This window comes from Bufo bufo, chromosome 6, assembly GCF_905171765.1.
Source record: "Bufo bufo chromosome 6, aBufBuf1.1, whole genome shotgun sequence".
NCBI lineage: Eukaryota > Metazoa > Chordata > Amphibia > Anura > Bufonidae > Bufo > Bufo bufo.
Window position 1 is genome coordinate 122,065,200 of NC_053394.1, and position 144,179 is coordinate 122,209,378.

The 144,179-nt window shown below is 44.0% G+C and overlaps 1 protein-coding gene across 1 annotated transcript; it reads right to left on the reverse strand.

The window, feature by feature from the left end:
• Nucleotides 1-47,358: 47,358 nt before the first annotated feature.
• Nucleotides 47,359-92,761, reverse strand: SLC13A3 (solute carrier family 13 member 3). The gene is made up of 13 exons (XM_040436612.1): nt 92,575-92,761; nt 79,244-79,509; nt 77,288-77,451; nt 75,294-75,363; nt 69,112-69,297; nt 68,528-68,653; nt 68,342-68,437; nt 68,019-68,123; nt 62,612-62,709; nt 51,109-51,221; nt 50,772-50,933; nt 48,556-48,693; nt 47,359-48,462 (listed from the first exon to the last, which is right to left on the reverse strand). Exons 1-13 carry the CDS (start codon nt 92,683-92,685, stop codon nt 48,289-48,291), a joined length of 1,809 nt encoding a protein of 602 aa, XP_040292546.1. The 5' UTR covers nt 92,686-92,761; the 3' UTR covers nt 47,359-48,288.
• Between the last annotated feature and the right edge of the window lie 51,418 nt (nt 92,762-144,179).

The window sequence follows — 144,179 nt, forward strand, 5'->3', positions numbered from 1 at the left end:
CACCCCCTTAACAGTGACCTCAACAGCAGTAATCCCGTTTAACTGTGACCTCCACAGCATCCCACCCCCTTAACAGTGACCTCCATAGCAGCCCGCCCCCTTAACAATGACTTCCACAGTGGTATTAGTGACCTTTACACTACCCAATCTGCTTAACAGTTATTTACACAACACCCTGTCCCCTTAACAGTGGCCTCTACAGCAGCCTGCCCCTAGGGTGGCCAGAGGTCAGGTTTTAGGCCGGAGAGTCCGGAGGGCCGGAGGGCATTGCCACCACCACTCCAGCACTGGGTTGGCCAGATGTCTCCTACTAGTACCCTGGAGATGGTGGACCTGGTCGTCCGGTATGGGGCTACTGAGGAACTCCAAGTGTGAACTCTGGGGAAGGGTGTAACAAAATCCAGAAAATCCCCTCCCCAGACCCGGTGGCCTGAGCTGAGAAAGACTGCAAGGGATGTGCCCTTTGGGGATCGGAACCCGATAATATGCTGGCATTGTCATGAGCCCGGCCATGTACGGGCCGACTGTCCTGACCTGGTCGAGCCCATGAACGTAAACTTTGGGTATCGACAGTCATGGTATGCAGAAGGGTCGGTGCGTCAGACACTCCAGAAACTCTCAATAACGAACCTTTGTGTCAGGTAGAGGTGGGAGTCACTTTCGTGGTGGCTCTGCTGGACTCAGGGAGTCGGGTGACCCTTGTGAGGGCTTCCCTGGTGCAACCCACTGAGTTTACGGGCTGGAAAGTTAGGGTGCTCAGCATACATGGAGATTTAAGGACTCAGCCCTATTTCACCTTAAAGGGAACCTGTCATGTGGATATTTGATTATAATCTAACTAATTATATACAATCATTAACTACTAAAAAGTGCCTTAGATGTATTCACTTACTGGTGTGACAGATGGTTACCTCATAATATACACACAAAGATGCCACATGCCTCATGTTACTGAGCTGATTTGAGTCCAGCGTGATGTCATTGAGTCCAGCGTTTATTTAATTAACAGCTATAGCCACTCCCCTGCCCACCTGCTGCTGATTCATATGGAAAAAAGCTGTCATTCAGCAGCAGGTAGGCGGGAAGAGTCAGGAGCTCATGAATATTCAGGACTTATCATTATGAGCTGGAGTTTTTCAATACAAGATGTTGGCAGATTGACTGGGTCAATTAAAGAAAGTGACCCAGCATTTTGCTAAGAGAATCAGTCACTTATTTATGTTGCCCTTAGTTAGGACACCATAAAACTGGTGACAGGTTCCCTTTAAGGACTTGGCCATTTTTTGCAAATCTGACCAGTGTCACTTTAAGTGCTGATAACTTTAAAACGCTTTGACTTACCCAGGCCGTTCTGAGATAGTTTTTTCGTCACATATTGTTCTTCATGACACTGCTAAAATTGGGTCAAAAAAGATTTTTTTTTTTGCATGAAAAAATACCAAATTTACCAAACATTTTGAAAAATTTGCTAATTTCAAAGTTTCAGTTTCTCTACTTCTGTAATACTTAGTAATACCCCCAAAAATTGTGATGACTTTACATTTCCCATATGTCTACTTCATGCTTGTATCATTTTGGGAATGCCATTTTATTTTTTGGGGATGTTACATAGCTTAGAAGTTTAGAAGCAAATTTTGAAATTTTTCTGAAATTTTCCAAATTCCACTTATTATGGACCAGTCCGGGTCTGAAGTCACTTTGTGAGGCTTACGTAATAGAAACCACCCAAAAAGGACCCCATTTTAGAAACTACACCCTCAAGGTATTCAAAACAGATTTTACAAACTTTGTTAACCCTTTAGATGTTCCACAAGAGTTAATGGCAGATGGAGAAACAATTTAGGAATTTCAATTTTTTGGAAAATTTTCCATTTTAACCCTTTTTTTCCAGTAATAAAGTAAGGGTTAACTGCCAAACAAAACTCAATATAGGTTGCCCTGATTCTGTAGTTTGCAAAAACATCCCATATGTGATCCTAAACTACTGTTTGGCCAAACGGGAGGACATAGAAGGAGTGGATTGCCATACGGCTTTTGGAAGGCAGATTTTGCAGCACTGGTTTTGTTTATACCATGTCCCATTTCAAGCCCCCCGTTGCACCTCTAGAATAGAACTTCCAAAAAAGTGACTCCATCTAAGAAAGTACACCACTCAAGGTATTCAAAACTGGGTTTACAAACTTTGCTAACCCTTTAGGTGTTCCACAAGAGTTAATGGCACATGGAGAAACAATTTTGGAATTTCTATTTTTTGGAAAAATTTCCATTTTAACCCATTTTTTCCAGTAATAAAGTAAGGGTTAACTGCCAAACAAAACTCAATATGGGTTGCCCTGGTTCTGCAGTTTGCAAAAACACCCCATATGTGATCCTAAACTACTGTTTGGCCAAACGGGAGGACATAGAAGGAGGGGAACGCCATATGGGTTTTGGAAGGCAGATTTTGCAGGACTGGTTTTGTTTATACCATGTCCCATTTCAAGCCCCCCGTTGCACCCCTAGAATAGAAATTCCAAAAAAGTGACTCCATCTAAGAAAGTACACCCCTCAAGGTATTCAAAACTGGGTTTACAAACTTTGTTAACCCTTTAGGTGATCCACAAGCGTTAATAGCAGATGGAGAAACAATTTTGGAATTTCTATTTTTGGAAAATTTTCCATTTTAACCCTTACTTTATTACTGGAAAAAATGGTTTAACAGCCAAACAAAACTCAATATGGGTTGCCCTGATTCTGTAGTTTGCAGAAACACCCCATATGTGGTCGTAAACTACTATTTGGCTAAACGGCAGATTTTGATTGACTGGTTTATTTACACCATGTACCCTTTCAAGCCTCCTGATGCACCCCTAGAGTAGAAACTCCATAAAAGTGACCCCATCTAGGAAACTACGGGATAAGGTGGTTGTTGTTTTGGGACTATTTTAGGGTAAATATGATTTTTGGTTGCTCTATATTACACTTTTTTGAGGCAATGTAGCAAAAAATTTAAATTCTAAAATTGTTTCTACATTCGCTATTAAGTTTTGTGGAACACCTAAAGAGTTAACAAAGTTTGTAAAGTAACTTTTGAATACCTTGAGGGGTGTAGTTTCTTAGATGGGGTCACTTTTTTGGAGTTTCTAGTCTAGGCTAAATAAACCAGTCCGAATATGACATTTTAATCGCTCGCTATTACACTTTTTGTGATTTTAGGTGACCAAAAAAGGCTTTTTTTTTTTACACATTTTTTTTTTTTACGCTGTTCATCCGGGGGGGTTGGGTTAAATGTTATTTTTATAGAGAAGATTTTTGCGGACGCGGCGATGCCCAATATGTATGGCTCTCAGACTTTGGAGACACTGAGCAGGCTAAGTGCTGTGGACCCCAACCACCAGAAACAATAAATCAGATATAGTGTTTTTTTTTTTTTTTTTTTCCTAACTAACTTTACCCTTCTATCCCTGCCTAATGGTGCCTCTCCCTTACTGACCCTAACCTACCTGGAGGGTGATGGGTGCCGACGGGGGGATCGCAGGAGCTGGTGCTGAACGGTGCAGGTGCTGAAACAGGAAGAGGAGGGGAGAGAGGAGCGCCGGGAGTTTGAATCTCCCGCCTCTCTCCAGCACCAATCAGCTCCATGGACAGCTCCCATCAGCACCACGGCCAGCACCGCCTCCCCCAAATGCTCGGACTGTGATTGGTGGTGTGTAATCACACCACCGATCACCATCCTTTTCCGGTTCATCGGGTCATATGACCCCCCCCCCCCCGGCGTTGTGACGGGATGTCCACTGAATGATTTCAGCGGACATCCTGTTCCGATTAACCCCCGCCGCGCCGCAATCGCGTTTTAAAGTTAGGACGTACCGGTACGTCCTGAGTCCTTAAGGACACGGCAAACGTGGCGTACCGGTACGTCCTAAGTCCTTAAGTGGTTAAAAAAGTACCCCACTGCTCCGGTTCCCAGCCCTGTGGCCGGCCGTTGTACATACCGATCCCCGGGAGATAGGGAAAGCTCCATTGGCGAGGCCTGGCCCAGTTGAGGTGTTAGAACACCTGAAACCCAAGGCGGAGGGGCCCACGGTGGGTGAGGGGGAGACAATACCACTGAATAGGATAGGTAGGGTGCATAGGAAGATAGCTCTGTCAGCTCAGAATCGGGCCTATAATCTAGCATCTGGGGTCTGTAACTGTAGCCGGGGAGATTCGGTTTTTGTTTTTGGGCCTCCTGTCGACAGTAAGTTCCTCGCTAGGTGGCAGGGGCCCTACAAAACATCAGAGAAAGTTGGAGACACATATTACAAGGTACGCCAGCCAGGTCGGCAAAAGCCAAGGCAGGTCTACCATGTCAATTTACTAAAACCTTGGAAGGTTAGGGAGACCTGTACTGAGAACAGCCCGTGGCCGGTTTATCTAGGGGAAGAGATTCCGGTCCCTCTGCTACAGGGGAAGTGGCTGCCACAGAAAAGATTATTGACAGCCTTTTCCGCTAAACAGACTCAGGGGGCCAGGTACTTTGTTAGTCGGAACACGGATGTGTTCTCTGACCTCCCTTAATGCCCTCCCGTAACCCACCGTGATATTGTCACTGAGCCCCAGGCAAAAGTCTGGTTAAAGTCGTACCGGGTGCCCGTGACTCGGCGACGAGCCATCTCTGAAGGAGTGATACAGGGTTGGCCGCGGCCTGTCACCACCTGGATAAAGAGGTGAAGTCCCGGGTCACCAGATGGCTCTGGTCACTGCAGAAATTTGAGTTCACGGTGGATCACAGAGCAGGCCGGTTGCAGGGAAATGTGGAGGCACTGTCCTGGTGCAATGTTTATGCATGTATGGAGGGGGGAGTATGTGACACAGTAAAGGGAATTATATGTGGAGGCAAGAATTTTCCTCCCAGTGTGTGCTGCTGGACTAATTAGCAGTCAGGTAAGGTCAAACACTCAGCTGCCTTTAAAAGACAGCTGTGTTCATGCAGAGGGGATCTCTGTATTGGGATCTGAGGCTTGTGGAGGGCTTAGACCCATGTGAGGGGAAACAGGCCGACTAAAGCCTACTGATGGACTCTTGTTGGCAGAACAGGCTGCATGGTGTGAACTGACACCGATACTGCAAGGTGACTTTTTAGCTTGAAAGTGTTTTTTTTTGTTCTGTGAACTTTCTAACGTGTGAATAAACACTGAGCTTTTGGTTTGGTGTGTGTGTATATATACACTGCTCAAAAAAATAAAGGGAACACAAAAATAACACATCCTAGATCTGAGTTAATTAAATATTCTTCTGAAATACTTTGTTCTTTACATAGTTGAATGTGCTGACCACAAAATCACACAAAAATAAAAAAATGGAAATCAAATTTTTCAACCCATGGAGGTCTGGATTTGGAGTCACACTCAAAATTAAAGTGGGAAAACACACTACAGGCTGATCCAACTTTGATGTAATGTCCTTAAAACAAGTCAAAATGAGGCTCAGTAGTGTGTGTGGCCTCCACGTGTCTGTATGACCTCCCTACAATGCCTGTGCATGCTCCTGATGAGGTGGCGGACGGTCTCCTGAGGGATCTCCTCCCAGACCTGGACTAAAGCATCTGCCAACTCCTGGACAGTCTGTGGTGCAACGTGATGTTGGTGGATAGAGCGAGACATGATGTCCCAGATGTGCTCAATTGGATTCAGGTCTGGGGAACGGGCGGGCCAGTCCATAGCATCAATGCCTTTGACTTGCAGGAACTGCTGACACACTCCAGCCACATGAGGTCTAGCATTGTCTTGCATTAGGAGGAACCCAGGGCCAACCGCACCAGCATATGGTCTCACAAGGGGTCTGAGGATCTCATCTCGGTACCTAATGGCAGTCAGGCTACCTCTGGCGAGCACATGGAGGGCTGTGCGGCCCTCCAAAGAAATGCCACCCCACACCATTACTGACCCAATGCCAAACCGGTCATGCTGGAGGATGTTGCAGGCAGCAGAACGTTCTCCACGGCGTCTCCAGACTCTGTCACGTCTGTCACATGTGCTCAGTGTGAACCTGCTTTCATCTGTGAAGAGCACAGGGCGCCAGTGGCGAATTTGCCAATCTTGGTGTTCTCTGGCAAATGCCAAACGTCCTGCACGGTGTTGGGCTGTAAGCCCAACCCCCACCTGTGGACGTCGGGCCCTCATATCACCCTCATGGAGTCTGTTTCTGACCGTTTGAGCAGACACATGGACATTTGTGGCCTGCTGGAGGTCATTTTGCAGGGCTCTGGCAGTGCTCCTCCTGTTCCTCCTTGCACAAAGGCGGAGGTAGCGGTCCTGCTGCTGGGTTGTTGCCCTCCTACGGCCTCCTCCACGTCTCATGATGTACTGGCCTGTCTCCTGGTAGCGCCTCCATGCTCTGGACACTACGCTGACAGACACAGCAAACCTTCTTGCCACAGCTCGCATTGATGTGCCATCCTGGATAAGCTGCACTACCTGAGCCACTTGTGTGGGTTGTAGACTCCGTCTCATGCTACCACTAGAGTGAAAGCACTGGCAGCATTCAAAAGTGACCAAAACATCAGCCAGGAAGCATAGGAACTGAGAAGTGGTCTGTGGTCACCACCCGCAGAACCACTCCTTTATTGGGGGTGTCTTGCTAATTGCCTATAATTTCCACCTGTTGTCTATCCCATTTACACAACAGCATGTGAAATTGATTGTCACTCAGTGTTGCTTCCTAAGTGGACAGTTTGATTTCACAGAAGTGTGATTGACTTGGAGTTACATTGTGTTGTTTAAGTGTTCCCTTTATTTTTTTGAGCAGTGTATATATATATATATATATATATATATATATATATATATATATATTACTGCATATACATGTGTTTGTGTTCAATAATAGTCAAGCTTGTGTAGTGTGAATGTTACCTGTGCTGTAATATCATTAGGAGTGTTCTGAAGCACTCGGATTGGTTTCCCAGCCCCAGTCACCCATAGGATCGCAATTTGTCCCAGGGCCGCCTCCAATAAGCCTCCAGTGTCTTAGTTTTATACTGCATAGGCCATACCAACATCCTGGTCCTAACTAATGACATATGTACTGTAAGCCATAAGCAAAAATATATTAATGGATTTTGGCATCACCAGTCTATTAATCAGATGTTACCAATACATTTCTATATCGAACACCAAAATCAAACACAATAAATCTTTATTAAATCACTATACATGGCCACCTTCATACCATATACACATGTGAAACAGTAGTTGAGGAGACTACCCAGGCACCATACATAAGCAGAGCAGGTAGCTTGCAGCCAGATCACACAGAGACCACTAGACCTGGGACGTATTGGGTAATCTAGATACCTATAGACTCACTCTAAAATACTGGTGGATCGAACCCCCCCCCCCACCAAAATTTCATGTGCGCTTCAAGCCAACACCTCATTCCAATATCCTATTAGATGATAGACATGATCTGTGCATCATAACATAATAGTGACATTGGTACCCCGATGGTTTTGATGGATCATACTTGTATTTTCTTGTAGCATAAATAGTAAAAGTTACGTTTTATCTCAATAAGGGTCACCCTGTACAGTGACTATTTTTGAGTTATAAACCCTCTCATTCAGTTTATGAGGAGAGAAAGACACCACAACTGGTGAGAGAGAAGGTGCATTGTGTGAGCTGGCAGTTGTAATGACAGAGGTTCTTTAATCTGGGAACGCCTATTCATATTGTGCAATGGTTTGCCACAAGGAGAGACTGCTGTGGCCATAAGGCACTTACAGTACAGCCATCTTTCTTGCTGCCAACATACAGTAGACTATATCCAGAGTGACGATGCCCAAGGAAATTGGGTCCAATGCACCCAAAGAAGTAGTAATCTGTTGCCTCTTAAATAGACACTATCCCCATTTAACCTGTTGTCTCTGACTAAAACTCAGAGTTAACCTCACTGAGAGTCTCTGTAACCATATGCTTCTTGCCCCACCTGAGACTGTAACTCACAAGCTTGTTGCCTCTGTAAGACTGTTGTGACTAGAACATGGATTGCAGGACAAAACTTACCAGGAAAGATTAAAGGACCTTAACATGTATAGCTTGGAAGAAAGAAGAGACAGAGGGGATATGATAGAAACTTTTAAATACATAAAGGGAATCAACAAGGTAAAAGAGGAGAGAATATTTAAAAGAAGAAAAACTGCTACAAGAGGACATAGTTTTAAATTAGAGGGGCAAAGGTTTAAAAGTAATATCAGGATGTATTACTTTACTGAGAGAGTAGTGGATGCATGGAATAGCCTTCCTGCAGAAGTGGTAGCTGCAAATACAGTGGAGGAGTTTAACCATGCATGGGATAGGCAGAAGGCCATCCTTCATATAAGATAGGGCCAGGGGCTATCCATAGTATTTAGTATATTGGGCAGACTAGATGGGCCAAATGGTTCTTATCTGCCGACACATTCTATGTTTCTATGTGACCACCATGCTTGTTGTCTATTATGTGAGTTCATGGAAAGCTTCTGTTCAACCTTGTATCTGTGTCCGCTTAATTCTGCAAAACCGTGTACTCAAGAATACTCATTGGCCAAAAAGAGCCTTTGGTAAGGTCTAACCCCCTTACATACTACATCTGTTCTGTTTGTGTATATGGTGCCTGTGGTACATCATTTTAAAGTGTGTTACAGTATGTGTGGTTTACCTTAGTGTTCTTCCTTATTCTCCACGGATTTATTGATTATGTGTACAGTATTATAGTCCCCCCTAGAGAAGGCCTCCAATGTGATGAATGGTGTCCTTCTTGTTGTAAGTGATGATAATGGTGTTGAAGAGTGTGCACTTACTGCTGCTGTAGTGCTGATGACTATTGATTGCACTATCATTATTATACTGTATTGCTCTATTACACTGAGTTGCTCTATTACTATTACACTATATGGCACTATTACTGTTGTAACATTACATTGTATTGCACTATTGCTGATGGCTATTGATTGCACTATTATTACACTGCATGCACTATTACTATTACACTAAATTGCTCTATTACTATTACATTGTCTTGCTTATATTGAACTATTACTGTTGGACTATTAAACTGTATTGCATTATCACTAGAGATGAGCGAAATTTTGAAAAATATGATTTGGCAGCTTCGCTGAAGTTAGGCTAGGAATTCTATTCGTTACAAATTAATTTGTCACGAATCACTATAAATCAGGTATAACCAGGCCAAACTGCATTTTTAAATCTGTCAGAAAAACGGATTTCAGATGGAATTGGAGCTAACGGATGTCAATACAATGACATCTGTCCTCCATTGAAGTGTAGGTTAAATAAAACGGAAATGTTTGTTTCTGTTTTAAAGATTAGGCAGGCGGATCCGTCGGATGGAAGGCTAGAAAACCAGCAAAATGCTGATGTGAACCCATTCTAAGGCATATTCTTCCCACTTGGTAGCCCAATCTCAGCGTGGGGGCTTGGAAGTGACAGCTGCATAACGCAGTATTTTTAACTAACTTGGCAGACCAAGTGTCTAATAAATTTCATAAAAAGTATTATAAAGTAGTGGCCCCACAACAGAGTAGGGAGGGTGGCAGCAGTGGCATACAGCACACGATGGTGGCAGATCACAATAGTAGCAGAACAACAGCAGTGTGATAGCAAGGGCCAGGAGTATGCACATCCTTGTAAAAATGTATAGTGATGAGCGGCAGGGGCAACATTCAAATTCTCGATATTTCACGAATATTTTGTAGAAAATTCGTCATATATTCGTGAATTCGAGATTATATTCTTGATTGCGAAAATCGGCTATGTAATGTTTGTGTAATGCACGCGAAATACAGGTGTGGGTCACTTATGCTACATTTTTCAAGTTGGTATGTTTCCTGAGACTGGAGAAAATGGTTGGCAGAACATTAGAATAGCTGTATATGCATATAGAGTGCTCCAATATATTTGTGCTTGCGGATTTTCGGCAATAGTAAGGGGTAGGCAACTTTTCTGTTGGTACATATCAGTAGGCTAAGATGCCCCATTGTAGGTGTGGCATTAGAGGCAGCAGGCGGGTGGCATCAGGTGGGTGGCAGCATCAGAATATTGGCTACATGCTGCTGCCACCAGTAACGGCCCATTTTGCACAATATTCTGGTGTGACAGCACACTACAGTATGATCATTAGTGGCAGAATGATCTATTCTGTTGCATCCAGCACCAGTGTCTGGAAATCCTGGTTGATTGACTCCTGATTCATCTTTACGAAGGGGTTAGTCTCTCAACATTTTGGGAGGAATGGCGACTTCTCTCAGGGGTAACTATGCCCCCCACCACACTGAACACTCTCTCTGATGCCACACTATTCGCCGGGCAAGAAAGCATGACCATGGCAAACTCGACTAGTTGCGGCCACACTTCAAGTTTGCATGCAGTAGTCCAGGGGATCTTGGATCATGGGCGACAGGGTACAGTCCAATTACGCTACCACCTGCTGGTTGAGGTTCTGCTGGATGTACCACTGCTGAAGTGGATGAAGAAAACTGATCATCAGAGACTCCAAACTTAACGTGCTGCTTAAGGAGCTGGTGCTGCTGCTTTACCCCCATCCCACCACCAGTCATGGCAGTGGTGTGTGAGTACAGAGGGTCCACCCCCCAGTCAGACCTTCCTGAGGACAGCAGATGGTGCTCCTGCAGCATACGGGTAGGTTACCCGACACTGCTAGATTGTAATGTGTATTTCCCTTTAAGCCAGTTAGGCCTGTTGCAGGCAATCCTTATTCCAGCCAGCAGAGGGAGCCCCAATTCAGTATAAATAGGCTAGGGCCTAGCCTAGGAAAGGGGTTAGAAGTTTCTGGAGTGAGTGCTGAGAGCTTCAGAGCTCAGTCAAGAGTGCAGAGATTGCACTACTGGTGTGGAGGGTCATACCCACCCAGCTTTCCAAGTTAATCTTGCTTGAAGAACTCCAAAGATAGAGCCTGCCATCAGGAGGGAAGAAGACCTCTGACAAGTATTTGCTCAAAGGTTATCACCAGGAATTAGGTGTCTGGACCTTAAGGGTATTGCTGCAAGTAGCATAAGAGGGAATCCCTGAACCTAGGAGGTCTGTCTCGAAGTTAACCTTGTTGTAAGTAAAAGCCTGAACCACTATTGTTAACTGTATGGTAAAGTGTGGAATAACTCTGGAACTGTATTCTCTGGCTGTTCATCACACTACAAATCCATGCAGTAAAGTTGACCTGTTGTATGAATACCTGGACTCCTCCATTATTCCACCTATAACTACACGGTGTGTCACCGTTCAATTGGCACTGGCGTCACGACATTTATGAACTGCCTGTTCCAGTATTTACCCAGATTGAAGACGACAGTGAATCCCAGGTTAGTGGGTTGCCCTGCACTACGACTCCCCGCATACCCAAAGCGGCTACTGACCCCCTGGGATACTGCACTCCTAGGCAGCGACCGACCGACTACACAGCATGTCTCTATAGTAGTCCATTTTTGCATCCCTCCCAGAAGGTCTAAACAATGCACCTATTTTTGACCTGTGGCGAGGGTATAACAATGTGGAAAGTCAGTAGATATCCCTCTGCTGAATCCTGACAATGCAGCTGTCTCTATGCAAACATAATGGCATGCTTCTGGCCATTTTCTCAAGGGACTCAGAGGGCCTCCATTTCCACTGCATACTGCCACGGTCTGTCGGGGTCATATGTATTGTCTTTGTTGTCATCCTCCAGCTCCTCTTCTGTCTGGCAGATAAACCATCTAAGTGTGTATAAAATTCCTGGGCGTTTGTCCTCCTCCTTGTCCTCGTCCTCCTCCTCTTCCTCCTCCTCCTCTGCCAGTTCATCCTCCTCAGGGCTCAGGTGGCCATGAGATGTAGGCGCCAAGTCTTCTTGCCAATCAGATCTCTCAGCATCCCCTCTAGGATGTGAAGGAGTGGAATGACATCATTCATGCCGTAATTCTGCCAACTGACAAAGTGGCCTCCTCAAAGGGTCTGAGCAAATACAGTAGCAAGTGTCATGCATGAGCTGCCACTGGCTAAGATGGAAATTACACCGGGGAGTAAACCTGTCAATCTGCTGCATTAAGAAATCATTAACTGCCTTCCTCTGCTTGTACAGGCATGAAGTTCCAATGGGTGGAAACGTTACATATCAGGTGATGTTGGGGAAGAGCATTTTACCTTTGTAGCTCAAGGAGGGCATGTTTTGCATGTTAAGAGTGGCTGAAGTGCATGCACAGATTCTTGACAACAAGATTGAAGATGTGCGCTATGCAGGGTGCATGGGTCAGCCATCCCTGATGCAACGCAGACAAAATGTGTTCTTCTTGTTATAAGTAAACATGGTTCCTATTTCCAATTTGCGAGGAGACAGCCAGTATTCGATTTCTTTATTGATGACATGGAGCAGTTCCTCCCCGGTGTGGCTCCATTCACCAAGGCTGACCAGGTGCAGAACCACATGACAACGCCTAGCTTTGCATAGGTGATATGCTGGAGGACCACTGTCAACTATACCTAGAGGGGAAGGTGGGGACAAGTTGGAGGATGAGGAGGCAGAGGAGGACATTGGAGCTAATTCCAGCATTACAATGCGAAGGCGGCATTGCCATCACCTGGACAAGTTGCTTGTGTGTCGGGTTCGGACCCATATTTACCCAGTGGGCTGTGAACAACATATATTGTCCTTGACCATAGTTATAACTCCATGGCTTGAACTATGCCAGAAACTGAAAGGCTCAAGGACTGGCCCACCTTCTGCTCAACGTGCAGGTGTGAGATGGGGGGAACGGCTCATTTTTAATGACATTGTATTTGTGTAAATGAAGTTAAATGTGAATTGACTTTCTGCTTTTTGGCCACAAGAGGATGCTGTTTCCTAAGCACAGCTAACAGACTGCATATTTTTATATTCATGAGAGGTTAAACTCTCAGGAGCGGAGTTACAAAGCCTGGGGAGGAAGTGATTCAGCAGGAAGGGGAAATGCTGCCAGGAACACAGATGAGAGCTAAGGAGTAAAGCCACAGACACTGCAATATCGTATGCTGGTTGGATAAACCCTTGGTTTCGTCCACAGTCACCAGTCAACTTATACAGAGCAGACCCGGGTCGGTAAGACTAATTGCGCACATACTTCATTACAGTTTTTTCACCTAGGATCCTAGAGACTGAGACCAGGCCTATAGTTAGTTAGGTTTTCTGTTTGTGTTAGGCCACAGGTATTGTTAACTGCTCATAACCAGTGATGGTCAGTTCGCAGTGTTCGCCAACGAACACATGCGGGCTACCATCTTGACCCACCCGTCCGGCGATGCACAGGTAAGCCCTTACCTGTGCCTGTCCCGGGAGCCGGTCTGAAATCAAATGCGGTCTGGGAGCAGGCAGTTCCGAGAACAGCCCGATGAAGGCCCTCGGCGGCTCTTCTCGGAACTGCCTGCTCCCAGTAACCGCATTTGATTTCAGACCGGCTCCAGGCACAGGTAAGGGCTTACCTGTGCATTGCCGGATGGGTGAGTCAAGATGGCAGCCCGCATGTGTTCGTTGGCGAACACTGCGAACTGACCATCACTGCTAATAACAAAGGACTTCATGTTTAAAGTGCCAGTTCACACCGGAGTGCTGAGAAGCACAAATTCAATCCAGGCTGGTGTTTATTCAGGAGAAACACTATAGGCATGTGCTATTTGATCAGTTTTTTGGGGAGGGAATATCATAGCATGTAATAAGATTGTAAGCTATTGTGCTATACCGCAGGCTAGCCTGCATCACATACCCAAATAATTGTTCCTGATTTTAGAGTAACAACAAGTAAGGCATGTCTGGGTGTATATAAATTTAATTGTGTGTAACCAGAATCTGTGGTCTCATTCATTACCACGTTTAAAGGGAGTCTGTCACAGGATTGTGACCTTATAGACCGCTTACATAGCGCTCTAGAATAGCAGTCTATGATTCTAATGGTACCTTTGATGTTTTCTTGTGAAGTTCCCCCAAAGCAAAAACGGACTTTTATTCATATGTAAATTAGGGCTTGTAAGTGCCCAGGGCAGCGTTCACCTCGTTGGTGCCGAGGCTGTTCTACCTCTTTTCGTCATATGCCCGCCCCAGCCTCTTCCTCTGCCCACCCCGCTCTTCCTTTGCGTCCTCCTTCTCTGCAGCGAGATCCCGCGCCTGCACTATCCATTGCTTGGCTGGGGCATGCGCACTGCACGGCATCGCAGTAGCTACTGTGCATGCGCTGGCCAACGGCGAGAAACAGCGGCGAGGAGGCGGACCAGAGACACCCACAATGGGCATCGCAGTGCGCATGCCCCGGCCAAGCAATGGATAGCGCAGGCGCGGGATCTCGCTGCAGAGAAGGAGGACGCAAAGGAAGAGCGGGGCGGGCAGAGGAAGAGGCTGGGGCGGGGATATGATGAAAAGAGGCAGAACAGCCTGGGCACCAACGAGGTGAACGCCGCCCTGGGCACTTGCGAGCCCTAATTTACATATGAATAAAAGTCTGTTTTTGCCTTGGGGGAACTTCACAAGAAAACATCAAAGGTACCATTAGAATCATAGACTGCTATGCTAGAGCGCTATGTAAGCGGTCTATAAGGTCACAATCTGGTGACAGACTCCCTTTAAGTAAAATATGGTTTTGGCAATACTGGTGTCGGAGTTGCTTTCCTCGTTCCTGACTTCGCTGTATCCTGGGGAGCCCACCCCGCTACACGACTTACACTGGGCTGGTACAGCTTTTTGGGAAAAGTAATGTCGGCTTGCGATTCTCCACTTTGGGTGGGGATAAGCAATCGTTTCTCTGAAATGTGTGGAAATGAAGCATGGCATATACAGTAATTACATAGAAAAATTTCGGCTGGGCATAAAATTTTCAATCAGCCCCATTGACTTAAATGGAGCCACGGAACGTGATTTGCGGGCAATAATAGGACATGTTCTATCTTTGAAAGAAACGGAAATACGGAATGCATACGGAGTACATTCTGTTTATTTTGCAGACCCATTGAAATTAATGGTTACGTATACGGAACGCAAAAAACAGACCATAATCGGGAAAAAAAAACGTTCGTGTGCAGGAGGCCTCCCTGTGAGATACCTCTTTACATACTGAGCTTTACCAATTGTATATAACACAATGCTAAAACTCTACTGCCATCCTGTGGGCAATATATGTAACAACAAGTGAATGACACCAGATCTGTATAGAGAAAGTCAACAACTTCACACAGTTTGTCAACACTTTAAGATGAGTATGAAAGGGTTACTTTGAAGTATCAATTACATAGTTTTGTTCACAGTGAATTTGATATTAAAGGAAATCTTTGCCTGCAAATAACATTATCAGCAAATGCAAAATCTAGACTTTTTTTTGTTTGTTTTCCATTGTAATTTTTTTTAGCATGTTTAACTTTGTGCAGGGCAGGATAGATTTATTTCTGTTGGGGAACAAGCAGGCTAGCTACTGCTGGAAGGTCTTATTACGGATTATGAGAATTTCTGGGCAAGCTCGGCTTATTAGTACACAGACATCCTAACAGTCTAGTAGTTAACATAGGAGGTCCTAATACTTGCATTGGGCATTATATGTAAATATGGATATGTGGGATGTGAAATGTTCATGAGACAGTCAAACTCACAATATGTTTACAGACTGACACAAATCAGATCCACAGACCATTCAGAGCCCCATAATAAATACAATGCATTTTGAAACTCTTCAGACCATTTCACTTTTTTCACATTTTATGTTGTGGCCTTGTGCTAAAATGAAAAAAAAAAATCTAGTTTTCCCCCGTTAGTTCGGATTGAATAACAGATAATGAGGAAAGCGAAAACAGAATTTATTAAAAAGGAAAAACTGAAATTTGGCATGGACATACAGTACAGACCAAAAGTTTGGACACACCTTCTCATTCAAAGAGTTTTCTTTATTTTCATGACTATGAAGGCATCAAAACTATGAATTAACACATGTGGAATCATATACATAACAAACAAGTGTGAAACAACTGAAAATATGTCATATTCTAGGTTCTTCAAAGTAGCCACCTTTTGCTTTGATTACTGCTTTGCACACTCTTGGCATTCTCTTGATGAGCTTTAAGAGGTAGTCCCCTGAAATGGTCTTCCAACAGTCTTGAAGGAGTTCCCAGAGATGCTTAGCACTTGTTGGCCCTTTTGCCTTCACTCTGCGGTCCAGCTCACCCCAAACCATCTCGATTGGGTTCAGGTCCGGTGACTGTGGAGGCCAGGTCATCTGGCGCAGCAACCCATCACTCTCCTTCATGGTCAAATAGCCCTTACTTTCAAAGTATTCCCAATTTTTCGGCTGACTGACTGACCTTCATTTCTTAAAGTAATGATGGCCACTCGTTTTTCTTTACTTAGCTGCTTTTTTCTTGCCATAATACAAATTCTAACAGTCTATTCAGTAGGACTATCAGCTGTGTATCCACCTGACTTCTCCTCAACGCAACTGATGGTCCCAACCCCATTTATAAGGCAAGAAATCCCACTTATTAAACCTGACAGGGCACACCTGTGAAGTGAAAACCATTTCAGGGGACTACCTCTTGAAGCTCATCAAGAGAATGCCAAGAGTGTGCAAAGCAGTAATCAAAGCAAAAGGTGGTTACTTTGAAGAACCTAGAATATGACATATTTTCAGTTGTTTCACACTTGTTTTTTATGTTTATAATTCCACATGTGTTAATTCATAGTTTTTATGCCTTCAATGTGAATCTACAATTTTCATAGTCATGAAAATAAAGAAAACTCTTTGAATGAGAAGGTGTGTCCAAACTTTTGGTCTGTACTGTAGGTATTCAGACCCTTTGCTCTGACCCTTGAAATTTTAGCTCCCATTTCGCTTGATCATGTTTAAGACACCTTGATTGGAGTCAAGCTGTGGTAAATTCAGTTATTGGACATGATTTGGAAAGACACATGCAGTGGCATAACTAGAGTTCTTTGAATTGGGCCCCTTCCCCCCCCCCCGGTCCATTTTTTTTGCCCCCACTGTGTATATTCCAATTTGTCCCCCCCCCCCCCCCTTCCCCAACCTGTGTATAATTCATTTTTTTGCCCCCGGGTCCCTCAGTATGAAGGATTTTCAGTGAGTATGAAGCCGGTGTGCACAAAAAATACTTACCTACTCTGCTCCGCTGAGGTGATGATGACTTAGTCTTCTCACCAATCCCGTCATCCGGCGTGCCCCGCATCAACCCGCGTGATCCCACGAGACCCGGCGCTGAGGTCACGGGTCTCGCGGGATCAACACAGCGCAAAGTGTCTGGTGGCGCAGCTCCAGAGAAGTTATGAGTGGGTGTGGGTTAGGTAACTAACTTAGGCTAATATTATAGTATGCAGCACTCCACAAGTAGAGCCGCGGGCCAGGCACAGAGAGGCCTCAACTGGCCATTAAAAGCACTTGCAAGGCTGCAGGCCAACCACCCCGCTGGACCTGATTGTTACGCCCCTGGACACATGTCTATATAAGGTCTCACAGCTGGCAATGCATATCAGAGCAAAACCCAAGCCATGAGGAGTAAAGAACTGCCTGTAGAGATCATAGAAAGTATTTTGTGGAGATACAGATCTGGAAATGGGTAAAAAAATAAGTCTCTTTGACGCGCTAAAGATTCCCAAGAGCACAGTGTTCTCCATAATTGTTAAATGGAAGAAGTTTGGAACATCCAGGACTCTTCCTAGAGCTTGCTGCCCTACCAAACTAAGTAATCAGGAGAGAAGGGCCTTAGTAAAAGAGGCGATGAAGAATCCAATGGTTAATCTGGCTGAGCTCCAAAATTCCTGTGTGCAGATGGGAGAAAATTCCAGAAGGTCAACCATCACTGCAGCACTCCACCAATCTGGGCCTTGTGGCAGAGTGGCCAGAAAAAAGCTTCTAAGTAAGACACATGAAAGCCCACCTGAAGTTTGCAAAAAAACACCTAAAGTATTATCATACTGCGAGAAACAAGATTCTCTGGTCTGATGAAACAAAGATTGAACTTTTTGACCTCAATTCTAAGTGTCATGTCTGAAGGAAACCAGGCACTGCCCAATACCATCCCTGCAGTGAGAAATGGTGGTGGCAGCATCATGCCGTGGGGTGTTTTTCAGCAGCTGGTACAGGGAGACAAGTCAGGGCCAAGGTATAGCTGAAAGGGCCAATGAAAAGGATAACCTTCCAACAAGACAATGACCCTAAGCACAAAGCCAAGACAACATAGGAGTGGTTTATGCTGGATTCACATGTGCTGACAGGTGGGCAGATTATCAGGGGCGAAAGTTCCTGCAATCGTCCATTGGGGAAGAGCAAGTGGAAGTGTCCCCTTCCACTGGTTCGGACCATGTGGACTTAACCGCGTCAGAGCCTCAGCCACTGTCCCTGTTTGCCACAGGACAGCTGGCTGGGACTTGTAGTGCCGCCTTTGAGCAGGCCCTGCGAGATGACCCTACCTTGGAGCAGCTAAGAGGGTTAGCGCTCGTTCCCGACAATCTGCCTATCTAAAGACTCAGCCGATCACCTGATGAATGAGCGAAATCCTTGTTCATCGGGTGAGTGCTTGCAAGTAAATTTGTTTCTGGGCAGCAGATCATGCTGTTGAAATAGCACTCTGCAGCCGAGAAACTAATTAAACTAATTAGGACAGCACTATGTAGTCAGACTGTATTGTTAATGGCCACATGGTATTGCGGTTCCAGTGCAGTCAAATGTGCCATGTGGTTGTGCCCTGAGAGAGTTTGTTATCCATTATGGATAGAAGGGTTAAATGTATTGTTTAAAACGGGATTTTGTAGCAGCTGAGGTAGATTATGAATAATAATGTGCAATCAACTATACATTTTAAGGATATTAGGAGTCGTCTTTGAGGAAGCATTATCTCATATTATATATCACTCAAGTTTCCAAACTGTCCTATGGAAAATTCTAATAATAAGGCATGGTGTGCATGTGATTATGGAAAAATGTTTATGAAAAGCGTCTGGAAAATACAATAGAGACAATAAAAATGTAGCAATAATTTAGTTTATTTATTTACTTGGCATTTGTCCAATACAAAGTAATCAAACTGACCACACAGTTAAAGGCTATGAAAACTTTTGGAGGCAGTTGTTTTATCATTGCATTTACTGACTTTGGGCTGAAAATCCTACTTGCTATCATGTACAGATGTACAATGGTTAGCACTCCCGCTGTTAACTCAAATTTCTTAAACTCATTTCATTATCTTGAGACAAAAGCCATTGAAAAGCAATTGAAGGTGTTTGCTTAGATTAGATAACCAAACTCAGAAATCTCAGAAAAAAAGGAGTGCTAACCATGTGGGAATTGTATAAGGTGCTCTATGTCTGTATGACTCACCGCGTCAAAATTGCATTTTAAAAAACTAGTATAGAGACAGGCACTCTACATCTGGTAATACGCGGCGAGAAAAAATGCATATAGAGGGTGTGCAAATATTAGACACTTTATTGCGTAAAAGGAGGAGCTAAAAGGAAATATTAAAAAGGAAAAATATATAAAAAGAAAATAATCCCCCAAAAGGTATTCAATAAAATAATATTCAATAAAATGATAGCTAAATTGTGCCGTAGCTGCTGATATAGATAAATCTGGATGTTGTGGCAGTTCACACAATCTGACAATTGGTTTCCATCTCCATACTATCGACACATGTGCAGCATATAAACACCATATGTGTCATCCAATGATAGATTAATGATTCCTCTTGGTATTTAGACTCTTTTCAGTGTAGAGTAAAAGGAAACAAATCATACAGTCTGAATATAGCTGTTGAAGGATGCAGTGGTCTATATATTTCATACAATCTGGATATAGCCCCTTGAAAACACAATGATCAATAAGAGTGATGATACTGCTATGTGGCCACGGTATGGGTCAAATGTTATGGATGTTCTAATGCCCAACTCATCATGCTCTGCTTGTAAGAACTTATAATAGCAGTCAAGTACTCTCTTATGGCTACTGTGGCGTCCCACGTGGCATCAGTACATTGTCTGCTATTACCTCTCTCAGCGTCTTTGCAGTCTGTTACTGCCTGTGTTTGGTCTGAGCTCCGCTGTAAGTATCCCACGTGGTCATGGCGCCTCTGTCTCAGCGTCCAACGTATTGTGTGCCGACCTGGGGCAGTGGATTCACAGGAGACTGCAGACGGACGATGGAAGCACTTCCAGTGAGATGTTTTATTTTACTTCATTGATTGTTAAAATATGCAGGTACAGTCTTATTACACCAAACGCGTTTTTATTTTTTGGAGTTTCCAAAGGTCGTACAAATATTTGACCTCTCTGGGGGGGTTGTAGGGTTATACATATTACCCCTTTTGTCAATAAATCACACTGAACCCTTTGAAATTTTGCATTGCGTTTCCATTGCGATATCATTGCATCTTTTCGTTTATATGCATTTTTTATACATGTGTGCCATTAGATCCTCCTAATGCTAGTGGATATATAGTTTCATATATAGACCATAGGTAATGAGATATAAATATATAAAAACATTGATACTGATTAAAATAGAGTAGAGATATATAGGAATATAAAAATATATACACTGCCTGTCCAAAAAAAATAGTTGCCACCAAAAAAAAAGGTCACACACTCTAATATTTCATTGGACCGCCTTTAGCTTTGATTAAGGCACGCATTCGCTGTGGCATTGTTTCGATAAGCTTCTACAATGTCACAAGATTTATTTCCATCCAGTGTTGCATTAATTTTTTCACCAAGATCTTGTGGAGTCTGACTGCTGCGCAAAGTCTTCTCCAGCACATCCCAAAGATTCTGAATGGGGTTAAGGTCTGGACTCTGTGGTGGCCAATCCATGTGTGAAAATGATGTCTCATGCTCCCTGAACCACTGTTTCACAATTTGATCCCGATGAATCCTGGCATTGTCATCTTGGAATATGCTCGTGCCATCAGGGAAGAAAAAATCCATTGATGGAATAACCTGGTCATTCAGTATGTTCAGGTAGTCAGCTGACCTCATTCTTGGAGCACATACTGTTGCTGAACCTAGACCTGACAAACTGCAGCAACCCCAGATCATAGCACTGCCCCCACAGGCTTGTACAGTAGGCACTAGGCATGATCAGTGCATCACTTCATCTGCCTCTCTTCTTACCTTGACTCAAATCTTGACTCATCAGACCACATAACCTTCTTCCATTGCTCCAGAGTCCAATCTTTATGCTCCCTAACAAATTGAAGCCTTTTTCTTCTGGTTTGCCTCACTGATTAGTAGTTTTCTTACAGCTACACAGCTGTTCAGTCCAAATCCCTTGAGTTCCCTTTGCATTGTGCGTGTGGAAATGCTCTTACTTTCACTATTCAACATAGCCCTGAGTTCTACTGTTGTTTTCCTTCGATTTGATTTCACCAAACGTTTAAGTGACCGCCGATCACGATCATTCAGTATTTTTCTCCCACCACATTTCTTCCTCGAATACGATGGGTCCCCACTATCCTTCCAGATTTTAATAATGCGTTGGACAGTTCTTAACCCAATTTTAGTAGTTTCTGCAATCTCCTTAGATGTTTTCTCTGCTTGATGCATGCCAATGATTTGACCCTTCTCAAACAGACTAACATCTTTTCCACGACCACGAGATGTCTTTCGACATGGTTGTTTAAGAAATGAGAAGCAACTCATTGCACCAGTTGGGGTTAAATAACTTGCTGCCACCTGAAAGATAATCGCCCATGCAGTAATTATCCAATAGGAGGCTCATAACTATTTGCTTATTTAAATCCAGGTGGCGACATTTTTTTTGGACAGGCAGTGTATATAGGATATGTGGTCATCCCCAATATAAAGTATATCGAATAGGGAATATAGAGAGTTGACCTTCCTCTGCTTCTCAATATATGAATTCTTTTGTACACCAACATTTCCAAGGAATTATTTCATGGATTGTTGCTAGAAGTAGAGGGTGGGGGCCCTCCGCCAAGGAGGGGACCGAAGTAAATGGGATAAAATAACAATAACTTTTACAAAGACAGGTGCACTCTGCGGTCTTACTAAACCCTCATACTGATGCAAAATTGAGAGATTAGCCAACATATCCTACTGTGGAGGACATGTTTGAGCCCAAGCACCGTGCCAAGGTTTCTCAAGTAGCTTGGGACCTAACTCTAAACCTACCTGTGCCGTATGGGCAATACCAGGAGCCAGTGGGCAAATCACAGGCATGCAAGGTCCAACTCACAGTAAACTCCCAATTACCTCCAGCATGCAGCCATGCTTACAATGGGAGGAGAGAGAGAGCTCTGAGCCCCACCCAATACTGGCTGATATAGCCCAGGCCTCACATGTGCACCAGAATGTTGCCTGTAGATGGAAATAAAGGCACATTCAGACTAGGAGTTTTTACACCTCCAAACAATTCTATATACAGTTGCAAGAAAAAGTATGTGAACCCTTTGGAATGATATGGATTTCTGCACAAATTGGTCATAAAATGTGATCTGATCTCCATCTAAGTCACAACAATAGACAATTAGTGATGAGCGGCAGGTGCCATATTCGATTTCGACAAAATTCGCGAATATTCAATAGAATATTCGTTTCATATTAGTCTAAATCGAATATTCGTTATTATTCTAGTTATTGCGATTAATATGCGATTTAAATAATCGCGTATTGCGATTGTAACTTAAGGCTACTTTTCTAGAATTAGCGAAGATGACGAATATGAGGAATGTATTCGTCATATTCCTCAAAACGAAGATAACAAAGTATTCTCCATCTTCGTTTTAGCTACCTATTCGCCAACTTCGCTAATTCTAGCAATCAAATAGGAAAGTTGACTATAGAGACAGCTGTGTTTAATTCGCTATGCGATTATATATATTATTATAATTTTTTTTATAAATAGAATAATTATAATAATTATCAAGTATTATAATTATTCTATTTATAAAAAAAAAAAGCAAAGTAATATAATCGCATAGCGAATTAAACACAGCTGTCTCTATAGTCAACTTTCCTATTTGATTGCTAGAATTTGCGAAGTTGACGAATATGGAGCTAAAACGAAGATGGAAAATACTTTGTTATCTTCGTTTTGAGGAATATGACGAATACATTCGTCATATTCCTCTTCTTCGCTAATTCTACCAAGCCAACCATAGTAAACCAGGTCTAAGTTGAATTCGCAATGCGATTACTTTGTTATTTTAATCGCATTGCGATTTCAACTTAGCACTGCTATATTCCATATTCGTTAATTCTAGCCTAATATGGAATATAGCAGTGCTAAGTTGTAATCGCAATGCGATCAGTACAACTTGAATTAATCGCATTGCGATTTCAACTTGGACCTGGTTTACTATGGTTGGCTTGGTAGAATTAGCGAATATGACGAATGTATTCGTCATATTCTTCAAAACGAAGATAACAAAGTATTCTCCATCTTCGTTTTAGCTCCATATTCATCAACTTCGTTAATTCTAGCAATCAAATAGGAAAGTTGACTATAGAGACAGCTGTGTTTAATTCGCTATGTGATTATATTACTTTGCTTTTTTTAAAAATAAATAGAATAATTATAATACTTGATAATTATTATAATTATTCTATTTATTTAAAAAAAGCAAAGTAATATAATCGCATAGCAAATTAAACACAGCTGTCTCTAGAGTCAACTTTCCTATTTGATTGCTAGAATTAACGAAGTTGACGAATATGGAGCTAAAACGAAGATGGAGAATACTTCGTTATCTTCGTTTTGAAGAATATGACGAATACATTTGTCATATTCGCTAATTCTACCAAGCCAACTATAGTAAACCAGGTCCAAGTTGAAATCGCAATTTGATTATTATAACTTGAATTAATCGAATTGCGATTTCAACGTAATTCTCAAATCCGACAGTACATTCTAGTATGGAAACGTTCCCATGGTGATGGGGACACTCCATGAGCACGGAAGTCGGTAGAAGCGGCAATGGGCACTGACTGGAGCAGCCAGGAAGCCAGGAATCCTAAGGACAGGTAAGAACTACTTTTGGGAAGTGGGAAAGAAAAAAAATATAACAATAAAAAAAAAAAAAAAGAATATTCGAAATATCGAATTTATAGCACTATATTCGAAATATATTCCCGAATTAGCGAAGTGCCGATATTCGCAAAAAAATTCGATATTCGAATATTCGTGCTCAACACTATAGACAATCACAGTCTGCTTAAACTAATAACACACAAAGAATTAAATGTTACCATGTTCTTATTGAACACACCATGTAAACATTCACAGTGCAGGTGGAAAAAGTATGTGAACCCTTGGATTTATTAACTGGTTAAACCTTCTTTGGCAGCAATAACTATAACCAAACGTTTCCTGTAGTTGCAGAACAGACGTGCACAACGGTCAGGAGTAATTCTTGACCATTCCTCTTTACAGAACTGTTTCAGTTTAGCAATATTCTTGGGATGTCTGGTGTGAATCGCTTTCTTGAGGTCATGCCACAGCATCTCAATCTGGTTGAGGTCAGGACTCTGACTGGGCCACTCCAGAAGGAGTATTGTCTTCTGTTTAAGCCATTCTGTTGTTGATTTACTTCTATGCTTTGGGTCGTTGTCCTGTTGCAACACCCATCTTCTGTTGAGCTTCAGCTGGTGGACAGATGGCCTTAAAGGGGTTATCCGAGTTAATAAAAAATAAAAAAAAACACATAAAATCCATCAGGATATACATATAATTTGGTTAAGCTAGATTTCATCAAGTTAAAACCCATATGTACACCTTTTCATGGTTCTGTCATTGCTTTGTTTACATGCTGAAGTACATGCTGAGGGGGCGTATAACAACAAAGCCTGAGCTCTGCCTCATGAATATTTCTGGGCGTGAACAACCTGACCTTTCCCTCACCCTGCTCTGCACTTTGCATAAAAATAAATAAATACACACACAGGGCAGAAGATCTTCCTGTCACATTGCAGCTGTACAGTAGAGATGGGAAGTTCGGATCTTTTTCATGAATCGGTTCATTTGAATCAGTTCACTCAAAAGAACCGATTCATGAATCGGATCTTCGGTTCACTTCCTGAGCCGGCAGAAGCAAGTGAACTGAAGATCAATGCGCATGCTCAGCTCATTGAATCTTTGGTTCACTTGCTGAGTCGGCTCTCAAGTGAACCGAAGGTCAGGAGGGACTTGCTCCTGGCAAACACAGCTCTGCTGCAGTGAATGCAGTGGAGCAGACTGTGATGTAGTGGCTATAGTTATTGCAGGGACTCAGAGAATTGTCTGAGAGTTTATTAGTCAAAAGAATCGTGTCACCGAGTCCCTACCAGACTTCCTGCTATGCTACACTGCTGCATGCACCCTGTACACACACAGCTCTGCTACATGCTATACTACACACCCTGTACACACACAGCTCTGCTACACTGCTGCATTCACCCTGTACACACACAGCTCTACTACATGCTATACAACACACCCTGTACACACACAGCTCTGCTACATGCTATACTACACACCCTGTACACACACAGCTCTGCTACATGCTATACTACACACCCTGTACACACACACAGCTCTGCTACATGCTATACTACACACCCTGTACACACAGCTCTGCTACATGCTATACTACACACCCTGTACACACAGCTCTGCTACATGCTATACTACACACCCTGTACACACACAGCTCTGCTACATGCTATACTACACACCCTGTACACACACAGCTCTGCTACATGCTATACTACACACCCTGTACACACAGCTATGCTACATGCTATACTACACACCCTGTACACACACAGCTCTGCTACACTGCTGCATGCACCCTGTACACACACAGCTCTACTACATGCTATACAACACACCCTGTACACACACAGCTCTGCTACATGCTATACTACACACCCTGTACACACACAGCTCTGCTACATGCTATACTACACACCCTGTACACACAGCTCTGCTACATGCTATACTACACACCCTGTACACACAGCTCTGCTACATGCTATACTACACACCCTGTACACACACAGCTCTGCTACATGCTATACTACACACCCTGTACACACAGCTCTGCTACATGCTATACTACACACCCTGTACACACAGCTCTGCTACATGCTATACTACACACCCTGTACACACACAGCTCTGCTACACTGCTGCATGCACCCTGCACACACACAGCTCTACTACATGCTATACTACACACCCTGTACACACAGCTCTTCTACATGCTATACTACACACCCTGTACACACACAGCTCTGCTACATGCTATACTACACACCCTGTACACACAGCCCTGCTACATGCTATACTACACACCCTGTACACACACAGCTCTGCTACATGCTATACTACACACCCTGTACACACACAGCTCTGCTACATGCTATACTACACACCCTGTACACACACAGCTCTGCTACATGCTATACTACACACCCTGTACACACAGCTCTGCTACATGCTATACTACACACCCTGTACACACAGCTCTGCTACATGCTATACTACACACCCTGTACACACACAGCTCTGCTACATGCTATACTACACACCCTGTACACACAGCTCTGCTACATGCTATACTACACACCCTGTACACACAGCTCTGCTACATGCTATACTACACACCCTGTACACACACAGCTCTGCTACATGCTATACTACACACCCTGTACACACACAGCTCTGCTACATGCTATACTACACACCCTGTACACACACAGCTCTGCTACATGCTATACTACACACCCTGTACACACACAGCTCTGCTACATGCTATACTACAAACCCTGTACACACAGCTCTGCTACATGCTATACTACACACCCTGTACACACAGCTCTGCTACATGCTATACTACACACCCTGTACACACAGCTCTGCTACATGCTATACTACACACCCTGTACACACACAGCTCTGCTACATGCTATACTACACACCCTGTACACACAGCTCTGCTACATGCTATACTACACACCCTGTACACACAGCTCTGCTACATGCTATACTACACACCCTGTACACACACAGCTCTGCTACATGCTATACTACACACCCTGTACACACACAGCTCTGCTACATGCTATACTACACACCCTGTACACACACAGCTCTGCTACATGCTATACTACACACCCTGTACACACAGCTATGCTACATGCTATACTACACACCCTGTACACACACAGCTCTGCTACACTGCTGCATGCACCCTGTACACACACAGCTCTACTACATGCTATACAACACACCCTGTACACACACAGCTCTGCTACATGCTATACTACACACCCTGTACACACACAGCTCTGCTACATGCTATACTACACACCCTGTACACACAGCTCTGCTACATGCTATACTACACACCCTGTACACACAGCTCTGCTACATGCTATACTACACACCCTGTACACACACAGCTCTGCTACATGCTATACTACACACCCTGTACACACAGCTCTGCTACATGCTATACTACACACCCTGTACACACAGCTCTGCTACATGCTATACTACACACCCTGTACACACACAGCTCTGCTACACTGCTGCATGCACCCTGCACACACACAGCTCTACTACATGCTATACTACACACCCTGTACACACAGCTCTTCTACATGCTATACTACACACCCTGTACACACACAGCTCTGCTACATGCTATACTACACACCCTGTACACACAGCCCTGCTACATGCTATACTACACACCCTGTACACACACAGCTCTGCTACATGCTATACTACACACCCTGTACACACACAGCTCTGCTACATGCTATACTACACACCCTGTACACACACAGCTCTGCTACATGCTATACTACACACCCTGTACACACAGCTCTGCTACATGCTATACTACACACCCTGTACACACAGCTCTGCTACATGCTATACTACACACCCTGTACACACACAGCTCTGCTACATGCTATACTACACACCCTGTACACACAGCTCTGCTACATGCTATACTACACACCCTGTACACACAGCTCTGCTACATGCTATACTCCACACCCTGTACACACACAGCTCTGCTACATGCTATACTACACACCCTGTACACACACAGCTCTGCTACATGCTATACTACACACCCTGTACACACACAGCTCTGCTACATGCTATACTACACACCCTGTACACACACAGCTCTGCTACATGCTATACTACAAACCCTGTACACACAGCTCTGCTACATGCTATACTACACACCCTGTACACACAGCTCTGCTACACTGCTGCATGCACCCTGTACACACACAGATCTGCTACATGCTATACTACACACCCTGTACACACAGCTCTGCTACATGCTATACTACACACCCTGTACACACACAGCTCTGCTACATGCTGTACTAATGACCCCAGCGCTTCCATAAATTTTTGATAATCAAGTGGATGTGCGCTTGCAAAATGCCGCACAAACCCTCATCCAGCTGATTTCTGTGTGGCCGCATCACTTGCGGTATAGAGCTCTGGCAAGGTATAGAAATTTTCCAGAACACCGGCAGTGTAAAATAACTAAAGGACGGATTCGTCCTTCCGGTCTCATGCGCAGACTGGGAAAACTGAGAAAAAGACTGCCAGAGGGATCCGTCCATCCACATGGCAAGTGGATCGACGGATCCATCCTTTCGGTGCATTCGTAGACGGATCCATTCTTGCAATGCATTTCTAGACGGATCCACACATGGATTAGTCTACAAATGTTGTCAGTTGACAAACCGATCGGCAGATCCGGCAGGCAGCTCCGACTACGGAACTGCCTGCCGGATCACACTAAGGCTCCATTCACACGTACGTTGTGTGTTGCGGACCCGCAAATTGCGGATCTGCAACACACCCGCCCGCCACCCTTATAGAAATGCCTATTCTTGTCCGCAAGCTGCGGACAAGAATAGGACATGTTCTATCTTTTGCGGAGCTGCGCACCTGAAGATCGGGGCCGCGCTCCGCAAATGCAGCTGCAGACAGCACACTGTGTGCTGTCCGCATCCATTCCGTCACCATAGAAAATGAATGGGTCCGCACCCGTTCCGCAAAATTGCGGAACGAATGTGGACCCATTTGCGGATGTGTTAATGGAGCCTAAGGGTACTTTCACACTAGAGGCAGGATCGATCCAACAGGCTGTTCACCCTGTCAGATCCGCCCTGCCGCTATTTGGCCGTGCCGGTGGACTGCCGCTCTGTCCCCATTGACTATAAAGGGGACGGTGGTGGAGCTATGGCGCAGCACGGCAGTGCACAGCGAGCTGCCGCTTGACTAAAAGTACTGGATTTCCGACTTTTTAGGGTACTTTCACACAGCATTAGTGTGATCCGGCAGGCAGTTCCATCGTCGGAGCTGCCTGCTGGATCCGCCGATCAGTGTGACAACTGACAGCATTTGTAGACGGATCCAGGTGCGGATCCGTCTAGAAATGTATTGCAATAACGGATCGGTCTATCCGCTTGTCATGCGGATGGACGGATCCCTCTGGCAGTCTTTTTCACAGTATTCCCGGTTTGTGCATGCACAGACCGGAAGGACGGATTCGTCCTTCAGTTGTTTTGCAATGCCGTATCCGCAACGCAGCTCCGTCGTCGGAGCTGCGTGCCTGCTGGATCCGCCGATCAGTGTGACAACTGACAGCATTTGTAGACGGATCCAGGTGCGGATCCGTCTAGAAATGCATTGCAATAACGGATCCGTATATCCGCTTGTCATGCGGATTGACGGATCCCTCTCAGTCTTTTTCACAGTTTTCATGGTCTGTGCATGCGCAGACCGGAAGGACGGATCCGCAAGGCAGCTCCGTCGTCGGAGCTGCGTGCCTGCTGGATCCGCCGATCAGTGTGACAACTGACAGCATTTGTACACGGATCCAGGTGCGGATCCGTCTAGAAATGCATTGCAATAACGGATCCGTCCAGCGGCACGGCCAAATCCGTCAGGGTGAACAGCCTATCGGATACTTCCTGCCGCTAGTGTGAAAATATCATTAGCATTATCTGTATCTAAGCAATATCTATATTATTCAAATATATATTCAATATGGATATTGCTTAGATAAATACATATATTGGTGGCAGATAAGGATTTTATATAGCTGAATAATGATGATGATAATAATGATGGCCAATTATTTATTTATATTTCCCAGGGGGTGTTCAATGTGTACTAGTGGGGGGGGGGGGACAGGGCTGTAATAACGATCCCCAGATGCAGAGGGGAACGTTTACAAACTGCCACCTCTAGCCCCAGTGAATGCAGGAGGGACAAACATACCCTGTGCTGCTGGAGAAGAGATCACCTCGGCTCTGGTATGTACTGCAGCCGAGGCAGTGAGGAGAGCTGGAGGGGGGAGGGCCTCAGAGGCTCTGACGTCTGGTTTACAGAGCCTGGCCACTCCCTCAAGCAGGGAGACGGCTGTAAACGAAACATCATCAGCAGAGCAGAGCCGAAGCAGTGTGAGGAGAGCTGGAGGGGGGAGGGCACCAGAGGCTCTGACGTTTCGTTTACAGAGCCTGGACACTCCCTCAAGCAGGGAGAAGCTTGTAAACGAAACGTCATCAGCAGAGCAGGCTTACTGACGTCAGGTGTAACATGACCCTGAACTGAACTGGCCAAACAGTGATAGATAGGTGATGAAAGTGATTTTAATAAACTTTCACTGGTCTACAATAAAAGCAATTAGAATAGATTTATTTAAGTCGGATAACCCCTTTAAGTTCTCCTTCAAAATGTCTTGATAAACTTGGGAATTAATTTTTCCTTCGATGATAGCAATCCGTCCAGGCCCTGACACAGCAAATCAGCTCCAAACCATGATGCCCCCACCACCATACTTCACAGTTGGGATGAGGTTTCGATATTGGTGTGCTGTGCCTCTTTTTCTCCACACATAGTGTTGTGTGTTTCTTCCAAACAACTCAACTTTGGTTTCATCTGTCCACAGAATATTTTAAAAGTACTGCTGTGGAACATCCTCTTGTGTAAACTGTAAACGTGCAGCAATGTTTTTTTTGGACAGCAGTGACTTCCTCTGTGGTATCCTCCCATGAAATCCATTTTTGTTTAGTGTTTTACGTATCATAGATTCGCTAACAGGGATGTTAGCATATGCCAGAGACTTTTGTAAGTCTTTAGCTGACACTCTAGGATTGTTCTTCACCTCATTGAGCAGTCTGCGCTGTGCTCTTGCAGTCATCTTTACAGGACGGCCACTCCTAGGGAGAGTAGCAGCAGTGCTGAACTTTCTCCATTTATAGACAATTTGTCTTACCGTGGACTGATGAACAGCAAGGCTTTTGGAGATACTTTTATAACCCTTTCGAGTTTTATGCAAGTCAACAATTCTTAATTTTAGGTCTTCTGAGAGCTCTTTTGTGCGAGGCATCATTCACATCAGGCAATGCTTCTTGTGAAAAGAAAACCCAGAACTGGTGTGTGTTTTTTATAGGGCAGGGCAGCTGTAACCAACACCTCCAATCTCATCTCATTGATTGGACTCCAGTTGGCTGACACCTCACTCCAATTATCTCTTGGAGATGTCATTAGTCTAGGGGTTCACATACTTTTTCCACCTGCACTGTGAATGTTTACATGGTGTGTTCAATAAAAACATGGTAACATTTAATTCTTTGTGTGTTATTAGTTTAAGCAGACTGTGATTGTCTATTGTTGTGACTTAGATGAAGATCAGATCACATTTTATGACCAATTTGTGCAGAAATCCATATCATTCCAAAGGGTTCACATACTTTTTCTTACAACTGTATAAACTACAAATTGGCGTGGTAATGAAAAGCAGGAAGTGCTCAACCCCATATGCAGTGGCGCATCTATACTGGGGGGCAGATCCTGCACTTGTGGTCTGCTGCTAATGGCAATCCCCAGCAAAAAATGCATACAATGGAGGATGCCCGCAGCAGACCATAAGTACCACAATAGACACCCTACTGTAGGATGTCTATTGTGGTACTTGTGGTCCACTGCAGGCATCCTCCATTGTATGCATTTTTGCTGGGGATTGCCATTAGCAGCGAACCACAAGTGCAGGACCTGCCCCCCCGGTATAGATGCGCCACTGCATATGGGGTTGAGCACTTCCTGCTTTTCATTACCAATCCAATTTGTAGTTTATACAGTATATAGAAAATGGGATAACCCAACACCGATCCCTTGTTGGCCGAGGGAACCCACCTTGAACTATAGAAAGCCGAACAATTGAAGTTTAGCGTTCAAACCATCGGGTAGTAGTGTATAATTTTTTTTTTCATATTGTGGTGTCCTCCCCTCCAATGCACTTCCACCTTCTCAATTGCTGAAAATTGCAGCCACTTTGGGTCCTGATTGTGGTGTGATTTAAAATGTTTGGACAGTGTTTTTCATATCCAATTCTGATATTAGTGATATTTTCGGATATCCTCTTTTTAAGGCCTCTTGCACACGAACGTGTGCGCCCTGTGGCCGTGCAGCGGCCCTCAAATTGAGGGCCGCAATGCACGAACACCCACGTGGGGTAGCCGCAGCGGATTGTGGACCCATTCACTTTAATGGGTCCACGATCCGGCCGTTCCGCAAAAAGATAGGACGTGTCCTATCTTTTTGCGGAATGATTGTACGGGACAAAACCCCACAGAAGCACTCCGTAGTGCTTCTGTAGGATTCCGTTCCGTGCTTCTGTTCCGCATCTCTGGATTTGCGAACCCATTAAAGTGAATGGGTCCGCATCCGTGATGCGGAATGCACACAGAACGGTGCACGTATGGGGTATTCTTTCTATGTGAATTGTTCCTTCATTAGCTTTGTTTCATACTTAAATCTCTAGCAACAATCCGTGAAATAATTCCCTGAAAATGTTGATGTACAAAAAATGTATATATTGAGAAGTAGAGGAGAATTGACTATATTCACTATTCTATATACGTTATATCGGGGATGACCACATATCTATATACCGTATCTACAGATATATGTTTATATTCCTATATATCCCTACAGTTTTTTTAATCAGTATCCATGTTTTTATATACTTATAGCCCATTACCTATATGAAACTATATATCCACTAGCATTAGGAGGATCTAATGGCACACATGTATAAAAACGCATATAAATGAAAAGACGCAATGATATCGCAATGCAAAATTTCAAAGGGTTCAGTGTGATTTATTGACAAAAGGGGTAATAGGTATAACCCTACAACCTCCCAGAGAGGTCAAATATCTGTACGACCTTTGGAAACTCAAAAAAAATAAGATAATGCATCACGGAATGAAGCCCACTTTTTGTATATCCCAATGAACACTATAAAAAGGCTGAGATGGAGTAATGCGGGCCATCACTGATGAAGGAGTCAGTCTCAGACTCCGAAACGCGTTTGGTGTAATAAGACTGTGCCCGCAATTTTAACAATCAATTAAGTAAAATTAAACATCTCGCTGGAAGTGCTTCCATCGTCCGTCTGCAGTCTCCTGTGAATCCACTGCACCAGGTCGGCACACAACACGTGGGACGCTGAGACAGCGGCGCCATGACCATGTGGGATACTTACAGCGGAGCTGAGACCGAACACAGACAGTAACAGACTGCGAAGACGCTGAGAGAGGTAATAGCAGCCAATGTACTGATGCCACGTGGGACGCCACAGTAGGCATAAGAGAGTACTTGACTGCTATTATAAGTTCTTACAAGCAGAGCATGATGAGTTGGGCATTAGAACATCCATAACATTTGACCCATACCGTGGCCACATAGAAGTATCATCACTCTTATTGATCATTGTGTTTCAAGGGACAATATCCAGATTGTATGAAATATATAGACCACTGCATCCTTAAACAGCTATATTCAGACTGTATGATTTGTTTCCTTTTACTCTACACTGAAAAGAGTCTAAATACCAAGAGGAACCGAGCTGACCATCTAAAAATTTTGTGGGTGAGGGTCTGCTGCTGAGCTGAACATCTAAAACATTATGGGCCTGGTGCTGAACTGACCCTCTAAAACATTAGGAGCGAGTGCAGCCTAATAAGCATGTTGATATGATGGAGGACGAGAAAAGGGAGATTAAACCATATAACTTTTTTAGTGGTGGAAGGGGCGAACTGACCGGTCGGGCACTTCGGACATGGTCCGAGGGCCCGGCTGGGATGGGGGCCCGCCCCAGAATAACATAACACCGGGCCCCGCTCACTGTAATAGTAATATTCCGATGTGAACAACTTGAAATCCCCTGCGATCCTCTCCCTCTCCCTCTCTGTACTCACAACCTCAGTAACACAGAGGCAGCAGCAGGCAGTGTAATAGGAGCCGACAGTGGAAGCTAGCCCCGCCCCTCCCCACCCTCCAACCAATCAGAGGCAGCCAGCAGTCCAGCACTGACTCACAGCATAGGGGGAGTCGCAGGGACTCAGAGAATCGTCTGAGTTTTAAAGGAATCGAATGAGTCAGAGACTGTGTCACCGAGTCCCTGCCAGGCTTCCGGCTCTGCGGCTCCCTGTCTCCTGACAAGTCTGTCCAGGGGGGGGGGGGGGGGGGGATGTGGTATAGTATTGCATGTAGCAGAGCTGTGTGTGTACAGTGTGCTTGCAGCAATGTAGCAGAGCTGTGTGTGTACAGGGTGCTTGCAGCAATGTAGCAGAGCTGTGTGTGTACAGTGTGCTTGCAGCAATGTAGCAGAGCTGTGTGTGTACAGGGTGCTTGCAGCAATGTAGCAGAGCAGTGTGTGTACAGGGTGCTTGCAGCAATGTAGCAGAGCTGTGTGTGTACAGGGTGCTTGCAGCAATGTAGCAGAGCTGTGTGTGTACAGGATGCTTGCAGCAATGTAGCAGAGCAAGAAGCCTGGCAGGGACTCGGTGACAGGATTATTTTAACTCAAAGAATCAAATGAGTCTCTGACTCATTTGATTCTTTTAACTAATAAACTCTTAGACCATTATCTAAATCCCTGCAATAACTATACAGTGTAATTACATCAGTCTGCTCCACTGCAGCAGAGCTGTGTTTGCCAGGAGCGAGTCCCTCCAGACCTTCGGTTCACTTGAGAGCCGACTCAGCAAGTGAACCGAAGATTCGATGAGCTGAGCATGCGCATTGATCTTCAGTTCACTTGCTTCTGCCGGCTCAGGAAGTGAACCGAAGATCCGATTCATGAAAAAGATCCGAACTTCCCATCTCTAAAACTCAGTAGCAGGCCGGGCGGCAGCGCAACTCACTGACGTCACGCGCCTGCTCCTCCTGCTTCATTCATACAGTGGGAGCAGGCGCGTGACGTCAGTGAGTTGCGCTGCCGCCCGGCCTGCTACTGAGTTTGTGAGTACAGAGAGGGAGAGGATCGCACAGGATTTCAAGTTGTTCACATCGGAATATTAGTATTACAGTGAGCGGGGCCCGGTGTAATAGAATACAGTGACTGCACCGGGCCCCGCTGCCATTACAACACCAGATGCCGGTGTTCCGTTTACTTGACAGTATTATGTCTATATCGTGGGAGATAGTTTTGCATTACGTCTAGATTGAACTGCTGACTAATATAAAATTTTAAATCTTTATTTAATTTCCTTAAAACTATTTTCCACGATATAGACATAATACTGTCAATTAAACGTCACAGAGGTGCTGAAGAGGTCTAGATATTTGCATTTTGTTAACCTTTATTTTTGTTTGCATTTTGTTAACCTCTACTGCGCCTGCGCCAAGTCGTCTTTTTCGCGCATGCGCAGTGTATTGGGGATCATTCACTCACAGGGACACTGTTATGGGGGATCTGTGGATGACACTGTACTGTATATGCTGCTATATATGTGTCATCCACAGATCCCCCCCCACAACAGTGTGTCATCCACAGAGCCCCCCCCACAACAGTGTGTCATCCACAGAGCCCCCCCACAACAGTGTGTCATCCACAGAGCCCCCCCCACAACAGTGTGTCATCCACAGAGCCCCCCCACAACAGTGTGTCATCCACAGAGCCCCCACAACAGTGTGTCATCCACAGAGCCCCCATAACAGTGTGTCATCCACAGAGCCCCCATAACAGTGTGTCATCCACAGAGCCCCCATAACAGTGTGTCATCCACAGAGCCCCCATAACAGTGTGTCATCCACAGAGCCCCCATAACAGTGTGTCATCCACAGAGCCCCTATAACAGTGTGTCATCCACAGAGCCCTCATAACAGTGTGTCATCCACAGAGCCCCCATAACAGTGTGTCATTCACAGAGCCCCCATAACAGTGTGTCATCCACAGAGCCCCCATAACAATGTGTCATCCACAGAGCCCCCATAACAGTGCCATCCAAAGATCCCCCCATAACAGTGCCATCCACAGATCCCCCCACAACAGTGCCATCCACAGAGCCCCCATAACAGTGCCATCCACAGATCCCCCCACAACAGTGCCATCTACAGAGCCCCCATAACAGTGCCATCCACAGATCCCCCCACAACAGTGCCATCCACAGATCCCCCCACAACAGTGCCATCCACAGATCCCCCCATAACAGTGCCATCCACAGATCCCCCCACAACAGTGCCATCCCCAGATCCCCCATAACAGTGCCATCCACAGATCACATTCACATTCACTGAAGGGGAGACTGCTGAAAGGGATTAATAACTACTGTGAAGGGCCTCCCCCCCTTTCACAGTAGTTAAGCCCAGATATGTGCCCCCTTCACAGTAGTTATGCCCAGATATGTGCCCCCTTCACAGTAGTTATGCCCAGATATGTGCCCCCTTCACAGTAGTTATGCCCAGATATGTGCCCCCTTCACAGTAGTTATGCCCACACTGCTTCTAACAGAGGCTCACTAATGGACGCTGAGATTAGATCACCCCATATGAGAGCATTGAATCAATGCTTTCCTATGGGGAAAAATCTGACCCTGGAGGTCATCATGCAGGGTGTGAGGACGTCCAGCGTCAGATACCGGACCAAAGGTCTGTTTTACTCCAGGAAGCCCTCAGGTGACTGCCAGCGACTAGAGGCTGACTTATTGCTGAAACGTAAACAATGCAGTTTCTCTATAACATTGCAGTTCGATTTGCAAAAGGGACACTGTACCCAGACCACTTCAATGAGCTGAAGTGGTCTGGGTGCCTTTTGTGTCACTTTAACTTTGAAATCTTATTAAAGATTCTGGAGGCGGGGCATGGAGGCGGGACAAGGGTGCGGCTTGCAGCAGAACATGGACGGGGCCTGTAAGGGGGCCCTTGATTTATTTTGCCCGGGGGACCCTGAGGGTTCTCAGTCCGCCCCTGGGGTGCATGGAAATACAGTGTATTTAATAAACCATAAAAGCCACATTTAGAGTGCCCAATATGTTCAGCCGCTTTCCTCTGGTGGAGTATATCAGGTATTATGCCCCCAGCAGCACTAAATACACGCTCTGACAAAACGCTGGTGGTGGGGCAGGCCGGCACCTCCAAGGCGTAGAGTGCCAGTTCGTGCCACGTGTCCAACTTGGACACTCAATAGTTGTAAGGCACACAGGGATCACTGAGGATGCTGACACGGTCTGCTACGTACTCCTTCACCATCTTCCAAAATGTTTCCCTCCTTGTGACACTAGGCCGCGCATCAGGTTGAGGGTGCTAACGGGGTGTTATAAAACTGTCCCAGGCCTTGGAGAGTGTTCCCTGCCTCTGTTGGAACTGCTGTGTGTTCATCTCGTCTCTCCTCATCGGTTGCCCAAGGAACTACGTACTCTGCAGCCAGTGTTGTCAGCTGGAAATTTTTGGAGCAATTTTTCCACAAGGACCTTCTGGTATTGCATCATTTTGCTCGTCTCTCCACCACAGGAATGAGAGATGAGAAGTTCTCTTTGTAGCGGGGGTCGAGAAGGGTGAACAACCAGTAATTGGTGTTAGCCATAATGCGTACAACGCGAGGGTCACGGGAAAGGTAGCCTAACATAAAGTCAACCATGTGTGCCAGAATCCCAACAGACAAGACTTTGCTGTCCTCATCAGGAGGATGACTCTCAATCTCCTCATCCTCTTCCTCCTCTTCTACCCATCCACTCTGAACAGATGGAATAAATCTTCCATGGGTACTACCCTCTGTAGCGGAGGCAACCGTCTCCTGCTCCTCCTCCTCCTCCTCATCATCCAATTCGCAATTCAATCCCTACACTATCTCTCCCTTCTGCTCTCCAGCTCTCCCTGACATGGCTACAGCATTACAGTGAATGGCAGTATGTACCTGCACATTTCTTGGCTGCGTAAAATTCGGGGAGAAGACTCGAACATGCTCGCCCAACACTACTCATAAACGCTCATTAACGCCATAGTCTTATCAGTTTGGTAAAAATTTATTATGAGTGTTTGTGAGCTGTTTGGAGTGCAGAGATAACAGCTGTTCATCCAGCCGTCATGACAGCCGTCATGGCATTGCCACCTTTTACGCCACTCTACTATGCCATATCCTGCATCATGTTTATGTTTATTTCCTTGCAAATAACTGTTAAAGTGTAATGTGCATGGTTCACCAGCAGATGGCGGCAATCTTGGCAGAGCTAGTTTACATAGAATGGAACTTGTTTATTCCAGTCAGGGCCGGTGCAAGGATTTTTGCCGCCCTAGGCAAGATAAAAATTGCCGCCCCCCCCCCTTATCAGACATCACATATGTTCCACCCCTTTCTCAGCTTTTAAATTAAAAGAACTGCTATGCTTCCCTTACGGTTAATCAAGCTTCTTGTAGCCGTCTCTTTTTTGCGGGAACGGAATTGCGGACCCATACATTTCTATGGGGCCGCACGACGTGCAGCCCCGGATCCGCAATTCCGATCCTGAAAAAAATATAAAATGTCCTATTCTTGTCCACAATAGTGGACAAGAATAGGCATATTCTCTTAGTGCCGGCAATGTGCGGTCCGCAAAATGCGGAACGCACATTGCCGCTGTCCGTGTTTTGTGGATCCGCAAAACACACACGGATGTGTAAATAGACCCTAAATGTGAGGTAAATTAGTTTCCAAAGTAGTATTAATAACTAAACAATTACATAATAAACATATTGCATTGTCTACTTACCACCAGGACAATAAGATGATCTGGTCTCTGGCTGCAGTCTGGCTCTTGGTCTGGCTCTGGGGACTCCCTTGTCACCCTCTTCGCCCCCCTCCCTCCCTTGTCACTCTCATTCTACCCCCCCTCCCTCCCTTGTCACTCTCATTCTACCCCCCCTCCCTTGCCACTCTCATTCTACCCCCCTCCCTTGTCACTCTCATTCTACCCCCCCTCCCTTGTCACTCTCATTCTACCCCCCTTGTCACTCTCATTCTACCCCCCTCTCCCTTGTCAATCTCATTCTACCCCCCCTCCCTCCCTTGTCAATCTCATTTTTTCCCCACTCCCTTGTCACTCTCATTCTACCCCCCCCTTGTCACTCTCATTCTACCCCCCTCCCTTGTCACTCTCATTCTACCCCCCCTTGTCACTCTCATTTCCCCCCCTGTCACTCTCATTTCCATTCCCCCCCTTGTCACTCTCATTTCCTCCCCCCCTTGTCACTCTCATTTCCATCCCCCCCTTGTCACTCTCATTTCCATCCCCCCCTTGTCACTCTCATTTCCTCGCCCCCTTGTCACTCTCATTTCCTCCCCCCCTTGTCACTCTCATTTCCTCCCCCCCCTTGTCACTCTCATTTCCATTCCCCCCTTAACACTCTCATTTCCATTCCCCTCCCTTGACACTCATTCCCCCCCTTGTCACTCTCATTTCCATTCCCCCCCCCCTTGTCACTCTTATTTCCATTCCCCCCCACCTCTAGTGTAGCGTGGCCGAGCTCTGTTCAGTTCGCAGTACAGGAGTATTTGTTTCCTGTACCCGGCCGGACTGAAAGGAAGTGCACACTAAGTGAGCACTTCCTGTCAGTCCGGCCGGGTACAGGAAACAAAAGCTCCTGTACCGCGGACCGAACAGAGCTCGGCTACGCTACATTAACAGCACAGAGCAGACACAGCAGGTGCAGGCAGGCAGCACAGCACTGAGCCGGCCGCAGGCCGGCCGAACTTATATAACCAACTTAATTTTTTTCATTTTTAATTTTTTTTTACACCACACCGCAACGGGCACCCCCTGCTAAATGGCGCCCTAGGCGACTGCCTAAGTCACCTTACTGGTGGTGCCGGCCCTGATTCCAGTCCAGCCCTCTCTAGAGACGTAGGAGTTCAGTGTTAGTGAAGGTCAGTCTAATCTACCTTCCTAAGGGAGAGGTCGAGTCTAACCTTCCCCTCATTGGGTTCAGAGTACCCCCTGTAAGGGGAGGATTGTGTCCCAGCCATCAGAGCACCTCTGCTCTTCCAGGCCCAAAGGCCTAAGCTGAGTGCCTCCTAAGCCAGGAAGAAAGGTTCCCTGGATAAAGACAGAACTAAAGACAAATAAGAGAAAGAGACAGATTAAAACAAAGACCGAGTCAGACTACAAGAAGTTAAGTTGCAGTATACAGCAGAAAGGAAAAGTTCCTTTTTAATCCAGCCAACATAGCAGAGCTAAGTGAGTACAGATGTAGCAGAGCCGATTGTTTGCCTGCCAGAGGTTAAGCTAAAATCTGCCTATGACCAAGACAAAGTTGGAAGATTGTTCCTTGATTAAAGTTTATGCCAAGTAAAGCTGTGTTCAACGTTAATAAAAGTCTGATCTCCATTTATTTGACTAAATCCCTCAACTTTTAACCCTTTTATCACTGCTTCGGACAACCACACTTGGGGTTCTGGATATCCAGGTAAGAGCACTGTGACAAGCGCAGAAGCCACACCCAAGGGACACTATAGGCAACCCTTACACCACTCTGGCAGTCCTACACCTAGGTCCACCATTACCTTCTACATAGGGGGATCTAATCCCTCGTTGCTGAAATGCAACTGGCGTCACTACAAACTCTAAAAACTCTCATAACATCTGTAGAAGAGGCCCCTAGCCCCGGTATTAGTCTGCTGCATATTGACTGTGCCTTGTCCATTAAATACTTGCACAAATTGTATTGAGAATGAAGCCCTGATTTATCAAGGATGGAGTGTGCTTCATCTTCACAGGGCCTGTGTTGCCGGAGGAGACATGTAATTCATGACGAGGCACAGGCCTTGTCATAAATTTCCTGCCTTTTCAACCTCTCCATGCATCGGAATGAAATCTACAGCAACTTGGAGCTGCCATAGATTTCAGTCATTATTTACACCAGTTTCTGGTGTAAATAATGATGAATAGCCAGGGCAGATGTCCTCACCCTCACAAAGCTCTCACTCTGCCCGGACTTCAGACTTCATAGGTGCAAAATTCAGATTGCGACTAGAAAAGTCACAAATGCATTGACAAATTGCAAATCCAGTGTACTTGCAACTTTGCTACGACAAAAAAGGCATAAGTGAAATAATAAATTCCTCCCATAATCTTTATTATAACATTATTATTATTTTATTTATAGGTAAGCTTTCTGTGTAAGTATTTAAGCTGTGGCTCTTTTTAAAAGATAACAACCATGTTTTATTAATCTTATACGCCCCATTTAAGGTTTTGCTTCCCATTAAACAAAGGTGCAATATAAATATAAACACCATACATATCTATTGTATACTATTATCAGCAATTACTGTACATGTTCACAGTTATAGTACAAATCACAGTGAAGGATAGCAGCAGTGTGAATGGTATCAGCCTCTATCAAAGAGCTTAAAAATGTATAGGATCATTTATCAAACCGTTGTAAATTAGAACTGGCTTAGTTGCCCATAGCAATCAATCATATTCCACCTTTCATTATTGACTGCTCTTTTGGAAAATGAATGGAGGAATCTGGCTGGTTACTTTGGGCAAACCACCGGTTTGATAAATGACCCCAATAGCTTTGTTCATGTAAATATTCAACATGATATAACAAGTAGCGGGAGACACTTATGAAAGCATGGTTAAGGCGAGTTTCACACCTGCATTTTTAAATCCAGCAGGCTATTCCAGCAGAGGAACAGACTGACAGATGTCACCGTATGTGGCATAGCCGGAAACTGCCATTCAACACCGCACCCCATTGACTATAATAGGATCTGGGGGGATCTGGCCAGTTTCCAGCACAAGTGCCGGTTTACAGCCGGACAAAAAATGGTGCATGTTCTTACAAGGACAAGTGGGTACAATCTAAAATGAGTTGTGGAAAAATCAGAACAAATGTCAGAAAATATTTTTACACCGAAAGAGTAGCTCAGGCTTGGAACAAACTACCTGCAGATGTGGTTGGGAAATCAACAGTATATAAATTTAAATATGCCTCATACAGTTGAAACCAGAAGTTTACAGACACATATGCATAGTTTTCTCAATATCTGACATGAAATCAGAAAAAAATCTTTCCTGTTTTTGGTCAATAATTACCATAATTATTATTATTTGCCAAATGCCAGAAAAATGAGAGAGAGAATGTTTTAAGGCATTTTTATTACTTTCTGTAAAGTCAAAAGTTTGCATACATTTCATTAATATTTGTTACTATTGCCCTTAAACTGTATGACTTGAGCCAAACGTTTTGGATATCCTTCCACAAGCTTCTCACAATAGATGGTCAGAATTTGGGCCCATTCCTCCTGACAAAACTGGTGTAACTGAGCCATGTTTGTTGGTCGCCTTGCTCGCACTTGCCTTTTCAGCTTTGCCTATAAATTTTCGATAGGATTGAGATCAGGGCTTTGTGATGGCCGCTCCAAAACATTGACTTTGTTATCCTTAAGCCACTTTGTAACCAGTTTGGCAGTATGCCAAAGACCCATTTCCGCCCAAGCTTTAACTTCCTGGCTGTTGTCTTGAGATGTTGCTTCAGTATTTCCACATAATCTTCTTTCCTCATGATGCCATCTATTTTGTGAAGTGTACCAGTCCATCCTGCAGCAAAACAACCCCACAACATGATGCTGCCACCCGCGTGTGGGATGGTGTTCTTAACTTCCAAGCTTCTCCCTTTTTCCTCCAAACGTAACGATGGTAATTATGGCCAAAAAGTTTAATTTTAGGTTTGTCAGACCACAGAACATTTCTCCAAAAATGTAGGTCTTTGTTCCTGTGTGCATTTGTAAACATTAATCTGGCTTTTTTATGTTTCTTTTGGAATAATGGCTTGTTCCTGGCAGAGTGGCCTTTCAGCCCATGTTGATACAGTACTCGTTTCACTGTGGATATTGACACAATCTTACCAGCTTCCGCCATCATCTTCACAAGGTCTTTTGCTTTTGTTCTTGGGTTGATATGCACATGTCGGACCAAAGCACGTTTATCTCTAGGACACAGAACCCGTCTCCTTCCTGAGCGGTATGATGGCTGGACATTCCCATCTTGTTTGTACTTGCGTATAATTGTTTGTACAGATGAACGAGGCACCTTCAGGTATCTTGAAATTGCACCCAAGGTTGAGCCAGACTTGTGCAAGTCCACAATTCTCTTCCTGATATCTTGGCTGATTTCTTTAGACTTTCCCATGATACTACACAAAGAAGCAGTGTGTTTCAGGTGTACATTTAAATACATCCACAGGTGTGTCTCTAACTCAGATGTTGCCAACAAACCTAACAGAAGCTTCCAAACACATGACATCATCATATGGGCAGTCCAGAATTGTTTAAAGACGTAGTAATCTTAGTGTATGTAAACTTTTGACATTGCAGAAAGTAATAAAAATGCCTTAAAACATTCTCTCTCATCATTCTGGCATTTGGCAAATAATAATAATTATGGTAATCCTAGTTTACCAAAAACAGGAAAGGTTTATTCAGATTTTATGTCAGATATTGAGAAAAACATGCATATGTATCTTTTTATATAGTGTATTTAAACTTCTGGTTTCAACTGTATCTATCCTAATGCATTGTCCTTATGTGCTATACGTGGGCACTTTAAATAGCTGCTAAATGTCATATTTGATACATTTAATATATTGTATTTTCCTAATATCAGTCTGGCAATGTCATTGTATCTAGTCGCCCCTAGGTGGCGATGGCGCCACATGTTATATATAGCTTGGGGTGTGTTTAATAAAGTTAGGTTGGAGAGGAAGTAGTAAGTTGGAGAGAGAGGAGAAGGAAGTTAATTCCACAATGTAGCTGCCTTTCTTTCCTCTGGGCCCTGATCAAGCCTGTAAATGACAGACCAAGGAGTCACAGCAGCCAGCACAAGACAGTGAGTCTAAGTATAAATGTAAAGCAAGTGTAGTGAAGATTAGAGCTGAGTCTAGCCAAGAGACTTCACCAGCACAAGTGACTGGGAGGAACTTAAAGGTACCTGGACACAACTGGATAATTAGTGCGCAGAATTGTCCTTTTTCACTAAATGCCTTCTGGGAACATAGTGAACCTGAATATTTCAGGAGAGCATCCTGCATCAAATAATGTAACAGAGCGTTTGCCTGTCATGAGTGAGAACTCCCTTATTGGATTTCTCAAGATAAATAGGAAATCATTATATTCAGTACCTGAGTGCTAGAAAGTGGAAAGTGGACTACTTAAGCAAGAATTGTCATTCAGCCTGTTAAAGCCAAAGTATTAAGAGAACTCCTCAACTGACAATTGCCCGACCTGTATTAAGGAACTCCAGTTAAACCAACATCTGGATTATTGCCTTTGCTATATTGATGAACTGTACCAACTGCCCTGAGACCATTGATTCAGTAAATGTTCAACTGACTCCTCATCCTTTCTACTACTCTCAACATTTGCACCTTACGGTGCTGGCGTCACAAACACAGGGGCCCAGCTACCAAAGCACCTTAAACACCTATACCATCGAGGGCACCTCAACTTCCATCTGGCTGGTGTTCCCTGCAATAGAGAGTGCCCCAGAGGATTTAGTACTGTCTTCCCCATCACTGCACGCCTGCCCAGGGAGGCTCTGCTTACCGTGAGTAAATTAACTACTACCCCCATCGGCCCACCGGAGCCTCACGTGTTGCCCCTGTGGTCCGGTCTGCTGCACTAAGATAAGTAAAAATATATTTTCTTCTGTCAATTTTTCTATGCTTCTATGACACCGGACTGATCCCTGTCAGATCCCATTGTAGTCAATGGGGATCTGGCAGTACACAGCCTATCCGGCTATGCTGAAACAGTGAACTCCCGCTGGCTGTTCCTCTGCTAGTACAGCCTGCCAGATTTAAAAACAGAGATGTGAAACTAGCCTAACCATATCGACCAATTAGAGCGAAGAGTACTATGGAGGCATAGGCACTCCATGGCCATATAGTGTCTCCATACAGAGCCAAGAGTATTTCTGTAATACGGCATCTAATTAAACAATCTTATGGAAAACTCTTTAAGGGTACTTTCACACTAGCACTTTTTGATTCAAACGGAAAGCTTGTTTTTTTCATCCGGAATAACAGATCCATTATTTAAAGATTAAAAGCAAAAATAGCTCCTCCTATGTCCCGGCGCATGCGCATACCAGAAAACCGGATCCAGCATTTTCCGGAACACTTGGTACCGAATCCGGCATTAATACATCTCTATGGAAATTAATGCCGGATCCGGCAAGTGCGGTATTGTTACAGGATTTTGGCCAGAAAAAATACCGCAGCATGCTGGGGTATTTTGTCCCGTCAAATACCGTACAAGGGATGGAACGAAAGACATCCTGATGCATACTGAACTAATTGCTTTCCATTCAGAATGCATTAGGACAAAACTGATGTGTTTTTTTCCGGTATTGAGACCCTTTACCAGATTTTAATACCGAAAAAGAATAACGCTAGTGTGAAAGTACCCTTAGTCTAAATATGAAATCAGTGACATACGGAGATACATTAGGGCCCACAGAACTCCACAGCTGACCTAGTACTGTCTAGTACCACTTGGAGGCTGTGATGAGCTCCAGCAGGGTCCAGCATATGTATACTTACCTACGGTCTGACAATTCTGTGAATAATGGCTCATGTTATTATACCCAGCATGCTGCAGCATTTTTTCTGGCCAAAATCCCGGAACAATACCGTACTTGCAGGATCCGGCATTAATTTCCACAGGGATGTATTAATGCCGGATTCGGTACCAAGTATGATGTAGTCACTATATGTATTTTGCGGTTTGCAAAAAACAGATCCTCAAAAATTACGGATGACGTCTGTGTGCATTCCATATTTTGTGGAACGGAACTGTTGGCCCCTAATAGAACAGTCCTATCCTTGCGGACAATAATAGGACACTATTTTTTTATTTTTTATTTTTTGTGGAATGGACATACGGAAATGGAATGCACACAGAGTAATTTCCATTTTTGTGCGACCCCATTGAAGTGAACCGCTCCACATACCGACCTGTAAAAAAAGGAACGGAAGAAAAATACGTTTGTGTGCATGAGCCCCAGATTTTTACCTTTTTTATATGTTGGCAAGTTTGCATATGGTTTTTAATCTTAGCAGAGGATCATCTGATAATATGTAGAAGAGGCGTGAAGATATTGGGCAGATGTATCTCAATGGCGATAAGTAATTTCCTATGGAATCCATAGGGGCCTCTGAAAAATGAGGTGGAATTTGTCTGGTTGCTATATTGGCAACTATTCTTCTTTTCCCATTTCCTGTATTGATAGCTCTGCATCATTGGGACTCATTTATCAAAACTGTGTAACATAAAAACTGTCCTTGTTGCCCATAGCAGCTAAACACAGCTTAGCTTTTATTGCTGTGATAGAAAAAACAAAGCCAGTTTTTCTGTCAGTTTTGAGAAATATCTCGTGCTGTATCTTTTTGAATTGACCTACAGCCTCACAAAACAATTTTTTCCTCTACCTTTTCCGTTGCAAACCAATATAAACCTCAGTGAGATGGCTATAAGTTGGTCATTTTGGCCAAATTGTTTGTCATTCACGATGGCCAAAGGCAGACTCTTCTCTGCCAAAAATGTAATCTGCCGTGCTGGAAAATTTTAGCTGTCGTTGGCTAAAACTGCATGTTTATGGCATGATCGGCTGAATTCACCCAATGTGCTGAAGGGCCAGGGAGTCCGTTTTTTGGGGGGGGGGGGGGTTTTAAACTGACTTCCTGGTCGGCTAGATTAATCTGGCATGTAGCCAGTTGGATTGTTTGTGCGAATGATCTTATGGATGACTGACTGGTCATGGCTTACATGAATATAGCCAGCTTTAGTTAGCCACATAACATCAACAAGAACCCCTGCAGTTCAACTAGACCAAACTTATACTAAAATGTGGCCACAATACGGTTTTGTGAGTAGAGCCTACAAATAAACAAACATTTCCATCAATTATTAGAATGTACAAAAAAAACTAAGAAATCATCCAATATAATGCAGCATATACTACAACACAACATATTTTACAAATCTACACATTTTGATTGAATTATTTAAGATACACAACCACTAGTAGTAATTTATTTTTATTGCACCATGGTTCAAATCATCTTAACAGGTGAGGTTAGTGGGGGAGAAGTACCACCCCATCTGTATCCTGACTTGTTTACATCTTAACAGGTTTATTTATGTATTTATTTTATGCACTTATATTGCACTAGACAGGAATTAAACCGCTCTGTCAGTTCTCATAACTTTTTCTATGGGAGGTATGAAGATTAAAGAGGTCCACCTATCCAGAGGGAAGAATGAAGCATCCGGCCACTCTTGCCACCTACCGTGAAAGATGAAAAAGCCCATAGCCCTTTTATCCTGGAATGATGGACATGGTAAGACTAGCTTCAAGAGAGGAGATATTCTTACAATTGATCCAAGCACATTTTCCATTTCAATAAAACAATCTGAGGAATTTCCAAGGCTTTGGCCAGTTGGGTATGTTCGACCAAACCAAGAAACAACATTTGTTTGTACATATCAGATGAGACTTCTTGGAGAATGCATCTTTTAAAACTATATCTACTTTCAGACTTACAAGAACCTGTGTCCTTGGTGGCACCTAGAAAGGTCATCTACCACTCATAATCAACTCGGTCCCTATGACATGGTATACAATCCTATCCATGGTATCCTATGAGGACCCAATGAGAAGGACTTTGTATAGAATGAGTCGTTGACCTGAGATATGAGACTGCAGACACATGCAGCCCTATATGACTAATATCTTATTACAATTCTGGAAGAATTGATGACTTAGAAAATACACAATTGTGTAACAATTAGAAAGAAACAATCAAATACCAAATATACAGCATTCCTTCAAGGTAAAGGTTTGCAGCCATTTTGTTTTTAAAGTTGCAGACAGATCTATCTCCACATTAGTGTTGTCATCACAATGTCAGTTATTGTGGCCATAGTCAATGGAGGTGTGAAGTTTCCATGGTTATGCCCCAGTGGTCATGTTGTATTTAGTAGTAGCTAGGACAGTAATGTTTTCTGAATGGATGTTTACCCAGTCAGGGAAGGTGCCCAGCTGGAATAAACTGGAAGCCCAAGTATTCATTGCTAAACTAAGAAGGAGGACTCCCATCAGATTCATCAATACTCCAGTTTTAGCCTGTAAAAAAAATATCAAATATGAAAATAATGATTGTTGGACAGCATAATCTGTTATCTGAATAAGCTTAGTTAACAGTCACATTTAGCTTACCATGTCTTTCACCAACAAGTGTCCAGTAGAAAAGGCTATAGAGTTTGGAGGTGTAGACACAGGCAGCATGAATGCATAGGAACAGCCAACAGTACCAGGAATCATTAAGTACAACGGATTCACCTTCAGACGTATGGCCTAAAACATAAGAGAGATGCTTAATTCTGTGTTCCATGTTCTAAGGTTTTTTTCTAGGTGTAGAGATGAGTAGGTGAATCTGTTTGATGATTAGGTATATGAATATGAAGCTTTGAGTGGGTAGATCTCTTTGTTGGGTCGTTGTTTCTTTTAATGCTTGTTAAATCTTTTTGCTGGATGGGTGTGTAACGCCCCAGAGGTGCATTACCACCTTCTACACCTTGCTACTCTCTCCTATGGTTAACATGATGTCATCCTATGTACTAATTTCCAGGTCCTGCAAACTATTCCTTCATAATATTGTTATGTAACTGTTCAAGTGTAATATGCCTGGTTTACCAGCAGATGGCAGTATAAATGGCAGAGCTATTTTACCTAGAATGGAACCCTTCTTTCTATTCTAGCTCTCTCTAAGAGAGGGAGGAGTTTAGCTGGTTAGAAGTCAGAATAGAGTACCCCCTGCTAGGGGAAGGCAGCAGGAGCCTGTGCCTGCTGAACGAGCCCTGCCTAGGCCAGCTAGAGCACCTTCAGCTCAGCTGCATATGGAGGCAGAAGCCTGAAGCCTCAGAAACCGGGAGTAAAGTTTTCCCTGGACAAATCTAGAGACAGACTAGAGAAGGAAGTTGCAGTCCACAGCTAAAGCTAAGTTATACAGCTATCCTGTTAGCACAGCAGAGCCAGAGAGTAACCTATTTTAGCAGAAAGAAGTTTGCCTACCACAGTTAATGTCAATGCCTGCTGGAAACCAAGATAAAGCCTGTAAACTGTTTGGAAGGGCATTTATTCAAGTAAAGTTGCTGTTCAAGTATATACAAGGTCTGGACTCCATTTATTTCTTCATCCCCTTTACCAACTACCCCTTTGCTCTGCTGCAGACAACCACGCCTGGGGTTTCAGCGTATCCAGGTTGGAGCACCATGTCAAATGCAACACCATTAAGGGACATTTAGGCCACCCTACACCACTCCGGCATTCCTACACCTGGGTACCATCATATCACAAAAAGGAGCCCTGTGCCCTTGTTGCTTCAGTGCAACTGGCGTCACAACAAAACTTTCAATTAAAGGGGACCCTCGGCCGCGGTCCGGCCCGCCACAGGTGGATTTCTATTATGGGTGAGTGGATTACTTTGATAAGATGATCCCTTTTCATGGCTGGGTGGATCCTTTTATTGGGTGGGTGATCCTTTGTTAGGTATGTAGAGTACATTACTGTGATGGAAGGGTAGATCTCTTTAATAGCTGGCCAAATCCCTTTATGACAGAGATGCTCAACCTGCGGCCCTCCAGCTGTTGTAAAACTACAACTCCCACCATGCCCTTCTGTAGGCTGATAGCTGTAGGCTGTCCGGGAATTATGGGAGTTGTAGTTTTCCAACAACTACAGGGCCGCAGGTTGAGCATGCCTTCTTTATGATATCTATACTATAGAGATATTTTATTCGGATGCTTTGCCGATCTTCGACAAGAAATCCGATTTGTTACTAATTACGTTGTCATGAATAGTTTTCCATTGTATGGAGTGGGTGCAATAACAATAACACCCCGTCATTTAACCCCTCACATACTGTGTTCAACGCTCATCAGTGATGACGTCACATCAACGATGACGTCACCAAGAGCCCAGTGTGATCACGTGACGGGTTTTCTTCAATCAAGACAGCCTCTCCACGAGCAAGTGGATGAGGTAAGTATTTTTTTTTTTTTTTCAGCCACCAATTGACGAAAAATTTATTCATTACCACGAAGCACAAGGAATTTCGGCTTTGTGACAAATCAAAATTTTCCTGAAATTCAGATCAAAGTCCACTTTGGATACTTCGATTCGCTTAACACTACTATACTACTTTGTTTTATGAACCTGCAGGCTAGCTTCAGGGTTTAGTTGACAAATTCTCAGGAACATCAGGGACAGTGTGGTTTAACTAGAATTTATCTAGATTTAGTCAATTAGGCCACCACAGGAACCTCAAAAACATCTTATGGCTACTCTTCATCAATTAGGTGTTATGTGGTCTACGAGACAATAGCTAATGTCATGGAATCCACCAGCCACCCTTTTGGCATTAAACTACTCACCAGCTCAGACAGAACCGGAAGGAAAACAATTATAGTGGCTGTGTTGCTGGCAAATTCTGTGAATGAGGCGATCAGTATGGTGATAAGGAGGACAGCAAGAGCTGGTGGAAGACTTTCAAGGGGCTGCAAGCGGCTTCCAATCCATGTGGATAAACCAGACGTCTAAGAAAAAATGGTTGTAACAACCAACATGCACATTGTTACTAGTAAAACAACCAAAAAGACAAACGACCACTTGTGCTAATGAGGCTGAAGGTCGAAAACCTGACACAGGTTGTAGACCACTATATTTAGGAGAGATGTTTCCTGCATGTGGTTGGCCAGCTTCATGACTCACCTCACATCCCTTTGCCATGGCAAATCCGCCTCCCAGCAGTAAGATAATGTTCCAGGGTACAGACTCCTGAGCTTTCTTCCATGACAGCAGAGGCCTACTCTCTGTATTGGGGGCTGTAGAAAGTAATATTCCAATGATGAATAATTTCACTATATTGGTTTAAATGAAAGTCATCCAGTATAACCTCATAGAGAGGAGTCAAGAACCATTATATATTTCTTAATGGATGTTACTGTGTGCATTTGTACATTGTTGTACTATGACATCACTTATCATGTGTGCATAATTCTAGCATTGTAGTTAGTTCATTTTCAATCTACGGTGACAATACCAGGTGTATTGATGCAGCTGGCAATAGACAGTGACAGGTAGTGTTGGAACCTGACTCAGCTCTGAAGCATATTGTTGGTATATAGCCTTGCAAAAATAAAAAGCAGTCACTATCCATTGACTTGGGAGCCATGCTACTGGGGATACACTCTTCATAAAACACCTACATCACTACACCTCTGCTGGAACTCATACAGGAGACCGGCAGGGTTCCATGGCCGCAGTACCTATTAAAGAGGACCTGTCACTAGAGGTGAGCAAAGTTTTGGAAAATCCGATTAGGCTGCTTCGCCGAAATTTACTAAAAAATTTGCTTAGTGCCGCTCCCAATCATTGTACCTAGAGATGAGCGAATCGAAGTTGACGAAGTGGAATTTGATCCTAATTTCAGGAAAAATTTGATTCGCACCGAATCCGAATTTTCTTACGCTTCGTGGTAACGAATCGCATTTTTTCATAAAATGGCTGCTGCACGTTTGAGGACATGGAGCAAGGACTCTGGGAAGGCGGGATCACCAATATTGCCATGGAGGCAGACAATCAGCAGCCAGCCAGCCCTGTGATGTCACAGCCCTATAAATAGTAGTGGTGAGCGACAAAGGCAATATTCGTTTTTATGATATTTCGTGAATTTTTCGCATAATATTCGCAATAAACTCGCAAATTTTAGAATTCGTGATCTCCAGTCATTATTTTCATGATTGCGCAAATCAGCACTAATGATGCGTATATTTTTTGCGCAATACATGCAACTTCACATTTTATCAGGTCTGAGTAGATATTACTGATTGCACCAATTAAGTATTGTTGTGACATCACAGCACTATGTCTGTAGCATGTATGTATGGACAGCAGAGAAACAGTAATTCCTATCACCCTGCCTAACACCCTGCACTGGAACCTATCAGCTATATATATCACTATCTAACCTACACTGACTATTTCCCACTAACTATCTGTATTATATATATGAGCTAACTAACTAATCTAATGTAATTGGATAAGGAATAGAATCCAGATGAAAGCACAGAGCACAGCAATGTCACTGCTCTCTCTCTCTCAGAACTGCAAAAAAAACTGCAGAAAATGGCAGCTGGGGAGTTACTTATATAGTAAGGGGTAGGCAACTTTCCTATTGGTTGCTAGGGATGTTGCTAAGCTCTGACAAAGATATTGCAGCCTTCTCATTGGCCCACAAGAAAGAAGGGAGGTTACTGATTAAAAAAATATATAGCACTATATTCTACATCTTCGCGAATTAGAATATCCGCAAAAAACACTAATAAATGGCCTCAGCCATTTTGGATTCTGCCATTTTCCAGTGTATTTAGTGCAGGGAGAGACGTCAGCAGGCGCTAGGGACAGTGCTAGGAAAGCCTTCATTGTGCTGAAAAAACGATTTACAAGTGCAGGGAAAGATTATTCAAGGTGTAGGGAAAGGATAGGGAGGAATCATTCCATAGCATTTATGTTGAACAGGGTTAAGTAGGGAAGGTTACAGCCTGGGTAATAGGAACAATCCTACTACACCTTGCTGCACTGACTGCGGATCCAAATTGCCATTATACAGCTCTGTAATTCCAGCAAACCGTTCTTGTTATTGGGGTGCACGTGCTGTGTGATCCATCCATTAACAGGGTTTATTACAAGGAAATATTTCTTTATTCTTATTTGCCCTTGTGCAGTGCAGTTATAAAGCATTTTTTTTGGCTTGTATTAATGGGGAAAAAAGGGCTTATTAGCTGTGTTGAAGTGAGAAAATTACATACATTTTTAGGGTGTTTTAATTTCCTATTTATTTATTTAATCTAACAGTATGTCAGACATATAAGTACCAGGCCCTGCACAGGGGAGTGTCAGAGGCCTAAATGTTTCTGGCGCAGGCAGAGGTCACAGCAGAGTAAGGGGGCGTGGCAGCAGGGGTCACTTTGAGAGGCCTGAGCTCCCAGTGTCAGCTAGCGATCTTGTCTTGACCAGCAACCCAGCGGTTCTTGAAAGGTTGACTCGATCTTCAACTTCGTCGCAAGTGACATCAGACACCCCCAGCCAAGAGTCAGTGGGTTCGTCAGACACAACCCTCAGTTGGCATGGCCCGGGAGCAGGCCCTGTGCCCTCACCTTCCTCTGTCCTTTTCTGTTCCCTCAGCCAGAGAAGTATTATATGCTGTGGGCTCAGCTCCACTATACAGTGAGAACGAGCTACTAGAGGACAGTCAGCAGCTACTGGCCAGCCAAGATGTGGAGGAGACATCCGCCGCTTCCTCCACTAGGCGGGCAAGTACTGATGAGTAGAGTGACGTGGGAGCTGGTGTTGCAAGCGGTCAGGCTCCTGACCCAGAGATGGTTGAGGAAGACATCGGTGACGTGCAGACGGTACTCGATGATGATGATGATGATGTAGCTGATCGCACTTGGGAGGCGGGTAACGAAGGGGCTTCATCATCATCGGGAGAAGAGGGTGTCAGCTTGCGTGTGAGGCAGTGGTGGAGCCAGCAAATCGCTAGCGTGGCTGTGAGTCAGCAGAGTGGCAGCAATGGGTGGTCGGTAGCCAAACGTGCCCAGGGTAGACCACCCGCTTTGCAGAAGCCTACCTGCCCGGAAAGTAATGGTGCACGGGTTCATGGAAGCAGCGACGGTAGCAGTCAGTCAGTGCGTAGTGCTGGGGGTAAAATCACCTACTCGGCGGTGTGGCAGTTTTTTGTTAAGCCGCCAGAGGAGGTGAACATGCCATATGTAGAATCTGTGGGCAGAAGGTGAAGCGTAGCCAAGGTGCCAATGTTGACATGCAAATATTCCATTCACGTGTCATCTCTGTTTTGGATCCACTCCTGTTTTTTTTGGTATTAGAAATACTGAAGGATTACTGACCAATTGTTGACCGAGTGAAGGCGGATGCTCAACAGAAAGGATCCGTTTTTTTGGGGTTATTGTTATGACGGATCAGAGGAAGGGCAAAATAATCAGTGACGCCAACACAAACCTACTGCTTACACCCTCTCCACTCTGTCGGGGGGGGGCTCTACTTGTATAAGCGTTTAATAGAACATGTTCTGTAGACATCTATGTGGAATCAGCTGACTATGGTGTAAAAGGAGTGCGCTTTTTCTTGACGCTAACATCGACCTGTAAGGCTGAGTTCATACTTGAGTTATTTGGTCAGTTTTGGCCCCGTGACTGCCCAAATAAGTGAAGTCTGCAGTGATTCTAACAGCGACGCCTGTCATCTGCATGTCATACGGACTCACAGTATTATTTCACTATCAGAGCAGACTACTTATGATTGTTACTGCAAGGCACAGTGTTCTACTCCACTATAAAGGCTCTCAGCAGCCAGGAAATACCATTTTTTTTACGCGAATCGCCGCAAATAAATTCGGATTGAACAGAACTTTTTCCAAAAATTTGGCGAACCGGCTGAATCGAATTTTTGAAAAATTTGCTCATCTCTAATTGTACCCCTCAGAAGCCAAGTTCATATATGATCATCGCGTCTGAAAGTAAAAACAGTGTAAAATTAGCAGAAAAAAATTAAGTAATACTTACCGCCTCCATTTGCTCATGACGGCCGGCATTGTGATGTCATACGTCAACACGCACAGGATTTCAGCCAAGATTTTCAAGATGGTGGCGGCCGGTACATGGCGAGCAAATAGAGGAGGTAAGTATGATATATTTATTTTTTTACCCTGTTTCAGCTTAAATCAATTCCCTACCACGAAGCACCAGGAAATACGGCTTCATGTCGAATCAAATTTATCCTGAAATTTGGATCGAATTCCACTTAGTTGGATTTGATTGGCTGAACTCTACCTGTTACCTCTCCTGACATGTATGTCTTCGTAATTACTTGCATTCGCCAGGTAAAAACAATTTTGGATCATGTATTCTTATGACTCTATGTTATGCCATCCTTCTATTCCTGCTAAGAGGTTATAAATTAATTGCCGGCACTCTGCAATAAAGGTTCCGCTGAGTGTCACCAGTTAGTGGTGTGACCCTGCACAGGCTGACACTACTTAATTAGTCTTGCTAGTGTCAGACTGTGAGGGACACGCTCTCCACTGGTTACAATCAGCTGGAATTTTATTGCAGACTGTTAGCAATTTATTCATAACTTCTAGCAAGAATAATATAGGAATGGCAAACATAGAAACCTGGAGAAGACACTTCATAATTGTTATCACTAGTGTTAATCGAGCATGCTCGGCCGAACACCTGTTCGGCTCAAGCATAACTATGCTTGAGTTAGTGTATTTAAATGTAATTTAGCATCTATTTCTGAAAAGTTTCTGATGGGATTTGAACTCCTAACCTCTTGTACATTAGAGGAAAGGACCTTATCCACTCAGCTATAAAGCTGAATGCTTAAGGCTACTTTCACACTAGCGTCGGGGCTCCGCTTGTGAGCTCCGTTTGAAGGGGCTCACAAGCGGCCCCGAACGCATCCGTCCAGCTACTAATGCATTCTGAGTGGACGCGGATCCACTCAGAATGCATCAGTCTGGCAGCGTTCAGCCTCCGCTCAGCAAGCGGACACCTGAACGCTGCTTGCAGCGTTCGGGTGTCCGCCTGGCCGTGCGGAGGCAAGCGGATCCGTCCAGACTTACAATGTAAGTCAATGGGGACGGATCCGTTTGAAGATGACACAATATGGCTCAATCTTCAAACGGATCCGTCCCCCATTGACTTTCAATGTAAAGTCTGGACGGATCCGTTCAGGCTACTTTCACACTTAGATTTTTTTTTAAACTATAATGCAGACGGATCTGTTCTGAACGGATCCAAACGTCTGCATTATAGGAGCGGATCCGTCTGTGCAGACATCAGACGGACCCGCTCTGAACGGTAGTGTGAAAGTAGCCTAACTCTGTCAGAAAAAACTCATAGTAGTACTGAGTATTCCTATTCAGCAAAATACTTATTTTATATTCGTGTGCAGGTTAACATTTAGTTTTATAGTGTAGTGGTTAACATCCTTGCCTCTAATGTACAAGGTTGGGAATTCTAAACCTGGCAGAAATATTTCAGAAATATATATATCAGTAGTAGCTTCCCCATTTTTAATGCATTTATATATATCAGAAGTATGAATATAAAAAAAGAATGAATAGAATAGAATAGAAAAATAAAAAATTTACATTTATTTTGTGCCATATATTATTTACAATTACTAAAAAAATTATTCAATATATAAATTTAATCTCTATTTCCAAAATGTTTCTGCCAGGATTTGAACTCCCAAACTTGTACATTAGAGGAAAGGATGTTAACCACTACACTATAGAGCTATATGTTAACCTTCACACAGAAATATAAAATAAGTCTTCTGCTGAATAGGAATACTCAGTACATCAGAAACTACTATGAGTTTTTTCTGGGACAGTCTAGCATTCAGCTTTGTAGCTGAGTGGATAAACTCCTTGCCTCTAATGTACAAGGTTGGGAGTTTGAATGCTTTCAGAAATAGAGATATATATATATATATATACACTCACCTAAAGAATTATTAGGAACACCATACTAATACGGTGTTGGACCCCCTTTTGCCTTCAGAACTGCCTTAATTCTACGTGGCATTGATTCAACAAGGTGCTGATAGCATCTTGCAGTTGATGGAGATTTGAGGGATGCACATCCAGGGCACGAAGCTCCCGTTCCACCACATCCCAAAGATGCTCTATTGGGTTGAGATCTGGTGACTGTGGGGGCCATTTTAGTACAGTGAACTCATTGTCATGTTCAAGAAACCAATTTGAAATGATTCGAGCTTTGTGACATGGTGCATTATCCTGCTGGAAGTAGCCATCAGAGGATGGGTACATGGTGGTCATGAAGGGATGGACATGGTCATAAACAATGCTCAGGTAGCCCGTGGCATTTAAACGATGCCCAATTGGCACTAAGGGGCCTAAAGTGTGCCCAGAAAACATCCCCCACACTGTTACACCACCACCACCAGCCTGCACAGTGGTAACAAGGCATGATGGATCAATGTTCTCATTCTGTTTACGCCAAATTCGGACTCTACCATTTGAATGTCTCAACAGAAATCAAGACTCATCAGACCAGGCAACATTTTTCCAGTCTTCAACAGTCCAATTTTGGTTAGCTCATGCAAATTGTAGCCTCTTTTTCCTATTTGTAGTGGAGATGAGTGGTACCTGGTGGGGTCTTCTGCTGTTGTAGCCCATCCGCCTCAAGGTTGTGCGTGTTGTGGCTTCACAAATGCTTTGCTGTATACCTCGGTTGTAACGAGTGGTTATTTCAGTCAACGTTGCTCTTCTATCAGCTTGAATCAGTCGGCCCATTCTCCTCTGACCTCTAGCATCCACAAGGCATTTTCTCCCACAGGACTGCCGCATACTGGATGTTTTTCCCTTTTCACACCATTCTTTGTAAACCCTAGAAATGGTTGTGCGTGAAAATCCCAGTAACTGAGCAGATTGTGAAATACTCAGACCGGCCCGTCTGGCACCAACAACCATGCCACGCTCAAAATTGCTTAAATCACCTTTCTTTCCCATTCTGACATTAAGTTTGGAGTTCAGGAGATTGTCTTGACCAGGACCACCCCCCTAAATGCATTGAAGCAACTGCCATGTGATTGGTTGACTAGATAATTGCATTAATGAGAAATAGAACAGGTGTTCCTAATAATTCTTTAGGTGAGTGTATATATATATATATATATATATATATATATACACAGTGGATATAAAAAGTCTACACACCCCTGTTAAAATGTCAGATTTATGTGATGTAAAAAAATGAGACAAAGATAAATCATTTCTGAACTTCTTCCACCTTTAATGTGACCTATAAACTGTACAACTCAATTAAAAAATAAACTGAAATCTTTTAGGTAGAGGGAAGAAAAAATATAAAAATAAAATAATATGGTTGCATAAGTGTGCACACCCTTAAACTAATACTTTGTTGAAGAACCTTTTGGTTTTATTATAGCACTCAGTCTTTTTGGGTATGAGTCTATCAGCATGGCACATTTTGACTTGGCAAGATTTGCCCACTCTTCTTTGCAAAAACACTCCAAATCTGTCAGATTGCGAGGGCATCTCCTGTGCACAGCCCTCTTCAGATCACCCCACGGATTTTCAATCTGAATCAGGTCTGGGCTCTGGCTGGGACATTCCAAAACTTTAATCTTCTTCTGGTGAAGCTATTCCTTTGTTGATTTGGATGTATGCTTTGGGTCGTTGTCATGCTGAAAGATGAAGTTCCTCTTCATGTTCAGCTTTCTAGCAGAAGCCTGAAGGTTTTGTGCCAATATTGACTGGTATTTGGAACTGTTCATAATTCCCTCTAGCTTAACTAAGGCCCCAGTTCCAGCTGAAGAAAAACAGCCCCAAAGCATGATGCTGCCACCACCATGCTTCACTGTGGGTATGGTGTTCTTTTGGTGATGTGCAGTGTTGTTTTTGCGCCAAACATATCTTTTGGAATTATGGCCAATAGGTTCAACGTTGGTTTCATCAGACCATGTCCATAACACCTTTTCCCACATGCTTTTGGGAGACATGAGATGTGTTTTTGCAAAATGTAGCCTGGCTTGGATGTTTTTCTTTGTAAGAAAAGGCTTTCATCTTGCCACTCTACCCCATAGCCCAGACACATGAAGAATACAGGTGTCATGACCGGTGTACGCAAAGGGAGGGAAATGGGAAGGCCCTGTCCAAGGGAGAGGGAAAGGTGGTGACCCCTGACTCACCTTGAGGCTGGCACCTGACTGCCCTGACGTCCCTAGACGGGTTCCTCACCTGTACGCCGATCACGTGCCTAAACCCTGGCTTTCCCTAAGATGAGCCCTACGTAGTGAACGGGGCGGTGGGAACACTAGTCCGCACCACTGACACTAAAAGGAAAACACCAAGGAGAGGACAGACAACACAGACAAAACATAAAATCCCAGGTGGACGACAACAGCAGACAACACAAGTCCAACAGGGATCCGGAGGGTAACGTTCTGGAACAACAACCAGGGAACACAGCTACACAGCTCCAGTGGGTCCGTATAGAAGTCCAGGCAGGAAGCTCTATATCTGGCAACCAGAGAAGTGGGAGAGGGGAATATAAGGAGGTTGGGATTGCTGGACAAGAAACAGCTGAGGAGGAGCTACGGATCCCTGAGTGAGCCAAAAAGGGTTGCAAGGCAAACCCAGAAAGCTACCATTAAGAATCAGCCCTATCTTTATACATAGAGCGCGCAGCCACCCGCTGCGACTTCCTGACCACGGGTATAATGGAGTCAGGCGTGGCTCTTGACACCCTCTTGACAACGGGAGATTGTTTTCACATGTACCACACAGCCAGTACTTGCCAGATATTCCTGCAGCTCCTTTAATGTTGCTGTAGGCCTCTTGGTAGCCTCCCAGACAAGTTTTCTTCTCGTCTTTTCATCAATTTTGGAGGGACGTCCAGTTCTTGGTAATGTCACTGTTGTGCCATATTTTCTCCACTTGATGATGACTGTCTTCACTGTGTTCCATGGTATATCTAATGCCTTGGAAATTCTTTTGTACCCTTCTCCTGACTGATACCTTTTAACAATAAGATCCCTCTGATGCTTTGGAAGCTCTCTGTGGACCATGGCTTTTGCTGTGGGATGCGACTAAGACAATTTCAGGAAAGACCAACTAGAGCTTATTTGGGGTTAATCAGAGGCACTTTAAATGATGGCACGTGTATGCTGACTCCTATTTAACATGATTTTGAATGTGATTGCTTAATTCTGAACACAGCTACATCCCCAGTTATAAGAGGGTGTGCACACTTATGCAACCACATTATTTTAGTTTTTTTTATTTTCTTCCCTCCACCAAAAAGATTTCAGTTTATTTTTCAATTGAGTGGTACAATTTATAGGTCACATTAAAGGTGGAAAAAGTTCTGAAATGATTCATCTTTGTCTCATTTTTTTACTGCACAGAAACCTGACATTCTAAAAGGGGTGTGTAGACTTTTTATATCCACTGTATATATAATCATAATTCTGATATATATGAATGCATAATATGTGGGAAACTACTACTGATATTTTTAGCCATAATATATTATATATTCTAAATATATAATAATATATTATGGCTAAAACCTTTGATATATATATATATATTTCTGCCAGGATTCAAACTCACAACCTTGTACATTAGAGGCAAGGATGTTAACCACTACACTATAGAACTACATTTTAACCTGCACAGAAATAATAAATAAGTATTCTGTAGGAATACTCACTACATCAGAAACTACTATGAGGTTTTTCTGACATGGGTTACTATTCAGCTTTATAGCTGAATGGATAAGGTCCTTTCTTCTAATGTAGAATGTTAGGAGTTCAAATCCTGGCTGAAACTTTTCAGAAATTTGATTTAAATACTACTGTGAGGGGGCAAACGTCTGGGCATAACTACTGTGAAGTGGGCAAAATTACTGTGTTGTGGTGTACCACCGCAGAGTGGTGTTGCCACTCCTACACCCTGCTACTGTCCTTATTGGGCTAACCCCATGTCCTCTTATGCATTTATTTCCAGGTCCCTCAACACTGTGCATTTATAATAATGTTAACTAACTGTTCATGTAATATACCTGGTTCACCAGCAGGTGGCAGCAAACAATGCAGAGCTATAGTTAGAGAGAATGGAACTTGCCATTCCATTCTAACCCCCCCCCCCCTCTAAAGAGAAGTGGGATTGTCCTATTTCCTGCAGGAAGAGCTGGGACCAGTTAGTTCCAGTCTAGCTTACCCCCTGCTAGGGGAAGGGTGTGCAGTGGCATGTCTCTGCTGGATGTGCCCACGCCAGCCAGAGCACCCTAAGCTCTGCTAGCCATGGAGACCAAAGCTTGAAGCCTCAGGAGCCAGGAGGAAAGTTCCCTGGCATAACCTAGAGTCAGACTACAAAGTGAAGTGCAGTATACAGAAGAAGCTGAGTTATACAGCCAGCCTGTCTGTACAGCAGAGTCAGAGAGAAACAGATATAGTACAGTTGGGTTTGCCTGCCAGTTTTAATGCTAAAGCCTGCTGGAACCAAAACAAAGCCTGTAAACCTTTTTCTAGAAACGTTTATTCAAGTAAAGCTGCCATTTAACTTCATCTCAAGGTCTGGACTGAAGTAATTATTTTATTTCTCAATTATTCCCCCTATTTATTGCTTCGGAGCCAAAGCCTGGGGTCCAGCTGTATCCAGGTAGGAGCACCATGACACACATAAAGAAACAGGCCGCACTATACCACTCGGCATTCCTACACCTGGGTCGCGTTATAGAGGGCCCTAGGGGGAGGTGCCCATTGCAGTGGCACACAGGAGGAATAATTACTGTGTGGTGGCATTAAGGGGACTGGGTGGGATCAGATGTGTATGGTTATGTTTTAGGCGGAGTTAGAGACGTTGCCTATAAAGAAAAAATTTGCTTAGCACACCGAACATATTGTCCTGCTTTGTGCTTTTCAAAAGTTCTCTGTAGAATACTCCTATGCTATGCTATGGATTAGACACAAACATGTGGCACAAACTAGGGATTCAAATAATCCTACATTTCTTATGATTTGAATTCCCTGCTGCAGGAGATAATGGTGGAGTGGGCCCCCATGATTACATATCCCCCTTCCCCGCCAAAAAAAAAGACTATTTCTGATAGACTACAGCACTGGTCAAATGACACAAATCTGATGCAGAAAATGTATATGGTACTATAGATAAATGAAAGTTCTAATTCTGTACCTTTGCAGAAAAAGAAAGAAAATGAACCTTTTGAATGGCGCTGTCAGCAGGAGTCAGAAGCAGGTGAGTATTGATAACAATACTTAGTTATAATAGTTATCAATACTAGTTATCAATATTTATTATAGTTATAATAGTTATCAATACTCACCTGCTTCTGACTCCTGCTGACAGCGCCATTCAAAAGGTTCATTTTCTTTCTTCTTCTGCAACAAACCTCTCCCCGACGAATGCTTCCAAGGCACGGGGTTGGAACCTAGGCAGCAGCGCAGGCACCCCGCACGCTGATCGGGAAAATCAGCACAAGCTTCATATAGGTGTTGTGACTCTTTACAACATCGTCTGGTAAGAGTTTTTACTTATCCCTTGTACCAATTATTATACTACACCACACATGAGGCGCTGCCTCCTATCTCTCTTTTATCTTCAATTCTGTACCTTTAGGATCAAAGTACCATGAAATTGACGGCTTTTCAGATGGGAAGAAGAATAAAATGATGGAAATGGTAATTCCTGTGACCGCGTCAGAGGTGAACCTGTTGACCAGAATTAATTATGTTAGTGCATTACTCAGATTTAAGCAAAGCTGATTAACATTTTTAACAAAACTCTAACTGTGATTGAGCTGTTAAATGCGATTTCAAACCAAGTGAAAATGATCTCCCATCAGACTCATGGGCACATAACTCATTGCCAGCATGATGTGGAAATGGTCAAGTAAGGTAAACTGAGATTTACTACAAATAGAAATGCCAGACTGAATTTGTTTCATATGGGGCCTTTGCTTAAAAAGTTGCATGTTGGCTGCAATGTTTTGCCCCACTTTTGTACCTTATTCGTGAGCCAACCAACGAGTAGTCTAATTGCACACAATCCACCTCCACCCTGACAAATACAAAGACGGATTGTCATCATCACCTGCTGTGCAACTCATTATATAGTGCCCTGGAGCATGGATACTTTAAAGTCTGGACATGTATGCAGAGTTATAAACTTCTCACTTTATTTCACTTGAAAGGGTTAACTTGTACTGTTTAATACTGTGTAACTGCATTTTATATGTTGTGAGATATTTATGGGAACTGTATTTGTGAGGCTCTGTGGAAAGGGTTAATGAACACAGACTTTTGGGGACTTTCTAGCTAATTAGAAGCTGGCAATTTTCTGCAGCTACCATAGGGTTTAAAAAAGCATGTTTTGAAGGATAAAAGCCAGATTTGTTTACCACTAAAACCAGACAGACTGACCTTTTGAAGCTATGCTGTTATGTCTGAAAACTTGTTTGTGTCTGGAAAAACTGCTGTGCCATTGCCATTGAGTATAGTTGAAGCTCTAATGTAAGTCTATGACAGATGGGAGTGGTAACTTTGTAACTGTTTGTGCTGAGTTTCTCCATTCCACCCCTCCCACTAGAAGGTTCTAGTTTAGCCAGAAATTGTATATAAGAAGAACAGTCAAAGCCCCTAGTGTTCTACATTTAGGGACCACTGCCAGTCTGCATGAGTGACCAGAAGAAGACGCTGAGATGGGGACATTGAGCCACAGACCATGGGGCACCAGCCCTGTGACCAAGGAGCAACACTGGACTACCAGACTTCTCGGAGAGAGAGAGGAGCAGCTAGCTCAGGCCTTTTCTCAGTAAACCCTTCTTCTGCCAGGGAGGAGACTAGAGAAGCCAGCCCTGTGCCTTGCCTATATTGTTTTGCACCCGAATTACTCCAGTAAAGAAGCACACTGGTGTACTGCAGACTCTGACTCTCCGGAGTTATTTCCCATTGGGGTGCACCACGCCTTAACATCCCTTCTGGCCGTGAATTTATGAGTAATGTAACGGGCAAGATTTACACCATTAGGTGTTTCCTTAATTGTCGCTCAAAAGGAGTCATCTATAAGGCAACCTGTCACTGTGGCCTTGAATACGTGGGTAAAACCACCTGGGAACTTCGGAGACGGGTTGGGGAACACCTTGGTGATATGAGACATGGCAGGGATACTCCCCTAGCCAAACACATCGAATCGAGTCACAATGGTGACTTTGCAGGAATTACATTTATGGCCATTGAACTGATTCCCCCACCTCAAGGGAGGAGGGGACTGGGACAGAAAAATAATACAAAGGGAGGTATGGTGGATATTTGAACTAAAAACTGTACAACCAAGGGGCCTCAATGAGCAACTTTCGTTTGGTTGCTACATTGAAGAAACAAGGTCGTCCCGGTGTTAATTTAAGTCCTCCCAAGTAGCAGTAAAAACATCCTCTAGGATATACTGTATAAGGCAAATTTCCTGCATAACATAAATGCTATATTTCTGAAGGACACATGAGGATAAAATCCCTCCATCCCCCATAAATAGGATGTAGGTGTACCCTGGGCTTATTTTTGCCCTGGTTTAATCTAACAACATTATTTCTACCTCCTGATCTGGGGGAGGGTTCATAACTGCAAGTTTGAACATCTGGCTTTGTCTGTCGGAACAAGCTTTCACTGTATATAATTTTCTTCATTGGTTTACTGCCCGTGTACCCTGGCATTTTAATACCTTGGCTGCGCCTTCTCTGACAACTTAGAAGCGACGCACCCTTTTATTAATAATGAGATCAAGTGTGGTGGATGTAGGGAGATTTGAGTAAGCCCATCTCTATATCTCCCATTTACCCACAGCTCTGCCCCCTTGCGCTGTCTGTCCTGTCTCCTCTTCATCTGACTGTAGGGGGGAGGTACGGGCAGCAAAGACACACCTCCCATCCAGGTTCCGATCACGTGGTCTTCCTCCGTGACGCGGGGAACATGTGACTAACCACGTCACTGCCCGCATGTGACCTGGTGGGCGGACTTACACTAAACCCACGCTGGTTTAAAGAACGCCAGCACGGGCATTCACCTCTGTCACTGCCACACGCAGGATAGGAGCGTAGCCGGGCCATGAACATCGATGCATGGAGGGCTAAGTATCTGCTTAATGCAATCTAATATCGCTATCTTCTTTGCTTGTTTGCTTCATTGAACCAGGAAGCGACTTGTACTCTTGAACTGCCTGACCACTACTATTATTTGTGGATATATCTGTCCCCTGATGATTTGGCCATTAAAACGCGTCGGGACGAGTTTGTTTGGGACGAGTTTGTTTAGGTATTTTATGTGTGTGTGAGATTGTGGAAAAGCTCTCCCTGCATAATGTTTATGCCTAGATTGTATTGGAGCTGTCATTTGCATTCCGGGCACTAAAGGCCACTGTTTTGCAGCTACAGTCAGCACACTCTGGGATATACATATGCAAAGCAGATGATGACTCATGCAAGCTGCTTCTAAAAACCAGAAAGTCTGAGCTAATCTGACATGGTGGAAGGATTGTGCTGTGAGGGACTGAATCCGATTCCATCCTGGCTTGCGGATGTCCAGCAGTGAATGGACACTCAAAGGAAGGAGAGTAGCTGTTGTTCCCTTACTGGATCCAGCCCTTTGAAAGAGAGGTTGTCCCAGGAACACCAGTTCCAGTGTGTGGACAGAAAGCCTTATCATCAAGCAAGGTCGCATGGTTGCTGAGAGCTTGGTGGCCATCCCGGGTAAGCGGCATCCTAGGGCCCAGAACGGACGCAGGTCAGTACACCCGTTTACTCCTTGCTTTATACTAGTGGCGCCTGAAGCAAAAGAGCAAGCAAGCCTAGGCCTGGAACTAGATAGATAGTTAGGGTTGTGTGATTACCAGGTTGTACAGAACTGTTCTGCGGCGCAGTATTGACTTTGCAGGCTCTGCTGTGTCCGCCATCGGCTAGGTTTGTCCTGTTCTGCGGCACAGTATTGACTTTGCAGGCTCTGCTGTGTCCGCCATCGGCTAGGCCTGTCCAGTGGGCAGGGACAGTGACTGTGCGTCCGGGGTATAGCATTTTCTGTACATGTTTGTATACTTGTGTTATTACTTTTGCCAAAGTAAAGTTTCTGTTCTTGCATATTAAGCTGGTGTCAGTGTCGCTTTCCTTGACTGTGACTTCGCTGTATCCTGGGGAGCCCACCCCGGTACACGGCTTACATGTGTACCCTTGGTGTGTGCTTTTTTCCCCTGACGAAGCTGGGCAGTCATCGCCACTGCAACTGAGGGACACCCAGGGACATACAGTAAGGGTTCCAATTTGAGTTAGAACATAGGGAGATATAGGGGAAGAGACCCAGCATCTGTCTCCCTCTTAAATTATATCCCTGTTTTTATAACTCACCCTTCTAGCATTTGTGTACATCCTACATTTGCCTATACCTTCACTATTCGGTGGTGCGTGATCACTGATGCATACATGTTTTAACTTGGTAACTATTTATGGGCTATCATTTTATGATTTACTATTAAAAGTTATATTTTAAGGTACCCCACAATTTCATGTTAGATTTTCATCCCTTCTGGAGAACATCCCCATGTGGTGACACCTCAACGGTGTCTGGGAGACCCAGCGTAGCGGTGGGGCCACCCCAAAACTGACTACTGCAATTATAAATGCTATGCTTAATAGTGACAGACTAATCCACTATGCCAGTCTAATCATACTCTAAAAAACAGACAACCATGATAAATGACTCCAATTTGTTGTGCATATTGCAGGTCCTAAGAGGCCATGCATGACACATGGATTCTCTCTATGCTGTCCTTTAAATCCTGTGATGTGCCTTGGCCATTCATGCCTTGCACAAAAGCCAGCCACTCACATTAGATAGCAGTCAGCTGAATGTTTGTTTGACTGAAGGCTGTCTCTCTTGACCCATACATATGCAAGCTAAGCTTGACAAGCATGCACGTTTTCTGAATAGGGAGAGGCTAGAAAGCTGCAGTCAGACAACTCTGGCTGCAGCTTATCTCCCCAAAACAAAAAGATTGGGCATGTTGAAAAATAACAGTCTGATCTTTTTCTGTGTTGAAAAGAGTTGACAGGCCACTATGCACTTATAATGTGTATGGCCTGCTTCAGAATAACACAATATATCAGGTTTGTCTAGAGTGGTAAGATCCCCATACACATTGAATGTCTTTAGCCACCATCACATTGTTTTGCAACCAACCCTACTCAAGTAACTGTCCCCAGTGCCAAATTACCCTTAAGGCCCAGTGGGTACAGGTGTAATGAGAATAGTCTTCAATCAAAACAATCATTGAGTCATGTTGATTGGTCATTTGATTCTTTTTTGGGGGTCTTCTAACTTTCAACTTTTCCTTAGTCCCTTTAATGCATAGGGACCATGCACATTGAGGTTCTCTGAAAGTGACACAGGGACAGGGCTCCAACTGCCAGTTTCCCAGTGACATCTCTGATGACTCTTTTAATGACTTTCTTAATCTAAGTTTGATATGACCAACACCACTAATTGATGAATCATCTGCTTGCCATGAACATCAGCCTATAGTCATGATCATCACAAGTTCATTACACAATTTGTTGACAATTCTCTACTATAGGGATACATCTATAGGTTATACAGAGATGGCCTTCGCACCAAGTACTGGTGCCTGAATGGGTCCCAAGGACCCTCTTCCACATAAAAATACTCCAGTATTATAAATAACATGTGGTGGGGCGCTGCAACTGATTTTGCATTGAGAACAAGAAGCTTCATGATGTTTCTCTGCTTAAACACTTAATAAAAGTTTTCATCAATCTGACCACGTGTGGCTCTACAATTCCATCATCTTCATAGAGTTGCGATCTACAGATGGAGCAGGGTTAGCACTCCAGCTCTTAACTCAAATTTCTTAACTCATCGAGTTATCTTGAGACAAAAGCAATTGAAGGTGTTTGCTTAGATTAGATAACACAACTCTACTCTACTCCATCTGTAGCTCTGCCTGCCCATTATTGCCTTACCTAGGTTTGAAGACTGATGCCCATCCAGGGATAAACTTTGGGTCTCTTGTAAACAAGAGGATGGCAAAAAGACAAAAGAAGACCAAGACTGCCTTTTCTGCAAAACTAAAGAAGAGAATCACATTAATCATGGGGGGAAAAAATTGTGGCATGCACACAGCCAGTATTCTTGTGTTGCGGATCCGCAGTTTGTGGACCACAAAACACATGCATTTGTGTGAATGAGGTCTAATAGTGAAATACAGTATTCTGAAAGATACAGTACATGTGTAAGAATTTTTTTTTACAAAAACTGAGGCTTGTTTGTTACACATTATACTTACATCACGGGCCCCAGTTTATGATAATCTTCCCTTATTACTTCCTTGGCTTTAGCTTCTGCATCCAATCTAATCTCCGGCTTCTTCTCACTTTTGCAGCTGATAGATACATGGAAAATAAACTGATATATAATAGAGAACTAAGGGTAGAAATATTGCCAAAAATATTTTTTTCGATTGCCATCATACCGTAAGCTGAAAGCTCCATGTGAAATTGAGATCCATAACCAACTTAGGATAAGGAATAAAATCATCAGTGGAAACGCAAAGATGAACCAGGAGCCAAAATTTATTACATCACAAGCTGGGAAAAAACTGAAAGAGAAAAAAAAATAATGTTTTGGTTTTCTGTGCTAAGGTCAAAACCGTTTTAATTTGGTATACTCATCTTGACAATTATGGCACGTCTACAGGTGTACACGCATGTGCAGCTCTCTATTCGCTTTTATGTGAGTTCTGGAAAAAGCCAAGCATGCCAACCATGAGGACTTCCCCAAACAGCACCTCTTGCTCAGCTTCCTGAACCCTTATTTCACTACATGTGTTAATACTTCTGCACAAAACCCATAAAATATGATAATGTTCTCTTATACAGGAGGTTATTATTGACGTGTTGCATTGTGCTGTCATTGCTTATGGCTATTGCCATCATCACAGACCTCAATGAAAGTTTCAACAATCCAAGTGATTGACTAGTAGAGTCATGTCTGACCTGACCACACAAATCCAAATTAGATGTTACTTAGCCTCAAGACGTATCACATATACTTCACCTCCTCAGTTGTCCAAGAAGAATGAGGTTTGGTGCTGTCCCAGTGAGGGTGGCAGTTCCTCCAATACTAGCTGAGTATGGGATGGAGATGAGAAATGCCTTCCAGATCCTGTTTTGATATTCACGCTCTTTCTCCATATCAGAATCATTGTCAGTGGGTATTCCCACCTTCTCTGGTGATTCTTTGCTTCATAAATAATGGGATATATTTTATTAGTGAAGTACAAATTACTTTTTGCCAGTGAGATGAAAGTACAGTATGTAGTATCTTGTGAGAAGTATAGAAGAGTGGCATCAGTCATTTAAAACAGATGGAAAGGTAGAGAGACAGATGATGAGAAATTACATATACAAATAGGAAATAAATAGTTCAAAATTCCGCTTGTGCCCTAAACTGTTGCTTATAGACTTAACCTAGTATACAGGTCATACCCATCCGAAAACACTTGTACATCACTTAAAGGAAATGTGTCAGATAATGGCACACATCCTCTATTTCTCTCTTTCTCTTTTTTTTCTTCTGATAGCAGATTTTTTTAATTCTATTTCCTGAGCATTATTATGTGGACGGCCATCTTGCCTGAGCAAGAGCATTTAGAGAGATGCTTTGCAGCAGCGACCATAGGCTATAGACACAATGGACAGGAGGAGAAATCATTGACTTCTATGGAAGATTTTTCTACACATGCTCTGTGACCTGTGCAAAGGTCGGGAGGGAGTAGATAAGCTGTGATATCACCTATTGTGAATGGTGGATCATGTGATCTATCTATCTATCTATCTATCTATCTATCTATCATATCTGACCTTCTAATCCTGCCTGTAACGATAAGCAGATAACTGCATAAAGTGACCTGTACAGACCAAAAACGGCAGGAATTTGCAGGGTTGCAAACAAAGTTGTGTAGCAATCAATACAGTACTAAATCAGTATGCTTAAAGCTAATGTTTCATCAGAAAATAACTCTGTTTTAATCATGTTTTTATGTTGAACATATTTTAAAAACTTATTGGTGATATATTTTTTATTATATATATATATATATATATATATATATACAGTACAGACCAAAAGTTTGGACACACCTTCTTATTCAAAGAGTTTTCTTTATTTTCATGACTATGAAGGCATCAAAACTATGAATTAACACATGTGGAATTATATACATAACAAACAAGTGTGAAACAACTGAAAATATGTCATATTCTAGGTTCTTCAAAGTAGCCACCTTTTGCTTTGATTACTGCTTTGCACGCTATTGGCATTCTCTTGATGAGCTTCAAGAGGTAGTCCCCTGAAATGTTTTTTACTTCACAGGTGTGCCCTGTCAGGTTTAATAAGTGGGATTTCTTGCCTTATAAATGGGGTTGGGACCATCAGTTGCGTTGAGGAGAAGTCAGGTGGATACACAGCTGATAGTCCTACTGAATAGACTGTTAGAATTTGTATTATGGCAAGAAAAAAGCAGCTAAGTAAAGAAAAACGAGTGCCCATCTAATCAAAGCAAAAGGTGGCTACTTTGAAGAACCTAGAATATGACATATTTTCAGTTGTTTCACACTTGTTTGTTATGTATATAATTCAACATGTGTTAATTCATAGTTTTGATGCCTTCATAGTTATGAAAATAAAGAAAACTCTCTGAATGAGAAGGTGTGTCCAAACTTTTGGTCTGTACTGTATATATATATATATATAATAAAAAATATATCACCAAGAAGTTTTTAAAATATGTTCAACATAAAAACATGATTAAAACAGAGTTATTTTCTGATGAAACATTAGCTTTAAGCATACTGATTTAGTACTGTATTGATTGCTACACAACTTTGTTTGCAACCCTGCAAATTCACATTACATGGATGTGTCTGTCTCCACACACACACTGTCTGGTTAAGGCCATAATTAACCTTTATTCCACATTCCGTCCTAATCTCTTTCAGGAATTCTACTACTACCCATTATACAAGAGCTAACACATCCAGCTGTCAAACAAAGGAGCCTGATCCACATCTAGATTACATAGAACTCGCCCATGTAACGTTTACTCTCGGCTACTACAAAGATGATAAGAAAACTATGCATTTCCAGCTTGTTACTTTATAACCTTCTAGTAAAATATCAAGGGTGGACACACTCAATAGGATCCCATCCTGGGGCTGGCTTATGCTGCCACAACAATCCCTGTAGATTATGGGGAGCACATTTTACAAGTGCAGTGTCACCATCATAGTTGGGGTTACAGGAACCCAATTATTCCAATAGATGGGGATTCCAAACCTACAAATACACCATAAATGTCTATAGTTGGAAAACCCTTTTAATAACTTAATGATAGGTTTATTCTTTGTTTTAATTATTCTGCCTTTTTTAGATCTCTGCTGGCTGTCATTGAAAAGAAACATTTACTCACACAACTTTTAGGCTATGTACAATATATTAGAGTTCACTCTTGTAGCCTTTAGGCTACTTTCACACCTGTGGCGTGTATTCCAGCAGGCTTTTTCGGCAGAGAACAGGCCGCCAGAATTCTACGGATCCGGATACTAACGGAATGACTGCTGACCCCATTAAGTATAATGTGGTCCAACGGAGATCAGGCCGCATTCGGGCAAAAATGAAAAGAATCGGCCGCATACAAACTGCTGCATGCTGCATTTTGTGTCCAGCTGATTCCTGGCATTTTCTGCTGGATCAGGCAGCCGGATCTCCATACCACAGGTGTGAAAGCAGCCTTAGTCTGCTGAACAATGGTTGTACCAGGATTTAAGCCCTCACTGATCTACATTGGCCTAACCTAAGGATATGTCATCAGTGTTTATGTTCTGGGAAACCCCTTTACAGGGCATCTGTCAGCAGATTTGTATCTATGAAACTGACTGACCTGTTACATGTGCACTTGGCAGCTGAAGGCATCTGTGTTGGCCCCATGTTCATATGTACCCACATTTCTGAGAAAAATGATATTTTAATATATGCAAATGGGGCTTTAGGAGCAACAGGGGAGGTGCTGTTACTCTTTAGGGTGCATTCACACGTCCGCATGAATGGGTCCGCATCCGTTCCGCAATTATGCGGAACGGGTGTGGACCCATTAATTTTCAACTGTGCCGAAAAAGATGCGGACAGCACACAGTGTGCTGTCCGCATCCGCACTTCCGTTCCACGGCCCCAAACTTCCGGTCCGCGGCTCCGCCATAAAATAGAACATGTCCTATCCTTGTCCACAATAGCCAGGGCCGTCTTTAATGCGGGGAAAAAGGGGCAGCTGCCCCGGGCCCAGTTCCTCCTGGGGGGCCCAAGGTAGCAGCCTCTTGAGCCTCGCTGGCCACTGCCCACAGCCCCAATGACATGATCTACTCCGCCGGCTCCCTGTCCCGGCAAAAACTACCATAGCAGGCAGGCTGGCCGCATATCGTCACTCACTCTGTCATGCGCCTGCTTCATTAATAAAGTGGGAGGAGCAGGTGCGTGCGGCGTGACAGAGTGAGTGACTTGACGTTACGCTGCAGGCCGGCCTGCCTGCTACGGTAGTTTGAATGTTTGATAGTGAGTACTAGCCTCCCAGTCATGACTAGTTGACTACACTTTACATATAAAGACCGCTCCATGATTAGTTGCCGGCCTCCAACCCCTGTATTGGGGATCACTATTTACACAGGGACACTGTTATGGGGGTGGGGGATCTGTGGATGACACATATATAGCATAACCCACCAAAAGCACACCTTTTGGTAAAAAAATTTTTTTTCCTTATTTTCCTTCTCAAAAACCTAGGTGTGTCTTATCATCAGGTGTGTCTTATAAAGCGAAAAATACGGTACTTGCTTGCTCCTCCTCCCGACCTCCCCTGCCCTTTGCATACTCCATGCGCCGTGACATCATGTGGAGGCACTACAACACTAGGGTGAGTCCCGGTCTCCTTCCTGAACTGCAGAGTGGTGCCCACTTCCAGCCCTGAGTCCAGCTGCCCAGAGCACTGATCCTGAGCCGCTGGAGTCTTCAGAACTGTAAGTATTTACAGTAATTCACTGTAAGCTATATTATATATATTACTTATTTTATGTGAAAAAGTGGGATCCAGGGGGCCCAAGTAAATTCTTGCCCCGGGTCCAATCAATATTAAAGATGGCCCTGGCAATAGTGGACAAGAATAGACATTATATATGTGCACATGGCCGGTGTCAGTGTTTTGTGGATCCGCAATTTGCGGATCCGCAAAACACTCATGGACGTCTGAATGGAGCCTTAGAGGCTCTGCTCTCGGCAACTGCCGCACCCTCTGCACTTTGATTGACAGGGCCAGTTATGAAGACATTTTTTTCCTGTCAAAGTGGAGAGAGCAGAGTACAGAGCCTCTACACTGCGTGCAGAATTATTAGGCAAATGAGTATTTTGACCACATCATCCTCTTTATGCATGTTGTCTTACTCCAAGCTGTATAGGCTCGAAAGCCTACTACCAATTAAGCATATTAGGTGATGTGCATCTCTGTAATGAGAAGGGGTGTGGTCTAATGACATCAACACCCTATATTAGGTGTGCATAATTATTAGGCAACTTCCTTTCCTTTGGCAAAATGGGTCAAAAGAAGGACTTGACAGGCTCAGAAAAGTCAAAAATAGTGAGATATCTTGCAGAGGGATGCAGCACTCTTAAAATTGCAAAGCTTCTGAAGCGTGATTATCGAACAATCAAGCGTTTCATTCAAAATAGTCAACAGGGTCGCAAGAAGCGTGTGGAAAAACCAAGGCGCAAAATAACTGCCCATGAACTGAGAAAAGTCAAGCGTGCAGCTGCCAAGATGCCACTTGCCACCAGTTTGGCCATATTTCAGAGCTGCAACATCACTGGAGTGCCCAAAAGCACAAGGTGTGCAATACTCAGAGACATGGCCAAGGTAAGAAAGGCTGAAAGACGACCACCACTGAACAAGACACACAAGCTGAAACGTCAAGACTGGGCCAAGAAATATCTCAAGACTGATTTTTCGAAGGTTTTATGGACTGATGAAATGAGAGTGAGTCTTGATGGGCCAGATGGATGGGCCCGTGGCTGGATTGGTAAAGGGCAGAGAGCTCCAGTCCGACTCAGACGCCAGCAAGGTGGAGGTGGAGTACTGGTTTGGGCTGGTATCATCAAAGATGAGCTTGTGGGGCCTTTTCGGGTTGAGGATGGAGTCAAGCTCAACTCCCAGTCCTACTGCCAGTTTCTGGAAGACACCTTCTTCAAGCAGTGGTACAGGACGAAGTCTGCATCCTTCAAGAAAAACATGATTTTCATGCAGGACAATGCTCCATCACACGCGTCCAAGTACTCCACAGCGTGGCTGGCAAGAAAGGGTATAAAAGAAGAAAATCTAATGACATGGCCTCCTTGTTCACCTGATCTGAACCCCATTGAGAACCTGTGGTCCATCATCAAATGTGAGATTTACAAGGAGGGAAAACAGTACACCTCTCTGAACAGTGTCTGGGAGGCTGTGGTTGCTGCTGCACGCAATGTTGATGGTGAACAGATCAAAACACTGACAGAATCCATGGATGGCAGGCTTTTGAGTGTCCTTGCAAAGAAAGGTGGCTATATTGGTCACTGATTTGTTTTTGTTTTGTTTTTGAATGTCAGAAATGTATATTTGTGAATGTTGAGATGTTATATTGGTTTCACTGGTAAAAATAAATAATTGAAATGGGTATATATTTGTTTTTTGTTAAGTTGCCTAATAATTATGCACAGTAATAGTCACATGCACACACAGATATCCCCCTAAAATAGCTAAAACTAAAAACAAACTAAAAACTACTTCCAAAAATATTCAGCTTTGATATTAATGAGTTTTTTGGGTTCATTGAGAACATGGTTGTTGTTCAATAATAAAATTAATCCTCAAAAATACAACTTGTCTAATAATTCTGCACTCCCTGTAGGTGTAACATCAACGCCCCCGTTGCCACTAGAGGCTTATTTGAATATATTTAAACATCATATTTCTCAGCGAATGCGGGAACATATAAACATGGTACCAACACAGATGCCTTCAGCTGCCAGGCGCACATGCAACAGGTCAGCCATTTTCATAGGTACAAGTCTGCTGACAGATGCCCTTTAAGGTGTAACTATACAGGCTATCAACACCCAGCCCGGTTCCATGACAATCTTACAGAAATTAGTAAATGTCTTACTGTTCAACAACATCGGTGAGCAGCTGCAATTCTGTAGGGACAGAGTGTAAACCATTCTCCTGTAATGTAACTGGGTAAAAAAAAAAAAAATAGATCAGCGACTTACAGTGATAGAGTTGGGGCTCCTGAAATCATGTCTGAGGGACCAAATTGGAGTGGGGATAGAGTAAACAAACTTTAGGCCCTTTTCATGCTGAAATTACTTTCTTGGCATTCTTGGAACCATACAGAATCGTTGTTTTTCTTGGGCAAAAATGATGCCTATCATTCAGGCAGACCATCCGGGAGCTAAGGGGTACTTGGAAATAGAAGGTCTCAACAATGGTTGGTCTTATCTCATTTTATTTGGTGGCAATGACCAATTTAGGAATCTTCTCTACAGGGGAGCTAAATTGTTATGAAACAATATGGTGGAGAATTGACCCAGGAAATAACAGGCCCTTCTGTCTTGGGTACCAAAACGCAGTATCATAATTGGGCATCCTTTTGTCTGTCATTGTAACATCATTGTCATAGGAACATCATTGTCATAAGAACATCATGTACCGTAACACAGTATGAACTGTGTACATGAGAAGTTAATAATCAGCAGAGTATTTGATTTCTCAGCAGTTTTTACTCTAGAGCAGTACTTCCTTCTACTAATGTAGTAAGGGAAGTGGGTCACCTACCTGTATTCAATACATCTCTCCTCCCACACTGTGTCTGTCTCCATGTGTTAAGCTTGTGTGCTTGTTTGGCTGGCCGTACATTAGATACTTGCTGGTCAAACACCCAGCATCCATATGGATGCTCAGCTTGGCCAAGTGTGCATGTGTTCAGTTGTGAGAATAAAGGCCCTATTATACTGTACAATTTCGGACAAATTATTGGGAATCTGAATGCTTGTTTCCGAAAATTGGCCCATATACTCGAGGAGCCTCGTTCATGGGCATCCTTCATCAGGATGAAAGATGCCCAATTATTGGTCTGTGAATTTCCCTGTGTAATTAGGAGGAATGACTGCAGTAGCAATCCTCCCTCACTTATTTAAAATTTACATCAGCCGGTATATTCATGCCGGTGAAAACGAGTGCGAATAGACGATTATCATCCATCGTTGCTCGCATCAGGCAGCGTAATACCACCCTAGGGGGCTGTTCACATCTCCTTTTTGCTGCACGTCAAGAGGATATGTTTAGAAATACAGTAAAACAGTACACAGACAATTTACAATATTCATTTAATGTGTCTGGCCAGCATTGCCCTCATTGTCAGATCCCAGTGTCTTCTGTACCTGCTTAGATTACTGTAGAACGTGCTGGAACTACTACAGTGAGGTAATGAGGGCCACATAGCAGGCAAAACGCATATTACATAGCAGTGCGACTTTTTCCTTTAAATAAGTGAGTGAGTTCATATTATGTATCTTGTATTAGGTTTAAAGGTCTAACCTTCAGATTGTCTATTAACAACAAAGAGAAGAACAGTACAGAAAACTTTGACGAGAATTTATAGGCGGCCCGCTTGATTTTCAGCTCAATGTGACTTCAAAATAAGTAAACAATTTTTGAAACTTTCCATCATGTTGTCCTCCTTTCAATATTCCGTACATCTAATAATTCTTTATGCAAGCACATATATGACATTAGTGGGCACAGACCTCATTGGACTCTGACTAATGCAAGGGGGTCGCAGTGTGTAAAGTGTGGCTGTCCTTTTGGCTTTTCTCCATCCATCACTGAGTTGTGGTAATCCTCTAATTTTACCGCAACTGGTGGGAAAAATTATGTAGCTGGAGGGAAAGGGGGAAAGGGGGCTTGGCTAACACTTAAATGGGTTCTCTGGGACGTTAACATGGGTGGCCTACATTTCTTGGCTAGTGAATCTCCAACCTCCAGGACTGCCCACAATCAGCACATCCTGGAATAAGATGTGCTGCAGTACCAGACGTGCCCCCTCATACTAACAAGCCACTGTGCCTATGTAAACTATAAAGTGTCACTTAAAATTACCTGGAATGTTGTCATGGCATTTAATAGTATTCTCCCTGCAAAATGATTCTCCATATAGACTCTTGAGAATAGCATTGGCAATAGGGAGCATCATTGCGGTGGAAGCAGTGTTACTCAACCACATGGACAGGAACGCTGTTGTTATCATCATGCCCAGTATGAGCCTGGAATGAAAGACAAATATATTTACTCTGCTCAGTGTTTGATTGATCAGATTGCTGGGTCTGCTTTTTTAAATCAATTTTATTGCTTCAATGTATATAAAACTTGAAGAAACTTTTCAAATCTTGATAATATAGCTCCTATTCAGTCCTACAGTATGTCTTCATGGTTTCAGGCAACAAACAAAACTTGTGTACTGTGTGCAAGGCCTGTATTACATTTAGCGATCCTACAGGCTATTGTTATATTTAGCGATCCTTCCCGGCAATTGCCTGCTCGCTAGCGGAGAAGACATCTGCTATTACATGCGGTGATCTCCTACACAGTATGGAGAGGAGTGAGCGTTATGCTATTGCTCATCCCCATGCTGTATAGTTGTTTGCTGGCAGCAGATCAGATTAGACAAACAATCTGCCACCGGCAAATCTTGTTCTTTAAGCGTGCTGAAAGATCATAATTGCCAGAAGAACAAGCATTTGCTCGTTCATCAGGTAATCAACAACTGCTAGATGATTGGTAACGAGTGTTACTACGAACGCTCCTTAACGATCATCTGGCAGACAATCTGCCTGTCTAATATAGCCATAAAGTCTACTCCTGCCCCACTTCTTACTAACCTACTGACAATCAGAGAGATAGTGTAGGGAAGAGGACTTGAAGTATGCATTGTAGATATACCGCAATACTGCCCCTATATACAACAATATAACTGCTATAATACTGCTCTTAAGTACAAAAATATAACTACTATGACACTGCCTCCTATATACGAGATATACCTACTATAATACTACCTCATATGTACAGGAATATAAGTACTATAATACTGCCTCCTATATAAAAGAATATACCTACTATAATACTGCCTCATATGTACAGGAATATGACTACTATAATACTGCCTCCTATATACAATAATATAACTACTGTAATACTGCCTCATATGTACAAAAATATAACTAGTATAATACTGCCCCCTATATACAAGAATCTGAATACTTTAATACTGCCTCCTATATACAAGAATATAACTACTATAATACAGTCTCATATATACAAGAATATAACTACTGCAATACTGCCCCTATGCACAAGAATAAAAATTTTATAATACTGCCCCCAATATACAAGAATATAGCTACTCCCTAACTGCCAAATTACATTTTTTTTTGAATGGTGGAATTTAAAAAATAATTTTTGCCTCACCCACTTTACTTGATTACTATGTCCCAAATAGTGGAACTAGTGATTCATAAATATGGTGACCAATCTGAAAACCATGTTTCTAAATGTATTTACATTAGACAATAAACTGACATAAGCTAACGATAAATCCTACTTCCCTGCAGTACATGATATAACTGGCTGCCTGCAGGGACCATTAGGGGGAGCTCAGTGCATAGAAAATTATGCAGTTACCATTGAACTCAATGTAGCTGTGAAAATCTCAGTACATTGAGCTTCCCCCTAATAGTGGCGTCGGGAAAATGCTTTGGATTAATTTTGAGAAGCAGTAGAAGGAGTAACACATCAGGACTCCTCTCTCCCCCAAGGCCATACTAGTCACGTGATTTTCAGCCATGGTAAGTACTCTACTATAAAGTATATGTTCATGGTGCTAAATTTGAAGCATATATCGGCACTTAAACATACTCCATTATGTGCCAAAGTATGCTTTAAACAAAACAAAAAAACTTCCTTGGCACTTTTTCCCATTTAGTCAATTGGAAGGTGTAACATTCAAATATGCTGCTGTGATTTTTGGATTTCAGAGAAAAATAACACAGTCCTTACCGAGCAGGCTGGACTCCGACCAACATAAGCACCTTCAAGGCAATTCTCCTGTGCAGATTCCACTCCTCAATAGCAGCAGCCATGAGAAGGCCACTAAGGAAAAGAAAGTTTGTATCCGAGAAATATTGTGGACAGACTTCGCTGGATGGCAGGACTCCTAAGAAGGGGAATAGTACTATTGGCAGCATAGCGGTAACAGCCAGAGGCAGTGCTTCTGTACACCAATATAAGGCCATGAGTAGGACCACGAAGAGGCATTTTCCTTCCTGCAAATACAATTACAGTAATATTCTCAATTGGATAACTGTAGATATGGTCCAAGTTAAAGGGGTTCTGCACTTTCATTTAACTGATGATCTATCCTCTGGATAGATCATCAGCTTCTGATCGGCAGGGGTCCGACACCCGGGACCCACGCCGATCAGCTGTTTGAGAATGTACCGGCGCTCCAGCAGCGCCGCGGCCTTCTCACTGTTTACCGCCGGCCCACTGACGTCACGACTAGTATCAACTAGCCTGGGTGGGGCTGAGCTCCATTCAAGTGAACAGAGCTTAGCATCCCCCACGCTAGTTGATACTAGTCGTGACATCAGTGGGCCGGCGGTAAAAAGTTGCCTTCTCAACAGTTAAATGAAAGTGCAGAACCCCTTTAAGTCAAATAAGGTAAATGTGAACAAGACTCCGGGTCCAGATGGATTACACCTAAAAGTTCTTAAAGAGGACCTTTCACCGCTCCTGACATGTCTGTTTAAATAGCTACATGCATTCCCCACGTACTAACAATTCTGGAGCATCTATTCTTATGTCTGTATGTTGTGCCATTCCTCTGTTATTTCTACTAGAAGTTATGAATAAATTGCTATTAGCTTTCAGTAAGGCTCCATTCACACGTCCGCAAATGGGTCCGCATCCGTTCCGCAATTTTGCGGAACGGGTGCGGACCCATTCATTTTCTATGGGGACGGAATGGATGCGGACAGCACACAGTGTGCTGTCAGCATCCGCATTTGCGGAGCGCGGCCCCGATCTTCAGGTCCGCAGCTCCGCAAAAGATAGAGCATGTCCTATTCTTGTCCGCAGCTTGCGGACAAGAATAGGCATTTCTATAGGGGTGCCGGGCGGGTGTCAAGACTTTGCTGTCCTCATCAGGAGGATGACTCTCAATCTCCTTATCCTCTTCCTCCGATTCTACCCATCCACGCTGAACAGATGGAATAAAACTTCCATGGGTATCTCCCTCTGTAGCGGAGGCAACCGTCTCCTGCTCCTCCTCCTCATAATCCAATTCACGCTGAGAAGACGAACTGAGGGTGGTCTGGCTATCACCCTGTGTAATTTCTTCCCCCATTTCCACCTCTTCCACATGCAAAGAGTCTGCCTTAAATGTAAGCAGCGAGCATTTGAGTAGACACAGCAGTGGGATGGTTACACTGATAATAGCGTTATCACCGCTCACCATCTGCGTTGATTCCTCAAAGTTGCGTAAAACCTCACAGATGTCAGACATCAATGCCTACTCATCACTTGTGAAGAGTGGAAGATGACTGGAAAGGCGACAATCATGTTGCAGCTGGTATTCTACTACTGCCCTTTGCTGCTCACAAAGCCTGGCCAACATGTGGAACGTGGAGTTCCAGCGCGTGCTCACGTCGCACAACAGTCGTTGAGCTGGCAATTGCAAGGGCTGCTGCAGCGTTGCCAGACTAACGGAAGCTGTTGATGACTTGCGGAAATGTGCACACACGCGGCGCACCTTCAACAGTTGCTCAGACAAATTGGGGTAGGTTTTGAGATATTGCTGAACCATTAGGTTGAACACGTGGGCTATGCATGGTATGTGTGTGAGCTTGCCAAGCTCCAAAGCCGCCATTTGGAAAGGTGCGCATTTAGTGCTATGGTCTGTGGGTGGGTGGCTGGATATTTGTGCCTGGGGTATAGACATCTGTATGCTGCGCTGGGACACAGAAGTGGATGTGCTAGCTGATGGTGCTTGCAAAGTTCCAGGTGCATGGCGGGAGGCAGCTGGGCCTGCGTCTTGGACAGGGGATTGACCAGCACGTAACACAGGGGAAGAGAAGGCAGTGGTGTAATCCGCAGACACTGGTTGTGGAACCAGGCGTTCAGCCCACCTATTAGGGTGCTTTGATGCCATGTGGCGGATCATGCTGGTGGGGGTGAGGTTGCTAGTGTTCATAGCCCTGCTCATTTTGGTACGGCACAGGTCAGTGGCGTTGCGAGGGGGGTGCGGGCCGCACCGGGTGACACCAGTCTGATGGGGTGTCACCCGCTGGCCGCCGGAGTTCTTCTTACTTACTCGCAAACACGTCTGCCCGGCCGTCACGTGGTGAAGAGGGTGTGACTGCCTGATGAGTGGCGCCGCGGCGGATGCACTACAGGAGCAGCCAGCAGGCCTAGGACTCGAGTCTGGAGCTAATTGATTGGGTGGTGAGTCAAGTGACAGCAGTGACTCACTCACACAGCCAGCCAGACCTGCCACTGCCGCGCCTGAGGGAGGACGAGGTGTGGTAAGTAGCGCAGAGAGTGCATATTGACTTTATATTTAGATGATTTCATTTAATACCCCATTATAGTATTTATTACATTTAGGGGGGGATTTTGGCCTCCAGGTCCAGCCAGGTTAAAGCTTGAACAGAAGGTGAAAATGCACTTTAATGCTCTATGACTCATGGAGCATTAAAGTGCATTTCCTGGAAATGCAGCAAACTACATAATGGAGGGCAGTGTGGGGGCAAATTACTTAGTGGGGGGGCAAATTACATAATGGAGGGCAGTGTGGGGGCAAATTACTTAGTGGGGGGGCAAATTACATTATGGAGGGCAGTGTGGGGGGCAAATTACATAATGGAGGGCAGTGTGGGGGCAAATTACTTAATGTGAGGCAGTGTGGGGGGGCATATTACTTAAAGGGATTCTGCACTTTGTTTTAACTGATGATCTATCCTCTGGATAGATCATGAGCATCTGATCAGCGAGGGTCCGACACCCGGGACCCCCGCCGTTCAGCTGTTTGAGAAGGCAGCGGCGCTATAGCAGTGCCGCGGCTTTCTCACTGTTTACCGCTGGCCCAGTGACATCACGACTAGTATCAACTGGCCTGGGTGGGGCTAAGCTCTATTCAAGTGAACAGAGCTTAGCCCCGCCCAGACCAGTGATACTAGTCATGACGTCACTGGACCAGCGGTAAACAGTGAGAAAGCCGCGGCGCTACTATAGCGCCGCTGCCTTCTCAAACAGCTGAACGGCGGGGGTGTCGGACCCTCGCTGATCAGATGCTCATGATCTATCCAGAGGATAGATCATCAGTTAAAAAAAAGTGCAGAACCCCTTTAATGTGGGGCAGTGTGGGGGGGCATATTACTTAATGTGGGGCAGTGTACGGGGCAGTATTACTAATTATGGAACTCTAGAAGGTAATTACTATGGGTGGGACTATGAGGAGCACAATTACTATGGGGGCACTATTATTTCTTCAGGATAGTTTTTGGGGGTATTGGGGAGCACAGCGAGCCGCAGGATAACACTGTGGGGACTCCAGGTTGGGGGATGATGATAGAAAAGTGAGGACACTAAGATGTCCGTGTGTCACACTCTGCAGAGACGAGGCGGCTGAAAGAAGTGTCTGGACCAAAAAAAGTAGCCACCTTTTGCTTTGATTACTGCTTTGCACACTCTTGGCATTCTCTTGATGAACTTCAAGATGTAGTCCCCTGAAATGGTCTTCCAACAGTCTTGAAGGAGTTCCCAGAGATGCTTAGCACTTGTTGGCCCTTTTGCCTTCACTCTGCGGTCCAGCTCACCCCAAACCATCTCGATTGGGTTCAGGTCCGGTGACTGTGGAGGCCAGGTCATCTGGCGCAGCACCCCATCACTCTCCTTCATGGTCAAATAGCCCTTACTTTCAAAGTTTTCCCAATTTTTCGGCTGACTGACTGACCTTTATTTCTTAAAGTAATGATGGCCACTCGTTTTTCTTTACTTAGCTGCTTTTTTTTGCCATAATACCAATTCTAACAGTCTATTCAGTAGGACTATCAGCTGTGTAGCCACCTGACTTCTCCTCAACGCAACTGATGGTCCCAACCCCATTTATAAGGCAAGAAATCCCACTTATTAAACCTGACAGGGCACACCTGTGAAGTGAAAACCATTTCAGGGGACTACCTCTTGAAGCTCATCAAGAGAATGCCAAGAGTGTGCAAAGCAGTAATCAAAGCAAAAGGTGGCTACTTTGAAGAACCTAGAATATGACATATTTTCAGTTGTTTCACACTTGTTTGTTATGTATATAATTCCACATGTGTTAATTCATAGTTTTGATGCCTTCAGTGTGAATCTACAATTTTCATCGTCATGAAAATAAAGAAAACTCTTTGAATGAGAAGGTGTGTCCAAACTTTTGGTCTGTACTGTATGTGTACCATGTATATGGTGTATTTATGTGTATGTGTATTGGATATATATGGTGTACGTGTCCCGACGCCACGCGCCTGCCGTAGTAGGGAACCTGTTCTCAAAAATTTTAATCCGACCCCTCCCAGCTGTCGATCTGCCTGCTAGCACCCCCAACCCCCCTTCCTGTTGGCAATCTGTCTGCTTAGCCCCCCCCCTCCCACGTCAGCGGTCTGTTTACTATCCAAACCCTCCCCCCTCGCATTACCGCTTGGGTCAGTCGGCAGGCTCAGTGAAGGACGTTAGGGGTGTCAGCGGCACCGCGGCGGAGCTTGAAGGACGTCCCCTACGTGACTCATCCTGGGGGGGTGACACCATTTTCTACCGCACCGGGTGACACCAGCCTTAGCAACGCCACTGGCACAGGTTGCAAATAACAATTCTTTTATCGTCCGCACTTTCCTCAAAAAAGCGCCAGACTGCAGAACACCTACCCCTTGGCAAGTGAGATTGCCACAAGGGGGTGCTCCAGGGAACAGTTGCAGGCCTGTTTGGTGTGAACCACCTTCTCCCTTTTGCCACCCCACTTACTCTTCCAGCCTGTTGCGGTGCTGCGGATCCCTCCCCCTCTGTACTGCTGTCCTCACTCGGCTTGCCATCTTCCCAGGTTGGGTCAGTGACTTCATCGTTCAGCACCTCCTCTTCCACTCACTCTGGTCATCCTCCTGACTTGTTGACCGAACAACAAGCTCAGTTATTGACAACTATGTCTCATCCTCATCATGAACCTCTTGAGACACTAATTGTGGTTGACTTATTGGCAACTGTGTCTCATCATCATCATCCACCTCGTAAAACACTAATTGCTGTAACCCACCATCATCTTTTTCTGACTGTGGATGCTCAAGAGTTTGCGAATCAGTACACAAGATCTCCTCATTTCCCTCTTCAAGCGGGCTTGGCGAGAGGGCTAAATCAAGGAATGGCGATGAAAAGAACTCCTTGGAATATCCGAGTGTGGGATCATTTATTTGCCAAGACTCTCCATGGTGGGAGGAAGGAGGATCAGGGTGAGGATTCTGATTTTTAGCTACTGAGACTGGACTTTGTGGAAGACAGGGTGGTGCTTAACCGACTGGAAGCATTATCTGCTGCAATCCAACCGACCACCTGGTCGCACTGGTGTGACTTCGAGAGTTTCACCGCGCCCAGGGCCACGGCCTCTGCGTGCACGACCAGCAGCACGGCACTTCCCCATCCCTTACTGCTCGCCTTGAGCATATTAAATGGTGTATATGCTTGCAAGTATGTCACACGTACAGAAGCGCAGGTTTTGTAAGTGTATGCACAAATAAATTAGACTGAATGTCACAGATATTTTGGATGCGCAAACGTTACACAGGAGATGCAGCGCAGGTAATGTCACTGTTACCAGCGGCGAAAAAATTACACTGAATGTCACAGATATTTAGGATGTGCAAACGTTATACAGGAGATGTAGCGCAGGTAATGTCGCTGTCAGCAGCGGCCAAACAATTACGCTGAATGTCATAGATATTTAGGATGCGCAAATGTAACACAACAGATGTAGCAGAGCTTGTGTCACTGTCAGCAGCGGCCAAACAATTGCATGCAATTTAGCTCAGGTTGCGCTAATAATATATATTGCAGCCAGATAAAAAAAATAGTCTTTAAAAGGACTTTTGGGTCTCTAACACCTTTCAAGACTAAACCCTGCCTAAAAAAAATATATATATATTCCTGTCCCTACACTATCTGTCCCTTCTGCTGCAGCTCGCCCTGACTAAGGCTACTTTCACACTAGCGTTCGGAGCGGATCCGTCTGATGTTTCATCAGACGGATCCGCTCCGATAATGCAGACGTTTGCATCCGTTCAGAACGGATCCGTCTGCATTATTACTTAGAAAATTTTCTAAGTCTGAAAGTAGCCTGAGCGGATCCATTCAGACTTTACATTGAAAGTCAATGGGGAACGGATCCGCTTGAAGATTGAGCCATATGGTGTCATCTTCAAGCGGATCCGTCCCCATTGACTTCCATTATAAGTCTGGACGGATCCGCTCGCCTCCGCACGGCCAGGCGGACACCCGAACGCTGCAAGCAGCGTTCAGGTGTCCGCTCACTGAGCGGAGCGGAGGCTGAGCGCTGGCAGGCGGATGCATTCTCAGTGGATCCGCCTCCACTGAGAATGCATTGGGGCCGGACGGCTGCGTTCAGGACCGCTCGTGAGCCCCTTCAAACGGAGCTCACGAGCGGACACCCGAACGCAGGTGTGAAAGTAGCCTAAGACTGAGCCGAACCACATGTCATCGGGTGCTATATAGCCAATCACTGTAATGGCAGTAACCAACATGACTACGGCATTACAGTGAGTGCCAGTACTTCCCCGCACATTTATAGGCTGTGTAGCAGCCAACAAACGTGCAGGGAGGAGACTCGAGCATCGCGCTCAAGCACACGAGCATGCTCGTCCAACACTAGTGGGAACCAGTTTTAGGCAGTCTAGCTTACCCTGTGCTAGGGGAAGGAGAGTGTGCTGGGCACGTCTCTGTTGGACGTGCCCAAGCCAAGCCAGCCAGAGCACCAAAAGCTCTGCTGGTCATGGAGACAAAGCTTGAAGCCTCAGTTGCCAGGAGAAGTTGCAGCATAAAGAAGAAGCTAAGTTATACAGCCAGCCTGTCGGCACAGCAGAGCCAGAGAGCAACAGATGTAGAAGAGTTGAGTTTGCCTGCCATAGTTTAATGCTGAAGCCTGCTGGAACAAAGATAAAATCTGAAATCTGTTTTGGAGAACGTTTTATACAAAGTAAAACTGCTATTCAACTTCATCATGATGTCTGGACTCAATCACTTCTTCAAATTCTTTAACTATTCTCCCCTATTTGTCTGCTTCGGAGCCAACTCCTGGGGTCCAGCTGTATCCAGGTAGGAGCACCGTGATACTAAACGCTAAGGGACATTTTAGGCCACGCTATACCACTCGGCCATTCCTACATCCGGGTACCTCACTTCAGCAATAGGGCCCAAGGGGGCAGCCCATTGCAAATATGTCTAGGGTCTTTTGTTATGAGAGCACCGCCAGCTAAAGGCACTTTTAAGACCGGTGTCTAAAATGCTGGTCTTAATAATTGACCCCCTTAATTCTTTGTGCTTTTACGTACACCTAATTGCAATGTATTAGGTAAGATTACCAGGGTGATGGACTTTGCATGCCCCCTGGTTAGAGAGTCTGGTTTGGGAAGAGCAAGGGAAAAGACCTACTTCTGCAAACTTCTGAAAAATAGACCCAAGTCCAGACAACTTTATATCTGAGGCTACAACTGTCAGAGAAGATACTTTATCATCGGTTCTTTCCTCTAAGGCTGGGTTCAGACCTGAGCGTATTTTATATGCGCGTTTAACGCGCGTTTTTATGCACGTTTTTTGCAATAGTAAACGCGCGTTTGACGCGCGTTTGTGTGATTGACTGCAGTGTCCTATGGCCACAAACGCGCGTCAAAACGCCCCAAAGAAGCTCAAGAACTTGTTTGAGCGTAGGGCGTTTTTCAGCGCGTTCAAACGCGCTGTAAAACGCTCAAGTGAGAACCAGGGCCATAGGGAAGCATTGGTTTTCATGTGTTGAGCGTTTTACAGCGCGTTTGAACGCGCTGTAAAACGCTCAAGTGTGAACCCAGCCTAAAGGAAAGAGGCAAAACATCTTAGGCTACTTTCCCACTGGCGTTTTGGCTTTCCGTTTGTGAGATCCATCATGGGCTCTCACAAGCGGTCCAAAACGGATCAGTTTTGCCCGAATGCATTCTGAATGGAAAAGGATCTGCTCAGAATGCATCAGTTTGCCTCCGTTCCGTCTCCATTCCGCTTTGGAGGCGGACACCAAAACGCTGCTTGCACTGAGACAATCTGGCCCAATAGAAAACGGATCCGTCCTCTATTAACTTTCAATGGTGTTCAAGATGGATCCGTCTTGGCTATGTTAAAGATAATACAAACGGATCCGTCCTGAACGGATGCAGACGGTTGTATTATCTGAACGGATCCGTCTGTGCAGATCCATGACTGATACGCACCAAACGCGAGTGTGAAAGTAGCCTTAGATGGACCAGAACCAGGAAGGCCATGCAAGATAGTGTCAGTGATGTATTTGTTTGTTTATGGCAAGAGACTTTGTTGCTGTGAAAGGGGAATATTGTCTCTGGCACATACTACACTTTGAGATGAACTAGCCATCTGTACCTAAAAAAACTGCACCCCTCGGTCCAATTAAAGAAAGAATTATCAAGAACAGAGTAGTAGTCCTGTGGTTGTTTGGAGAGACTGCAAAGTGTCCCTAGAGAAAGCGAGTCAGGGAGTACTATGATCACCATCATTGTTGCCCTTACACATCTATTTTGAGGAGACTATGCTGATATACATTAGAAATGTACCAATCCTAACTATTGGTTCTACAATTCTTATCATCCTCAGCAAAAAGACTTTTATTTTATCACTAAACTGGGCCTGGTCATTGCCTCCACCATCTGGAGGGCCCTGCATGCGTACTCCTGCACCTTGCTAACCACCTAATATCAAGGCCACCTCAACTACCATCAGATATGATCCCCAAAGTCAATGAATGCCCTGAGGGAAGAATGGGTGCCTCCTTCATTCACTGCATCGCTCCAGGGAGTGCCAGAGGGAGGGCTGCCCCCATGAACTGGGAGTACTACTGCCCCTCTCAGGGCCACCACTCATATCCTTTCTGCCATGTGTCCTGTCTGGGCCACTATAGGTGTTTTTCCGTTACTGGGACTTGGAGACTGGTCAGGTTTGAGGGAAAGCTGAATGGAGTGAAATACCAAGATATTCTTAATGAAAACTGCTCTGGACTTCAGACTGAGCTGAAAGTTTACTTCCAACAAGATAATGACCCTAAGTGCATAGCCACAACAACATAGGAGTGCTTTAGGGACAACTCTGTGAATGTGCTTCACTGGCCTAGCCAGAGACCTGACTTGAACCCAATAGAAACTCTCTGGGAAGACATAAAATTAACTGTCCACTGACCGTCTCCATCCAACCGAACAGAGTTTGAGAGGATCTGCAGAGAAAAATGGCAGAAAGTCCCCAAATTCACTGAACTTTGTGATTATGGGGTATTGAGTATAAAATGAGGGGGAAAAGCTGGAATTTGTTTTTATTTCAGCACAAGGGTGCAATATAACAAAATCTGAAAAAAGGGAAACAATCTGAACAAGACTTTCCAAATGCATTGTTTGCATAATTACATACAGTAGATCTAACATAGAAGATACAGCATGGGACATTTTAAGCCTAGGTCCCATTCAGCCCCTAAAATTCCATTATTTTAATAGATAGTATATAATGTCCACTAAGGAAAGAAAGATATACGTTACATTCCACTGGCCACAAAGAGAGTTGCTGATGCTGCATGTTTCATTTATCCCCATAGGGGTACCCATGGGTGGTACAGAGGTGGGAGTTGCCTCCAGACCCTGGTGCTATAGGGGGCTCCTAAGATATTATGATTAGTGGGTGTCTTTTACAGATTTTTCATTGTGGACCAGGATCTTCAAATCAGGAAAGGAGGTTCTGAGCTGTTTCTATGGGACTAAGATTCATTACACCTGCAATATTACAGTAGATTTAGCTGTCAATCTCATTTGCAACCAAAGGCAATAAAGTCCCATGGAAATGTACTTGTAAGGATAATATATAATCCACATTAAAACCTGGTTTATTAACAAAATGGATTATGGCACTTACTGTCACCATATTACATAAACACGGATTTAGTGGAAGCTGACAGCACTGCTGCGCTCTGCGGCATGTTACAATGTGGGGGAACACTGCCAAAGATTTTGATGATGGAAGCAGTTTATACAAGTGGAGTATTGTTCACTAACACATTTCACTCCTGTCAAGAAACTGGGACAATCAGATGTTTAGAGTCTAATGAGGACGACAGGGATATTTACGGGTGGAAACAGACACAACTCAATAAACAGGCCTCTTTAAAGGGTTAATCATTACTGCTTTACAGTGAAACGTTACCTTTTTGGAATCTTCATGAGATTATACCATGAATTACAAAGGGCATGAGTGACCAAAATGGTTACATGGAGCACTTACAGTATAACTGGCTTAGTTGCCTGTAACAACCAATAAGATTCAACCTTTTATTTTTCATAGGAGCTGTAAAAAAATGAAAGATGGAATCTGATTGGTTGCTATGGGCAACTAAGCCAGTTACTTTACACCAGTTTGATAAATTTCCCCCATAAGTCAAACGAATGGCTGACCATAAACGAATAAATGAAAGGGCCAGGTCCACAAGAGCCACTCTCCATTTTGGCTCATTGAGTGTGTTTTCCGAGTAGTGGACACCTTCTGCCATCCATATGCCCTACTAGGGGTTGCAAACATGAAGCAATCCGTAGACATACAGCGTGATCTAGTTTAAGCTGGGAAAAGGATTGCTAATTAGATGAGGCCTAATGGGTGTTTTTAGGGACACTAAAGCAAAGAGTAATGTCATCTCACCAGACCATGGTATTCAACAGACAAGCTATCGCTGTAGAAAGAGAAGAAGATCCTGGATGGGCAGAGAAATTACAATAAACACTGGAGTTTTATCGAGTGTTGAAGGATTCTATCTTCTACACAGAAATTATGTTTTTAGGGACTGCAGATGTCCTTGTCCAAGATTAGAAAAACATGATTGCTTTTTCCAATAACAGCCCCTCACCTGTCCATGGGTTGTGTCTGGTATTGCAGTTCAGCACCATTTAAGTGAATGGGGTAGACTTGTACTACCACGCACAACCTGTGGACAATTGTAGCACTATTTGTGGAGGAAAGCAGCCATCAATTCTACGGTAGTCTGGGAGTCCTGAAAACCCCCTTTAAAAGTATAGCTACCCCTCCTTCTTAGCTTTTCTAATGGAGATCCCCTACAAGGAGGGCAAAGAAAATCCATCCATATGGAAATCTAAGACCGCATTAAGATTTTATTTTACCAGTCCAGGTGCTGTCCGAGACTCCGGATGTAGAATGGACAGCACCTGTATGGACAGGACAGGACCTGAATGATAACCCATTTAAGTCAATGGGGCAACTCACATGTGCAATTTTTCACAGGGACCATTGGTCCCTGCATAGGACATCACAGCAGGCAATATCCAGCTCTGAACTTCCAGCAAATCATTCAAAAGAGTGGGTCTGCGAGAAACACGGATGTTATCCATGCGCAGTCCTGAAAGATATTTTTCCATCTACAATAATGGATCTCAGATGGAAATGGCTAATATGGATGCAAAATGTGCATAACTGAGGTTAACAGATGCTTAAAATACAGTATTTGTTTTTTGTTTATTTTTCAGTTTTTCTGACGGATAGAAAGAATGGAAAACTAAACGATGATGTGAACCTGGCTTAACCCTTTGAGTGGATATAATATCCTGACATCTATTGTCTGACTTCACAATCTGAAGTGGACAAGGACAATCCTAATTCTCAGTTTCATGAATTTTGATCCCAACGTATATGGAGACAGAGAGAAGCAGTAAAGTCAATAATTGCCTTCAGTACTGATGGAATCAGCATTGTAAGCAAATAAAACAGCATTTAATTGCCCAATCAGTGTACACAAGATTATTGTGCAACCAAGGTAAAGATAGGAACAAAAACTAAACTGAGAAGGTCCCGTGGCCTTGAGCCATGAATACAGACAGGCCAGTCTCAAACAGTTCCAAATTTCACACACTTGGTCAGTCATTGCTGTCATCACTAGGTGTTCGAACAGGCAGACCTTTAGTGACAAAAGATCTGCCTGTAAAAACAAAACAAAACAGGGAATTCTAGATTAGAGATTGTCAACCCATTGATTGTGATCAAAAATTGTGGGATAACTCAGAAGCTATTGGCTCCTTGTGGTTCATCTGTTTAGACTATAAGGCTACTATAGAGCTGCGGCCTACTAAAGAGCATATCTACATTGGCATTATTTTTTTATTGATTCACAAGGTAAGACAATCTGCTTAAGAGACCCTCTTGTGCTCAGCTGAGACTTTGGGGAACACAAGGAGGCACCATTAATCTTGGGGACCCTTGAAGTGGTACAATTATCTTGTGGGCACTATATGGGCACTTTTAATGTCAGGAATAGTATGAAGAATCTAGGCAACAAATTCCGCACAGGAGATTCAAGGCTGGAAGAGATCATCATGGTGGTTTGGAACCAATGGAGAATATGAGGAAAGAGAATCTCTACAACAGGGATACACAACCTGACCCTTGGGGCCACATGCGGCCCTCAATAGCATTATATGTATCCCCCAAATACCTGTTCACAGACATGCCTCTCTGTGTCTAGTGACTACCCACACGTGTTTTCCATCTGATAGGTGTCCTGGATATGTAACCAGCACTTATCACACAAGTGATGTTCCATGCAACTTTCAGTTAGTAATGCACCTTTAAGTTTTATTTTTGGCCCTTGGAATTGGTGCATTCTGACAATGTGGCTACCGAAGACATCACCTGTCAGTCACTGGAAGTAACCGCTGTGTGTTGTGCCTGCAACTGTGTCTTACAGGTGCTGTATTTAATTTAACCAGTAATATCCATCCAGGGACAGTGCGTTTTAATACCCTTGCTTAACCCCCGTGCTCACAGAATTCTCCATATGCACCTGTTATAACTTAGGACCATGTAGATCTTAACAGCCTCCCAAGTTTCAACAGTAGATCCCCATCTCTCTAAGGTTAACTACATCTGTCCTAGATGAACACCCCCTTAAAACCTAACTCTCTCCTATAAAAATATCAGACTCCTAGCAGATCCCGTATTCTTTAGTAATCTCCCCCTATAAAGGACAGGAGGTATAACAGATGCACTCTTACCTGCGGTGGAAGTGTTATAAGAATAGGACACAGGATCACAGGAGTCACAATCAAGATGATGAACTTCCTAACACACCAGATTTTCTTGACCAGAGCTACAATTACAGACATTGTGCAGGAGGCTGGAGCTGCTTGGGAGCTGCTGGTTATATCAGTGTGGACAGGAGCTCCAGTGTCAAATTGTAATTCAAACAACACACCCCTGAGCCTTGCACCTCCCTCTGCCCCACACAACCACCATCAGACCTCAAATTTTTTTTTTCTTCTTGGAAAATGATTTCTAGGACTGGGTTATCTTATAAGCTTTAAATACTTAAGATGAGTATTACACAACATACTCAGGTCCCTTTGTCATAAAAAGTTCTCCCAAAGCGGTCGTGTGACCCTAGAATGCTGACTGTCAAATGTGCCTTGTAATTACCCCAAATCCCATACTGCATGCAAATATTTGTAATTCAACAGTTTAGGAAAGCTGGGTGCCAAACAATATGGCTATTATTACAGCTCCCATAGTGATGTTATCCAGTTGTTCTAGAATCTTGAGGGCGAAATCAGTCTAGTTATGCACAAACATATTTCCTTCTTCCGTATCTTGGCCCTCAGTTTCGGAAACCAATATCAGGGGAGGATCATAAAAGGAGATAAAATATAAAGGACAGATATGACTTCTAATTTTTTTATTCACTCCTGGTTTGGGCTTCCGAAACTGCATCAGGAAACTTGACCATGTGGTCTTACCCTTAGGTAGTGTTGGGTAAACTTGTGCTTTCAAGTTCGGCGTAGAAGGTTCGGGTTATCTAAGAATTCTGTTATGGATTTCACTACCAAAGACCATAACTTATGGTCCGTGGTAGCGGAATCCATAACGGAATTCTTAGATAACCTGAACCTTCTACGCCAAACTTGAAACCACAAGTTCGCTCAACACTCCCCCTAGGCTTCCTGCTCAAATTTGTATACATTCTGTATTTTTTTCCCCTCCCATCAGTACAAGGCCTCTTGCACATGACCGTATGGCTTTGTGAGTATTTTGCGGTCCGCAAAAAAAGGATCTGCAAAAAATACGGATGACGTCCGTATGCATTCCGTTTTTTGCGGAAGGGAACAGCTGGCCCCAGATAGAACAGTAGTTTCCTTGTCCGTTATGCGGACAATAATAGGACATGTTCTATCTTTGAACAGAACAGAAAAACGTGAATACGGAAACGAAAGGCATACGGAGTAACTTCCGTTTTTTTTGCGGATCCATTGAAATAAATGGTACAGTATACGGTCCGTATACGGAACGCAAAAAAAGTAACGTAAACAAAGAAAAAAATGTTTGTGTCCAAGAGGCCAAAAGGGCATGTTCTATAACTTGCAGAATGGCCACATGGATCTGCAAAAAACAAGTGTGTGCATGGTCCGCAGAACTGAATGGGTCAGTGTGCATCTGAAATGCATGGCATCTGGATGTGCAATCTTGTATTTGGAATTTTTGCATTAGTGCCTTACTTTCTTTCATGATATCAGCACTCCTCTGTCACGGTGGGGAGTGGGGGAAACCCCCCACTGTGCGGTGTCAAAGGGTAAAAGGGGATCAGCCTGGCCAAAAGGAGTAATAAGGGAGCAGGTCACCTCCTACAGCGTCCCTAATCCTCTCCCTGACTCCTCACCGTATGAGCGGACCCCGATGGTGGGACGGCTCATACCCTGGATACCTAATATCCTGAGTAGCCCTGGAAATACCTCACTTAGGAGCAGGGGAGAGATGACCTGTTCATCCCAGTCATGGAGTACCAGGAGCCTCTATCTGAGAGGGGAACACATACAGCATATGGAGATGGCAGGTAAGCGAAACCAAAAACACACTTACCTGCCAGAGACAAACTGACTGGAACCCGTGCACAAGTGATGGTGTCCACACCAACATTAAAGGACACAGCACACACCACAAACCACACAGGAACCCAGGACTCCCATAGCTGCAATAACATGAGGCAAGGGAATGACTAGTAAACATGCTGGACACCAAACACCACCAGACATGTAACACCAAACAAGAAATGCAAACACCCTGAACATCACCCACTCCATACAAATAAAGACAGGAAGGGAAGGAGACACCATGATAACATTGATGACCACAAGGGTGGCCCTCACTGGACAGATGGAACACCCTGGACTGGAGCAGAGCTCCAGCACCAACGACAGCTGAAGTACAACTGACTCCAGCCAGGAAACCACAGAAGATATAAGCCAAGTGACCACACCCAGTCAGGGAGTTAACCCTTACAGCAGCAGACAGAAGGAGGCTACAACTACAACAGGGGAAGTGCACACACAAGCATACTAAACCACGTAACCACCGGCAACAGCATGTGTGGCAACCATGTCATGGCAATCACCCAGAAGGCCGAGACACTGCCACCGCATGCTCTCACAGCAACACGTTGCCGCGGGCAACCGCAAGTGTGGCAACAGTGTCACAGCGTACACCATAGGCCCTGACATCCTCCCATTCAGCCAAGATGCTTTTTTTTTTTTTTAATTAGCAGGAGACTGTTTTGTGACTTTGTAAATACCATTGCAACAAGGGGGCATGGCAAGGCTGTATTGTGGGCATAGCCACCAGCCTGACACATTCATCATAATTTATGGCAATACTGTTGTAAATGATTGAAATCTACTCCAGCTATGATCTGGAGTAGATTTCACTCTGTAGCACAGACTGCTGGAGGAGCATTTCATTTATGACTAGGTCTACGCCTGTTCATAAAATAAATTCACATACCCAATCAGAGCTATAGTTTGTAAGGCTGAAAAAGGCCACATGTCCATTTAGTTGGGCAGACCAGATGGGCCAAATGGTTCTTATCTGCCGACACATTCTATGTTTCTAGTTAAGCCTAGCATTCTGCAAAGTTGATCCAGAGGAAGGCAAAAAACCCTCATGAGGTAGAACCAAATTTTCCTCATCTTACCCTTTTTCACACCTCTTAGTCCAGGCGATTCTCAACATAGTTGCCGGATCTTAGTCGGACCCCATTATAGTCAATGGAGTCCAGTGGGAAGGCGGTAGTATCCGGCAATGCTGGATCTGGAGAACTCTCGAAGGCTGTTCTCTACTGGAACAGCCTGACTGAGATCTCTGCTAAAAGTGCGAAACTAGACTGAATGTGGCAATGAAAATAACTCCCTGGATTAACTACTCTTCTTCAGATTTCTAGTAACTATAACTGGTGATATTACTTAAGAAATACCCCTCACATTCACCATCACAACCTCCTCTGGCAGATACTTCTGTAGTTTCACTCATGGCCGATTAAGGGTGGTGAGGGCCCCCATATTGTTTGTTTTTAATGTAACTGTAGCACACAAAACCTTTATCTATGTACTGTAGGTTAATTTGTGTAGTCAGTGCATTTGTTTTCCACAATTTTAATTAACACTGGTGAATGCACTCAGCTCCTTATAATGTGAAACAGGACAATACGTGTACACAGACCTGCCCTTCTAGAAAACGGTAGGTACATTAGGAGTCGTCATATGATGGATGCATCTCTTATTTGCATTCAATCATTCTGTTCTAATCACCAAACAGAAGAACACAGCCCGGTGCCAATCTGAACAAAGCCTAATAGAACTTTCTGTGTAGAATGCCTTTTGTTGTCCACCACTTTAGATTTCATAGTCCAGCACATGAACTATATTCTAAAGGGACTAGTCTGTGTGTAAATGTATTTGGACAGACCCTATAGGGATTGGTACACGTGTTAAGCTGTATACAATGTAAAATGGTGGAGAACAAATGTACTTGAGTAGCTGTCATGATCTTATAATAAGTCATATACCATTCCACTATACAAAGACATACAAGACCAATAATACTGTGGCAGCTATTAGTTCTGTACTGATGGTATAAGTGAATACGGTACAGTTACATCTAGAGACTCACAGGTGACATCGTCTCTAAGAACGTGGTGATTGAGCATCATTTACAAACTTGTGACATGGTCCCCAGTCAGTAAGCGAAGGGTTAATAATAAAGACAGATGAACAGCTCAGGTTTACAAGATGGTCTGAAGCTCATCCATAGCTCTAAAAGTCTTTCTCTTCAATGGTATGTGGCCACCTCATGGACTGCAGGCTTGAAGATATCTGTGGCCTATGAGAAAACGTTGCTGTAGTTGACAGTGGCAAGGTGCCATGCAGCCAAAAAAGTGGCAGGTTGTCATCAATTCACAATTATATCCCTGGTCAATATGACGGGCCTGTTTGGTGGAGGTGTCTTCTTTCCATTTGGTGGTGGAGGACCTGGGAGGGCACCTCTGATGCCTTCCCCATAATCCATACCTGATCCTACTGCTCTTACAGTAAAGAATACTCTTCCAGGTTGATGGAGAAACTTTCTTTTCCCCTGACATAGAGGATGTTTCCTTGTCTTGGTCACAGTCCTGGGTACAAATAGATCATGGGAGAATCTCTGTTTTGGCCTTTGATATATTAGTCGTCTTTTTCAAAACGAAATAAGACAAATTTTGATAGTCTTTATGGGTCGTGTAGTCCACCCATTCCATTAATTAGTTTTTAGTTGTCCACTTTTGAAACTGCTAAAGCTGTACTATGTCCTTCTTGTGCACTGGTTGCAACAAACACCAGAGGAGATGAGCGGAGGATGGTAGTGGTAGTGTCTCTGGCTGTAATAATTATTCACAGTGGCAATCCTCACATCAGTGCTCCCTAGGTCCAGGGGCAGTGATAAGCGGTCACACCCTTTCTTTCTTCGGGGACACCCTGATGTCGAGGATGCTGCCTGATGGTAGTTGGGGTGCTAGAGATATAGGTGCAGTGGCCGGCATATGGTGCTGGAGTCAGTAACCAGGCCATTTTAGGAAAATAAACAAGTCTTTCTTTACTATAGGGTAGAATGGGAGTTGTTGTGCATCCAACGGTATCAAAACACAGGGGTAGATTTATCAAGACTGGTGTAAAGGAAAACTGGCTTCTTAATTGCCTATAGCAGCCAATAAGATCCAAATGAGTTCTGAAAGATGAAATCTTATTGGTTGCTATGGGCAACTAAACCTGTTTTCCTTTACACCAATTTTGATAAATCTCCCCCACAATTCCAAACAATTGACAGTGCAAATCTTTCCAGGCAGCTTTGTATAGATATAGGCCAGAGTGGGGGTTGTAGTATTCATTCCTTCTATCTCTCCAAAGTCTCTATCTAAGAATTTCAAACCTAAGGCTGGGAATATTATTGCTGCAATGGTGGCTGCAATTCCCAACTGAGGAGTACAGGGTTACGATACAGTGGGCCAGACTATGTCTAAGAGTGAAAGGTGTTTTGGCAATGTCCCTCTTACTGCAGTAAAGTCTCTGTCAGCCTTAAACAGTAAATACCTTACTGACTGACTCAAATGCTCGGCTTTGCAGATTCTAGACCTTCTAGTTTTTTCCTTTCTCTCTCTTTGGATTGCTGTGAAGTAGACATGATTTTCTCTTTGTGGATCTCCCAGAGAGAGTAGTTCTCTGGAGGGCAGGCTCAGTATCCTAAGGAAGTGAGCACATGTACTTATCTCACTTCCTCTACAAGCACACAACAAATTGAGCTAGGGGCGAACCTAAGTCCATTACCTAACTTCCTACAGGGGTAGAGTCAGGATTATTAACCCTGACTAATCCATACAGAGATGCTGGTACATTACAAGGCATTAACATATAAACTAACATTAAATAACATTCAATAGCATTGCACAACAAGAACAGTTTGCAAATGCCCTATTCTGGGGTGCTGCATCCTCCCTTATTGTGAGACAAGACAACTTTGGCTAGTTGTAGGGTCCATATGCAGTAGTAGAATGCATATACACACAGATGAAGGACTGAGCTGGTTCTTTTCTCTTATACAAAAGTTTTGTGTATTAGATTACGTGCTCATATTAGCTGCAGTCCCTTTGTAGAAGTAAGTCCCCACTTCTTTCAGTCCGAAACATATAAAAAGGGGTTAGAGTCTGCTCTGCAATAAAGGAAAGCTTAGGGGGAACACAAGAATCACTGGTTCTTTTTATGCTGCTTCTTCCAATCTCCTCCTTTTCCTTCCTCTTTAGTCTCTGAACCAACGAGTGGTAGTGGGTATGCTTCTCACACCTTCAAAGAGAGTATCAACATAGCACAGACCCGCATTTAAGATAGTTCATGCTTCTTTATTATACTTACAAAATCGTAATCTTGAACATCACATGAAACATATGACAAAGCCCACATGTTTCATGTGATGTTCAAGATTACGATTTTGTAAGTATAATAAAGAAGCGTGAACTATTTTAAATGCGGGTCTGTGCTATGTTGATACGCTCTTTGAAGGTGTGAGAAGCATACCCACTACCGCTCGTTGGTTCAGAGACTAAGAAAATGCGAAGGAGGAAGGATAAGGAGGAGATTGGAAGAAGCAGCATAAAAAGAACCAGTGATTTTTGTGTTACCCCTAAACTTTCCTTTATTGCCGCACGGACCTTAACCCCTTTTTATACGTTTTGGTTCTTTTCTCTTGACCTGGCCTCAAAAGAAGGGTTAAAGCATATGCAATATACAATACTATTAAGCCTAGTGACTTTCTAACTATGGCAGATGGGTAAACATACACAGTTCCTTCACAATATTCCATAGGTGTGAATGTCTAACTAAGGCTACTTTCACACCTGCGTTAGGTGCAGATCTGTCTGGTATCTGCACACACCTATAATGCAAACGATTGTATCCATTCAGAACGGATCCGTTTGCATTATGAAGAACAAAGTCAAAACGGATCCGTCCTGACTGCATCGCCAGGCGGACACCAAAACGCTGCAAGCAGCGTTTTGGTGTCCACCTCCAGAGTGGAATGGAGGCGGAACGGAGGCAAACTGATGCATTCTGAACGGATCCTTATCCATTCAGAATGCATTGGGGCTGAACTGATCAGTTTTGAACCGTTTGTGAGATCCCTAAAACGGATCTCACAAACAGAATTCAAAACGCCAGTGTGAAAGTAGTCTTACCAATGAAATGGCTATGCAGGAGCTTAGATACTTTTAAGTCCATAATCTGATGCATAACAACAATATACAGGGGGGTTTAGCTGCATTAAAGTCCATGCCCTGTTATCAACCTCAAATAAAATGGAAATAGTTTTGCTGCTCAACTTCTTTAGGGTCCATGGCAAAAAGCCAACAGGGCACATTGTGGCTCAGATACGTTTGAGTCCTTGAAAATGGGTTTCATACTTAAAAGTGCAAGTCAGGAGATTACAGTAGGTGCTGTGGACGGTGTATGGTGCTGAAGTCAGTAACCAGCCTGGTTGTAGAAGGTAAACGTCTCTCTTTAATAAAGTGCATAATCAGAGCTGTAGTACATGCAATGATATCAAAACACAGTTCCAAACAATTCTCGCAGCAAATCTTCATAGATGGCAATGCATGGCTATAGGCCAGGATGTAGGTTGTAGTACTACTTCCCTCTATCTCTGCAAAGTCTCTCTCAGCAGAATCTAAGGCTAGCAATATTATTCTTTCAATAGTGGCTGTAATTACCAGCTGAGGGGTACAGATTAAGATACGGTGAGCCAGACCATGTCCAAGTGTGATGGGTCTTAGCAATGTCCCTCTCACTGCAGTAGAGTCTCTATCTTCCTTTCCTCAGTTCTTGAAGATGTTTTTTCTCTGTAAGTTGGACAGAGACAGTGATTCTCTGGTGTTCAGGCCTAATATTCTGAGAAGTGAGCACATGTACTGTAGCTACAAGTCATTAACATATTAAATAACAACACATTGCACAACAAGAACAGTTTGCAAGTACCCTATTCGGGGATACTGCATGGTGCACAAACTCTGCAATATACAAGTGCGGTAGACCTGTATTTTAAGCTGTTTTCAGTACATCCCATGATTTTATAAGCCTTGGCTGCAGCTACTTGAGGCTGTTTGCTACAGTTAGGTTTACTGTCAATGTTCAGATCAAAATCATTGCAAAAAAAATATTACAGATATTAAAGTGGTTTTCTGGAATTTTAATATTGATGACCTATCCTCAAGTCATATAAGATCAAGATATACAATTGAGTATGAGGAGCCGTCCCTTTGACGTTAATGAGACGGCTTCTTGAATTACGCAAAAAGTAGACCACGGCACTCGTGTTTGTGATTTAGAATATTATATTTTTATTTTTTCGTTATCAACATCCAGGAATAGATAAATGCAAACTGGCCAACGTTTCGGTCCTAACACGGGACCTTGTTCACGGCCTGAGACAAAGTAAATATAGTACATCAGGGTATTTGGTACATATTCAATTCCATACATAATCAATTAGATAATCATGGGAGTGGTTTGTAATATTGGTTTCAACAATTATGTCAAAGATTAATTTCTAAAATGTAAATGTACAGAGGATGTGTACAGAGTACACGGCAGATTGATCGCCATATTACAAAGCACCATCTGTAGCACAGTCACAGAGTGAGAGTGCACAGATGTAGGCTAACGAGGCAGCCAAAGGGCAGCAGAGAGAACATCAGTAAGCAAGTTTGAACATCAATAGGCATTGTACAGTCCAGTGAAGTGGAAAATAACGTAGACGGCAGAGTAGCACAGGTCAGCAGAGACTCTCAGGGGTCGGTTGGAGTGACATGGCCTGTGGGTTATAAGGGGCATTGGTTACATTATTCAAATAGCACTAGCGCAATATTGAGATAACTAGCCACCAGGAGTCAGCATGAAGAGTCAGGTAGGGGCAGGATCAAAAAGCCTAAGCCTGTTGCAAAGTGTAACGTATAAGGATGTAAGTCATCATATATATATAGTCATACATATAGAGCGGTCCTCGATGCAGTCATAAATGCAGCGCAGTTATAGCAATAAGAAGTGCCCAGTCGCACATGGCATAATTACCTTAGTAACTTTGCAGCATATTGCCCATTGGATGCAGTGTTGTGCTGCTACTGTGCCCGGTTTAAGTAGCACTGGAGCTGGCATATACTGCCGGTGGCGCTGGGCGTCATGCGTCACTGCGCCGGGCCGTCAAGCGTGTGACGTCACCGCGTCAATGCGAGTGACGTCACCGCACCGGCGGCGTCGACGCGCATGCGCAGAAGGTACGCCAGTGTAGAAACTGGCATGGGAGTGCTGGCATAGCAGTATTTAGAGTGGGGAGAGGTATTACAATCGCTATAAATGTAAGCAGGCATGTATATATAGCGGCGATAAGCTCCTTAAGGCACAATTCATGCAGTGGGGTGTGATTTTGGTAATACACCCTATCCATATAACAATAAGGGTCAATATATGGGTATTAAGGACCACTATATCGGGGGTTCAGTACCCTGAATTTCCACCAGGGGCATGTATAAAAGACAATAAATTAGAATCTACTCAAGGCATATACTCAGAACACTATAAAATACGACTATCATATAGCTCATACTACCTGGCTGGGGCGGACTTTATGAGTCATTTTGTCTGTGGGAGGTAAAGGAAAAGACATGATGTTAATGAACATATCAACAAAGATTATCAAAGTGCAGGCATTAATATATAGCTGCAGAAACACACGAACATCACAGTGATGTATTGTCCAGTCCTCTAGGTCTTCACGTAGAGTACTAATAACTAGTGATATTCGAATTCGCGATATTTCGCTAATATTTAGGCGAATATTCGCCATATATTCGAGAATTCGCAAATTCGTGATCTCCAGGCATTTTTTTCTTGATTGCGAAAATTCGCCTAAAATTCGCCTAAAATATGCGCATAAAAAATTCGCATGAACTGGTATTTAAAAAAATGCGAATATTCACAATTACGAATATATTTAGCGATATTCTAAATATTCACGAATTCTCGAAGTGCCGATATTCGCGATTAAAATTCGCAATTCGAATATTCGTGATCAACACTACTAATAACCAAGAGTGTATATCATGACATACAGAAGTCGAAGTCCCTATTTCATACCGTGTGGTGACAGGGTGTTCAGTTCAAAGATCCAAAATGATTCGCGTTGTTTAAGGCGCGCAATCCTGTTGCCGCTAGTGCTATTTGAATAATGTAACCAATGCCCCTTATACCCCACAGGCCATGTCACTCCAACCGACCCCTGAGAGTCTCTGCTGACCTGTGCTACTCTGCCGTCTACGTTATTTTCCACTTCACTGGACTGTACAATGCCTATTGATGTTCAAACTTGCTTACTGATGTTCTCTCTGCTGCCCTTTGGCTGCCTCGTTAGCCTACATCTGTGCACTCTCACTCTGTGACTGTGCTACAGATGGTGCTTTGTAATATGGCGATCAATCTGCCGTGTACTCTGTACACATCCTCTGTACATTTACATTTTAGAGATTAATCCTTGACATAATTGTTGAAACCAATATTACAAACCACTCCCATGATTATCTAATTGATTATGTATGGAATTGAATATGTACCAAATACCCTGATGTACTATATTTACTTTGTCTCAGGCCGTGAACAAGGTCCCGTGTTAGGACCGAAACGTTGGCCAGTTTGCATTTATCTATTCCTGGATGTTGATAACGAAAAAATGAAAATATAATATTCTAAATCACAAACACGAGTGCCGTGGTCTACTTTTTGCATTATCTTCATTACCACTGAGCACCGTACCCATTGACAAAGAGGAGTGCCGTCCAACACAAGTGTTAACCAAAGCTTCTTGAATTACACCTGTTCATTGCTGCAAAGTTGACTGAGAGCAGGTAAACAATAAAGGGAAGGCAGCGCTTGCTGGGAGTGTGGCCTTCTCTTCAACCAGTTGATCGGCGGAGGTACCAGGTGTCGGACCCCTGCCGATCTGATATTGATAGGTCATCAATATTAAAATCCTAGAAAACCCCTTTAATGATTGGAGCAGTTGTTCTTGATTGGATCGTGATTGTGCTGTAGTTAATTACTTGCCTGAGCAGTATATGCTATGACAGGGATGGCCAACCTGAGGCTCTCCAGCTGTTGCAAAACTACAACTCCCATCATGCCCGGACAGTCTACAGCTATCAGCCTACAGCAGGGCATGCTGGGAGTTGTAGTTTTACAACAGCTGGAGAGCCGCAGGTTGGCCATGCCTGTGCTATGAGGTCACTGAGGCTAGTGACTGGTGGCGGCGATCACAGGAGGTATACGGCATGTCACCACTGTGGCCAAGTAAACATGTCCCAGTGGGAAAGACCAGAGTGGCACCACTGAATGCGGCGGGGGATGAGATGGGTAAGTATTTCATCTGTTATTTTATTTTTTACCATAATGCCTGTCTTTGGAAGCTTTTGAGAAACTAACAATCCCTTTAATTCTTTTGTATCTGAAGCAGGCAGCACCTGCTAGGAAATAGATGCCTAATAGAGTGCCCAGAGAAAATACACACAGTGATGTCACAGCATAGAAAAAATACATAAAGTGAGGTAACAAAACCAGGGTAATGTACACATACTTCCCAACCATCCCGGATCCGGCAGGACAGTCCCAGATTTCGGTGGCTGTCCCAGAACGGCTGAGGTATGTCCCGCTCTCAGCTGTCTCTGTCCGCTCCCTGCTTCACCATTCAGCTCAGCTGCCGACACTGCACACTGCTGGCCTGTGTAGGAGGTGCGGTGCAGGCCGGGAGTCGGCCTCTGCTCCGCCTACATTGCCCAGCAGCGCAATGTGCTGGGGCTTTGCTAGGGGCCAAGCTCCAATGCATATTGTCCAATTCTCTAAGTGGGCATAACCACCATTAAGGGGGCACATGTGGGCATAACTCGTGAAGGGGCACATCTGAGCATAAATGCTATGAAGGGAGCACATATCTGATCAAAACTACTGTGAAAGGGGTACAGGTGGATATAATTACTGTGAAGGGGGCACATATCTATGCATAACTACTGTGAAGGGGACACATCTGGGAATAACTATTGTGAAGGGGGCACATCTGGGCAAAACTACTGTGAAGGAAGCAAATATCTGGGAATAACTACTGTGAAGGAGTCACATCTGGACATAACTACTGTGAAGGGGGCTCATGTGGGCATTACTACTATGAGGGGCACAGTGTGGGCATAACTACTGTGATGAGGCACAATGTGTACTACTGTGTGGTGCCATAAAGGGGGAATAATTACTATGTGGGGGCATTAAGGGGATTAGGTAAGATTGTGTGTGTGTCGTTATGTTTGGATGGTGTTTGAGGCTTGGCCTAATATGAAAAAATATGCCATGCCACACATATTGTCCCTCTTTGTGCTTTTCAAAAGTTAGGAGGTATGCGTAGACATTGATATCACTGCACAAAGCTAATGCACCTAGTGATGTCACTGCATTGATGCACACTGTGATTTTCTGGTCCCTGCTGAGGTTGCTGTGCCTACTATACTTGTAGTTACCCATGGATGCCTTTAAAGGGCTTGTATACTGAACACAAACACTGACCATATACCCTACAAAGAACTATAGACATCATTTTTGGGAGCCTCTATTGCTAGGTGCTGCTGTAGCTGTGGGATGCATGGTCCAACCATTAGTTCAATGAGCGCCTTATAATTCTACATTTCCACTAGTGTGATTGGTGCACCGTGAGGGGAGCTGCCTCATGAAATTGGGTTTGTCTTCTGTTAACAACCCCTTTAAGCTTTTTTAAAAAGCTGTTGAATAAGCAGAGTATTGATGTGAGTGGACCCTCTGCAGGCAGCACTGACATTAGGAGAGACGCTAGTGCAGGAATGTTAAGTATTTTTGTTTGGACAGCAAAATGAGTGAACCTTAAAGGGAGTCTATCACCAGCATTTCACTTTTTTAACCCTTTCCACAGCTCCCGCGCCTGCGCACTCATTCCTTTGGCCGGCGCATACGGCATCACAGTAACTATTGCGCATGTGCCGGCTAACGACGCGAAAACACAACAAAGGAGGCTGTCCATCGGCGCATGCGCATTAATTACTGTGATGCCGTACAAGGAATGGGCATCGCAGTGCGCATGCGCCGGCCAAAGGAATGAGTGCGCAGGCGCTGGATATCGGCAGCATAACAAGTTAGTAAAAAGGCGGTCAAATGGAAAGGATGGGCGGGCGGAGGGTAACGTTTTTATTAACTGTAAGCATGCTAGGGAGCTGTGGGAAGGGTTAAAAAAGTGAAATGCTGGTGACAGACTCCCTTTAACGCTTACAGTGATATGCACATTGGCCCTCAATGCATGTGGCAAGACAGGAACCGTTCCCGGACGACAAAAGTTTGTAACATTACATACATCTCTATTTTATGCGATGAAGTTCCTCATTTTACAGCATGTGCAGAGAATCACAATTACTAATTATGGAAACTGATGTTCATACAGTGGCGTGATTCATCGTCATACAGGGCCGCATTCAGCATGAGTTGGGCAGTGTTCTGCAAGAAAGGAACCTACCAGGCCTGGAGCTACAGTACAAGAAACTCTCCTATAGTAGAATATACAAGGCAGAGGCCCTGCTCTGTTTCCTGTATGGAAATTTGGGGGAGGGGAAGGGCACATATGTAATCAAGTGATGCTCACACAGCAATGATATCCAAACTGTGGCTCTCTAGCTGTTGTGAAACTACAACTCCCAACATTCAGTAGTGGCATGCTGGGAATTGTAGTTTTCACCACAGCTGCAGAGCCATTGGTCCAAAAATATATCTGATCAGGGTAAAGGGGAGTTGGACAAGTTACCTTTACACCTACAGATGTAGCAGGGTTAACACACAAACTCTTAACTCAAATTTCTTAACTCATCGCGTTATCTTGAAACAAAAGCCATTGAAAAGCAATTGAAGGTGTTTGCTTAACGCTTTTAGTTTAGATAACACGTCTCATAAAGCATGTGTGTTAACTCTACTACATCTGTATCTGGTCCATAGTGCCCCCCAGTAATAGTAATGCCCCCATTAGTGCCCCCCAGTAATAGTAATGTTCCCATTAGTGCCCCCCAGTAACAGTAATGTCCCTATTAGTGCCCCCCAGTCAGGGCAGATTCTAGCTTTTCCGCTGCCTGAGGCGAAAAATAAAATGGCACCCCCCTCCCCCCACCCTCAGTGCTTTGTGGCCAGGGCCCCCAGTAATAGTAATGCCCCCATTAATGCCCCCCCAGTAATAGGAATGCCCCAATTAGCTCCCTCAATAATAGTAATGTCCATATTAATGCTCCCCAATAATAGTAGTGCCACCCAGAAATAGTAATACCTCCTTCTCTGTATAAAAAAATAAAATAAATTACTTCCTCCATTTGATCACACCGCTGTGAACACTCGCTGCTCACTGAAAGCTCAGGAGCAGCGAGTAAAAGGTAAAGAGGAGTTGGACAAGTTACCTTTACACCTGTCTGGTCCATAGTGCCCCCCCAGTAATAGTAATCCCCCTATTATTGCCCCCCAGTAATAGTAATATCCCCATTAGTGCCCCCCCAGTCAGGGTCGATTCTTGCTTTTCTGCTGCCCGAGGCGAAAAATGAAATGGCAACTCCCCCTTCCCCCTCCCTCAGTGCTTTGTGGCCAGGGCCCCCAGTAATAGTAATGCCCCCATTAGTGCCCACAGTAATGCCCCTCAGCAATAGGAATGCCCCCATTAGTGTCCCAAGTAATAGTAATGTCCCTATTAGTTTAGCCCCCCAGTAAAAGTAATGCCCCCATTAGTGCCCCCCAGTAATAGTAATACCCCCTTCTCTTTGTGTAAAAAAAATAAAAAAAATAACTCACTTCCACCATTTGATCGCACCGCTGTGAACACTCGCTTCTCACTGGAAGCTCAGGACAGGACCTGCGCTCCAGCGTGATGACGTTTCGCAGGTCTTGTCCTGAGCTTCCAGTGAGCAGCGAGTCTTAACTAGTGTTGAGCGAGCATGCTCGGCCGAACTGCTGTTCAGTTTGAGCATCGCTATGCTCAGCACATTGCAGTGCATGGCCGAATACTGCAGGTGCTCGAGTACAATTTAATACAATGAAAGTCAATAGGAGACCCGAGCATCAAACAGGCACCCCCTGCTAGGAAGAAGAGAGGGTGTCTGGTTCAAAAAAAAAGGTTAGAACCCCATCAAAATGGTTTGGAAACAGTATTAAGAGGATGGCTGGATGCATCTTGGACTCCTATTATCTATGACATGCAATAGACCAGTTTTTCCCAACCAGTGTGCCTCCAGCTGTTGCAAAACTACAACTCCCAGCATGCCCGCACAGCCATGCTGGGAGTTGTAGTTTTGCAACAGCTGGAGGCACACTGGTTGGGAAACACTGCAATAGACAACCACACAAAGGCTATATACCAAAAGCCAGGTATGTGGAAGCCAACAATCTATCCATGAGAACAGTCAGCATACCTTACAATGGCAGCCTTGTGCACTATGAGACATTCCAAAGAAGCTTTTTTTCCCCCTCAGATAGGAATATTTACAATCTATTACTCATAAACGTTCTATCCCATCATCATCAGACTTTATTGCATACTTTCTTATCAAGTTCTATTACTACTAAACGTTCCATCCTGTCTGAGGCATTCCAAACCAGCTCTCATCTGACTGAGAGCCAGTAAGCCTCAAAGTTGCTTCACATCTGTTGAATGGCTTGGGTGAACCTGCGCACCTAGATCAATATCATTAGGGTGACAAAAAGTTTTCTGACTGTCCTAACATAATATTCAATAACCTTTCTATACAGTTTTGTCATGTAAAAACTAATTTGCATAAACATGGGCATATGGGAAAGACATGCAAAAGAGCAGAATCTGCCTTGTTTTTCAGCTGAAAAACCATTTGCATCGAAAATTTGCAATCTACACAACTTATGAACAGCGCCATCTATTGGATTCATAGTATTGTCATAAGACTATGAAAGCAATAGATGGCACTGTTCATGAGTCATGAACAGCACCATCTATTGGTGTCATAATCTTATTACAAGATTATTAGACTATGAGTCTTATGACAAGACTATTAGTCTTGTCATAAGACTATGAAACCAATAGATGGCGCTGTTCATCTTGTTGGGGCACTAGTAAGTGGGGAACCATGCTCAACAGAGTCTGCACACCGTGTAGCACTCAGCCTTTTGCATTGAAAATTTGCAAAAAAAAATTTGCGATTAGAATATTCGTGATCTACACTACTCATGAACAGCGCCATCTATTGGATTCATAGTCTTGTCATAAGACTATATGTTCATGAGTTATTACAAGCAGTGCAATAGTCCTCAGATACACCCTAGCAAGCTTATATTACTGCAGATAAAGTGCTAGAAGATGTGTGAATGATGGCAGCAATCCGATATACACCTCAGTGTTAGCGCAGGCTATTATAGGCTGAGTGCTACACGGTGTGTGGACTCTGTTGAGCAGGGTGCCCCACTTACTAGCACCCCAACAAGATGAACAGTGCCATCTATTGGTTTCATAGTCTTATGACAAGACTAATAATCTTGTCATAAGACTATAAAATTAATAGATGGTGCTGTTCATGAGTAGTGTAGATCGTGAACTTTCCATGCAAATGGTTTTTCAGCTGAAAAACAAGGCAGATTATGCTCATTTGCATATCTTTCCCATATGCCCATGTTTATGCAAATGCATTTTTACATGCCAAAACTGTATAGAAAGGTTATTGAATAATATGTTAGGACAATCAGAAAACTTTTTGTCACCCTAATGATATTGATCTAGGTGCGCAGGTCCACCCAAGCCATCCAACAGATGTGAAGCAACTTTGAGGCTTATTGGCTCTCAGTCAGATGAGAGCTGGTTTGGAATGTCTCATAGTGCACAAGGCTGCCATTGTAAGGTATGCTGACTGTTCTCGGTCTCATGGATAGATTGCTGGGTTCCACATACCTGGCTTTTGGTATATAGCCTTTGTGTGGTTTTCTATTGTATGTCATAGATAATAGGAGTCCAAGACGCATCCAGCCATCCTCTTAATGCTGTTTCCAAACTATTTTGATGGCGTTTCCATCAATTTCTAACCTTTTTTGTGAAACAGACACCCTCTTCTCTTCCGAGCAGTGGGTCCCTGGGGTTCTCCCATTGATTTCCATTGGGCTCGGTATAGCATACTGATGTGTTCGGCCAGAGCACACGAGCACTTTGGTGCTCGATCAACACTATTCTTAATACAACCGGGGGGAGGAAGGGGTGAAATGGAAAAAAGATACCGGCCAGGTCGCAACCCTAGCCCGAACGTGTATGTTTTTGGGTGCATGTGAAGTTTATAGTATGTCTTTAGGTCATGGGCAGCTTAACAGAACACTCCAGTGAAAGTTATATACTGTCTTGTACCTAGTGCAGGGTCTAAGGGGGCGGAGCACGACACAGGGATTCTGTCTTTGGAATCTGTGTCAAGCACTACCGCATAGATTCCTGCAATATGTATAACTGTGTATTAGTTTTACCTAGGGTGTCCCTTTAACCACCTCCGGACCGCTGTACGCAGATTCGCGTTCCGGAGGTGGCAGCGCTGCGCACAATCACGCATATACGCGTCATCTCGCGAGACGCGAGATTTCGCTCCAAGCCGGCCCGCGCATGCGCATCGCGGGCCGGCAAAATTCAAAGAACAAGTTCGTCACCAGCCTGCCAGCCACGATCATTGGCTGGCAGGCTGGCGATTTTCAAAAAATCCAATCAAAAGTCATATAACAGATCATATTAGTAAATATGATCTGTTATATGGCTTGTCTGCTCCTGTGCTGGTCCTTTTCGTCGGTTGGATCCAGCAGAGGAGCAGACTGAACTGTGAGTAGCACCAAACACTTCACTGTAGCCCCTGATCACCCCCCTGCACCCCAATTAACCCTTTGATCACCCCTTTGATCGCCCCTGTCAATCACTAGTGAAAGGAAAAAAAGTGATCAGTGTAAACTGTCACTTTTTTTTTTTCACTGGTATTGACTGTTAGGTTTTAGGGATAGTTTAGGCCCCTTGGTTAGGTAGTTAGCGCCAGTTAGCGCCCACCCCACCGCACCGCAGTCACTTTTATTCGCTGATTAGCGTATCGCTAATCAGCATTTGTACTTTTATAGTATCTGTAAGTGATCAAAACTGATCACGGTCAGATCTATAATAGTATTAGTGTCACTTTAGTTCGCCCTCCACCCAAAACGCAGTGTTTGCCCGATCAGGCCTGATCGGTCGCCCACACGTGCGTTCACCCACGCCCGCCCCACCGCAGTGACAAAAAATATATATTTTTTGATCACTGCACATTCATTTTACACGCACTGCGGTGATAAAAAAATCAGTTTTGATATTTTTTATCAACCGCAGCGGCCTCTGGTACTTCGCTAGCCTCCCCTTTGTAAGACAGGCTTGCTTTTTTTCTTGGGTAGTCTCAGGGAATACCCCTAAATTTAGTAGTCCAAAATGTCAAACAGGGGGTATTCTTCTGAAGAGGCCTACAGGATTCTGACCCAGTCGGATGAGGAGTGGGAACCCTCATCTGACGAATCTAGCGGGTCAGAATATGAACCTGTAGAAAGCAGTGGCTCTCTGACCCAAAGTTCGGACGAGGAGGTTGAGGTCCCTGGCAGCACCAGGCGTACCCGGCCCCATGTCGCTAGACCACAGGTTATGCAGTATCCGCTTCAAGAGCAGCAGAGTGGGGCTGTCGCTGCCGGATCACGTGGTGAGGCATACACCAGCAGCGCAGCCCTCCCTGGACCTAGTACCAGCACTGCCGTACAACATGGTGACGTGGCGAGCACCAGAAGGGCAGTTGAAGCTGGTACGGTGGCACGTGCACTAGTTACCCCGTCGCAGCCACAGCGCAGACAGGCCCGTAGAGCCCCTAGAATCCCTGAGGTGCTGGCAAACCCTGATTGGCAGTCACCAACTTCAGCCGCACCTGTAGTTCCCCCTTTCACCGCCCAGTCTGGAGTTCGGGTTGAGACGGCTCAAATCGGTTCGGCCCTGGGATTTTTTGAGCTGTTCTTGACTGCGGAGCTCTTGGACTTAGTCGTGGCAGAGACAAACCGGTATGCCACACAATTTATATCCGCCAACCCGGGAAGCTTTTATGCCCAGCCTTTCCGGTGGAAACCAGTCCAAGTTTCCGAACTTAAAATTTTTTTGGGCCTTCTCCTCAACATGGGCCTGACAAAAAAGCATGAATTGCGGTCATATTGGTCCACGCACCCGATTCATCACATGCCCATGTTCTCTGCTGCTATGTCCAGGGCACGATTTGAGGCCATCCTCCGTTTCCTGCATTTTAGCGACAACACCACCTCCCGTCCCAGAGGCCACCCTGCTTTTGACCGGCTCCACAAAATTCGGCCCCTCATAGACCATTTCAACCAGAAATTTGCAGATTTGTATACCCCCGAGCAAAACATCTGCGTAGACGAGTCCCTAATACATTTTACCGGGCGCCTTGGCTTCAAACAATACATCCCAAGCAAGCGCGCCCGGTATGGGGTCAAATTGTATAAGCTCTGTGAAAGGGCCACAGGCTATACCCACAAATTTCGTATCTATGAGGGAAAAGATCAGACCCTGGAGCCGGTCGGTTGCCCTGACTACCTGGGGAGCAGTGGGAAGACAGTCTGGGACTTGGTGTCACCCTTATTCGGCAAGGGGTACCATCTTTATGTGGACAATTTCTACACAAGTGTGGCCCTCTTTAGGCATTTGTTTCTAGAACGGATTTGCGCCTGTGGCACCGCGCGAACTAGTCGCTTGGGCTTCCCCCAACGGCTTGTAACCACCCGTCTTGCAAGGGGGGAGAGGGCTGCCTTGTGTAACGAAGAACTGCTCGCGGTGAAATGGAGAGACAAGCGTGACGTTTACATGCTCTCCTCCATTCACGCAGACACGACAATCCAAATTGAAAGGGCAACCCGTGTCATTGAAAAGCCCCTCTCAGTCCACGACTATAATGCGCTCATGGGAGGGGTGGACTTCAATGACCAGATGTTGGCTCCCTATTTAGTTTCCCGCAGAACCAGACGCTGGTATAAGAAGGTGTCTGTATATTTGATTCAATTGGCGCTGTACAATAGTTTTGTTCTCTACAGTAAGGCTGGGAGAACACGATCCTTCCTCAAATTCCAGGAAGAGATCATCGGGAACCTCCTTTACCCAGGAGGTTCCGTGGCCCCATCCACCAGTGTAGTTAGCCGTCTAGACGAGCGACATTTCCCCAGTGTCGTTCCTGGTACCTCAACCCAACCGTCACCCCGAAAAAGATGTCGTGTCTGTAGCAGGAGTGGAATAAGGCGTGACACCCGCTATTTCTGTCCTGACTGTCCTGACCACTTTGCCCTATGCTTTGGTGAGTGTTTCCGGAAGTACCACACACAGGTACACCTAGCATAGGGATTGCATCTCACAGGACAGGCACACAGGGCTATTAGGGCCCTTTTACTCACAGCTGCTGCAAACTTCTCCTTTCACCTGGGATAAAGTGCATAACGTACTTCGCCACATCTTTGGGCGATTTGCGCTTTGCACATTGTCCCATGGGGAAGGAGAAGTTTGTTCTATAAAGGTAAAAAAAACTAAACAAAAAAAAAATTACCGGTAAGTAAAAAAGTTTAAAAAGTTTAAAAAAGTTAATATGTTCTGTTCTAAAGTTAATAAAGTTATTGCGTTGCGGCCTGGTTCTTTCTTTTTTGTTTTGTTTTTTTTACCTTTCAGGTGGACCAACCGATCGACTAGCTGCAGCACTGATGTGCATTCTGACAGAAGCATTGCGCTGCTGTCAGATTACACGCAAGTCAGTGTATGCGGCGCTGCAAGACGAGATTTCTCCTCTGCAGTAAAAGATACGTTTGCCGAGGCATATGAGCTGAGGAGGTGGCGGTGTTCATATACTTTGGCAAACACTTTGTATATATAAAAAAAAAATCCCGGCAATGATTTATTCATCCACATCGATTGATGTGAAGGGAGAAATCGGGTTTGCCAGGGCATACGAGCTAAGTGGGTATGGATGTTGGGCGGAGCTCCTATGTCCTGGCAGACGCCTTTCCCCTCCTTTTTCTTTTTTTGGCAGAGATTTTTTCATCCACATTGATCGATGCGAATGAAGAAATCTGTGCCGTTCATTTTTTTCTTTCAGCCCAGAGGCTGAACGGAAAAAAAAAATCTCATTACCTGTATGCTCAATATAAGGAGAATAGCAGAAACTCCTAATGCTGGGCATACATGTAATGATTGTGGAGACCCTCAAATGCCAGGGCAGTACAAACACCCCACAAATAACACCATTTTGGAAAGAAGACACCCCAAGGTATTCGCTGAGGGGCATATTGAGTCCATGAAAGATTGAAATTTTTGTCCCAAGTTAGCGGAAAGGGAGACTTTGTGAGAACAAAATCAAAAAAATCAATTTCCGCTAACTTGTGCCAAAATTTTTTTTTTTCTATGAACTCGCCATGCCCCTCATTGAATACCTTGGGGTGTCTTCTTTCCAAAATGGGGTCACATGTGGGGTATTTATACTGCCCTGGCATTTTAGGGGCCCCAAAGCGTGAGAAGAAGTCTGGTATCCAAATGTCTAAAAATGCCCTCCTAAAAGGAATTTGGGCCCCTTTGCCCACCTAGGCTGCAAAAAAGTGTCACACATCTGGTATCTCTGTATTCAGGAGAAGTTGAGGAATGTGTTTTGGGGTGTCTTTTTACATATACCCATGCTGGGTGAGATAAATATCTTGGTCAAATGCCAACTTTGTATAAAAAAATGGGAAAAGTTGTCTTTTGCCAAGAAATTTCTCTCACCCAGCATGGGTATATGTAAAATGACACCACAAAACACATTTCACACCTTCTCCTGAGTATGGAGATACCAGATGTGTGACACTTTTTTGCAGCCTAGGTGGGCAAAGGGGCCCACATTCCAAAGAGCACCTTTCGGATTTCACAGGTCATTTACCTACTTGCCACACATTAGGGCCCCTGGAAAATGCCAGGGCAGTATAACTACCCCACAAGTGACCCCATTTTGGAAATAAGACACCCCAAGGTATTCCGTGAGGGGCATGGCAAGTTCCTAGAATTTTTTATTTTTTGTCACAAGTTAGTGGAAAATGATGATTTATTTATTTTTTTCATACAAAGTCTCATATTCCACTAACTTGTGACAAAAAATAAAAACTTCCATGAACTCACTATGCCCATCAGCGAATACCTTGGGGTCTCTTCTTTCCAAAATGGGGTCACTTGTGGGGTAGTTATACTGCCCTGGGATTCTAGGGGCCCAAATGTGTGGTAAGGAGTTTGAAATCAAATTCTGTAAAAAATGACCTGTGAAATCCGAAAGGTGCTCTTTGGAATATGGGCCCCTTTGCCCACCTAGGCTGCAAAAAAGTGTCACACATCTGGTATCTCCGTACTCAGGAGAATGTGGGGAATGTGTTTTGGGGTGTCATTTTACATATACCCATGCTGGGTGAGAGAAATATCTTGGCAAAAGACAACTTTTCCCATTTTTTTATACAAAGTTGGCATTTGACCAAGATATTTATCTCACCCAGCATGGGTATATGTAAAAAGACACCCCAAAACACATTCCTCAACTTCTCCTGAATACGGAGATACCAGATGTGTGACACTTTTTTGCAGCCTAGGTGGGCAAAGGGGCCCATATTCCAAAGAGCACCTTTCGGATTTCACAGGTCATTTTTTACAGAATTTGATTTCAAACTCCTTACCACACATTTGGGTCCCTAGAATGCCAGGGCAGTATAATTACCCCACAAGTGACCCCATTTTGGAAAGAAGAGACCCCAAGGTATTCGCTGATGGGCATAGTGAGTTCATGGAAGTTTTTATTTTTTGTCACAAGTTAGTGGAATATGAGACTTTGTATGAAAAAAAAAAAAAAATCATCATTTTCCACTAACTTGTGACAAAAAATAAAAAATTCTAGGAACTCGCCATGCCCCTCACGAAATACCTTGGGGTCTCTTCTTTCCAAAATGGTGTCACTTGTGGGGTAGTTATACTGCCCTGGCATTCTAGGGGCCCAAATGTGTGGTAAGGAGTTTGAAATCAAATTCTGTAAAAAATGACCTGTGAAATCCGAAAGGTGCTCTTTGGAATATGGGCCCCTTTGCCCACCTAGGCTGCAAAAAAGTGTCCCACATCTGGTATCTCCGTATTCAGGAGAAGTTGAGGAATGTGTTTTGGGGTGTCTTTTTACATATACCCATGCTGGGTGAGATAAATATCTTGGTCAAATGCCAACTTTGTATAAAAAAATGGGAAAAGTTGTCTTTTGCCAAGATATTTCTCTCACCCAGCATGGGTATATGTAAAATGACACCCCAAAACACATTCCCCACCTTCTCCTGAGTACGGAGATACCAGATGTGTGACACTTTTTTGCAGCCTAGGTGGGCAAAGGGGCCCATATTCCAAAGAGCACCTTTCGGATTTCACTGGTCATTTTTTACAGAATTTGATTTCAAACTCCTTACCACACATTTGGGCCCCTAGAATGCCAGGGCAGTATAACTACCCCACAAGTGACCCCATTTTGGAAAGAAGACACCCCAAGGTATTCCGTGAGGGGCATGGCGAGTTCCTAGAATTTTTTATTTTTTGTCACAAGTTAGTGGAAAATTATGATTTTTTTTTTTTTTTTTTTCATACAAAGTCTCATATTCCACTAACTTGTGACAAAAAATAAAAACTTCCATGAACTCACTATGCCCATCAGCGAATACCTTGGGGTCTCTTCTTTCCAAAATGGGGTCACTTGTGGGGTAGTTATACTGCCCTGGCATTCTAGGGGCCCAAATGTGTGGTAAGGAGTTTGAAATCAAATTCTGTAAAAAATGACCTGTGAAATCCGAAAGGTGCTCTTTGGAATATGGGCCCCTTTGCCCACCTAGGCTGCAAAAAAGTGTCCCACATCTGGTATCTCCGTATTCAGGAGAAGTTGAGGAATGTGTTTTGGGGTGTCTTTTTACATATACCCATGCTGGGTGAGATAAATATCTTGGTCAAATGCCAACTTTGTATAAAAAAATGGGAAAAGTTGTCTTTTGCCAAGATATTTCTCTCACCCAGCATGGGTATATGTAAAATGACACCCCAAAACACATTCCCCACCTTCTCCTGAGTACGGAGATACCAGATGTGTGACACTTTTTTGCAGCCTAGGTGGGCAAAGGGGCCCATATTCCAAAGAGCACCTTTCGGATTTCACAGGTCATTTTTTACAGAATTTGATTTCAAACTCCTTACCACACATTTGGGCCCCTAGAATGCCAGGGCAGTATAACTACCCCACAAGTGACCCCATTTTGGAAAGAAGAGACCCCAAGGTATTCGCTGATGGGCATAGTGAGTTCATAGAACTTTTTATTTTTTGTCACAAGTTAGTGGAATATGAGACTTTGTAAGAAAAAAAAAAAAAAAGTCATCATTTTCCGCTAACTTGTGACAAAAAATAAAAAGTTCTATGAACTCACTATGCCCATCAGCGAATACCTTAGGGTGTGTACTTTCCGAAATGGGGTCATTTGTGGGGTGTTTGTACTGTCTGGGCATTGTAGAACCTCAGGAAACATGACAGGTGCTCAGAAAGTCAGAGCTGCTTCAAAAAGCGGAAATTCACATTTTTGTACCATAGTTTGTAAACGCTATAACTTTTACCCAAACCATTTTTTTTTTACCCAAACATTTTTTTTTTATCAAAGACATGTAGAACAATAAATTTAGAGCAAAATTTCTATATGGATCTCGTTTTTTTTGCAAAATTTTACAACTGAAAGTGAAAAATGTCATTTTTTTGCAAAAAAATCGTTACATTTCGATTAATAACAAAAAAAGTAAAAATGTCAGCAGCAATGAAATACCACCAAATGAAAGCTCTATTAGTGAGAAGAAAAGGAGGTAAAATTCATTTGGGTGGTAAGTTGCATGACCGAGCAATAAACGGTGAAAGTAGTGTAGGTCAGAAGTGTAAAAAGTGGCCTGGTCTTTCAGGGTGTTTAAGCACTGGGGGCTGAGGTGGTTAAAGAGGACCTGCAATCTGTCTAGTACTGTAAATAATTGTATTCACTATGAAACACAACTATGTTAAAGCATCTTTTCTTGTAACTCTCTTGTGCTTTTCCTCTATTATTCCTACTAGAACCTATTATTCCTACTAGAACATTGACAAGTTAGTGCTACCACAGGCACAGATATAGGGGTATCAGCAGAATGTGGAGTTTGTGCAAGCTGGTCAAAGGTAGGGAGGGTGCTAAAGATGTCTGAGCAGCATACTCTGCAGAAACAAGTTCTGGCTGCAAGAAGTCTTCATGGTGGTCTGAGATGGAAAAGATGGGAAAGTGAAAAACTACACTCAGTCAATTGACTTTTTTTTGGGGCCCTCTTTTTACTTTTGCACAGAGTGATATAACTGCCCTCCACGTCCAACTTTGAGATTGAGTGCGGTGAGTTCTTAACACTGTATGGAGCAAACTAAGAGGTTTTATCCAAAAACTCCCCTCTGTGCATTTCAGTAATGCAATTTCTTTTGCCACTAGGGGGAGCTCTTTGCATACTGATTTATTATATAGAGGTTCTGCAGGGAGAAATGCAAAAATCCATATGCAATTGACTCTTGCAGGGGGTGGCTGCAAGCAAGCTGAGTGTTTTCATTTAACTTGATGGTTGTATCATGGGAATAGGATCTCTTAAAATGTGTGATGTAGTAATAGCAGAAAGCTGACAAAATTTAATATTGTGGGGGGAAGGAATGGAAAGAGTGGAACTCTGCCATAAGCACCAATTCAAATGTAACACCCCAGAGGTGCATTACCACCTTTTACACCCCACACACACACACACACACACACACACTATCATCTGTGGTTGATTCAATGCCATCATGTGTATTTATTTCCAGGTCCTGCACATTGTGTATTTGTATTTCTGATTTTGACTGTTAACATGTAATGTGCCTGGTTCACCAGCAGATGGCGGCAATAATGGCAGAGCTACCTAGCCCAGAATGAAACCTTCTTTCCATTCTAGCTTGCTCCCTCAAGAGAAGAGTTTTTAGTTAGTAAGGGTTAGTTCAGAGTGCCCCCTGCAAGGGGAAGGCTGTGCCCCAGCCAGCAGAGCACCCCTAAGCTCTGCTGGGAATAGAGGCCCATGCTACAAGCCTCACAAGCCAGGATAAAAGTCCCCTGGATGAAGATAAAGACCAGGATAAAGATCCAGATAAAAATAAAGAAAGCAAAGTACAGCAGAAAGGAAAGGTTTCTATTTAATCCTGCCAAGGGGGCACGGTAACATTGACTTGAAACAAGGTGGCCGCTGCCCCCTTGACTTCAAGCATGACTAGAAAATCACACGGGCAGGGGATAAAGGAACGTTTTCTGAGCTTTTGCTTCATCTGCCTTCAGGATAAAAACGATTGTTGGAAAAACGCTGCTGGCTACTCTCAGGAACTGCTGGCGGCTTTGAATGGTTTTTGGAGGTGACAGGTTCTCTTTAAAGGGATCCCATGGACGTTTACCACCCGTGCGTTGCACACTCGCAGCCTGAGATCATCAGTAAATTTAGGACTACACCACATTGCATTTATATAGCTTCAGCATTGGAATGCATGGATCATTCCTTTTACATTACAGCTGAATGCACGCTAAGCGGCTGTCAAAATATTGTTCGGCGCACTCTATAGAGATGATACATGCTGACAATTCCTCACAAAGTGGTGATCAGTGACTGGCATGATAGACAGGTCAGTGATCTCTATTTTGACAGCTGCACAAGATGTTGGTCTGCCCAGCAGTGGTTGTTGTCCATTGACTGTTACTCCTCAGGAGCTCCCGAGCAGCTGCAGTTACCATGCACTTGGAAGTATCACTGAGCAGATTAAGGAGAAACTGTTGAGTCCCTTATACCAGTACTGAGGAGGATTCAGAAATACAGATTTACATCCATATTCTTGATCACAGGGGGCAGTATGAATAGTTATAGTGGAAGACAGCTATAGAGACAGTCTATCCCTCTTTGCATTACACAGCCAGCCTTTTGGTTTCAATGTGCACCATGTAATACTTCATTTCCCCTGTGGTGGCGCTTGAACACTTGACACCAGGTTCTCCAGAGATGACACCTGATCATTGGAGGTTCCAGCCATGGGATGCCCTGTGATTGGCTTATTCGGGTAGCCCGTTTAACCCTGTATATATCAGCAAGACACCTATTCCTGGCTTTGAAATTGTCCCATGTCCTACATCCTTTGTGTTTATATTGGTTTACACATTCACTAAGTGATGTGCTTATGTTAATATAGGAAAAATTAACAAACCATGTGTTTTGAGGAATCCTTGTGCATACATCACGAGCAACAGGGAAAAAATGGGGGTGTTGGTCGTAACAACCAATCACAATTTCTTGTATAGCGTAATGTCAATTACTGTAATCCTGCAAAAGGAAAACAGATTCTAAAAAAATGCATGTGACAAGTGTACGGCTCAACGTGGAGTTCCTCTTTGTTAGAAATTAGATACTGATTCATTACAAACAGTATCTTCTTCATTTTTTTGAGATTTCCCTTTGGATGTACATGATTTTTATTTATTTTTTATAAATTATCTTAGTGAGTCACAGCCGCGTTATTTTTCCATTCTTCTGATCCATTAGAAGAACAGAAAAAACAAACAAACAAAAAAAAAAGGGATCCTGTAAAAAAATAAAAATAAAAAATCGGGAGTACGGCATGCAGTACTTTTTTTTCCGTCTAAAAAAAACAAATCTCTGACGGAAATGGCTCAGACGGATGCCAAATGTGCATAACTGATGCACAGGATCCGTTTTGTTTATTTTTACACCATCCCTTTTTTTGTTAATTTTTCAGTTTTTCTGATGGATCAGAAGAATGGAAAAATAACAGTGATGTGAGTTCCATCAAACAGAAATAAATATTTATCACCTGAGAAGGTGTATGTCCAGGTAGGAGAAGGATCCAGTTGGGGAAAAAACATTTTTGACACTATCTTACTAACTGAACACAGATATTAGAAGTTTCAGAATCACAAACATTTTTCTTTTTGGCACAGGTCAACACAACAATAGGCTAATAAAAGAAAAAATATTTGATTAGCATTATGTCACATTTTTTAATTCATCAACATTGCTACATTGGTATCCAAAGTCAATCCTCTGTGAGCTCTGGATGTTAAAGTATGATCCCAATGATTCACTTATTGGAAGCAGAGATCTCGAACATGGTAAGAGAATGAAACAAAATAAATTAGACGGTTGCAGAACTTTAGGGCCTCATGCACATGGCTGTTGCTCGGCTGTGCCCGAATTGCGGCCCGTTCACTTGAATGGGTCCACAATCCAGAAGTTGCAATGCAGAACAAAGGCACAGAACCCCAAGGAAGCACTATGAAGTGCTTCTGTGGGGTTTCTCTCAGGGCCTACGCACCGCAAAAAATAGAACGTGTTCTATTTTTTTTTGGGTGCAGACAGATCACGGACCCATTCAAGTGGAATGGGTCTGGACTAGTGTTGAGCGAACAGTTCGAGCATAGTTCGGGTCCGTACCGAATTTTGGGGTGTTCGTGACACGGACCCGAACCCGAACTTTTTCGTAAAAGTTCGGGTTCGGGTTCGTCGTTCGGCATGTATTTTGGCGCATTTTGAAAGGCTGCAAAGCAGCCAATCAACATGCATCATACTACTTGCCCTAAGATGCCATCGCAGCCATGCCTACTATTGGCAATGCTGTGATTGGCCAAGTGCAGCATGTGACTCAGCCTCTTTATAAGCTTGTGCGCACGTCGGGACGTGCTCACTCCCGATGTGAATAGAACAGGGATAGACGCAGCTGATGCTAGGGCGAGAATAGGCAGGGATAATTGAATAACTGGAAGCAAATTTCTCTCCTCCACCTGTGATTCATCTGAACAACTGCAGCTGAGCTGCTTTTTTGATAGGGATTGGCTATTTTTAGAGTGGCCAGAGTGATTTTTCCATCCACATGTACCTGGGCTGACCGCCGGCCGCCATTTTGCGACTTGTAGTGCTGCAGCAGAAGCTGCCACAGTGTGCATTCCAAAGCTCCAAACAAGTCAGACATCTACACCTGGGATTCAGACCAATAGCGATTTAGCAGCACAGTCCAAGGCTATTTTTTTTAAAGGTTGTGCAGACCATTTTGTGGCACATGTTACTGGGCTGATAGGCGGCGGCCATCTTGGGACTAGTGCTGCAGCACAATCTCTCCCAACGTCCATTAATCACTTGTAATAGTGGTCTGTGCCATAGAAATCCTACATCAGGGACTTGGGTGTGCTTGTGTCACCCCTACTAATACCAGTCCACCTGTAATCCATACAGTGAAAAGCCATAAAGTATTCCAGTGAGGGAATTTTTTTTTTATTTAAAAAAGGCCAAGTTAGTTTATCTGGCGTTCAATATACTAGATACAGTTAGGCCTGCGTTTCATACATCTGGAATTAGCAAACTAATGTGCTGGGGTTGGGAAAACATATATGTACCCATACTAGAATCTGTCAAAGAAAGCGGTACTCACATATAACAGTCATTCCATCTGTAATCCATACAGTCAAAAGACTGAAAGTATTCCAGTGAGGGAATTTTTTATTTATTTAAAAAAGGCCAAGTTAGTTTATCTGGCGTTCAATATACTAGATACAGTTAGGCCTGCGTTTCATACATCTGGAATTAGCAAACTAATGTGCTGGGGTTGGGAAAACATATATGTACCCATACTAGAATCTGTCAAAGAAAGCGGTACTCACATATAACAGTCATTCCATCTGTAATCCATACAGTCAAAAGACTGAAAGTATTCCAGTGAGGGAATTTTTTTTATTTAAAAAAGGCCAAGTTAGTTTATCTGGCGTTCAATATACTAGATACAGTTAGGCCTGCGTTTCATACATCTGGAATTAGCAAACTAATGTGCTGGGGTTGGGAAAACATATATGTACCCATACTAGAATCTGTCAAAGAAAGCGGTACTCACATATAACAGTCATTCCATCTGTAATCCATACAGTCAAAAGACTGAAAGTATTCCAGTGAGGGAATTTTTTTTTTATTTAAAAAAGGCCAAGTTAGTTTATCTGGCGTTCAATATACTAGATACAGTTAGGCCTGCGTTTCATACATCTGGAATTAGCAAACTAATGTGCTGGGGTTGGGAAAACATATATGTACCCATACTAGAATCTGTCAAAGAAAGCGGTACTCACATATAACAGTCATTCCATCTGTAATCCATACAGTCAAAAGACTGAAAGTATTCCAGTGAGGGGATTTTTTTTATTTAAAAAAGGCCAAGTTAGTTTATCTGGCGTTCAATATACTAGATACAGTTAGGCCTGCGTTTCATACATCTGGAATTAGCAAACTAATGTGCTGGGGTTGGGAAAACATATATGTACCCATACTAGAATCTGTCAAAGAAAGCGGTACTCACATATAACAGTCATTCCATCTGTAATCCATACAGTCAAAAGACTGAAAGTATTCCAGTGAGGGGATTTTTTTTATTTAAAAAAGGCCAAGTTAGTTTATCTGGCGTTCAATATACTAGATACAGTTAGGCCTGCGTTTCATACATCTGGAATTAGCAAACTAATGTGCTGGGGTTGGGAAAACATATATGTACCCATACTAGAATCTGTCAAAGAAAGCGGTACTCACATATAACAGTCATTCCATCTGTAATCCATACAGTCAAAAGACTGAAAGTATTCCAGTGAGGGGATTTTTTTTATTTAAAAAAGGCCAAGTTAGTTTATCTGGCGTTCAATATACTAGATACTGTTAGGCCTGCGTTTCATACATCTGGAATTAGCAAACTAATGTGCTGGGGTTGGGAAAACATATATGTACCCATACTAGAATCTGTCAAAGAAAGCGGTACTCACATATAACAGTCATTCCATCTGTAATCCATACAGTCAAAAGACTGAAAGTATTCCAGTGAGGGGATTTTTTTTATTTAAAAAAGGCCAAGTTAGTTTATCTGGCGTTCAATATACTAGATACAGTTAGGCCTGCGTTTCATACATCTGGAATTAGCAAACTAATGTGCTGGGGTTGGGAAAACATATATGTACCCATACTAGAATCTGTCAAAGAAAGCGGTACTCACATATAACAGTCATTCCATCTGTAATCCATACAGTCAAAAGACTGAAAGTATTCCAGTGAGGGGATTTTTTTTATTTAAAAAAGGCCAAGTTAGTTTATCTGGCGTTCAATATACTAGATACAGTTAGGCCTGCGTTTCATACATCTGGAATTAGCAAACTAATGTGCTGGGGTTGGGAAAACATATATGTACCCATACTAGAATCTGTCAAAGAAAGCGGTACTCACATATAACAGTCATTCCATCTGTAATCCATACAGTCAAAAGACTGAAAGTATTCCAGTGAGGGAATTTTTTTTTTATTTAAAAAAGGCCAAGTTAGTTTATCTGGCGTTCAATATACTAGATACAGTTAGGCCTGCGTTTCATACATCTGGAATTAGCAAACTAATGTGCTGGGGTTGGGAAAACATATATGTACCCATACTAGAATCTGTCAAAGAAAGCGGTACTCACATATAACAGTCATTCCATCTGTAATCCATACAGTCAAAAGACTGAAAGTATTCCAGTGAGGGGATTTTGCTTATAAAAAATAATATATTTCATTGTGGTGCGAGTTGAATCGCAACAATGAAGAAAAATACTATTAAGGGACGAGGACGCGGTCGTGGTGGTGTCCGTGGAGCCTCTGTTGCTGGTAGAGGACGTGGCCGTTCGGCCCCAGGCGCACACAGTAGGGAACGAACTCCCTCAACTAGCCGGCAGAATGTACCGCAATATCTCGTGGGGCCCAATGCCGCTCTTAGGATGGTAAGGCCTGAGCAGGTACAGGCATTAATCGATTGGGTGGCCGACAGTGCTTCCAGCACGTTCACCACATGGTCTTCCACCCAGTCTTCTGCGGAAAGCGCACAGGTGGCACCTGAAAACCAAGCCCATCAGTCTGTCACATCACCCCCAAGCATATCAGGGAAACGGTCTGAGCCACAAGTTATGCAGCAGTCTCTTCTTCTGTTTGAAGACTCTGCTTCCAGGGTTTCCCAGGGGCGTCCACCTAGCCCTTCCCCAGTGGAGGAAGACATACCATGCACTGACGCACAACCACTTATGTCTCCAGATGAAGAGGACATGGGAATACCACCACAGCAGAGTCACCGACTCTCTGATGATGACGAAACACAGGTGCCCACTGCCGCGTCTTTTTGCAGTGTGCAGACTGAACAGGAGGAGGTCAGGGAGGGAGACTGGGTGGAAGACGATGCAGAGGACGATGAGGTCTTAGACCCCACATGGACTGAAGGTCGTGGCGATGACTTTCACAGTTCAGAGGAAGAGGTAGTGGTGAGACCGAGACAACAGCGAAGCCAAAGAGGGAGCAGGGGGCCAAAGCAGACGAGCCGCCGCCCCCAGAGTTCGCCTGCTACTGGACATCGCCAACAGGGACCCAGCCCCACAAAGGCAGCTTCAAAGAGTTCCCTGGCATGGCACTTCTTTAAACAATGTCCTACCGACAAGACCCGAGTGACTTGCACGCTCTGCCATCAGAGCCTGAGGCGAGGCATTAACGTTCTGAACCTCAGCACAACCTGCATGACCAGGCATCTACATGCAAAGCATGAACTGCAGTGGGGTACACACCTTAAAAACCAGGCACTCGCTGAGGCTCCCCCTGCTCCCTCTACCGCTGCTGCTTTGGCTTCCGCCTCGAGAGGAATGTTGCCACCTGCCGAGCAGCAAACAGAGGATGTGCCACCGACACCACCACCACCGCCACCGTCAACTAGCGTCTCCACTATATCACACAGCAGCGTTCAGCTCTCAATATCTCAAACCTTAGAGAGGAAGCGCAAATTCCCCCCGAGTCACCCTCGAGCCCTTGGCCTGAACGCCAGCATTTCTAAACTGCTGGCCTTTGAAATGCTGTCATTCCGGCTGGTGGACACAGACAGCTTCAAACAGCTGATGGCCATGGCTGTCCCGCAGTATGTGGTTCCCAGCCGCCACTACTTCTCCAAGACAGCCGTGCCTTCCCTGCACATGCAAGTGTCCGATAAAATCAAGTGTGCACTGCGCAACGCCATTTGTGGCAAGGTCCACCTAACCACAGATACGTGGACCAGTAAGCACGGCCAGGGACGCTATATCTCACTAACTGCACACTGGATGAATGTAGTGGCGGCTGGGCCCCCGGCGGACAGTTCCTTGGCGCACGTCCTTCCGCCCCCTAGGATCGCAGGGCATCATTCTCTGCCTCCTGTAGCCTCCTCCTCCTACTCGGCTTCCTCCTCCACTGCTTCCACCAGCTCATCCGGTCAGCCACACACCTTCACCACCAACTTCAGCACAGCCCGGGGTAAACGTCAGCAGGCCATTCTGAAACTCATATGTTTGGGGGACAGGCCCCACAGCGCAAAGGAGTTGTGGCGGGGTATTGAACAACAGACCGACGAGTGGTTTCTGCCGGTGGGCCTCAAGCCAGGCCTGGTGGTATGCGATAATGGGCGAAATCTCGTGGCAGCTCTGGGACTAGCCGGTTTGACGCACATCCCTTGCCTGGCGCATGTGCTGAACTTGGTGGTGCAGAGGTTCATTCACCACTACCCCAACATGTCAGAGCTGCTGCATAAAGTGCGGGCCGTCTGTTCGCGCTTCCGCCGTTCACATCCTGCCGCTGCTCGCCTGTCTGCGCTACAGCGGAACTTCGGCCTTCCCGCTCACCGCCTCATATGCGACGTGCCCACCCGGTGGAACTCCACCTTGCACATGCTGGAGAGACTGTGCGAGCAGCAGCAGGCCATAGTGGAGTTTCAGCTGCAGCACGCTCGCGTCAGTCGTACTGCCGAACAGCACCACTTCACCACCAATGATTGGGCCTCCATGCGAGACCTGTGTGCCCTGCTGCGCTGTTTCGAGTACTCCACCAACATGGCCAGTGGCGATGACACTGTTATCAGCGTTACAATACCACTTCTATGTCTCCTTGAGAAAACACTTAGGGCAATGATGTTAGAGGAGGTGGCCCAGGTGGAGGAGGAGGAGGAGGATGAGGGCTCGTTTCTAACACTTTCGGGCCAGTCTGTTCGAAGTGGCTCAGAGGGAGGTTTGTTTAAGCAGCAGAGGACAGGTTCACAAGTCGCCAGCCAAGGCACTGTACTGGAGGACGAGGAGGATGAGGAGGAGGAGGTGGAGGGGGATGAGGATGACGCAAGTTCACAGCGGGGTGGCAGCCCAGGCCCATCACTGGTGCGTGGCTGGGGGGATACGGTGGACGATGACGATACGCCTCCCACAAAGGACAGCTTGTCCTTACCCATGGGTAGCCTGGCCCACATGAGCGAATATATGCTCCAATGCCTGCGCAACGACAGCAGAGTTGCCCACGTTTTAACGTGTGCAGACTACTGGGTGGCCACCCTGCTGGATCCCCGGTATAAAGACAATGTGCCCACTTTAATTCCTGAACTGGAGCGCGACCGTAAGATGCGCGAGTACAAGCGCACGCTGATAGAGGCGCTCTTGAGAGCATTCCCACATGTCACAGGGGAACAGGTGGAAGGTGAAGGCAGAGGAGTGGCAAGAGGTCGCCAACGCAGCTGTGTCACGGCCAGCTCATCTGAGGGCAGGGTTAGCATGGCAGAAATGTGGAAAAGTTTTGTCTCCACGCCACAGCTATCTGCACCGACACCTGATACGGAACGTGTTAGCAGGAGGCAGCATTTCACTAACATGGTTGAACAGTATGTCTGCACACCCCTCCACATCCTGACGGATGGTTCGGCCCCATTCAACTACTGGGTTTCGAAATTGTCCACGTGGCCAGAGTTAGCATGTTATGCCTTGGAGGTGCTTTCCTGCCCGGCGGCCAGCGTTTTATCTGAACGCGTATTCAGCACGGCAGGGGGCGTCATTACTGACAAGCGCAGCCGCCTGTCCACAGCCAACGTGGACAAGCTGACCTTCATAAAGATGAACCAGGCATGGATCCCACAGGACCTGTCCCTCCCTTGTGCAGAGTAGTCCTTATTAACTGCCTAAAACATGTCTTGTTGTGCTACGGGCCACTTCTTTATTTGATACAAATTTTATGAAACCCACAGTTGAATGAAACTCTTCTCTGTCTGGGCGCCGGGGCCTAACCAGATGAAAGTGGCCGGTTAAACTAACGGGTGACATGAAGCCATAACCTCTGCCATGCTACCTCTGTCTTCTGTCTGGGTGCTGAGGCCTAAGTCAAATAAAGCGGTCTTCTGCTGTGCTGGGGGATATGAAGCTAATCTCTGACCTCTCTCCTCTGTCTGGGTCCAAAGGCCTAAATCACTGAAAGAGGCCTTCTCCTGTGGTGTGTGATATGATGCCAGAATATGTGCTGTGGGGCCTCTCTCCTCTTCCTGGGTGCAGGGGTCAAATAAACTAAATTGTGGCCTACTCCTGTGGTGGTTGATATGATGCCTGATTCTCTGATGTGGAACCTCTCTCCTCTGTTTGGGTGAAGGGGTCAAAGTAACTAAATGGTGGCTTCTCCTGTGGTGGCTGATATGATGCCAGAATATGTGCTGTGGTGCCTCTCTCCTCTTCCTGGGTGCGGGGGTCAAAGTAACTCAATGGTGGCTTCTCCTGTGGTGGCTGATATGATGCCAGAATATGTGCTGTGGTGCCTCTCTCCTCTTCCTGGGTGCGGGGGTCAAAGTAACTCAATGGTGGCTTCTCCTGTGGTGGCTGATATGATGCCAGAATATGTGCTGTGGTGCCTCTCTCCTCTTCCTGGGTGCAGGGGTCAAAGTAACTAAATGGTGGCTTCTCCTGTGGTGGTTGATATGATGCCTGATTCTCTGCTGTGAAACCTCTCTCCTCCATCTGGGTGTAGGGGTCAAAGTCTTTCAAAGTCGCCTTCTCCTGTGCTGATTGATATAAAGCTGATGGTTGTGCCATCTGACATGGTTGCCAGGGTCTGATTCAATGGGGGCCTACTCCTGTGGTGGGTGATCTAAATGCCTGATTCTCTGCTGTGAAACCTCTCTCCTCCGTCTGGGTGTAGGGGTCAAAGTCTTTCAAAGTCGCCTTCTCCTGTGCTGATTGATATGAAGCTGATGGTTGTGCCATCTGACATGGTTGCCGGGGTCCCATTAAATTGGGGCCTACTCCTGTGGTGGGTGATCTAAATGCCTGATTCTCTGCTTTGAAACCTCTCTCCTCCGTCCGGGTGTAGGGGTCAAAGTCTGTCAAAGTCGCCTTCTCCTGTGCTGATTGATATAAAGCTTATGCTTGTGCCATCTGACATGGTTGCCGGGGTCTGATTCAATGGTGGCCTACTCCTGTGGTGGGTGATCTAAATGCCTGATTCTCTGCTGTGTAACCTCTCTCCTCCGTCTGGGTGTAGGGGTCAAAGTAACTAAATGGTGGCCTACTCCTGTGGTGGGTGATATGATGCCTGGTTCTCTGCTGTGGGACCTCTCTCCTTTGTCTGGGTGCTGTGGTCAAAATAATAGTAAGTGACCTTCTCCATTGGTGGGTGACTTGAAGCCTGATTCTGTGCTATGGGACCTCACTCCAATTAATATTGTTTAATTTTTATTTATTTTATGTTAACTCATCATTTCCCTATCTACATTTGTTTGCAGGGGATTTAACTACATTTTGCTGCCTTTTGCAGCCCTCTAGCCCTTTCCGGGTGTGTTTTACAGCCTTTTTAGTGCCCAAAAGTTCGGGTCCCCATTGACTTCTATGGGGTTCGGGTTCGGGATGAAGTTCGGGTCGAGTTCGGATCCCGAACCCGAACATTTTTCGAAAGTTCGGCCGAACTCGTCGAACCCGAACATCCAGGTGTTCGCTCAACTCTAGTCTGGACCCATCTGTGGCAGCTGCATGGACGTTGCCCGTGCATTGGGGACCGCAAATTGCAGTCCCCAATGCACCGAACAGCCATGCACATGAGGCCTAAGGGCAAATTCACACATAGTTTTTTACACGTGTTAAAAAAATAAGCATGGAAAAAAGAAGCAGCGTGCTCCATCTTGGGGCAGAATTAGCACTGAATCTCCCATTGAAATGATTTCACACGAGCAAGTTTTCCGCTCGAGTGAAATGCGTGATGTGAACGCATAGCACCTGCACTGAATCCTGACCCATTCATTTCAATGTTTTTTTTTTATGTTTTAGTTCTGCGTTGCGTGAAAAACACAGCATGTTCTATATTCACGCAGCCCTGGCCCTATAGAAGTGACTGGGGCTTCAGTGAAAAACGCATTGCATCCGGAAGCAAGTGCGGATGCAATGTATTTTTCACATATGGTTACTAAGAGATGTTGTTTGTAAACCTTCCGTTTTTTATCACACGAGTGAAAAACGCATCAAAATGCATTGCACCAGCACGAAAAAAACTGAAAGCAATCGCAGACAAAACTGACTGAACTTGCTTGCAAAATGGTGCGAGTTTCCCTAAAGGCACCCTGAATGCATACGGACCTAATCCGTCACGCTCGTGTGAAAGAGGCCTTAAGTCCATGCGTTTTTTATGCTTTTTCCACAAAAATAGATGCATCAAAAACCATATAAAAAAACATGTCAAAAAGTGTGCCGAAAATAACATGCGGATTCGGTGCTGATTTTTTTAAGTGTGTTTTTAAAAAAAAAAAATCGATTCTGCACTGATTCATTTCATAATATGTCTTTACAGAGGTTAGGCTACTTTCACACTAGCGTTGTTTGAATGCAGGGTGCAATTTTGTCGCCGGAACTGCCCACCGGATCCGGAAAAACGTGTGAAAACGGAATACATTTGAATCCTGATCAGGATTTTGATCACAATGAAAAAATGCATTGGAAAAAACGGATCCGCCATTTAGTTTAACATGCAGAAGCCGGAGGATCCGGTTTGACGGAACACACGGCGCCGGATCCGGCATTAATGCAAGTCAATGGGAAAAAGGCCAGATCCGGCGTTCAGTCAAAGTGTTCCAGATTTTTGGCCGGAGGTAAAAATACAACATGCTGTTTTCTGAAAAGCCTGATCAGTCAAAAAGAATGAACTGAAGACATCCTGATGCATCCTGAACGGATTACTCTCCATTCAGAATGCATGGGGATAAAACTGATCAGTTCTTTTCCAGATTTGAGCCCCTAGTGCCGGATCCGACATTCAAAATACCGGAATGCCGAATCCGTCCTTCCGGATGACACCAGAAAAACGGATCCGGCATTTCAATGCATTTTTAAGACTCATCAGGATCCTGATCAGTCTTACAAATGCCATCAGTTGGCATATATTTTGCCGGAACTGCTTGCCGGATAACTCTGCCGCAAGTGTGAAAGTAGCCTAAAGCAGTTGTCCCATCTTGTTGTGGAAATGGCGGGATGGAACAACCCCTTTAACTCTATGACTGTGCAAGCATGGGTATTTAGAGCTCTGTATCAGAGAAAAATGGAACTCTGACCCCTGTAAACATAGCTCCAGCCCCAGGTGGCCTGGCTTACAGAAGCAGCCAAGCAAGCCATTATGGAGAGATGGGACAACCCCTTTAAAGTGCATTTGTGAGCATGGTCAACCCTACTAAACCAGACATATTGCCTGGTAGGGTTGATCATGTTGAGTAAAATTATACTTTTTTCTGTAGGTTGCAACAGAGCTATCTTTTGTTTTAATATTAATGCAGATGAGCAGTTTCAAACATCAAGGGGCTGGCCTAAGTCCTTGGAGCACCGCGTACACAACATCCTTGTGCTCTGTACACTCCCCTTTCCCGTTTAACTGGCAGGCATCCCAGGTGGCTGGGCTTAGGGAAACAACCGAATAAGCTGGCGCTCTACTGTTTCTGTAACTATCATTGACGGGGGAAAAACTCCTTTAAATAGCATCAGTCAGTATGATAAAACCTACTAAACCAGGCATTTTGCCTGATAGGGTTGATCTTATTGAGTAAATTGATTCCTTTCTTGTTTCTGTAGGTTGCACTGCAGCACAGATATCTTCATTTTTATAGTAATGCAGCGGATCAGTTTTGAGCACCAAGGGTCTGACCTGAGCCATTGGAGCGCTGTTTACACAACGCCCTTGTGCTCTGTGCACTCCCTTCTCCCTTTTGATTGATAGTAGGGTTGAGCGAACCCAAACTGTAAAGTTCGGGTTCGTACCGAACTTTAGTATTTTTGGACCCTGGACCCGAACCCAAACATTTCAGTAAAAGAGCTTGCCCTTTACGCCTTGGAGGTGCTGGCCTGCCCTGCAGCCAGTGTATTATCTGAAGGTGTGTTTAGCACGGCAGGGGGCGTCATCACAGACAAGCGCAGCCGCCTGTCCACAGCCAATGTTGACAAGCTCACATTAATTAAAATGCACCAGGCATGGATCCCACGGGACTTGTCCATACCTTGTGCAGAATAGACATGTATGCACTAACCAGCCATTGTTATACTGCAGCGCAATTGCTCATTCTTGTATTTTGGATATTTCACACTCTTTTGGAGTGTACCCTAATTTAAAATTTTGTAATTAAAACCAAAAACCTGTGTTGGTTACCTCATCTTCCTCTACCACCGCTTCCACCTACACTGCTACGTCCACCGCCTCCTCAAACTCCTCAAATTGTCAGTTACATTTTCCGGTGAAATTCAACAATTTTTGGGTGTGATGTACCACTGCTATACCTAGCAGACCGGTAAAAAAATTAATAAATAGTCAGTTACATTTTCAGTTAAAATTCAACAATTTTTGGGTGTGATGTACCACTGCTATACCGAGTAGACAGGTAATAAATAAAAAAATCAGTTTTTTGGTGAAATTCACCACTTTTTGGGCGTAATATACCCCTCCTCTACCTAGTTGACAGCTTAATAAATTTTAATAATTTTTCATTAACATTTTTGGGTGACAATAAACAACTTTTTTCTGTCATAGACCCCTGCTCTACCAAGTAGACAGGTTAATAAATTTCACAAATTTTTCTGTTACATTCTTGGGTTGACATTATACAATTTTAGACATGAATAAACCCCTGCTCTGCATAGGTGACAGGGAAAAAAAATTAAGAAATTCTTCTTTAATTGATGCACGCCACCTCCTTTGATTCAATGCTTTGTCCCACATTTCCGCTTTACTCTTTTGGCCAACATTTAAGCTTCTGTATTTTGTACCACATTTGCGCTTTAACAGCTTTTCCCACATTTCCGCTTTACTCGCTGTAATTTGTCCAAAATTTTTAACTCAATAATTTTTCCCATAATTCCGCTTTACTCTTCTGGCCCACATTTGGGCTTCTGTAATTTGTCCAAAATTTTAAACTCAATAATTTTTCCCATAATTCCGCTTTACTCTTCTGGCCCACATTTGGGCTTCTGTAATTTGTCCCACATTTGCAATTTTACCACATTTCCGCTCAATCCCAAAATTTTTTATAAATTTATCTCCCTTAAGTTTGGTCTCTTTTTCTCGCGCTCCCTCTCTGGCCTGGAACCCTGATTCGCCGATAACCGTGATCAACATGGTAGGCTCAGAAGAGCATCGAAAGTTGATAGAGAAGATATCCAAATGGATGGTGGATGTCACTGGGGCACCTCTACATAAATAAATCGTCAATTACATTGTCAGGTGACATTTTTCAAATTTTGCCGGATAGAAACCCCCTGCTCTGCATAGTTGACAGGAAATAAAATTTAATAAATTCTTCAGTAATAAATGCACGCCACATCCTTTCATTCAATGCTTAAACTTTAAAAGTTGTCACACTTTTATGCTTTAATAATTTGTCCATAATTCAACTCTATAGTTTTAAATTTGAAAAAATGAATCCTCCCTTGGATGTGGTCTCTATTTCTCACGCTCCCTCTCCGGCGTGGAACCCTGATTCCCCGCCAACCGTGATCACCATGGTAGGCGCAGAAAAGAACATCGAAAATTGATAGAGCAGATATTAAATTGGATCGTGAACGTGATGGGGGCGTGCGACATGGTGGGGCAGTAAGTGTGCACACGCCTACATGAAGTGACTGACAGAGGTCAGCCCCTGCAACTTCTGGGTCTCCAAATTGGGCACATTGCCTGAGCTTGCCCTTTACCCCTTGGAGGTGCTGGCCTGCCCTGCAGCCAGTGTATTGTCTGAACGTGTGTTTAGCATGTCTGGAGGGGGTTATCACAGGTTATATTTCCCAATATTTTGGGGTGTACCCTGATTTAAAAAAAAAATATCAAATTCAAAAGCAAAAAGCAGTGTAGACTACCTCCTCCTCCTCCACCGCCGCTTCCACCTACACCGCCACATCCACCGCCTCCTCAACCTCCTACTCCATATGGACCTCGTCCTCCTAGATCAAGATTATTATTTTTTATTTTTACGTATTTTATGTTATTTAAAGTCATTTCCCAAGCACTTGCCATGCTCTTAACCACATTTTGATGCCATTTGCAGCCCTCTAGCCCTTTCCATGAAATTTTTAGAGCCATTTTAGTGCTCAAAAGTTTGAGTCCCCATTGACTTCAATGGGGTTCGGGGCCAAGTTCGGGTCAAGTTCGGGTCCCGAACTCGAACTTTTTTCTGAAGTTCGGCTGAACCCGTCGAACCCGAACATCCAGGTGTCCGCTCAACTCTAATTGATAGGCATCCATATACAGCAGTAGAGCCATTGAACAATTTGGTCATATGAAGTTCCCACTGCACAAAACATATATTATCTAAATAAATTCATAAGCCCTGTATGGCTTATGTCCAAATGACTGCCACTTACACAGACTTCTGCGGGTTCACGCCCGCTCCAAGTCTGCTCAGTGACCTGACGCTTGCTCAGAGAAGCAGATACTGCTTCCCAAGTGTATCTGCTCGAAATTGCTGTTGATTGATGATACAGTATCTCAGTAAAAAGGTAGAATTTTGCTCAGCATGATCAACCCTGCCATGCTGACAGATATTCAAATAAACGGTAGGAACTAGGAAGCTGTAATTACCCTGCACTGCCAATACTATGTAGATGGTGCACAGGTAAATGAAGAGAGCGCCACATACCTTTCAAACTGCTGTCAAGTGTTGGACCCCCTCCAATCTATTAATGGCCAATCCTGAAGGTAGACCATCAATAATGTGAATACAGAGCCCATTAAATGATGAAATTTTGGTTGCCTTCAACCATCATTAGGAGGAGTCACCATCAAGTTCAATTCTACCTGCATTAATCCAAATGTAGTGAGCGTCACCTATTGGCAACAGTCAGCAGCCAGAATATTATCATTTCATTCTATGGGGGAGGTTTATCAAGACTGGTGTTCCCTATGCCAGTATGGACCCCTATGTATTGAGGTGAGATGCATTTCAATTATTAGGGAGGCAGATGCCTTTTAATAAATTGGGTGCATCTCTTGCATTCCAGCTAGTAGCTGGAATAGATTTGAGTTCTAAATTACCCCTGTTTCTGGTGTAAATTCCAGTAAATCTGTTGGACATCTGAAACAGTGCCCCTCCACTAAGCCCTGTCCCTTTCACCACAACTTTGAAGCACTAAAAGTCACAAATATAGCATGCACCATCATTTGCAACTTTTTAATGCCACTTTTGTGGCAAAAAAATATTGTTAAATCCACTCCTATGACTCCATATGTGAAAAAACAGAGCTGCAGTCCTGATAAACAGACATGAAATGAGGGAGCACAGCCTTCTGGAAATTCTCTATTCACACCAGAAGTGAAAATGCACATTCTGCTGGTCTTTTCTGAAAATCATTATGTCAATCATGTGGTTTTGTCCCACAATGCATCAGTGAAATTTTGTTTTGTATCTGAACGGAGGTGTGTTGAAATAGGCTAAATATGAGAAGAGGCTAGGAGATATGCAATTGCACCATGGCACGGGGCTTGAATTGTTAATACAGCAGTTACACATTAACGTAGCACATGTTCAACAATCTTTTAGGCAAACCGTATATGGGGAAGGCTTGTACATGTGAGAGATCAGGAAATTAAATTAGATTATTGTTTGGATTTACAAATAGGCCCAGACGAGAGGGACACATGACCCAGGTCTTCTGCCCAATGCCCTAGGTGTCCCATAAAAATTTTCAAAAATTCCTTAAAGGGATTGTACAGGTGTTAAAAACATGTCTGCTTTATTTCAGAAACAGAGCTGCACCTATCCATAGGTTGTGTCTTGAATTGTATCTTAGCAACCCCAGTAAAGCATAGTATTCTAAGGCCTCCTGTACATGGCCATAGGAGTTTTGGCCGTTCAGCAAAATACAGATCCGTAAAACAAGGATACCAGCTGTGTGCGTTCCACATTTAGTGGATCGGTATGTCTTGCCCTCTGCTAGAACTTAGAAACATAGAATGTGTCGGCAGATAAGAACCATTTGGCCCATCTAGTCTGCCCAATATATCTGAATCCTATTAATAGTCCCTGGCCCTATCTTATATGAAGGATGGCCTTATGCCTATCCCATGCATGCTTAAACTCCTTCACTGTATTTGCAGCTACCACTTCTGCAGGAAGGCTATTCCATGCATCCACTACTCTCTCAGTAAAGTAATACTTCCTTATATTACTTTTAAACCTTTGCCCCTCTAATTTAAAACTGTGTCCTCTTGTGGTAGTTTTTCTTCTTTCAAATATGCTCTCCTCCTTTACCGATTTGATTCCCTTTATGTATTTAAAAGTTTCTATCATATCCCCTCTGTCTCTTCTTTCTTCCAAGCTATACATATTAAGGTCCTTTAACCTTTCCTGGTAAGTTTTATCCTGCAATCCATGTACTAGTTTAGTAGCTCTTCTCTGAACTCTCTCTAGAGTATCTATATCCTTCTGGAGATATGGCCTCCAGTACTGCGCACAATACTCCAAGTGAGGTCTCACCAGTGTTCTGTACAGCGGCATAAGCACTTCACTCTTTCTACTGCTTATACCTCTCCCTATACATCCAAGCATTCTGCTGGCATTTCGTGCTGCCCTATTACATTGTCTTCCCACCTTTAAGTCTTCTGAAATAATTACTCCTAAATCCCTTTCCTCAGATACTGAGGTCAGGACTGTGTCAAATATTCTATATTCTGCCCTTGGGTTTTTACGCCCCAGGTGCATTATCTTGCACTTATCCACATTAAATTTCAGTTGCCAGAGTTCTGACCATTCTTCTAGTTTTCCTAAATCATTTTCCATTTGGCGTTTCCCTCCAGGAACATCAACCCTGTTACATATCTTTGTGTCATCAGCAAAAAGACAAACCTTACCTTCGAGGCCTTTTGCAATATCACTTATGAAGATATTAAACAAAATTGGTCCCAGTACAGATCCCTGTGGAACCCCACTGGTAACATGACCTTGTCCGCAAAACGGACAAGAATAGGACATGTTCTATCTTTATAGCACACTGTGTGCTGTCCGCATCTTTTGTGGCCATATTGAAATGAATGGGTCTGCATCGATTCTGCAAAAAATGTGGATCGGATGCCGACCGAGACAACAGTTGCTTGCATGAGGCCTAAAACCAGAGATAGCTGCTTTCAAAATTCTTCTGGTTGCCCATGGAAACCAGACTAAAAGACTAACTGTTTTTCCCACAATGCACTGCTGTCTGCTAACGGGAAACTAGCGTTATTCTCAATTTAGCGTTAGACATGAATGGAAAAGAAAACATTGCATACACATAACTGCGCATATTAAATGGATTTCCAGGATTTTACTATCGATGACTTATTGAAGGCCATCAATATCTGATCGGTGGGGGTCCAACATCCACATCCCTGGTGATCGGCTGTTTTGGGGTAGCTATAGTGCTGGAACCACTAAACTAATGTGCAGTGGATGGAGGTGGTGAGTGCAACGCTCCTCCTATTCATTTCAATGGCGGTCGCGCTGCAGTAACCAGCTCCGTACACTACACAGTAGACGGAACAGTGTAGTTTCGGTGGAGATGCTACTGCAGAACAGCCATTCTGACCTCTATTGATGGCTTGTCCTGACCTGGAAAACTCTTTACTGCTAGGCTGATATTGATGTATTTGGTGTTCTGAAGCCTCACAAGGTCTCCTTGACTTGAGAAAATTACTGTAGTTACGAATCAGAAGAGGACATGAATGTTATTTGACCCAAGTATCGTTAGCTTGCTAAATGTTGCACGTAGCTAGTCTTACACCTCTAATAAAGGTTCTTTACCTCATGAGCTCCAAATACAAGGAATTTTTGTGTCTGTCTTGTACTTTTCACACTTTTACCTCAACACATGTTAATTTTGGCTCAACAAGAACATTATAAGTAAAGTAAATAATCATTTCATGCCAGCCTCAGTTATAATAACTGGTTATATTTAACCAAGGCAGGATGTGACAGATCTGCTCAGACTTGAATGACCTGTGGTGAATAGGGGAACATGAGGCATGGGGTCTATATATACCTCAAAATAGCAAATATCTTCCCAGCATGCTCAGCTCATACCCACTTCACCATAAGTCCACGTTAATATGATTATTAAAGGTCTGTCTTGTCAATAATGAGGATGGCAATGTAATACCCCTGTTTAAGTTTAATGTGCCTGGTTCACCAGCAGATGGCGCCAACATTGGCAGAGTTAGTTTCCCTGGAGAGGAACCTTCTAGTTCCCTCCAGCCCTCTCTAGAGAGGGAGTTTAGTTAGAGTGAGAGGAGTTCAGAGTAGGGGAAGCAGCAGGCCCTCGTCCCTCCTAGACGAGCTTGCAAAAGTCAGTCTAGAGGATCCCCTCCTTGGGGAGGAAGCAGGCCCCGTCCCCGCTGGACAGGCCCTGCCTGTGAGTTCTAAATGGTTGCATGCCCCCTCCGGGGCTTGCATTGTCTAAAGCCAAGCTAAGTAAGCTTGAAGCCAAGAAGTTTTCCTAGGATTGCAGTGAGAGACAGACTACAGAAAGTTAAGTTGCAGCAGAAAGGAAACGTTCCTATTTAATCCAGCCAGACACAGCAGAGCTGAGAAAGCTACAGTATAGCAGACCTGTGATTGTTGCAGAAGTGTTTGCCGGCCAGAAGTTACGCCTAAATCTGCTGATGACCAAGATATAGTTTGGAAGATTGTTCCTTGTTGAAAGTTTATGGAAAGTAAAGCTGCATTGGAACTACAGTATATACTAAGTCTGGACTCAAGGATATCCATGTAGGAGCACCATGACAAGTGCTAAAGCCACACCCAAGGGACACTATAGGCAACCCTTACACCACTCTGGCATTCCTACATCTGGGTACGCACATCACTATACTTAAAGGGGACTCCATGTCCTCGTTGCTTCAATGCAACTGGCGTCATGACAACTTGCTCTATTAGAGGGACATATATCGTAAAGAACTCTTAAAGGGTAAGGAAATCCTCAGACCTAGTCCGCTGCAACTGTGCTCAGATCCCCAAATACACATTGCTTCAGACAACAAAATGTAGGGTTGGGTAATATGTATTATGGACTCTTATAAAGAAAAGCACTCACAGGATGATTTCACAGCACTTGATACCATCAGAGATTGTTGCATCCTGTTTCTAGGGTTTAGAATCACTGACTTCCTCCCCATGCACCACCCAATGATTGAACCCTTAACGCCATTTGCAAAATGTCCCCTATACTTTCTCACATACCATAGCATTCTTTCTAAATGTTTGCTAGCAAGGACCTTCTAGACAGGGCCAGATACTAGGGAGGAGTCATGACCGGCGTCACGCAAAGGGAGGGAAATGGGAAGGCCCTGTCCAAGGGAGAGGGAAAGGTGGTGGTGACCCCTGACTCACCTTGAGGCTGGCACCTGACTGCCCTGACGTCCCTAGACGGGTTCCTCACCCGTACGCCGATCACGTGCCTAAACCCTGGCTTTCCTTAAGATGAGCCCTACGTAGTGAACAGGGCGGTGGGATCACTAGTCCGCACCACTGACACTAAAGGAAAACACCAAGGAGAGGACAGACAATACAGACAAAACATATAATCCCAGGTGGGCGACAACAGCAGACAACAAAAGCCCAACAGGGATCCGGAGGGTAACGCTCTGGAACAACAACCAGGGATCACAGCTACTCAGCTCCAGTGGGTCAGTATAGAAGTCCAGGCAGGAAGCTCTATATCTGGCAACCAGAGAAGTGGGAGAGGGGAATATAAGGAGGTTGGGAGTGCTGGACAAGAAACAGCTGAGGAGAAGAAGCTACGGATCCCTGAGTGAGCCAAAAAGGGTTGCAAGGCAAACCCAGAAAGCTACCATTAAGAAACAGCACTATCTTTATACATAGAGCGCGCAGCCACCCGCTGCGACTTCCTGACCCCGGGTATAACGGAGTCAGACGTGGCTCTTGACACCCTCGTGAAAGGTCACTAAAGACACATGTCCCAGACCTCCAACGTCTGGTTCTTATGGTACTTCTATTTAGAGCCCTACACATCAGAACAATACTTTGAGGGAGATTAACCATGTTGCACTATAATTTTCATGGAACGCTTATAGAAGGTAAATGTAGGAGAGGATTGCGCTGCAGGAAAGAAATCTTTTTGTAGATAAAAGTTCCTTTTTGAAAGTCTTCAACCAATGCGATCACAAACCAACCTTGCAAACTTTCACTGGTATGGAAATCTGTGGTATAAAGAAAAACGCACTATGGTGTAGCGAGTTCAGACATCTAACGCACCATGTGAATAGGTTATACTCACAAGATTCCAGATAGGTAAGTGCACGTAGAGATCTAAAAGATGTTTCCTATAGGGCTAGAACTTCACTGGAAAAGTGCATGAAAGGATCCTGACAAAATCTTCACAGACAGCTGGGCAGATCGAACAGGCGGAGGTCCAGGGGCGTTGGTATGGGAGATCCCAAATGTCAATCAGCAGATTGGATACCTCTAAACCTGGATGGCATCGAACCACAGCTTTCAAAAAGATCTCAGTGGGGGAATCGCAGATGTAATACGCACCAAAGGGTCAGATGAAAATATATTTAATATGTTTGATAAAAACAAAAAATTACAGCTAAAAACCGTATTAAAATATATCTGTATAGCCCGACCCGGGTTTCGCCGTGATGCTTCGTCTGGGGCATTGATAGGTAATAGCATACCGCTGGGTTTAAATTAGCAGGAAAACCTCCCCCATCCCACGTCATAGACATCCAAAAAACAGGGCATGGAACAGACACACACAGACAGACTAAAATTGAACAAATAAAATGCAGCAAGGAGACAAAACCTAACAATCTGGCGAAAAATATTAAAATAAGCAAGCATTAACGTCGCACTCAATATTTAACCCTTGCGGTTGAATGGTGCCCAAAAGGAACATCCATTCCACCTCTTTTTTATTTATTAAGGCAATAAAATCCCCTCCTCGAGTGGGGGTATGTACTAATTCTAATCCAAAAAAACGCAGACCTTTGGGATTTTTATTATGATAGATCTTAAAATGTAATGAGACACTGTGGGTCTCAAGACCCTTTTTGATGTTACGGATGTGCTCCTGCACCCGAGTTTTGAGACTCCGTGTGGTCCTGCCGACATATTGGAGCCCGCAAGGACATTCCAACAAATAGATTACACCAACATTATTACAAGAAAAACGGCCTCTGATTTTCAGGGCAGTATCTTTTGTTTTTTTGGTTATAATGGTGTCTACAGATCTTGCTCGGTCTTTTAAGTTGCGGTTTTTGCATGGTAAGCAAAAGCCGCACCATGTGAACCTGCCTTTATTAGTATTAATAGGTTTTTTACTGGTGGCAAGACTGGCACTGCGAACCAATTTGTTGGTGAGATTGTCGGCTCTTTTAAAAACTACAGGAGGCCTTGCTGGCAAGTCTTTTTTCAGAACAGGGTCATTCTGAAGAATGTGCCAATTTTTTTGAATCATATTTTTAATACAGCCCATTTTGCTGTTATATTGGGTCAAAAATGTATATCTAAAATCCTTAGTAAATTCTTTTTTATTATTAATTATCTTTGGTTCAGTATTGGTGCGTTTTTGTTCTATCTCATCCTTACAGTTATCTAAAAATTCTTTTTCGTATCCTTTTTCCAGAAATCTATTTTTGACCATCTGTCCCTGTTCTCTATAGTCCTCCACCTTACTACAGTTTTTTGAGATGCGCTGGAATTGGCTTTTGGAGAATGTTTTTGAGCCATGATGGATGATGACAACTTTTTAGCTCAATATACGTATTCACATCCACGCTTTTGAAAAAGGTCTTAGTCTTAAATCTGCCATCTTCCACAAAGATGGTCAAATCGAGGAAATCTACAGCCATAGCACTAATACTGCTGGTGAATTTTAAATTGAAATTATTGACGTTAATGCCCGCTATGAAGGCATCTAGACCCTCCCTCTCACCTGACCAGATGAGAAGGCAGTCGTCTATATACCTTCGCCACATTAATAGGTGCCCCCCTTCTAAATCTTTTTTGAGGATCTGGTCAATATTCTCCCTCTCCCACATAGTCATAAAAAGGTTGGCGAGGCTTGGGGCGAATTTCGCCCCCATCGCCACGCCAGAGTGCTGCAGATAAAAATTATCTTTGTAAAGAAAATAATTGTGAGTGAGACAAAAAACTACACACTCCAAAATAAAACTTTTTTGATCTGACCCCATATCTGGATCTTGATCCAATGCTTCCTGAACCCCTCTGATACCCAGAATCTGAGGGATGCAGGTGTAGAGAGATGAAACATCAACTGTGGCCAACCACACTGGTCCATGCACCTCACCAATGTCATCCATAAGATCAATGACATCCGTGGAATTTTTGAGGTAAGAGGGAGCCACTGTCACGTATTTTTGCAAAAAGAAATCGATATACTCAGACACCCTACTGTTCAGGGAATTAATCCCTGAAACAATAGGTCTCCCCGGTGGATTGATGGGATCCTTATGTATTTTTGGCAAAAAATAAATGACAGGAGTAACAGGGCATTTGAGGAAAAGGTATTCAAATTCTTTCTTGTTTAACACTTCCTTCTCCAAACCCTTCTTTAGGATAACCTCCAGTTGTCCTTTAAACAGAACAAGTGGGTTATTCTTCAAAACTAAATAGGTGTCTCCATCAGAAAGCAGTCTATCCATTTCCCTAGTGTATTGGTCAACATCCATTATGACAACTCCTCCCCCCTTGTCAGCCGGTTTAATCACTATCGTATCATTTCTTTCCAACTGTTTTAATGCCTCTTTTTCCCCCCTAGAGAGATTTTGTTTTTTAGGTTTATAATCTATCTTCTCCAATTCGTTTAGAAGGCTACGTTTAAACGCATCAATGCAGTCGTTATTTTTATTTTTTGGGCAAAATTTTGATCTACTACGTAGATCGGTATGTACGACCCCTGTAGTAGTCACAATATTTACCGGCAGGGATGGTTGTAAATTCAAATGATACTTGGCTATATTCAATTTTCTAATGTATCTATGTATATCAAGGAATAAACTGAACTTATTGATGCCATTACTGGGTGCAAATTTTAATCCCTTCTGTAAGACCAATTTTTCTTCTTTGGATAACGGATGTCTGCTTAAGTTGAAAATTCCTATTGGCTCCCCTTGCTTTTCTTCCCTCCTGGGATGGGATTTCCGTCCCCCACCTCTAAATCCTCGATGTAGCTTCTTTTTTGGGGCGTTCTGGTTGTCTCTTTGATTATTTTCTCCTGGGGGGGGGTCCCTCTGTATTCCCCGCATACTTTGATGGGGAAAATTTTGACTCAGGTCTCTCTCATGTGAATCTGCTATAACTAATGACTTATCCTTACCATCCTCCATCCCCATTTGTTCAAAGGTATTCTGCCGTACACTAGTGCTCCTCCCACCCAATTCCGAAGGAATGGCTTGGTCTGGGATCAACTCAGTTTGAATAACCGTAGGAGTCCTATAAAAAATTCAAAAAATAAAAAGGTTAGTGGAGGAAACACCGCCAAACCAGACCAAGCCATTCCTTCGGAATTGGGTGGGAGGAGCACTAGTGTACGGCAGAATACCCTTGAACAAATGGGGATGGAGGATGGTAAGGATAAGTCATTAGTTATAGCAGATTCACATGAGAGAGACCTGAGTCAAAATTTTCCCCATCAAAGTATGCGGGGAATACAGAGGGACCCCCCCCCAGGAGAAAATAATCAAAGAGACAACCAGAACGCCCCAAAAAAGAAGCTACATCGAGGATTTAGAGGTGGGGGACGGAAATCCCATCCCAGGAGGGAAGAAAAGCAAGGGGAGCCAATAGGAATTTTCAACTTAAGCAGACATCCGTTATCCAAAGAAGAAAAATTGGTCTTACAGAAGGGATTAAAATTTGCACCCAGTAATGGCATCAATAAGTTCAGTTTATTCCTTGATATACATAGATACATTAGAAAATTGAATATAGCCAAGTATCATTTGAATTTACAACCATCCCTGCCGGTAAATATTGTGACTACTACAGGGGTCGTACATACCGATCTACGTAGTAGATCAAAATTTTGCCCAAAAAATAAAAATAACGACTGCATTGATGCGTTTAAACGTAGCCTTCTAAACGAATTGGAGAAGATAGATTATAAACCTAAAAAACAAAATCTCTCTAGGGGGGAAAAAGAGGCATTAAAACAGTTGGAAAGAAATGATACGATAGTGATTAAACCGGCTGACAAGGGGGGAGGAGTTGTCAT

What these genes read in the sequence shown, in the direction of transcription:
- SLC13A3 (XM_040436612.1), bottom strand. Translation starts at nt 92,685, where the DNA reads ATGTCTGTAATTGTAGCTCTGGTCAAGAAAATCTGGTGTGTTAGGAAG. An exon ending in ATGCCATGACAACATTCCAG is followed by an intron (nt 75,364 to 77,287) that starts GTAATTTTAAGT and finishes TTTTTTACCCAG; the next exon opens with TTACATTACAGGAGAATGGT. An exon ending in CATAAACTGGGGCCCGTGAT is followed by an intron (nt 68,124 to 68,341) that starts GTAAGTATAATG and finishes TCTCTTCTTTAG; the next exon opens with TTTTGCAGAAAAGGCAGTCT.